The sequence below is a fragment of the Myodes glareolus genome, chromosome 8 (genome assembly GCF_982192425.1).
Source record: "Myodes glareolus chromosome 8, mMyoGla1.1, whole genome shotgun sequence".
NCBI lineage: Eukaryota > Metazoa > Chordata > Mammalia > Rodentia > Cricetidae > Myodes > Myodes glareolus.
The window spans coordinates 53,650,701-53,778,544 of NC_142033.1; the positions used below are offsets into that span (position 1 = coordinate 53,650,701).

The 127,844-nt window shown below is 43.7% G+C and overlaps 2 protein-coding genes across 4 annotated transcripts; both read right to left on the reverse strand.

Moving 5' to 3' along the window:
- Positions 1-36,899: 36,899 nt before the first annotated feature.
- On the reverse strand, positions 36,900-68,151 carry Anapc4 (anaphase promoting complex subunit 4). 2 transcript variants are annotated; one of them, XM_048414830.3, is made up of 28 exons: positions 67,854-68,151; positions 66,449-66,554; positions 62,860-62,992; positions 61,112-61,186; positions 60,969-60,995; positions 60,832-60,876; positions 60,219-60,303; positions 59,519-59,623; positions 57,870-57,953; positions 56,726-56,812; positions 55,014-55,078; positions 54,490-54,532; positions 54,301-54,377; positions 52,605-52,705; positions 52,474-52,525; positions 47,798-47,853; positions 47,550-47,596; positions 46,951-47,007; positions 46,615-46,671; positions 44,290-44,383; positions 42,419-42,516; positions 41,735-41,796; positions 41,616-41,654; positions 41,421-41,522; positions 40,079-40,153; positions 39,068-39,241; positions 37,627-37,750; positions 36,900-37,237 (listed from the first exon to the last, which is right to left on the reverse strand). In XM_048414830.3, exons 1-28 carry the CDS (start codon positions 67,980-67,982, stop codon positions 37,007-37,009), a joined length of 2,430 nt encoding a protein of 809 aa, XP_048270787.2. In that variant the 5' UTR covers positions 67,983-68,151; the 3' UTR covers positions 36,900-37,006. The 2 variants fall into 2 exon arrangements, with proteins under 2 accessions (XP_048270787.2, XP_048270786.2); XM_048414829.3 differs by having other exon boundaries at positions 39,068-39,256.
- A 9,042-nt stretch (positions 68,152-77,193) lies between these two features.
- Zcchc4 (zinc finger CCHC-type containing 4) lies at positions 77,194-119,603 on the reverse strand. Of its 2 annotated transcripts, XM_085691897.2 has the most exons (13): positions 119,468-119,603; positions 118,602-118,720; positions 117,624-117,706; positions 105,903-106,178; positions 105,430-105,507; positions 99,621-99,693; positions 97,027-97,177; positions 95,583-95,683; positions 87,515-87,636; positions 87,201-87,276; positions 84,802-84,853; positions 84,197-84,341; positions 77,194-78,398 (listed from the first exon to the last, which is right to left on the reverse strand). In XM_085691897.2, the coding sequence occupies exons 1-13, from the start codon at positions 119,589-119,591 to the stop codon at positions 78,329-78,331; spliced, it is 1,470 nt and encodes a 489-aa protein (XP_085548023.2). In that variant the 5' UTR covers positions 119,592-119,603; the 3' UTR covers positions 77,194-78,328. The 2 variants fall into 2 exon arrangements, with proteins under 2 accessions (XP_085548023.2, XP_087765166.1); XM_087909040.1 differs by lacking the exons at positions 77,194-78,398; positions 84,197-84,341; positions 84,802-84,853 and adding an exon at positions 84,863-86,729.
- Between the last annotated feature and the right edge of the window lie 8,241 nt (positions 119,604-127,844).

Here is a 127,844-nt window from a genome sequence, read left to right on the forward strand (position 1 = left end):
GAGATTGGAAATAGAAGGCTAGCTCACGAAAAAGGGACCCCAAGACTGACAGAAAGTACCCTCCTGATGTAGGAGAGTCTTCTATCTATTTGTTGCTTTCACTGGTTAATTAATAAAGAAAACTGCCTGACCTGATAGGTCAGAAAATTAGGTAGGCGGAGTAAACAGAACAGAATGCTGGGAGGAAGAAGGCAATGAGGCAGTTGCCATGACTCTCCTCTCCGAGACAGATGCAGGTTAGGATCTTTCCCGGTAAGCCACCACCTTGTGGTGCTACACAGATTACTAAATATGGGTTAAAGCAAGATGTGAGATTAGCCAATAAGAGGCTGAAACTAATGGGCCAGGCAGTGTTTAAATGAATACAGTTTCCGTGTAATTATTTCGGCGGTAAGCTAGCTGGGATCTGGGCGGGAACACAGCCCACCACTCCTTCCTCTTACACCCTCCCCAGTCCTCTCAAGCTTTAGGTGAGCCAACAGGTGTCTGCATCAAGCCTGCTCCGAGAGCCACCGAGTCCCTGCTGTGTACTGAAGTGTGTCTCTCTATTCACTGGTTCACAGGTTAGAATCCCACTCCCGTGTCCCAGACTGCCACATGGTCTCAAGAGAGAAATTCAATCAAAGGATAGCCCTTAATGAGACTAAGACAGACCCTCACCTACTGTGCCTGGCATCCTTATGAGAAGAAGATGAAATATTTAGACCAGGCAAGCACAGAGGAAAGGCACATAAAAATAGCAAGAAGGTGGTTATCAGTGTGTCAGGGAGAGAGGCTTCTGCTAGTCACTGTCCAGACCCTGAGGAGGGGCCAGTCTTGCCAATTCCTGTGTCTCAGAATAGAGTTAATACATGTCTGGGGCTTGCTTGACTTCATTTGCTCTGGTTTTGAAGCAGGGTCTCATTATAGAACATAGGTTGATCCCAAAGTCACGATCCTGATCCTGTCGTTACCTCCTGAATGCTGAGGTTACAAACGTCATGATGTCTGGCTAAGCCACCAGTCCAGAGTCCTCGAAGAGCAAGAGGGTCAGACCATAGGGACAAACCCCTGGGGTTGAAGGTTATTCAACCCTAGTTATCTGAGACCACCAACCTCAGCAATAATGATACCAGCCTACCCAGCCCTACCCAACCCTACTCAGCCCTACCCAGTCCTAATCAACCCTATCCAACCCTACCCAGTACTACCTAGCCCTATTCAGCTCTATTCAGCCCTACCTAGCCCTACCCAGCCCTACTCAACCCTACCTAGCCTTTCTCAGTCCTACCCAGGTCTACTCAGCCCTAACCAACCCTGCAGCCCGTCTTCCTCTACTAGGCCTCTCTAGTCTATAGCCATGTTTTAGAGTCCAGACCAGAATGAAGTACGGGACAACATTTTCTGCCATGATCCTCACCCTACCCTAAACAGCAGTACTTGCTGTTTTGTAACACTGAGGGGAGTGTGTAATCCACTTGCTTCATGTTGCCTTGAACCTGTCCCTCAGCCCAGAGGCACTTTTGTTCTGTCAACCGGATGAAGAAGGGAAGGCTCCGCACAACCCGCTCCGCCTGTCCTCTGTATAGAGTGGCAAGTCATGGCTCTACACCAGCTACATGAGCCAGCGCCTTCATCCCAGGAAAATGACAAGTTATGACAATGAAGGCCCTCACCTTCCCCATTCCTCCACTCCCCAGACCAAAAGCCAGAATAGCAACCCTGTCCTCCAGATGCCTGGGACACAGCAATAGCACACTAGTAATGAAAACAAGCTAAGAGGAAATGGCCTTTATGTAGAAGAGTGGCAGGAGCAGGAGCAGAAGCAGCCTGGACAGAGCCAGTGGAGCAGAGACATCCAGGTCATTCCTGGATCCCACATCAGCACCTCTCAGGCCTGAGCCGTCTGCACTGTTCCAGCGCCCTTATTTCTAAACCAATCAGATCCCGAAGGAGGCCCTGAGAACAGCCTCCGATGCCATTGTGCCAGCTGTTTCTGACCACCGGTGATGGGACAGTACTGTGCAGACTTGATATTTCAACCTATGATTTGTTTTTGTGTGTGTGCACATGGACACATGTGTAGAAGTATGTTGAGGGCCAAGGTTTGCTTTCTGTGCCTTCTTCAGTTGCTTCTCCTGTTTATTGTTTATGAGAAAGGCTCTTGTTGAAGTTCGATTTTACCATTTCGGCTACACTGGCTGACCAGCAAGCCCCGGGGATCTACCGGCTTCCACCCCTGCGGCACCGGAGTTACAGGTCCTCACGCTTGCTCAGCAAGTGCTCTAACTGTGGAGCCATTTCCCCAGCCCAGATCTACCTTGAAAAGTCTCATACACCCACACTACACACCCTAAAATGTCTGTTGGCTTTCAAGAGTGTATTTTAAATAAAAGGCCAACAGGTGATTGCTCACTCGTGCTTTGGCTGCACTATTGAAAAGTTCAAAGGGCTTTGAAGGATATTTTGTTATAGGACTCTTCTAAGGGAGAGTATCAAATCCATGTCAAGGCAGTGGTAGGAGGAAACCTCACCTGGGAATTGTGTCCACAACGTGCCCAATCCGGACTGATTTCCAAATCTGTCAACAAGAAATCTGCTTTATGTCAAAGGGCCTTTTTAAAAACGTGGGATCACGAACTGGGGAGACAGCTCAGTCAGTAAGTTGCTTGTCATACAAGTGAGCACAAGAGTAGGAGTTTTATCTCCAGAACCCACATTGTAAAAAGCTGGGGTTGATGATGCGCGGTCATCATCCCAGCCCTGGAGAGGCAGAAACAGGCAGATTCCTGGCGCTCACTGACTGGCCAGCTGAGTCGCATCTTAAAGCTCCAGGACCAGGAGAGGCACTGTCTGTAAAGGAAAAGGTGGATGGCTCATTAGGAATGACACCAGAGGATGTCGTCTGCTGCCACATGGACACACACACACACACACACACACACACACACACACACACAATGTTATTAAAAAGAAGCAGCAGAAGAACAAAACAAACAAGCAGAAGCAGCTGGGGTTCAGGGAGGTGTTGTGGGATAGCCTTTTAGTACACTGTGAAGGTGTGTCTCTGCCAAGACACCTTCTGATTGGTTTAATAAAGAGCTAAACAGCCAATAGTTAGACAGGAAAGAATAGGTGGAACTTCCGGGAAGAGAGAGGAACTCAAGGGAAGAATCTGGGAGGAGAGGAATTAGCCAGCCAGTTGGGAACAAGCCTAAGCTAAGGCCATACTTCATACTTAATAAGAAGTCTCCATGTCATTATTTGGGAACTGGTGTTCCAAAGAAAGTCCTGCTACAGAGAGGTGGCATGAAGCAACCTCAGTTACCCAGGTCACCAGGAGACTGGTATCCTTGTGTCTGATGCGAGCCCCACATACAGCATCAGAGCACCCTAGTGCCTCTGACCATTTCAACCAAAATCCTAGCACTTCCCACGAGTCCTTCTCCTTAGGAGGGTTACTGGGGTGCATGATCTCTGACATCTCTGGTTTGGTCCCATCTTCCCTCTGTCCATGTGGTGCAGGCACTTGCTCTGTCTCTAAGAGGGTCTCAGGTGACTCTTGCCTGACAGATTTGCAGCCAAACTGAAGGGGAAGAGAAGTAAATGGTCCTTTTAGGAACCACAGCTCAACTCGCCATTGAATTATCCCCATTTAACATCAGAACTCTTGGAGAAATTTTCAGAAGAACTTGAGCTTTCTAAAGGCTGGGGTCTTTTCTACCTAGCTCCTCGATGCATTCTGAGCCCCCTAGAAACACACACTTAAGCGTCTATAAAGCTGAGAACGCAGGGTCTGATGGTCAGACCATAGGGTTCTGATTGTTAGGAACCCTTCTTCTCCTAGAGCAGCCACCTCCTGTGTTTGTCTCCTCCGTTTGGTGTGGATGACTCAAGGTGACTGTGTTCATTCACCTTTGAACAAAGTCCAACATTTGTTCTTTTAATTTATCAACTCATTTAACAACTCTTTATTATGTGCCAGGCACTGTTCTAGACACGAGAGATCCATCCAAAAAACAAACAAAACAGGCAAACTTCAGCTAAAGTTTGCTATGCCAAAGGTATTCTGTGTGTCAGAAACTATACCAGGCATTGGGGAACTGACAGTGGAGAGGGCAAAAATGATGTCATCGTGATTGTATTCCCAGCAAGGTGAAAACCGGTACGAAGATGGCAATCTGACAAGTGGAATACTATAGACCGTGACCAGGGAGTATCGGGGCTTGGTTGGTGTGTGAAGGGTCATTATACCTAGCTCTTTTCTTTTGTGTCTTTGGGAGTCTCCACATCATCACCAGTTCCCCCTTGGCTTACCCTTCTCTCTGCCTATTCACCCCTCAAGGCTAAACTGAAATCCATCTCCTCTTGTTCTCCTTAGCCACACACCTCACCCCAATTTAAGACCCTCTGTGCCATGTCCCACTCAGCCCACCTTGTGGTTAGCTGTGTTCTACGTGGTGATCATGGGCCTCCTGATCTTCCTTGCTCTCTAAATTGCCCTTCCTGCAGAAAAATATTGGTATTTGCTTATATAGACACATTACCAACCCAGTGTTGTGAAATGTAGTTAAGGCTGGATAAACAATCAGGAACAGTTATTTTAATATAAGTTTCTCGATAATCAAAAAAGCGATGAATCTAAAAATTTGGTCTATAATATATAAATATGAATCCTGCGCATATTTGCTCAGAAAATACTCAGTTGTAACTATTATAAAGGTCTGTGAATATAAAATAGTCAATGGTGTGGCATACAAGGCAGGGACTGAGACAGCACTGTTACCACAGCAGCACAGTATGCTGCTATTATGCTTTGGTGTTATTGATAATGACAATAACATGACATTTAAATTTGTTTAAAAGGCAGAAATAAAGGTCAGAAGACCTGGGTTTGTCCTTCAACTATGACTTTCAAATGATAGACCTTGGGCAAATCCTGCGGATCCCAAGGGACTGTGGCGTGTGAATGCAAGAGGAGCTGAGCTTTGTCTCTGGGAACCACCGCAAACCACCCGAGTCTACGACAAGCAGTCCCCAGAGACGTGCCCAAGTGCAGCCAGTCTGACATACCCCCTTCCAGAACAAACATAAGGGTGATTCAGTTTGAGCCCAGTTTGTGGTAGATCCTGTGAGGTCTCAAAGAAACCCGGGTCACGTCTCAGTACCTGTACCCCCAGCACTTCTCACCCCGCTCCCTACCCTAAACCTCTTCCTCCCAGAGACTGGGGTTCAGCTTCCTTTTCCCCCAGGATCTCTTCCCTATGTAATTCAGCCATGGGTTATGCACCCTCTTGGTCTCTTGGTTCCTGGATGGCTCTCCTCCTGGGTCTCTCTTGGTCCGATTGCCACTATCTCTTCTCGCTCACTTTCCTCTTCTCTCTCCTCTCATGGCTCCATTCAGTCTGGATCTGGTTGGGTTCTCCCTCATATCCACAGTAAACCTTCTTCTCAACCATATCTTAGAGCAGTCTTGACCTCGGTTTTCCTTCAGATCCCACATCTCCACCCATGCAAACGTGTTCATGAAGATGTCCTTATTCCTCGTCTAACCACTGTTCAGATCCTTCATCCCCTAGTGTAACTCTGGAACTTTTTCTTTTGAACAAGATTTCTCTGTGTAGCCCTAGCTGTCCCGTAACTTGCTCTGTAGACCAGACTAACCTTAAATTTAAGAGATCTGCCTGCCTCTGCCTTCCAAATGCTGGGATTAAAGATGTGTGCCACCATGCCTGACTCCTTGCTGTAACTCTTAAATACATGCAGAAAATGTCATGGCCGTCACAGACGGGGTCACCATGATAATGAACTGACCCAGGCAGGCAGAGTGAGGCACAGAGCGCAGTGAAGCCTGGGTAATCAGCATGCTAAGAACAATAACCAAAGGCTCCGAGGATGTCCTGGGAAACAGTGAATTCTCACTGTGATCATGTATCATCATGTCAGAAGCCAAGTTTTGTGGGGTATTCACTCTACCCTGTCCAATTCCACTGCCCGGGAAGCTGGGGATGAAGTTCTTCTGTGGGTCACATCGCATGCCTCCGTTCTACTGAGAGCTGATCAGTTCAACAGTAGCCACTGGGCCTCACCTGTCAGCTCTGTGAAGGAGACAAAAAGATCTACGTCACTGTTCTGTTAAGAGGGAGGAGTGGAGAAGGGATAGGAAGGTTTCTAAGAACCTGAGCACCCACCCACCACCCGCTTCCTCCACATCTAGGCTTAGCAGCTAAACAGACTCCCCACCTTCCCTGTGACCACAGACTGACTGACATTTCCCTCCGGAGTCCAGGCTATCAGTACAGCCTTTCCTGCAGGGCCTAAGATGCTTTTCCCAGGAAACCCTACCTGACCTGGTGACCCAGCAGGCTGGCTTGACCTGTCCCTGTATTCAAATCCCAGAGTCCCAAATGGCTGCTGCTACGCCCATTCCCTGCATTTGTACATTAGCTCCAACCAAGTGAGAACTCCATTTTAGTCATGTACCATAGAGAAATGAAGAAGTCGGGTCAAGTCACTAAGACGCCTTGTCTGGGTCACAGCAGACAGAGCTGAAACACCATGTTCAACTGAAAGTCAAGGTGTCAGGCAGAAGTAAGCTTGGTGAACGGCCCTTCCCTGAAGCCTCTGTACTCAAGTGACCTCTGTTTTCACAGTTGGTGGCTAGGATGATACTTTACACTCTGAAACCTGGGGGGACATTTTCTGGACAAACCAAACTGAGAAAACAGATCAAGAGTAAATGCAGCTTCTGTTTTTGGAGATTTCAGGAAGAAGGAAAGACTAGGCACAGCCCAGATGTCCATAGTGATGCCTACTGGCTAAAAGCTTCACTTATTTGTATGTTCATGCCTTGTTTTTAAAGATAAACAAATAGTCAACGAACTCCAGGCATTTAAGGACAGAGAACAAACAAATCTCACAAGGAAATTCAACAGGAAGTAGGAAGAAATCAGGAAGCAGAAGGAAACCTTGCAAGTGCACACACAGCATCTTAGACTCGAGAAAGAATAGAGGGTGCTCTTGACGCAAGAAAGGGACAGCTGCCAAGGGAGCACTCGGCATGCAAAGGAAAGCTCTTGCTAACACGCTCAGTCCCGGGAACGAACAACAGCACAGCAGCATAAAGAAAACAAAGAGCAGAAAATTATTAAAGCGATCATATAAGAAAATGATTGCAAGGGTTTGGGCACCAGATGTATAAACTGAGGACATGACCACTCCAAGGTGTGGATGAGGGAAAGATTTTTTTTTAAATTGTAGATATGAGGGAGAGTGCAGCCAGAGGCATCCAGAAGAATCCTGAGTGCGAGAGAAGGTATTTGACAGAACATGACCGCAGACTATGCTGGGCCATGAGGCTGAGGGCAGGGACTGAGACAGTGCCGAGAGAGAGGACCAAGAGAGTCAAGAGAGACCCTGGCTGAAATGGCAGGGTTATACAGGAATGAGAAGCGGGGGAAGGAAGCCCATGAGCTGGAGTTCAGGGTAAGGGCTGGGTGAGAAGAGCCGGGATGCCAGCATAGGCTCTGTAGCTGGTACTTGTGATGCTGAGGAAGCCTGGAGGCCAGCGTGTGGTTTGGTGTCCTAATAGGCACCACTGTTAACCATTTGTCCTGAGTTTCTTTTAGACTGAGCGGTCACAAAGCATCCAGACTGAGAATGGGAACAGCATCAGTTTACACAGAACACTGGAAACTTGACCACAGTGAGGTGCCGTCTTCAACATTCTCATGGGAAGTTGGTTTTATCCTGGAAAATTTTAGCTAGAGTGATAACCCAAAAAGTGGGAAGGAAGATGAAAGGCAATTTTTAAAATTACAGGCAGTGTGAGTCACCCAACATGGATGCTGGGAACCAAAGTCTGTCTTCTCAAAGAGCAGCAAACATTCTGACCCACTGAGCCACCCCCCAACCCACAAAAGGTAATTTTAGATATTCGAGATGATTATCCACCCCTGTCCCCCCTCCCCACTGACAGAGGGCCAGAAACCTACCTGCTCATCCAAGGGAGGTCCTGATTGCTTCCTGCCAGTGTATTCCTCACTGAGTCAGTTCACCTCCAAACAGAAGGAAAACTGGTCCTTGGAAGACAAAAAGAATCATGAGCTCTCTATGTAGAAAGCACAGTTATATAGACATACAACCAAATACATACTACATATTTATGTCAGAATAATTATATGGAAAAAAGTAGTTAGGAGAAAGAGGTCAGAAAAGGTTCCTTAGGGGTCAATAATGAATCACTGTTAAGAAACATTGGTTCAGGTAGTAGAAGACACTGGAGGACTGAGGGGAGAAAGTATTGAAAGAGGAAGCTTCCAGAGCTGAGGAGATAGTTCAGTTGGCAGGAAGCCCTGGGTTTGATCCCCCACGCAGCCTGAGCTGAGCATGGTAGTACATGGTCACTTTCTGACAACATCTTTGTCCAAGGTAAGACGGCAATCATTCCTTGCCCACTGTTTCGGTTACTCACCATTGACTGCAATTCAAAATATTTAATGAAAAAACTACATAAGTCAATAATCATAAGTTTTAATTTGGTTTGATTTCCTCTTTTAAGATTCATTTATTTATTATGTATAGAGATCTGTCTGCATGTGTGCCTACATGCCAGAAGAGAGCATCAAATCCACTGCAGATGCTTGTGAGACACCATGTAGTTACTAGGAATTAAACTCAGGACCTCTGGAAGAGAGCAGCCAGTGCTCTTAACCTCTAAGCCATCTCTCCAGCCCTGGTTTGATTTCTTAAGACAGAGTCCTGCTATGTAGGCAAGGCTGACCCCAAACTCACTACATAAACCAGGATGGCCTTGAACTCTTGTCTCTCCTTCTATGTCAGCCTCTCCACACAGCTGCATGCTTCTGTGCCCTGCTATAGTAGTAAGTTTTCAACTAAGCTGAATTCTGAGCACCAGATGAAATCCCTTAATGTCCTACTTAGGATGTAAATTATCCTTTGCTTCAAAGTATCCACTCAGTATCCACTACCCTCTTGCTGGTCACTTAGTAGCCATCTCAGTTGTCAGATTGATGGGCATAGTTCCACTGTGATCATGCTGAAGCAACACTGATCTTTTAACATTGATCTCCAAGTACTAGCTTAAGACATAGGTGGTTGGAATATGCTGACAAGAAGCTGTGAATATTTTACATGCAAAGATGAAGGTACAAGATAATTTGAGACAAATTACTCTCATATAACTCTTATTTTAATACATTTTTATATTGTCTTATTTCATTTATAATTGCTGTCATGAATCACTTACTCATCTAATTTATAAATTGTGCTTTTAAATCATAGGTATGGGCATTTAAGAAAAAACTATCTATAGAATTTGGTATTGTGTATTCAAGCATCCACTGTAAGCCTAATAAGGTCCCCATAGGTAAGGGGGACCATGGCACGGTTCCCTAAGGTACCCAAGGATAAGGGAGATCACTGCCTATCTCCCGAAGGTTCCCATGGGAACGGGGACTACTGTGCATCTCCCTACCTTGGGTCCAGCATCCAGAGCATCTGTCTGAGCCCATCTCTGGGCTCCGGGAAGACCATCTCTCCGCTGGCTCCTTCTGGACATAGCAGCACCCATGCTTGCCAGCTTCTCCCGGCTTTGTAGTTCTTCCATTGCTGTTCGGACCATTCCCTTCGTATTCCATAGGAACGGAGAAGAAATAATATGCCCTGTGCTTCACAAGCGACGAATTTTATAGAACCACGGAAAGTGTTTTTAATTAAACTAATATATTTTTAAACTTGTAGAAAGCATGATAGTTTATATATTAAACTGAAATAAAAAATAGTTGGCCCTAAACAATGGAGATGGGAGGCAGGAGGGAATGAAGACGATAAACAAACCACGCGTCTGGCTCTGGAATCAGCTGCATCTTTCTTCCACACACCCTGGAGGTCAGAGTGGTTTCAGCCTAGGGCATAGTAGACGCTAGGTTGAGGGATGAGTGACATGGGTGGACCAGAGGTCTAGGACTTGGCAAAACAGGACAGGACCACAACGCCCTGCCTGGGATCCCTTGAGTCTCTTGAAATGACCTGGAGCTTCTTCATGCAGTAAATCTAGAACCATCGTAAACCTGGCTGTCTGTCATTCATACATCCTTCTCAGCTTCCATCTGTGTGAGGGCTCCAGGCTGCTTCAGAAACTGGAGGCGAAGTATTTAAGGTTAGGATGCCGTAGGGAGCTTCTCTCTCCTCTTTGTCCATACAAAACTCCCAGGGAAACCTTGTCCTTCCTTGATGCACGGGGCATCTTAGGAAAGGGACGGATGGTCTTTTCAGGTTGTGTTCTTACTCTACAGGGAGCGACAGGTCACAGCTTGGCCCCATGCTCTCTCTTGGCCTCTCTTAGCCCAGCTAATTACAGGTCATGATCAGGGAAAATTAAGCAGCAAAATAGTAGGGATGGCTGTGCGCTGTATTGACCTCCTCCCTGCTAACCAGACAGTGCTGTTTCTGTTTAAAGTAAAAGAAACAAAGAAAACAAACAAAAGCCAGACAGACAGATGGGGGTGGAGGGGTGAAATTCAGGGTTTGTCCTACACAGGACCTACAAACTGCATGCAGCCCAGGACAGCCATGAGTAAGATCCAACACAAAATCTGAGAGCTACTTAAAACATCGCAAGTTGTGCCCTTTGGTTTTGACATGTGACCTGAGACAATTTGCCTTTGTCTAGTGTGGCTCAGAGAACCCAAAGCTTGGACGGCCTTCGTCTGAAGTAGGAGCTCCCACACTTGGCCGCCGCGCTGTTGAACTTGGCCACCAAGGCCTTGCTTTCCTTACTATTTGCATTCGCTCTATTGTCTGGTTTCCAGTTTGGTACAGACTGGGATGGGAGCGAAAGCAGTGCAGCTTTTCGCTGCTGTTCTTGTTTCTTTGTTGTTTTTGTGAAATGAGAAGAGGGAAGCGTGAGACCCGAAGGAAGGGCACATTCAAACCGGGGAGTTCGCTCAGGGAGCTTGGGGGGACTTTTTCTTCTCACGCCTTTTCCTCAACGATGTTTTCTACTCTTTCCACACTTTGTTTTTAAACAAAACTCCCTAAGTATAAAACAAAATGCTGCAATGGTTTTCTTGTTTGGAATAAATAGAAAAGAGCCAGTCATGGTGGCTCAAACCTTTAATCCCAGCACTCGGGAGGCAGAAGTAGACAGATCTCTGTGCATTTGAGATCAGCCTGGTCTACATAGTGATACACACAGTCCAGGACAGCCAGGGATACATGGAGAGCCCCCGACTCAGAAACATAAATAAATGAATAAGACTAAGTTACTTAGACTATAAAGTCATTTTATCTCTGAATGAGTAACTTTGGCTGATTTTTCTGTTGCTGGTGGTAGTGGTGTTTTCTCTTATCCGTCTCTGTGTTTGACGTGTGTGCTCACGTAAGCAGGAAAATAAAGGTTCTTTGTGTCTTGCTTCCCACCACCCACCCAGTCAGGCCTGCCGTATCTCAGGAGAGTTCCCAAAGTCCAGCCGGAGCCAAGAGCCTAGAGCTGTGTGAGTGAGCTTGGTGTTTTCTCATTGCCTCTGCTTTGTATTGTCTGAGGAAGAGGAAGCAATAAAACAATCTTAAAATGTATTTGCATTTGTTCTCAGTTAGGTCCTAAATTACATTGGAGAAAACTTTTTATGTGTATGTATTTCGGTTTGATTTTAAAAGTGTGTGTGAGTGTGCGCACACATTCAGCGTTCAGACGCCTGTGGAAGCAGAAAGAAGGCTTTCGTGAGACCCCCTGGAGCTAGAGTTACAGGGAGCAGCGTGTCATCAAACGTGGGCGCTGAGAACTGAACTCAGAACCTCTGCAAGAGCAGCCAGCGCTCTTAACGGCTGAGCCACCTCTCCAGGCCTAAGAAGCCCCTTTTCAGTGAGTTTTTCTGTTCAAAGAGTTGTTCTCTTTAGTTTAAACCAACAAATGTGTTTTTCCCAGTAGGCTGTAGCATCTTCGACAGTGGTGCTTTTCTTAGGGATTTTGGTCCCTCGTCCTATCTATTGGTGAGCTGTGGTTGCTAATAGGAGCTTCGCCATCCGTTCTGCAGACCTATACTGGGGACCCACTGAGTGCCACCAGTTCACTCAGCTCCTGGGACATGAAGACCAGAGCATGGGCTCTGAGAAAGGACTCCCATTTCCCCCGTCTTTGAGGATAAACTGATTGGATGGGGTTGGTAGAGGACTTGCCCAGAACAGAACGGACACCTGCAGTCCCTGCACTGGAGAGGCAGAGACTGGAAGACTCGCCATGTTGCTGCAACAGAATATTTGATAAAAGCAGTTTAAGAATGGAAGGGATTTTCCCCTCACGGTTCCAGGCATCAGTTCATCCTGGCAGGAAGATATGGCGGCAGAAGCAGGAGGCGGCTGATCACGTGAGTCCATCCCCAGACAACAGAGTGACCAGTGAGCTGAGGCTTACCCTCAGCCCGTCCTGAGCTCATCCTCAGCCCACTCTCCGCTTTCCAGTCAGTCCAGGCCAGATCCAATCCTGTGGAAAGGGACAACCATGTGTCTTCCTACTTCATAAAGTATCTTCTCACTAGACCATCCCTTATGTGTACACTCAGAGACGAATCTAGTCTAGAAACCCCCTCACACGCACACCAAGAGGCCATTTTCTAAGTAATTCCAGATCCTGTCAAGTTGAAAATATTAACTGTCTCAAATCATTCCTGGTGATGGCTAGCCTGGGCTACATGACATTCTGTCTCAAAAAAAAAAAAGAAGGAAGGAAGGAAGGAAGGAAAGAAAAGGTCTGATTCAACAAATTCTAAACCAAGCCTACCCTCTACCATCACCATACTACAGGGTGGGCCCTATCCTTCAATGACAACCATCAGGATAAGAGAGGAAACCTAGCGTTTCTTTTTATTATTTTAGATTTTTTTTTAAATTTGTTTTTATCTGGAGAGATGACTCTCCGGTTAGAGCACTTATTGACCTTCTAGAGGACCTGAGTTTGAGCCCCAGCACCTACAGGATGGCTCATAAATGTCTGTAACTCCAGCCCCAGGGATCCAACACCCTCTTCTGGCTCTTGTAGGTATTCCCTGTATATGGTGCCCAGTCATACATGCAGGCAATTTAAAACAAAATAAAAATTCAAAAAAAGAGGAGAAGGTAAAATTGTTATTTTAATATATCTGTGTGCAGGTACCAGAAGAGGTGTCATATCCCCTAGAGTTAGAAACACGGGTGACTCTGAGCTGTCGGATGTAGGTGTGTGCTGGGAACCAAACTCGGGACCTCTGGAAAAGCAGAAGGACTATTAACCACAGAGACAACACTTCAGCACCAGAAACTGGGCGTTCTTGTAGAAAAGACTCTCGGTGTGTCCTTGCTTGCTTTGAGGAACCAGTTAAGATCTTCGATGATGCGCACGGTAATTGCCTTGCGGGAAAGTCGCCAGGTAGCTTGCTCAGACACCCTAACCATGATTCTTAGAGGGACTCACCTGCAGGCTACCCACTCGTCCTTTTTAACAATTAGCTGTTTACCATGGGCCAGAATGGGCCTGGCTTGGGGGCCCACCCACGAAAAACTGTGGTCAGTGGGAAGAGTAAAATGAAAGCAAACACGCAATCTGGAAATCCCACGGGTGGGCGGGCGCAGACGCTGGACTCTAATGGAGGGGTGCGAAGCCCTGAGGCTGCCTCAGGGGCTGGCACGGAGGGCAACAGTAAACATCAACGGAGAAGCGGAGAAGCGTGAGTAAGCGTCTAGGAAGGAAGAAGGGAAGACAAAGCATCAGACAGAGGCAGCTAAGAGCGGGTGTACAAAGCAGGTGGGGAGGGGCCCGAGAGCCACTGGAGGACACTCTGGCAGGCAGCGAGTGGAAGAGGGGTACCTCACAGGAGTCAAGAGCGGGATCTCTGCAAGCCTGGTACACGTGTGGAAGACACAGCACCGCATCCGCAGGTGCTGCAGTCACTGAAGAGCTCGAGGTGAGGGAGTGAGCCATCCCAGCTGGGAGACTGCTTCGGAGGAAGGACCGTGAGTCAGAATGGCCAAAACACGGAAATGAAGCCAGGTGTGTGGGCATATGTTTGCAATCCCAGTACTCTGGAAGCCGAGGCAGGAGGATTGCTACAAGTTCGAGGTCAACCTGGGCTGCATGGTGAGCTCCAGGGCAGACAGTCTACAAAGTGAAACCCCGTCTCAAAAAAACAAAACAAAGGGGGCTGGAGAGATGGCTCAGAGGTTAAGAGCATTGCCTGCTCTTCCAAAGGTCCTGAGTTCAATTCCCAGCAACCACATGGTGGCTCACAACCATCTGTAAGGAGATCTGGTGCCCTCTTCTGGCCTGCAGGCATACACACAGAAAGAATATTGTATACATAACAAATAAATAAATAATTAAATAAATAAATAAAAATTTAAAAACAAAACAAAACAAACAAACAACAAAAACAGTCGAGGTCATAGATTGGTGGTAGAGCCCTTGCTTGGTTTTCCTGAGACGTCCAGCATATTATGTACAGCATGTCATGTCCAGCATGGCAAAAAAGACAGAAAGACAGAAATGAATACCAGACCTGATGGTTCAAGCGAAATAAAGAAAAGGCTTAAAAACCCCTGCACATCACATTTATAAAGTAGAGGCCACGGAGAAGGAAGGAGCACTTGGGGAGGGAAAGGCTACCGCAGGGGAACAGAGACACAAGGTCAGAGGGCCTGGGACACGAGCCAGTGTCAGGCAACGGTAATGGAGAAGAGGGGACAATTGAGAGAGAGACTGAAGGGGCAGAAAGGACAGGATTCGGTGGCTCATTGTGCCTGAGAGCAGCAACGGCCTGGACTGAGAAGTGACCCTGAACCTGACCCTGTGAGCTCCGAGAGATGCGTGACAAGAGAAGTTTCTAGGTAGTGACAGAAACAAAGGGGCGAGTTTCGCAGAGAGTTAGGGCACAGGGAGGGAAACAGAGGCAGAGCTCGAGCTGGAGGTGACTGGAGACCCAGCTGGGGGAGGGAAGCCTTGGGTCTAAAAGTGGGAGAAATCTACTCATTCTGTATGCTGATGGGAATAAGCCAAGGGAAGGGGGCACCTAGAGGTGCAGGAGGAAGAGGTGAAGGCCAAACAGAGGCAAGCAGGGTGAAGAGACTAGGGCTACCGGGAGGAGCGTCAGGGTGCACAGTCGCAAGGGCAAGCGTGTGTTTCCGGTTTGGCACCTGTCTCCTCCGTGACGTAAGCGGCTTCGAGGCTCAGAGCAAGGATGGGAAGGGAAAGCTGGAGGCGTAAGGATGGAGGAGAAGCAGGGAACAGCTCGCTGTCCAGCAAGTGAGACAACGGGGCCCAGAGCAGAGAAGAAAATGGTGAGCCAGGCACTTGAAGTGTCCATGTGCGCAGACTGGAGTGACCAGGAGGTCAGCAAGCCACAGTGACAAAGACAGGGCAACCGTGGGGTATCGCGGAGGTGGAAAGACTCGCGACGGGACTGGAAATTCCAGCACATGCGTGGAGAATACCCTCATTCTGAGCTGGCAGCGAGGCACAGAGAAAGCAGCCTCTTCCTGTCAAAAGCTTCAGAGGAAGTGGGGACCTGGTTTCCATTTGAGGGAGGAGGTCAGGAATGAGGGAGGGGATCCGTGACATGGGGTTCCCCGGGAAGTGTCAGGAAGAAGCTCAGCAGTCATGAGAAAGTTACTAGAAAGTTCCATCCTGATTCATGGAGAGTGTGCTCTCCTTCCCAGCTTTGCATCCAAAGCCAACAGACTTGCTGAGTGCATCGTCTGACTGCACGAGTGAGTGATGCAATTGCCCAAGGGGTGGAGCTGGCTTTTCCTGTGTCATAGAGTGCTATTTCCCTTTCCCGACCTAACCATGATTAATTCAGAGCTTATCCCCGAGTAAACCACAACACCCACTTACGGCTTTGGTGTTTGTGTGAGTGCATGGAAGCATGTGTGTGTGTGTGTATGTGTGTGTGTGTGTTCTGAGGATCACTTGTCAGGCTTGGCAACAAGAGCCTTTGCCCACTGAACCATCTCCGCTCTCTCCCTCCTCGGGAACATCCAGACATGGCTCCTGCATTCTTCTGAAAGGCAGAATGCCACCAATTACAAGTCTCCTCACCTCCACCTCCATGCGCACAGAGCAACAACACTCTCTGCACAGGAACATCTCAGCCAGACACACGCCAGGGAGTCTCTCCCTCAGGCTGGGACCTTCCAGGCCAGGTGACCAGAGAGCTGCCAGAACTGAGGATGAGCCGCACCGACTGCTGCCGCTTACCCAGTTCTGTCAAGCATCAGGAGGGGACATGTTTCCATCTACTTCTAGGTTTTTAATGCCCAGTGCCTCCCTCTGCCACACCTTACAGCTGAGGGTTTTCATTGTCAAATATTTGCAGCCTTTCTCTGGCCAGGCCCTGCCAAAGAAACCTCATAAACACCCCCAAGAGAAAGATGCCTGCAGGAAGAGCACCAAGTTCCCGGTTTTATCAGCAAAGCCCTGGCGTCTACTTAACCGCGTGGTGAGCTGGTGTTCCCCCCGGGTGGCGATCTCCTGGGAGACTTTGGAGGGAAGAACTGGTATTGCGGGCATCTTTGATGATGGTGGCCTGCACCCAGTGCTTAAACAAGGCTCTGACGTCACTGCTCGGCATGAGAGGACAAAGAGCCTCTCAGAGGAGCCAGGACAAGAAAGAATGAGACCTGTCCTCACTACTAGGACACCAGGGCTCTGGAATGAACCACTTCAGTCCAGAAACTTCTTTACCGCTGTATGATTTTGAGAGTGGCCTGACCTGCCTGAGAGTCAGTGTTCCAGCCTCTAAAATGGGACAGCGCTCATCACTTGGGGTATTTGTAGGGAGTCCTACAATAGGCTCCTATGGTTGATAGGAACTGAATGGGAGGCAGCAAGAGGGAGGCACTCGGTTCATCTCGGCCGCCATCTTTCTGCATAGTCTGCAGTGGCCTTGGGACCACTTAGCACAGTCCTGTGGGTAGTTCCGTCAGCAGGTTCATGTGTGTGAGACTCCATCCTTCTCATCATCATGGCAGAACACCTGGCAGGGCAACTCAGCAGAGGAAGGAAGGAAAGGAGGAAGGAAGGAAGGAAAGAAGGAAGGAAGGAAGGAAAAAAGGAAGGAAGGAAGGAAGGAAAAAAGGAAGGAAGGAAGGAAGGAAGGAAAAAAGGAAGGAAGGAAGGAAGGAAGGAAGGAAGGAAGGAAGGAAGGAAGGAAGGCAGGCAGGCAGGCAGGCCTTTTTGGGTTCATGTTTGCAGACTCTCAGTTCTGGAAGGGGAAGGCACAGCGGTCTGTCTGTGGCAGGGGCAATCTGAGGAAACTCGTGGTAGCAGAAAGGATGGAGGAGGCTCCTCCTAGTGGCCCTGGTATCAGGGGTGGGGAGGCAGGGGTGCAACATTATGATGGCTTCTTCTCTTCTCCCCCCTTTTATTCTGTCTGGGCATCCAAACAATAGGATCACGCCACTCGCCTTCAGTTGGCTCCTTTAAGACACCTGCAGAAATGCACCCTTGGTCTCCTAGGCAATTCTAAATCCAGACAAGTGGACAGTGAAAACTGACCAGACAGTGACCTCCTCATTTGTTTATTTGGTTAGGGTGTGACAACTTGGCCAATACCCTAGGGAAACTCTCACAAGCGTGTGGCACACGATGCCGGTCTGTGCTCCATGGGCTACCATACAGTTCATGAACCAGGCAAGGGGCTGGAGATTGAAACACACAAAGACTCGCAGACAGAGACACAGGTCATCCTTGATGCCAAAATGCCCTCTTTATTGAGTATCAGAGTCGCTTATATAGAGATCCTTAACTGATAGCCACGCCCTAGCCAAACCCACCAGAAACCACTCCCCTGCCATCAGGAACTTCTGAGGGTCTCCTACTCAGAACAGCTGGAAGCATTACAAGTTGTTTACCAGAAATTCAGAATCTGGGGGCTTCACAGCTCCCAACACAAGAGATGGGCACAGAAAATGTTAACTGAAGTAATATGTGTAGTGTCGCAAACTTGCAATACCTACGTTCCACTGACAGAAGTCTGGGCCAGTGACTTGTATAAGCTCACTGGAGGAACCTATGGATGGCAGGTTCGAAGGGACTGTGCTTGTTCCCTGTGTCACCATGAGTAAAGCTCCCAAAGCAAACACTGACACACACACACACACACACACACATACACACGCACGCACATACACACACATGGTAAGCTTCAGAAGGTAGATCGATGGAGTGACATAAAAGTCGATGAGGGCGCATTCTATAACATAATCAGTGCTGTATTTCATCTATGGCTTGAAAACACACACATCTTATACATGCTACAGAGACAACACATACTCTCACAGTGTGAAAACACGCCTGGGAGTAGCTAACAATCACGTTCACGATCGGAGAGAAAGATAAAAGGAAAGGACTTGGAAGCGGTTACCAAAGGAACTTCAATCATGCCTGCAATCTTGTTGGTTTTTTACACATGTGTATGAGCATTTGTATGAACACACACTTTCCATGGCACATGCTTGTAGCAATCAGATGACGACTTTTGGGAGCTGGTTCTTTCCTTCTAGCACGTAGGTCCTGGGACTGAACTCGGGTCATCAGGCTGGGCTACAAGCTGAGCCATCACTGGCCTTTGTTACATCAGAAGATACAGCCCCCGTTCAAACCCTGTATCGCCATGGAGCAGGCGTGCAGTTGCTCACAAGGATGCTTCTCTGCTCTTCCATTAGCTGGAACCACACATAAAATTTTAAGGTCTCAGGTATTTCATGAACTTCGTCCTGGAGACCCTTGGGCTTAATGTTTTGAATTGCAGTTTAGAGAACCATCCTAGCTCACTTGCTCTAATGGTTATAGACTTCCATTCCTCCAGCCCTGCTCTGTCAGTCCGGTGAAAGAGACACCCTAGGTGGTGAGTGTGCCCACCAGTGGCTACTCTGAGCGCCCTGCAGTGCCCGCCTGTGGCTACTCTGAGCACCCACCACGGTTACTCTGGGCACCCCACTGTGCCCACCCGTGGCCACTCTGGGTGCCCCGCTGTGCCCACCTGTGGCTACTCCGTGTCCACCCATGGCCACTCTGGGCGCCCTGCAGTGCCCACCTGTGGCCACTCTGAGCTCTTCCTTCCTTCTGATCATCTGATCTGAAATCTCTCAAGGGCCCTTGACAGTCTCCTCCTGACTCCCTGGAGAGGGCTCAAGAGGCTTCAAGGACCAGGGATAACACTGTTTTTCTCACCAGGTGACTGTTCTCAATGACAGGTTCCAGGAAGCCCGAGGACACTTATGCAGGATCAAAGCTTTCCTGGGAACTGCCACCAAGCCTCAGCCAGAAAGCCTGGGAAAATGCCCACTCCTACTTCCCATCAGGACCACCGGCCCCAAACTACCTTTGCCACAACAAAAGCTACCCCTGGGGTTTGAGGGTGTCAGGAGGCCACAAATAGTGGCCCTGAAGGAACTGCCCAAAGTATACTTAAAAAAAATAATAATAAAAACACTCCATTAGTTTAGCCTGGGGATCTCAAGAAAAGCCCAAACTAGCTCTTGTTTTTCTCCATCAGAGCCTCCCCCTAGGCAGCTCACACCTGCCTCCTCAGTCTCTCCTGGAACTAAGAGACACGGACAAGTCTGTATGGGTTACAGGGAAGACTAACCAGGAAGATGGAGAATAGACAGGTGATCTCTCCTGGTCTCCCTGCCCTTCAGCACTGAACGCTCTTCCCCACCCACAAGGACCCCACCAGCTGGGTTCCACACTGCCCACCAATGGGGACTGTTTCCCAGGGAGCCAGGCAAGAAAGCCCTGGTCTCCCAGATCTTACGCCCACAGGCACTGGTGACTTCCACAGGAACAGGTTACCCCATCGCATCCCTTAGCCAGGATCTGTGTCAGACAAAGAAGCAAAGTGAGAGCGTGGGAGAGAGGTGACCTGTGACTGAGGAGGCTGGGAGAGGTCATCGGAGCCGTTTGGCCCCTACACACAGTAAGAGAGGTAGGCTGTAAGGACATAGGAAGAGGTGAGGGGAGACACAGACGGTGAGACAGCAAGGGACAAACCACGTCCTGGTACTGGGAGAGCATTTCATTGCTACCTTTTCACTGAAGGAGAATCAGAGGGTCTAGGAACTGATGGGACTCACTGCAACCACACAGCTCGGTATGAGGTACCGGAAGCCAGGTCTGACTGTGAGCGTGTGATCTCACAGGTACCCTAATCCTTACTTTAGATACCTCATAGTGTGCAGGTGACCATCCCTGGAATGCCTGGGGGACCTGGGATAGATGTCTCAATCAGGCATATTAATATTTCTGCGCCGAAACCTACTGCCCTTCAGGCAGTCAGAGCTACACTACGGATGATCTAAATTCAGGGGCTGCAGAGATGGCTCAGTGGTTAAGAGCATTTGCTGCTCTCGCGGAGGACCCAGGCTCACATTTTGGCATCACATTTAACTGGCAACTGCCAGCTAACTTTCGGAGTTCAGAGACTTCTATGGTCCCTCTAAAGGCTTGGAGGACACACCGCATAGAGAGTCTGGAAGTAGAGGGCATTAAAGGAAGCAACACACACACACACACACACACACACACACACGCCATACACAGATTTGCATCCTGGCACTATTCAGCCTAAGCCAAGAACAGCCTAGGGGCTGGACCACGCTGGTTCACCCTTCCAACTATGGGGAGTATGAGCTGCAGCGCCTTGGGGCAAGGAAGCAATAGGACCTGAGAGTCAGGATCCATGGCCCCGTTAGAAAGCATACAGGGATGCCACCAGCGAGGTAGACAGCCTGTGGATGGGGCTGGGGAGATAGTTCAGCTGAGAGCCTGCTGCGTAAGCATGAAGTCTTGAGTTTATAGCCTGGTACACACTGAGGAGGCAGAGACAGGTGGGCCCCTGTAGTTTGTTACCCAGACAGCACGGCAGGACTAGGGAACCTCGGTGAGAGAGTGGCAAGGTGGACAGCTCCCAAGGAACAGCACCTGAGACTGACCTTTGACCTCCTCATGCACAGCACACACACATGCATAGGTACCTGCAAACACACATGCAACCAAAGCACTCACACATAGAAAATAAATAAGGAAATCTAAGAGTTTTGTTGTTATTTTGTTTGTTTGTTTTTTTAAAGAGTTTTGCTGCTAGGCTGTGTCCTCAGCCTCCCCAAGAGGTCACACAGCGAGTACTGTGCGGCCGGGGTTTGGGATCCTCAGTCAAGAAGACAACAAAAACTCTTGTTCTTACACCGGACACGAGCTCAAATTCAAAGTCTCCTCGCACAAAGAGGTGCCTTGAGCAGAAGGCTGTGTGAAATAAAGAAGGCAGGGAGCCTGGGAAAGGCATCAAAGGAAGCCGAAGGGTTGCAGCAGGAAGGAGGAGCGAGCCTTGGTAGTGTGAGGGGGAGTGAGTGTCCCTGGAAGGGGACAGAGCTGGGCAGAGCTGCAGCAGGGACTGAATACAGGAAGAGCAGAACGGGGCTTCGTGGGCAGAGGGAGGTGGATAGGCAGCAGATCTCTTCAGGGAGGAAAGGCCTTAGGACTCTGCCGTTTATTACAGATGAAAGAGGAATCATTAGGGGGCCTAAGCCAAGACATTCTCAGGATTTGCAATGTGTTACAGGTTTGGCCTAAGCCAAGACATTCTCAGGATTTGCAATGTGTTACAGCCTAGCAGCAAAACTCTTTAAAAAACAAACAAACAAAATAACAACAAAACTCTTAGATTTCCTTATTTATTTTCTATGTGTGAGTGCTTTGGTTGTATGTGTGTTTGCAGGCACCTATGCATGTGTGTGTGCTGTGCATGATGAGGTTGAAGGTCAGCCTCAGGTGCTGTTCCTTACCTGAGGAAGGAAACCAATGAGGTTGAGGTGTATGTTCATTTATTATTATTATTATTATTATTGTGTTGTGAATGTTGGCATGCCATGGCATGCATGTCAGATCAGAGAGTAACTATGGGCAATAGATTCTCATCTTCAACCATGAATCGAAACTCAGGCATCAGGCTTGTGGGGCAAATGCTTCTTGCTTCTGAGTGAGGAGCCACACTGTGACCCCAGGATTGTAGGGAGGTGGCCTGAGAGGCTCCAACACTAGCATTTCCAAGTTGACATTAATATCCGAATAGTGAATTTGTTGGCCGCTTGGCCTTGGAGTCTTTGGTTTATTATTTGTGTATCGAGCTCCTCATAAAGGCCAAAACAAACAGACTGTTCCTGCAGTGGGCCCTCCCTGTGGCCTGGGTCTTCCCTTCTGAAGACACAGAGGTGGCAGCAGCAGTTGCTTTGCTGCAAGTGAGTCAGTCCATGCTGGTCTCAGAGCTGGGATCTCAGGGAGCTTCACTCTCAGGGAAAAGGACTTGGTCAGCAGACACAGGCTTCAAATTGTAGGGAATTCTCCTTGCAAATTGTGACTTATCTATTCATCCATTTACCTACCTAGTTAGCAGTGCTGGGGATATAAGCAGAATCCATCCATGTTAGGTAATCACATTTTCATTTTAAAGACCTTTTCTTACTAATGACAGATGGCAAATGAAATAACAGGATTAACAAGTAGTTGACAAAAATCAAGAGAAATGATGATGGTGCTGTTAAAAGAGGATTTCTTTTTTTAAGTAATAGAAGTGAAAAGAAGAAAGGAGAAGTCATGTCTGGCCTGCAAGGGTTCAGTCACATCCGCATCCGCAAGCATCGTGAGGGACAGGCTGCACAGGCCAGAGTCGGCTACGCAGCTGAACTTATGTCGCCCTCTAGTGGCCAGATCCATTTCTGCACCCTCCCCTTGGTTAGGCACAAGAGCTCCGTTTGCCACAGGCCTCCCAGGAATTGATGCTTTGCCTTTTTCTCCCAGTCGTCTCCCCATTTCCCTTGGCCTCTAATCCTCAGTCTACACCTTAGCAAGATCTTCTCCGTTAGATTTTGATGACCAGCTGTAACAAATCGGAATTTTAACATAGTCACGTGATCAATAATCTCGAGTTTGCAGTTTGGTTCTGTGCCTATCATTGGAAGGCAGCTCTACCCGAGTCAAACACAGTAGATCACAGAGGGGTAAAGTGACTGATCCAAGGCACAACAGCTGAATGTTTTTCTGGACTTAGACTTTGATAGCCTTACTCCGAGTCACACTCCTTTCCATTCTCACGGCTGGTGCCATTGACGGCGGGGAGTGGTCGGTGACTTTGAAATACGGACAGGTATAAGAGAGGGGATAAACTTTGCCGTCGTCCCAAATGTCCCATGAGTGAGATGAGCTTGTGTGGCAGTTAAGTGGAGAAGGTCGTACGGCCTCCGTCCAGCTGGATGACATGGCCCTGAAGGCTGAGTCACACGGGTCCACAGCGCTCTAGCCAGTGCTTTACAGAAAGCTGTCAACAGAGGCTGTGCCACGGCTGGAAGCTGGAGAGAAGGCGCCTTGCTAGAAACCAGGCTGGGACCCAGCCCCTAAGGAGTCTTTTCGTTCTCCAACATACTGGAGAGACCAACAGCCTTCTGGCAGACAGAAGGACAGAGGAATTTCTCAGCTATGAACATCCCAGTGACCCCAGAGCTGATCTTTGAGAACTACATTTTTAGTATTGGTGGCCCCTAAAGTTCCTGTCTTTGGTTTTAGAAACACTGCCAGAGGAAGTATAAATTTATATAATCACTTTTAAAGACTATTGATGTCTGTCTCGTGACTCACTCCTAGGTAGGTACCCAAGAGAAATGGTCAAAGATATTAACCAAAATCCATCGACTAAGAAGGCCGTGGCTGTTTTGTTCCCCACAGCCCCAATCTGGAATCAACCCAATGCCCAACAGTAAGGTGGAAGATAAAGTTGAGAGTAAGAATTTCATAGAATAGAACAAAATCAATGAGGTAGACAAACAAACAAACAAACAGATAAACAAACAAATAAATAAATAAATAAATAGTCCCTGGCTACTTTTGTTTTTGTCAACTTGACCCAAGTTAGAGTTACCTGGGCAGAACTTCAGCTGAGCCTCCCTCAGCCTGGCTGTAGGCAAATCCATAGGGCAGTTTCTCGATGAATGGCCGATGTGAAGAAGTCCAGCCTGCGGGGGTGGTGTCATCCCTGGACCTGTGGTCCTGGCTGGTACAAGAAAGCAAACTGAGCAAGTCAGGTGGAGCAAGTCAGCAAGCAGCGCTCCTCCCCGGCTTCTGCTTCAGTTCCTGCCTCCAGGGCCCTGCTCTGACTTCACGGAAGACTACAGCGTGGAATGTTAGCAGAAATCAACCCTTTTCTCCCCCAAGTCATTTTTAGTCATGGTGTTTTGTCACGGCAATAAAACCCCTAACTAAGACAGCAGGACAGAAAATGGTGAAGAGTAAGAGAAGTGGTTTGTATGGCATGGTATGGAATGAGAGGTCCTCCATAAGTCTTGGGCATTTGAATACTTGGTCCCCAGCCAGTGGCTGTTGAAGGAGGGTTAGAGAGTGTGGCTTTGCTGGAGGAAGAATGTAACTGGGTTGTATTTTGAGGCTTTAAAAGACTTACACCATTCTGAGTGTACTCTCTGTTTTCTGCTTGAGGTTCAAGATGTGAGTTCTGTCTTTCCAGGTACCATGTGTTCCCATGATCTCCCCAACATTCAGAACCCTAATCCTCTGGAACCATAAAATAAATTCTTTCTTCTATTAGTTGCCATGGTCAAGGAATTTTAGGGTATCAGTAGAAAAGTAACTACTACATATGAATAAACAGAAAAAGGAGAACAGAAATTTTTTTAATGAGAAACTTTCATTGTAGTGAAAGTAATATTAAGAAGGGAATCGTATAACTACTGAAAGCTACAGTTTTAAAAAGCAGATGGGTAAGGTAATGGTTCCATGATAGAGAACTTGTCTGCCCTGCACAAGGCCCTTCAGTTGCATATCAGCACACACAATCAAAGCAGAAAGCTCCCAAATAAAGAAACTATTATTTCAGCCCGGGAAAAATAATACAAATACTGACCACAGTCAGTAAGAGGAAGATAGAATGAAGACCAGAGCAGAAGCTGGGTCTGGTGTTGCTCTGCCTACAATCTCAGCACGTGGGAGGCAGAGGCAGGAGCATCTCGAATCTGGGGACAGCCTGAGAAATGCAATGAGATCACCCCTGTCGCAGTCGGTGCTCTGTTGCTGTACGGAAATGCCATGACCACAGCAGCTCTTATAAAAGAAAACATTTAACTGGAGTTGTTTGCATTCAGTGTTTTAGTCCGTGGTTGTCATGGTGGGAAGCATGGCGGTACACAGGCAGACATGGTGCTAAGAGGTGGCTGAGAGTTCTGCAACCAGACTGGCAGGCAGCAGGAAGTGAGACACTGGGCTTGGCTGGAGCATTTGAAATTCCAAAGCCCACCCCTAGTGACACACTTCCTCCAACAAGGCCACACCTACTTCAGCAAGGCCAAGGCTCCCAATCCCTGTGGAGTAGCAACACTCCCTAATGGACAAACCTTCAGAAATATGAGCCTGTGGGGGCCATTCCTGTTCAAACCACCACACTATCTCATTAAACAAAACAAAAGCAGAAGTAACCGAGAGGCTGAAAAAAATTAAAGATTTTTAAATCAAAGAACTAATTCTTCAAAAGGATAAAATTGGCACACCTTTAGCTAGTCTAAAAGAAAAAAATCATCTAAATCAGATATGAGGAAGGCAAGATAGCAATGGACTTCAGAGAAACACAAAGGAACATTTAAGGTTTTTATGAATTGCAGTTAATAAATTTGATAACCTAGAAGAGATGGACAAATCTCTGGACACATATTTCACACCAAGATGATAACCTTACCCTTGTTTGCCAATCCGACTGGATCTAGAACCAACTCAGAGACAAGCTTCTGGGTTCACTTGGTAGGGGTTTTCATGATCAGATTGTTCGCAGTGGGAAGACCTCCTCTAAGTATGGGCAGTACCTTTGGGCAGCAGGCTGGGTAACAGAAATTCTAAGGGGAAAGCTTTGCTTTGTGCTTCAGCACCTTCACAAGTGACATGGGACAGTGTCACTCCCAGCCCACAGGACATTACTGCTCTCAGCCCACGGGACGGTGCCACTCCCCGCCCACAGCACAATGCCGCTCCCAGCCCATGGGACAGTGCCACTCCATGCAAGGTGAGTCTTTTCTACTCGGTTAAACCTTTAGGGAAAGATTCACTTGTCTGGTGTCCATTTCTAAAGTGGTTCAGACAGCATTCCATTTCTGACTCCCAAGTTAGTCTTTCCCCACCAAGTCTCTTTGTAGATTGAATGAATAAAGATGATAATTGACCTGTGGTGTTTTATTTGGTGGAGAAATTCATTATATAAAACAGTTTAGGGGTGGTGAAATGGGTCAGCAGGTGACACTTGCTTTGAAAACATAAGGGCCAGAGGGTGGATCCCCTGCACCTACATTAATGCCAGGATGGCAGGCTGCCTACCTGGGGTCTTAGTGCTCAGGGAGTGGCTGCAGGGGATCCGTGGAGCAAACCAGCTAGCTAGATTAGCCAAATCAAGGGGCTCTAGGTTCCAGAGAGAGGCTCTTCCTCAACATCTGAGGTAGAAAGCACTCACAGATATGAAAGCATATATCCACCCCCATACCGCCCACACCAAACCCAATTATTTCCTGGATACTGCATTATCATACTTTGAAGTTTCCATCTCATAGGTCAAAAAAATGTGAACCTTTCTGGTCTGTGTTTCACTAAGTCACACAGTTTAAGTTCCTGTTGCAAACACCAAGTCCGCCTTCATCTTCACTCACTAATTCATTATAAAGCATTCCCTTTCCTCTCCCTAAGGTTCCTGCCTTCCCTGGGGACTTGATACACTCAAGTCTGGAGCTGGAGGTCCTTCTGTCTATGTGTTGCTTTTACTGATTAATGAATAAAGAAACTGCTTTGAACCTATGGCAGGGAAGAACAGAACTAGGCAGGGAAAGCTAAACTGAATGCTGGGAGAAAGAAAGGCAGAGTCAGGGAGACACCATGGAGCTGCCACCAGAGTCAGACATGCTGAAACTTTGCCGGTAAGCCACTGTCACGTTGTGATACACAGATCAGTAGAAATGGGTTAAATTAATATGTAAAAGTTAGCCAGCAAGAAACTAGAGCTAACGGGCCAAGCAATGATTTAAATAATATAGTTTCTGTGTGATTATTTTGGAGCGGAGCAGCAGTGAACCAAGAAGCAGCCTCCTACTACACAAGTCTGCACATGAGCCAAATGCAAAATTTTCTTGGAAACGGACTGGAGAGAAGACATGGTCCATTGCCCTTCCTTAGACATCATGAGCTGGTTGCCTGTCTAAGGACGGAGCCTGTCTCTGTAAGACCTGACAGAACAGGAGAGATCTCCATGGGGAACAAAAATGACCCAGGGTCTATGCACAGTGCTGTCATGGAAGGAACTTACGTTCAACTGAGGTCAGAAGAGGACTTCTGTTCCAAGCTCTGCAAATTCCATTTCCAGTCTGCAGGGAACCAAAGCAAAAGTCCTTCGTGGGCTGCTTAACCCCAACCCTAAAGCTAACCCTAACCCTAACCCTAACAGAAGCACTGCGCATTGCAGACGATCAAGATCCGCCTCAGCTGCTACTGGTCCCATCACAGCTGTGGTCAGGGAGGATGGTGGCCAGGGTCCTGCGGTTAGCATGGGCTGTAGAGCACAGTGAAGGGAGGAACCCTGAGCCCGGGGACAACTGGTGCCTGCTGAAGCCACCTGGATCAGCAGACTCTACAGCTGGACTGCCTGGCTGAGCATCCTGCCCCGGGGCCACAGAGTGCCCAAGGGCAAGTTACTCAGTGTCCCTGTGTCTCCGGTTCTTCATCTGTGAAATGAGACTCACAATAGCACTCATCTTGTGAGATGCAGGCGGTGAGGACTGAATGAGTTATCACCTTATCACCGCTGTGCTTGAAAGGCTCTTACTGAAGGTTCGGTGGAGACAGCAATACTTGTCAGCTGAGGCCAGGACTATCATCTTGGTTTATGCTCTGTCCCTACTAGCTGTGCAAACCTCTCTGAACTCCACCGCGTTGTTTCTGGACTGTAAACAGCATCCCTTTGCTGTGGAGTAGACCTGAGAACATGAGCTAGCGCTCTGTAAGACACCTGGAAGGCTTTCCCATGCTCCTCCTCTTCTATAACAGACTCCTACAGAGAACCTTAGTAAACCAGCTCAACACAAGGAGCAGGAAGGCGACAGGTGCAGGTGGGGATCCTTAGCAGTACCTTGTGCCTGAGGCTGGATTGGCCCCAAGAGCCCAGAACTTTTGGTGCAGTTTGGTAGGTGCAGCGGTTCCCAGGTTTGGCAGGACTGGGGCGCTTTCTGAGTCTTCTAAGCAGTCAGTTGAAGCCTTCATGATCTCCTAGGGCTCAGAAACCAGAACTGAACAGAAAAGCCAGTGCTGCCTGTACTGGGCACTTTCTCTGGAGATGGCCATCTGGTCCACAGTGATAGAGCTGGGGCAGTCCTGACCTGTGCCCACATGCAGCGGAGGGTCTCTCATTCTGCTTGCATCTTGTTTGCCCAGCATCTTGACCCACAACCTCTAAGCAAAACGGGCTTGCTTGGGTCCAGTCTCCTGGCACTTGACTTAAGACAGTCTCTTCCTCACTGGGCCCTGTGTGTGATCAGCAGTGCATTAAGGTAATGAGGCAAGAGGATAACTATCAACACTTGTTTCCCAGAGTCCTCAGTGACAGCTGCTACTTCTAGGTATGGAACCAAATCAGAACTGTCCCCGTACACAGCGCAGGCTCTGACCTTACCTGACTTCCTTATAAATAACTCCTTCCAGTTTGGGTCTTAGTAAGTTGGATACATTCCATCTCAGCTTAAACCTAACTCTCATCTCAGCGACAGTTGCTGCTTCCAGGTGTGGAACCAAATCAGAATTGGTCCCGCCTGCATCACAGGCTCTGACATGCCATGACCCCCTTGCAAATACTCCCTCCAGCTTGGGTCTTAATAAATTGGATAAATCCCATCTCAGCTTAAACCGTACTCTCATCCAAGTCAACCCTATGACTGAGTAGCTTGAGAGAGTGATCTTAACTATGTTCATTCTAAATGTCTATCACCCATCTTCAGCAACCCTCAACACTATCATACGCTTGTGGAATGTATGTTACCCGTCTAAAATGACTTTCACACCTGTCCTCTCCACTGTGGTTATGAGATCTTTTGCCCTGGAGGGAGTAGACTATGGATCATCTAGCTTTCCTCCTCCCAAGGTCCCAGTGACAAACTGAAGTTTGATTGTGCCCAGGTTTCCTTTGGGGAAACTGATGAGTTTCTTCAGCTTAATTACAGAGCATGGATGAGGGGTTACTGATAAGGTGTGGGTGAGCATCAAAGCAGCCACTGGAAAATTTTGCCCAGCATTGACGACTTCCTCATAGCTGCGGAGAGGGAACCCTCCTCACCTCTTCCTAGCCTGCATTCTCTAGCCCCTCCCCCAAACCTCATGCTATTAGGGCAGAGGTCTGTACAGCTTGTCGAGAGGCGTGGCTGGAAGAAGGTCTAGTGACCCTCTCCACTGCCTCCCATGCAGGAATGTCAACAAGCTGGGATTCTTTTGCAAAGACACACAGCTCATCTTTCAGAATGTGGCAGCTGTTTGGCTCTGAGGACAGTGCTATCCAGAAGCCTCCCAATGAGATAGTTTGTATTTCATAGAGAAACTGCACTTACCATTCCAGAACCACCTGCCGGTCCATCCTGAGTCTGCCTAGAGGAAGAGACCTCATGGTTTGCCATGAGGCTGAACTCACTGTTTTTAATCTTAACCCTTCCTTCCTGGAAACAAGGATTCCCTGTTCTCAAGAATGGCCACTCTCTCCATTTGGAGAGTCTCTTCTACTGATGGACAAACATGCATTAACATCATCCATCTTTTAAGAAAAAGCTCCCTAATGCCACAGTCATGTCTGGCCACCATTGTGCTTCTCTTCCTACCCATGGTCCTACTCCCTCATCTCTCATTTAGTATAGCACAACACTCCTGCAGACGTGTATTCATGTTCCCGAGGTAAAGGTTCACTTGCTGTGGGAGCTTCTTCAGCCAATAGCCTTTAAGATACCAGCTCACTTGGGCATGGTCTCTGATGCTATTAATACAGCTGTAAAGCGCGCTCCTCTCTCACTTTCGGCTCGGCTTTCGCTTCCGGCTGCTAGATATTCGGCTCCTGTCCTCCCTGTTTGTGCAGAGGACTGTGATCTACCCCTAAATAAATAACCCTTTATTATGACAGAGAGAGGGAAAGAGGGGGGGGTTGGGTGTGGTGGCACACATTTAATCCCAGCACTTGGGAGGCAGAGGCAGGCAGATCTCCAAGTTCAAGGACAGCCTATTCTACTACAGAGTAAGTTCCAGAACAGCCAAAGATACACAGAGAAACCCTGTTCTCAAAAACCCAAAACTTAAAAATAAAGAAATTAGTTTAAAATAAAACCACATAAAGATGGAAACTACACAGAGAATTTGGATACTGTATGTTATTGTGCTGTCTTTGAATTGTTTGATGGCTGAGGAAGGAACAACAGCTGTTAAAAGACATTTGATTATAAATGCTGCTAGATTAACCCAATAGACATATTTTAAAAATGCCTTGACTTTAAAATTTAAGTCAAAAGATATGTTACTTTGGAGAAGAGGTTTTGCTTTTGTTTCCACAGGAAATGAGGGGCTGTGGATTCATTCTGGGTTAAGAAAAATCAGGTTTGATCAAGGAAGACCCCCTGAATAATCTCCAATAGCAGCATATGGTCTAGATGATCCAACATTTCAGAGGGCCTCTATTGGATTTTCCTCTGAGTTCTACATCCAGGACAGTTTCAAGTCTGCTGGCTGAGATGATCAACCCTCATAGAATTTTCCAGTTAGGACTTGATCACAATTCTAAATTTTCTTTAGGTTCCAATAAGATTACCAGCTCCCCAATCAGCAGGAAGTAGCCTAGAAAACTACACTCACATTCCCAAAATATGGATTATAAATGTTTGTCTTTGTTTAGAACGTTGGTTACAAGTTGTTACGGATAATGGTCAGGAACAAAGCTCAACAGAGGAGATCTGATTCAGAGTTCTTGTTTTAGAAAAAAAAGTGGAGGGGAGTGCTGTGGGACAATGCTCTTGTACACTGTCACTTGTATTGTTTTAATAAAATGCTGATTGGCCAGTAGCCAAGCAGGACGTATAAGCAAGGTGACCAGGCAGGAAGTAAAGGTTGAGCAACAAGAACAAAATTCTGGGAAGAGAAAAGATACAGTCTGCAGTCGTCACCCAGACACAGAGGATGCAGATGAGAATGCCTCGCTGATAAAAGGTACCAAGTCACATGGCTAATACAGACAAGAATTATGGGTTAATGTAGGATGTAAGAGTTAATAAGAAGCCTGAGCTAATAGACCAACCAGTTTATAATTAATGTCGACCTCTGTGTATTTCTTTGGGACTGAATGGCTGCAGGACTGGGTGGGACAGAAATCTCAGGCAACAGGCACTGATGTTTCCTTTCTCCATATCCCAACAGCATTTAGCATGTCTGACTTCCCTAGACTGATGGAATCTATCAAGCAGTCACTTGGGTCCCCTCCCAGGTCTGATGGTGCCTTCAATTCTTGCAGAGGAGAAAAGGATCATGCATGGTACAGGGCCACAGAGCATCAGTTGCAGCCTTTTTCTGCGTACAGACACGTGCAGGTGCTGACCTTAACCCCATTAGAAGAGGCTGCTGTGGATACACACTTGACCCCTCACCCCCTTCCTGTCACAAGTGGGCAAAGCAAGCAGAGAAAGGGAGGAGGTACCTGAGTTGTTACAAGTTTTACAGACTCCCTGAAACGTGTGCAACGAGGACTACGGTTTATAGCCACTTCCCACTCCTCTCCTTTCACTCCCAAGTACCCAGTTTTACCATCTAAACTGTGGAAAGAAATACAACTTAATGTAACAGTAACGTTTACTCACTAGCAGGAGTCAGAAATGCAGAAATGAAGAAAAATTGTCCCTAAAGTTTTTAGTCTTGGACAATAGGTGAACCTTGTAAATTTGATGGCAAACAATAGGCCCGCTTCCTTAGTTTTAGCGTTGAAAACATAACAAGCCAGTAAACACTCGTTTCATCTCAAGTCTTGTCATGGGGCAGATTTATCATCCATACGACAGTAAGTACACATTACACTTTGCGTCTTGAGGCACCAAGTTCAGTCTGACTGCACACACCAGAGAAAAGGTGACATTTATGAGCTGTAATGGCTTATTACCAGCATGACCATACATATCCAACTCGGCATCCACTACTCAGCGGACATAATCTTGTTAGGACTGAAATGGGGCCCTAAGGGGTTCATTTCTACACGCTGCAATGCATAAAGAGAGTTGAGGTACAATTATGCCTCCATCATTTAAACAGATTTATAGATGTGTGAGCATCTTGCATGTGTAATTAACTTCCAGTTAGGATCATTTAAGAACAAAAAATAACTTCCAAAGTCTGTAAGTGAACCGTTTATGCTCCTATAACTACAAAATTTAATTTCTAAAAAAGTTTTCAAAGAAAGTAGTTCTCAACCTTAAAAGACAGACTTTATCATGGATGTAGCCCTGGGCTCTACCCTCATATGCTGGGTGCATGGGATCAGAAGAGAAAACCTGAATTTGCAGCTGTATTCATGAACTGGGGCAATTCTGATGTGAGAAATCCATGCTTGGGAAATCTTGGTCTAGAAAGACATATTAAACTGCAATCTAAACATCTATGATATCCCTACCGTATTAGCAATGCATTTCCTAGAATTAACGACTTAACAAACTTCTAGTTGGGTGTTAGAGTTTGGATGTGAAGCGTCCTTCCTGACAGCATGTCCTTAGACCTCAGCTAATGATGCTGGTGAGTGAGGTTGTGGAATCCTTATGGTAAGAAAATGTGAAGGGATGGGCCACTAGAGGTGGGTTTCTGGGGCTTTTAGTCTGGCTCACTGTCTACTCTCTGCACGCTGCTTGCCACTGCAGTGAAACCAGCCACCTCATACTTCTGTTTCCCACTGTCACCAGGAGTGGGTCCTGTTACCACACCTTCCCTACCATGACATGAACTATTTTATGAACTGTGAGTAAAAATAAATCTGTCCTCCAGCAAGGTGTTTCTTTTGGGTATGAGGTCACAAGGACCAGGAAGCAACCAATATTGGGTATAGTGGTATGTGCTGTATTGTTTTAAACAGGTATTTTATGTGTATGAGTGTTTTGCCTGTATGTATTTATGTGAACCACATGCAAGCCTAGTGCCTGCAGAGGCCAGAAGAGGGCACCAGATCTTCTGAAACTGGAGTCAGAGACAGTCATGAGCCCCAACGTGGGTGCTGGAAACTGAGCCTGGACCCTCTGCAAGAACAGCCAGTGTTCTTAACTGCCGAGCTATCTCTGGTCCTGATGATGGTGTACACATATACTGGTGAGGCTAAAGCTGGAACACAGTGAATTTTAAGGTCTGACTGGCTATATAGTGAGACCTTATCTCAAAAAAATCAAAAAGATGGTCCTGGACTACATATGTCTGTTTTTAATATTCTTTGCTATCACATTGTAAGATTTTCCTGACCTTGGAAGTATAATCATATGTATTAGATCCTGATGCTCTACAAGAAGCAAAAAAATGACAGGGCAGACAGTCAAAACAAGAGGTTGGTTGTCAAGGCTACAGCTGACTATCAGAACTTCAACATATGCCATCAACACTGACCAGCTCCTGCTGAAATCTAATTTCAGTTACAGCCACCATTTAGCAATATGTTGGTTAGCTGAATGTCCCCCAAGGTACAAAACTCACATATATTAACTTCCCTACTTACATGTTGCCATAAGCCCAAGGTGATACTGCTTGGCTTCCCTTTGTATTTAGACTCAGCTATTTTGATTTTAAAAGACTGGATGCTTTAGCATTTGATGAGTGTAAAATTCCCATTGTGGAAAAACCAAACAAACCAAGAATGGGAAGGAAACAAAAACTGCAAAGTCAGAGAATTAGGAAGGATTTACCACAGTTAATATTAAGTCTGGTATAAAGTAACCAAATGGCTAAATAAAATGGGAGGAGAGACGAAGGTATGCTATTTAAATTTCTAAAGCTTCCACGTGATTCACCCTGGAAATGGGCAGCATAGAACACCTTAAGATGAGAAATGTTAATCTAGCCAGGCATGGTGGTGCACACCTTTAATCCCAGCACTCTGGAAGCAGAAGCAAGTGGGTCTCTGCATGTGAGACCTTCCAGGACTATATAGAGACCCTGTCTCAAAAAGAAAAGAAACAAAATTTAGAGTGTTAATGTGAGCTGGGCATGGGGTACTCTCCTTATTCTCAGCACCTGGTAGGCCACCCTGTTCTACACACTGAGCTCAAGGACAGCCAGAGCCATGGAGAGTCTGTCTTACCACCGCCACCCCTAGTGTCAATTTTGTCAGATATCACACCAGCAACATCCCATGAGCCCCTAACTTCCTCCTCCGAAGCCCCTCTAACAGGGAGCTTTCCCTAATGTTCCTTCCACACAGCCAGGAGTGGCAGTATCTGGACTGTCAAACCTTTTCATTCACTAAGTGCTATATGTAAATTCAACGCTGTAGCTCTATATACTAAAGATTCCTTCTGAAATGATTAAGTTATTAAAAACATTAAAAGCCAAAATACTTGGGCTGATGATGTAGCCCAGTGGTCAAGTATTTGCCCCAGTTCTGATCTTCAGTACCAAGAAAAATTTAAAAAGCAAAGTAATGGTAAAACAATGAAAGTATATATAAAAAGTACTGTACATCTCATTAAAGTTTGGTTATCAGTTTAAAAATTTTCATTTGGATATAGTAGGAATCTAGTTCATATTTGTTACATATAGGAAAAAACATTAACCACAAACTATTTTCCCAAATTAGGAAGTCAGCTTCAAAGGGTACCTGGCATACCCATAGACATGCACTGATCCTAGCTCTAGTCCAGTCTGGGAATTTCAACTCCAACTTAATGAGATCACAGGAAGTCACTGTGCATGTCCCAAAGCCTTTATGAACCTAACAGTGAAGTCACCTGGAAAGATTCCTGGTTAATAAGGAACTGCTTATCTGAAAGAACAATTCATTCTAAAAATAATCCGGTTATCTGCTCCCTCGATCCTTCCAAGTTAGGTAAATGTATGCAATGCAGTCATTCCAAAATGCCTCGCATACCTGCTGCCTGCTGTTTCTCCATCCTGACAGGTACCTTCACTGCTAATACAATCTACTGTAAAACATCTGACACCATACTACAAACACTGGCCAACTATCAGGACATTTATGCAGAGGCCGGCCAGTTTCAAGACTACCTTGTGTGGCACAGCAGGGCATCTTCTGAAACCAGACCGCCCTGCAGCTGCGCGGGGGAGTGGCTTCCACTCAGTTCTCCTTTCAAAGCCCACAGATCAGGTGCATGAAGGCACCCAGACAAATATAACAAATAAAGATTGTAATTGTCTCACTTTGTGATTCCAGAACTGGACAAAACCTAACCCCATAAAAGAGTAAGTGTTCTGATGAACTCAGACGAGGCGGCTGATGACAACAGAAACAAACAACAAATAGTTAATCTTGTTAATAGTTAAACTTGTAAGTGGGAGACAGAACACAGGAAAACAAGGAGTTGACACCCATCCCTTCTGTGAGGGTTAAGGCAGAGGGAAGGAACGTCACTGCCATATTGACTGAGAAGGGACTGTTTGGGGAACTGCCTCTGCTCTGATTTCTCTCAAGTTTAGACTGAAGGATTTGGTTTCTTTCGGATGACACTGAATTCAGCACAGGTTAACTCCTTTGTTCAGTGGACGTCCAATACAGAAGCCTGCAAACAAAGAGCTGCTGTTTTATTTGGTACTCTACACTCAATGGTGAGCCATCTACCTATTAAACCACATAGCAACCCCACAGTTACCCACTCACTTGGTTATTAATAGGCCTTCTTGCCTACAGATATTTAAAGCTTTCAAAAGCAGCCCTTCATCTATCAGTGACCTATACACTAGCACTCACATATGCACTGAAATCTCTATTGTGGCATGAGCATTAGGAAGTTAACACCGCCCACATCTTTTCCCAAGTCAGTTGGTCTGCACAGCTCAAGTTCCCAGTGGCCAACAGTTACTTTGCTTGTGTGTCCCTAGCCAGCTCTACACAGAGAGAAGGACCCGTCTAAACACCAAAGCGTATATCAACAGGGACGGAGCCAAGAAAGGTAATCACATGGTCATGAAGCAGAGTGCTGTTATTTAAATCATAAGACAGGATATATCTTCTGGCTTAGCATTAGAGTAAATCAACATAATCTACTTTAAATTTTTCCAAGTATTCTAGAAACCTAAATAGCAAGGGAAAATTAAGATTAGGCCTGATTTTAAAATATAAAATGTAGGAGCAGAAGAGGTGACTTAGAAATTAAAAGTACCCTCTGCTCTTCCGGAGGACGTGGGTTCAGTTCTTAGCACTCATGCTGGGAGGCTCACAACTGCCCTTAACTCCAGCTCCAGGGGATCTGACACCTCTGGCTTCTGAGGGCTCACACACACACCTCTGTATAAGCACACACAGACACACACACACAAGCAAAAATAATAAAAAGAAATGTTTAAATAACATACATGAAATGCACCAAAATATAGGGATAAATGGTTATTTATATTTAGTTCAGACTCCTAAGTGCTGAGGTTACAGGAATATGTGCCCTGACCATTCGAATGTAAGGCTCCCTCACACAGGAATAATCAGGCTACCTTCTGACAGAAATGACTTGCCTTTTCTTCATATCAAATCAGTGTTTTCTTTAAACACTATTTCTGCACAGTATGAAAGAGAAATCTCAGCAAGAAAGAAATCTACCACAGTGACTCACCTCCAAAAGGATAAAACAGTATGAAAAAATAAAATTTATCATTTATTTTTGTTACACAGATAATTCAATGTGACCCACACCATCTTAGTCCACCCCCTATGTTTTTTGCCACAGTAACACATGCTGTTAAACTGGGTCATGAGTCCAGCTCAGGGTCGAGTTTCTCTACTTTGATGACTCCGTCTGGGTCGAGGGCAGCAGCATGCTGGTGCTCCTCCGTGTCCGACTCCGACAGCACTTCCTCCTTGACCTTCACGGGCCTCCCCCCGGCCTCGTCGTCCTCGGAGGAGGAGGAGTCGTCGTCGAGCTCCCACTCGTCGTCGATGTCCATCTCAAACACCCTCACGTGCCGGAGGTTTGAGCTGAGCTAACATACACAGAAGCAGACAAACACTGCTGAATGAAAGCTTAACAAATCCATTATGTGCAGGAATTAGAATCAGAAACTTAAATCAAAGGACGGCTTTATGGGAGTTTTATTCCCAATCATTTTCTATAATGTCACTCAACTCAGCTTTCACCTTATGTAAAACGACCTCTACATAAAACAATTCATAAGATTAGAAAAATTCAGAGATTTTTTACCTATTTAGTAAGCCTTCTTAGAATAAGAAATGAACAGTCAAGGCTACTACATGCGTATAGTTAATAGAAACCATGACTCATAAAATGACAGAGAAAGGGCCTTGTATACCATTCATCTACTGAAGGCTCTGCAGAGACAAGGTCAGACCCCGAGCTGCCTGCAGTACTCACCACGCAGGACACTTTCCGGAGGCCATTCCCAGCAACATACTGCGCTTTCATGCTTTCCAGCAGCCTCCAGTGCTTCTCCAAGTGCAGGGTGCGTGTGGGGATAATGCTGCCCTGCTCATCCAGTCTACAGAAAATGAGTCAAAAGGACTGTCAGGGGAAGCTCCTCCACCCCCCCACCCCCACCCCCCACCCACCCCGTCCTCAATAGAATTCTAGCAGCCACCACAAAACAGTCGTGATAAGGTAGGCTGTAAAACACTGCAATGCCAAACATACAGAATAGCACGCCAGTTAAGGTTTGATTTTCTTTCAGAGAGAAAATAAATGCATTTTAAAATTTGAGAAAATCTAGTTACTTAACCATCAGACTCAACTAAACTCACCTCTTAGAACAGGTCATATACTCTTAATTAAATAATGAAGTCCTAATTCTGGAAAACACTAAGTACAAATCTAAACTGAATTTCACTACAAACTAAGGCTAACAGTGCCCTTGGAAACGGAACAAAGCCACCCCATTCTCAGGAATTCCTCTTCATTAAGTATTAAACCAAAAGAACAGGAAAGTTAGTAAAGTTTGCATACACACACACACACACACACACACACACAAAACGTGAGCTGAACTTAGCATGCAGGTCTGTAATCCCAGCAAGTTGGAAATCACAAGTTACTGAGAAACAGAGTGAGTTCAAGACCAGCCTGGGCAATTTAGTGAGACTGCCAAAAATAAAAAGAGGGGTGTGGCACAAACCTTTAATGCCATCACACACAAGGCAGAGTCCTATGAGGTCAAGGCCAGCCTGGGCTACATAGTGAGTTCCAGGCTAGCCAAATTATCAAAAAAAATTTTTTTTAAAAAAAAGGTTGGAATATGGAATATAGTAGCGTGGTAGAGAACTTTCTTGGCACATGGAAAACTTAGGGCTCAATTTCCAGTATGACAACACAGAAAATCACAGACAAAAAATATAAAGTAGTATTTCCATTCAGCTGCCTCAATAGTTATTCCTACCAACTAAAAATCTATTATTTGGTATGCCTAAACAAGAAGAATCTTATATATAACTATATATATATATAGATATATATATAGATATATATATAGATATATAGATATAGATATATAGATATAGTTGCTAAGCATGGTAGTGCACACCTTTAAACCCCGAGTCAGGTGTGCCTTTATGAGTTCAAGACCAGCCTGGTCTACATATCAAGACTTTGTCTCAAAACAAAATGAAAAACCTAAGCAAACAAATAAAAGCACAAAATACCAGTTAATTGCTAGCTAGAATGGTGATATACACCAGCAGTTCTAGCACTGGGAGGCCAGCTAAGGTCAGGGGGTTTAGAAGAGGGCAAGGGAGGAGTGGGGCAGGATAAGAGAAAAGTTTCTTGTCCTATGAGGCTAACGCTCTCCTACAAGTCAGCTAGTTACCTTGTGGAGTAAGTCCCAGTGAACTGATACTCTTCGGAATCTTCGCTGTTATACACTAAGGACAACGGCAACTGAACCAAGATCCTGTCTCTTCCTTCGCGTCCCATGGAGTCTTTAAGGATGAGTGTTACAGTTTCATCATCATAGAACTGGGCGTCTAGACAGCTGTAAGCGCTAGGAGAGAACGCTCTGTTAAAGCAAAATGATCACAGCTGCTGAGAACACGTTGAATGGGTCACTTCTTGCTGACGCTGAGGTCAAAAACATAACTTAGGACATTGACATTCTCTATAAGACAATTAAATTATCCCATTCATTTCTATTAAAAATTTCTAAATTACCTTCTATACTATTTTTCGCAATACAACTAAGTCTTAAAAATAGGTAATCATGAGAAAAGAAAAAAAAATCTGTGAAGTTAGCTCACAGTTACACCTGACATCAATGTCCAGGCCTTATGTCTACTAAGATTTCATGAGTGGCACTCATGTTATATTCTGAATGTAAAAATAAGATTTCACACTTGAAAAACAGACCTATCTCCAAAGTATCACTAAAAATTCTGGGAAAGGAATACTGAATAAAAAGACCAGCCAGTGGTCAGAGTGGTCTTCCCCCACAAAGCATCAGGGCTGGCTTGGTTGTTACTGTGCTTCTGAACCCTAGGAAAAATCAAGAGATGAACATTCATTCTGTTGCTGCTTTAGGGCAGTAACAAGGACTTCAGTCTCACCAAACATCTGCTTCCTGAACCACATCACTTCCTGGCTTAGAAGAACTGCAGGAAAGCACAACACATAAGGGCACACAGTCCTGTGGGGTTGTAAAGTTCTCACCAGGTCTAAGTAAATTAGCCTCACATATATATTATAAGGAGCCCTACTCCTCTGCAGGAGAGAACACTTGCCCTTACCACTGCTGAGTCTGACGCCCTCCTACCCAATAACTAGAGCACACAGAACCCCCACCCCAGGACCTGCGCTTGTCATCTAGACCAGCGTCAAAACTCACCTTCTTCTGACTTTTTCAGTTGTGGAGTATGTGAAGCTCCCAAAGTTAATACCAATTAGCCCATTACTTACGGATCTTGAGGAAAGAAAGGAAATAAAGAAGAATTTATGGAACAAACTGGATAGTTAGCAACCTAAACACTTGAAAGAATGCAGTTGGCAGACGGAAAATTCTACACTTTTGCTACAGAATGCTGCCATTGAGCTAAACATCCCAGGACAAATCACCTTGGTTTAACAATCTTATAGTCACCAAAGTATTTAGATATCAGTTGGACAAGGAGGCACATACCTTTAATCCCAGCACTGGGGAAGCAGAGGCAGGTGGATCTCTTGATTTCTAGACCAATTTGGTCAACATAAGTGTGTTACAGAACAGTCAGAGCTACACAGTAAGACTCTGTCTCAAAACAAACACCACCAACAAAAAGTAGTTAGATGCTTAACTAAGGGTGCCTGGAGAGGACAAACTGTTTCTCTACGGCTATCTCAGCCTGAAAACTTCCCTTTAAAACCGAGATCTAGCACCATTTAAGGTGCTAATGGAGCTGTGAACTTGATCTCTCTTCAGAATTCAAAGAGAGTTTCTGTGGACACAGCCTCCCATTTACTGACAGACATCACTAGCCCCAGATGAAAGGCCTTTCATAATGTATACAAAATATGGCTGCAAATGTCAAAAAGTTCTTCTGATAGAACCCTGATTCTATTGTCAGATTGTTTTTCTGATCCTAAAGAAAGAGTCACCATACAATATCTATATATATCATTATAATCTAGAAGTGATCACACAACCTTAAGGATGTGAAAACCACAACTGAGAACAGTTAAGAGACAAATGGAAAGTCATAAGGTAACTTCACTAGAACATGATAGGCTGAAGAGATGGCTCGGCAGTTAGGAGTGCTTATTGCTCTTCCAGAGGAGCCAACACCTACATGGGTCAGTTTAGAACTGCCTGTAACTCCAGTTTCGGGAGATCCAAAGCCCTCTTCTGTACATAAACACACACACACAAGGGGGGGTGGGGATGCTAACAAATAAATATTTTTAGAATCAAAAACAATGGCAGAAAAGTTGTGTGTTAACTGTTAAAATATAATAAAATCTTGCCAGGCGGTGGTGACGCTTGCCTTTAATCCCAGCACTCGGGAGGCAGAGGCAGGCGGATCTCTGTGAATTTGAAGCCAGCCTGGTCTACAGAATGAGTTCCAGGACAGGCTCCAAAGCTGCACAGAGAAACTCTGTCTCAAAAAAAAAAAGCAAAACAACAACAAAAACAAATAATAATAATGATGATAAAATCTTATCTCTGTAATTTTAAACTTCAGATCCATACTTACTGGGAAATATCAGTATGTCTCCTTAAGATGCACATTTTATAAACCGAGTCTTCTAAAATAGTAAAAAGAAGATAATGTAGATTTGAAGTTTTATTATTCCACCTACGGAACAAAATTTAAAGTCAGGATATGGTATCAAGCTGCCTAAGGTTAAAACACAATTATATTTCTCAGACAGGATGGGAAGAGACTTACAGAAATGGGAATTTTAGCAATCTACGGGCAGAGTCCATACTAAAACAACAAGAAAAGAAAATGAGAAAAATGTAGAATCATTGCTAAACGTACAGCACACAATAGGTAAAGAGAATTACCTTCTAGCATCTCTATATAATGGAATGCAAATTGCTTGATTCATCGATCTTCCAATTACATCCTATATAGAGTAAGATTTAAAACCAAATTATCAAGGGTGGGGATGCAGTTATTGGTAAAAAATGTCTAGCCAGAATGCTCAAATGCTGGGTTTAACCCCCACCCCACTCCCAATACAAAGCAAAAAAGGAAAAGAAAAAAGACATAATTAGTGCAATTACATCCGGAGATACTCTACAGAAAATGTGAACATCACTATTAAAGTTGTTTTTAAAATCGCTATTGTCAAACCTTAGTGTGAGAAACCTCAGTGACAGGTGGGAAGGAAGAGAGAATTCTAAAAGGAGCTGCAATGACGCACAGGTGAATGAAAGCCCACCTCTCACTAGTTTCTCAACCTCCACCTCTCAGCAGTGAAAACAAGACATGCGAGCTCTGAAACTAAAACTTCAAAAAAAAAAAAAAACACTAAACCACTTTCTGGGAACAAATTCTTAAAGATGTCAACATTTTCACTAGTCCAATTTTAAAATTCATGTAAGGAGTTGACAAGATGGACCATAAGAAAGCGCCCATCTTAACAATGAAAAGCAGTTATATATTATGGTCATTCACACAAGCGGGCCAGACACTGCAGCTTTTCTCACTCCCACATAAAGACATGCAATTTCTTTCAGACTTACTGCTGGCTTTTGCAAACACTGATCAATAATGTTCTCCATACGCCTTTTCACAAAATGCAATGATTTTCGAGGATAATAAGGAAACAGCAAAGGACTTTCTGGTTTCAAACAAAAACAGAAACAAAACCCAAAACAAGCTATAGTAAAGTACTAATTAGGAGAAAACAGAACCAGCCCAATGTATCTCATGGTGGACTTATTATCCCTTTATACATATACCTCATTAAGAACCATCACAGCCCCTGCATCCCACCACCCCTCTCTACTAAACCAGCTACTTCTCACCCACGTCCACCCGCATTTCTGCTGGTCTAATAAGGAAGGACCACAGCTCACTCTGCTCTGTGGTGACAACAGGGCAGCTGGTGTTATCTTGGGATGATATTAAAACAGAAACATGAAATAAGAAACTACTCTACACAAATATCTTTTTTTTAACCTTTTTTAAAGACTTTATCAGTAGAAAGTGATATATGGCTCGGTGGTGCACACCTTTAATCCCAGCACTCAGGAGGCAGAGTCAGGCAGATCTCTGAGTTTGGGGTCAGCCTGATCTACAAAGAGAGCTCCAGAACAGCCAAGGCTGATACACAGAACACTGTCTCAAAACACAAAACAAAACCAAAGTGATATGCTATAGCATTTTCTCCTTCCTGTTCTGCAAAATTGTTTGGTTTTGTTATTTATTTTTAATTATACCCACATGTATGGGTCTGTACACGTGAGTGCCAGTGTCCGCATCACCAGATTCCCGCAGAGCCTGAGGTACAGGCCATTGTGAGCCCCTGGGGTGGGTGCTGGGAGCCACACTGGGGTCCTCTGCAAGAGGATAGCGGTTCTTACTGCTGAACTCAGCCCTGTGAGATCGTTTTCTGTTGTTAATGTGGCTTACAATAACCGTATGAAGTGATTTACAGATTAAACAAACAGGGTTAGCAGACTTACTAGAGCTATAAAGAGCCAGACTCTGAAGGCCCATTCTTCTGCGGCTCTGTAGGCACCTCCTATACACAGCACCTCACACTCTCACTATGCTGGTAAATGTATTTTAAACATTAGTCTGTTAAGCTCCCATGAGAAAAAGGCTGTGATCATTGTCTCCCACCCCTAGAACAATTCCACCAAAGGTTTCTGCCTTACTGAGGCCACTACGGAAGGTTCCTCAACTGCCTCAGAACAGGGCACCTTGATCAGAAGCTATACTTTCAACTCTATCTGCCAACCCCGGTGGAGGGAAATGGGGTGGAGGTCCAGATTAATCACCAGTGGCCAATGACATCATCAATCACATCTATGTAATGATATCTCTGTTAAAGAAATCCATATGCTAGGGCTTTGCAGAGACTCCGGGCTGTTGAACACCGAGTGCTGGGAGGAACACCTACTCCATACATCTCCTGCTTAGCTACTCCTGTGCTGCATTTTTTTTTAAAGTAAGCAAGCTAGGAAACCTGAGCATTTCCACACTGAAGAGAGGAAGGCATGAACACTCCCTGTAGCCTGCTAGGTAGAGACACAGGCAACCTGGGGACTGACTTTTGTGGGGCAGCCTGGTAAGAATATTAAGCTCTGAATCCTACAGACTCAAGGTTTGTAGTGTCATACTGAAGCGAGCATCAAAACTCTCAACTGGAATTGGGATTGGCTGATATCATGTAAACAGAAAACAGGTCAATTGGTGTCACAGAGTTCTCTACCCATCATGAGAGTATAACAACTTATTTGTTGTTCTGCTGTCTCTCCAAACAAACACAACTGACATAAAAAACTAGCCCTAGGAAGTCAGGAACATTCATCAGGTCTCCACTCCATTATCAACTGGTGCGCTAAGGACCTGGCCTCGGGTGACTGTCAGCAAGCTCGTGAGGTACCTTTCAGGTGGCTGCTGCCTTGGAGGAAGTCATACCACTGATTTCCCTCCGTGTTAGGGGGTGACACAAGGTCGTCGTCTTCATCCTTCAAGTACTGTAAGGAAAGTTGAGCACTGACTTTCAGTAAAGAACAAAGCCGCCCAAATGGCTGGTTTCCTATTTAGTACATTGCTGTGCTTGACTACCAAGTACTCTGAAAGTCTGTTGTTAAAAAGCAAGGGGAAGCCGGGAGGTGGTGGCACACTCCTTTAAGCCCAGCACTCAGGAGGCAAGGGCAGGTGAATCTCTGTGAGTTGGAGGGCCAGCTGAACTGGTCTACTGATGGAGTTTCAGGACAGTCAGAGCTATACAGAAAAGCCCTATCTTGGGGGGAAAAAAAAGTAAGAGGAGAAAAGTCTGCTAAATGTCAAGCAAACAAACTGCAAATGATTAGAAAGGTCAGAATGAAGACAGTGTAGAGATCATAACTGAGTCAAGCGTGAGCTTCATTTCCACAAGCCTATTTTAAGCTGTTATGAATTACGTGCCAACAATCAGTGTACTCTAGAGTGTAGCCACAGACCCCTGGGAGTTCTCAAGATACAAGCAATCCAACAGATCGACAGCAGCTTGGTAACAACCCCAAGATCACACGCCCTTTTCACTGCCCTAGCATTTGTACTTACCAGTGTGGGGAAAGTGGCCAGATCAGAAAGGCACTCACTACAGCCACCCCTCCCCACATATTCGTACTTTAAAAAGTATTGATTTTTCAATACTTTTCAACCCCCGAGTACAGATCTTTAATATTCTGTGTGACAGAACTGGAAAGAAGGCACATGACACTTCTGCTGCACATGAATGTTACCCTACGGAGAGGCACTTGTGAAACTCTTTTGGTTTTAAGTTAGACAATACACTTTTTAAGACACAGAATTGTATCTTTACTTAAGAAAGTGGCTGGAGGAAAAACTATTCATCTTGGGTATGAGGAAGATACCTTCTAGAAAATAAAGTAAGCTGATCTCTCTGAACCAAACAACCAGAAGGCATTCCATGCCAGTGAAACATTTAAACTCCCAGCTCGGTGCAATGGCACAGACATAAGCCCAGCAGGAAGACTGTAGGCTCACAGCAAGACGAGGATTCTTCATAAGTTCTTGTCTCAATAAAGAAGCAAACTTTTAAGCAAGAATTAAAAGTTAAGAACATGCACCTGCCACCGCTACGTGTGACAGTTTCACAGTACTAAAGAGTTCTGTGACAGATGAAATGCCACTTCTGGAGACTTACTAACCGTAAGGTGATCCATGACCTCACAGAATCAAGATTTGCAAAAATACTAAGACATGATTTTACAAAGCCACGCATGGATAAAAGAGTGTTCCCCGTTAAAGAAGATGAACAGATTCAGTGATCAGGCAATGGACAGTTCACTGACAGAATCTCAAATTCCACACGAAAAATAACCTCTGAGAAGCCACCATTTATTGGGTTTGGTGTTATTGTATCAAAAGACACAGACAAAGCTGTTACACTGCTGTCCCTCCCGAGAACAGGCGGGCAGGAGTCCAGAGATCCTTGAACTACATTAACCAAATCAGCACATCCAGCAGAGACTGACACAGAAGTGAACAGGGTACCTAAACTGTTTTCTACTGGCTAGGCAGAGATGAGACTTGCTAATACATAAAGTAATGTCAGGCCACTAAAAATTTCCATTGAAATATTAATGACACGTGGTTTATTTTTAATTAATAAATGAATAAATAATTTCTACACTAACAATAGCATCCACATGTGGCAGTTAACACTTGACTTAAAAGTGCTTGTGGTCCTTAATAATTGTTCAGAATATATAAGGGCTCTGAGTCAAATATTTTAGTAATATTTATCTTTGGTCATTTTACTAAAAAGGCAGACCTACGGGCAGTGGTGGTGCACGCCTTTAATCCCAGCACTTGGGAGGCAGAGGCAGGCGAATCCCTGTGAGTTCGAGGCCAGCCTGTTCTACAAGAGCGAGTTCCAGGACAGCTAGGACTGTTACACAGAGAAACCCTGTCTCGGAAAGAGAGAGAAAAAAAAGGCAGACCTGCAATATATATGTATTTATATATGTATTAAATTACCATAAACTTTGGATAATACAGAGAGTAACACTAAGTTTTTTAATTTTTATTTTAATTAAAATATAATATCATTTCACCCCTTTCCTTTTCTCCCTCCAAACCATCCTAAGTCCCCTCCCTTCAGCCCTTCCTATGCCCCCCGACTCCCTCTCAAATTAACACTATTCAGTTTAAAGTTAGTTCTTAAAATCAAACAAGTTTAAGCTAGTGTTCATACCTGACCAACTCTTTCAACATTGAAGTATTTTCCTTTCCGATTATAAAGGTCTGGAGCCTGGAGGATAAATAAATAAAAAGAAAGCAATCTTAAACTGAAGCAAAGACACGTATTTTACAAGAAAGCTATAGTTGCAGCTACTCTTTTAAAGACTGTGAGACACACACAAAAAGAAGCAGACTAAGTGTGCTAAGTACGGTCAATGATTAGTTCAATAGTTTTAAAAAAGTAATCGCTAAGGTCTTTAACTAAATTGGATTAAATGCAATTACTACTTACTATTGCTGAGGGTTAGCAAAATTATTCTCAAAAACCACAGAAATATAAACTTCTTACCTCATTGAAATGCTCAGTGAGAAATTCAGCAACAAATGTTATATCCTTCTGAGTCATCTATAACAAAATGAGACAAAGAAAGCAAATCAAGACCAAGAAAGAGTCCCAATCAAAGACTCCACAGAACATGGAGTTCTGACCAGGTGGGTGTGCAGGCCTCACACAGGCTTATCCCTACTCCACACACCCCCCACACACCGTGGGAGACCATGGCACCTGCCACAATCCTGATAACTAGAAACTACTGCATGCCAAGCGCTGACATAGGTGCTATAGTCTTTTCAAGGAAAATAAGCAAGCATTTAAGGTTTAAGGAAGATAATGTAGGGATTATAAAGATGCTTTCTCACAGGTCACAGAACTTCACGAAAACATAGATATCATAAAGGTAGGTAAGCCATAATAATGTGATGTGAGATTAAAAAAAAAAAGGCTGGGTGGTGGTGGCGTATACTTTTAATCTCACTACTCAGGGGCTCCAGGCAGGTGGATCTCTGAGTCAGAGGCCAGCCTGACAGCCAGGGCTACACAGGGACACCCTGCTGTGAAGGCTGTGTAAGCACACTTGCTGATGTGGACACGCAGCCCTCATCCACTACCTTGTTCAGCTCAGGAAGCACATGGTCTTCTGTCATTCGCAACATTGCTGGAAAGAAAAAAGTTTGAAAAGTGATTTGTGACGGTCACCAGAAACACAGCTAACTACAGGTACATTTCCAAGGCTAAATGTGCCTTACTGCACTAAACCTCTTATTTTGAAGTTTCTTTTCACTAAGGAAACATATTTCTCACAGAAAAATTAAACTATAAAAAATTTAAATCTGATTTCTATTTGTACTCAACTTACCTACATACAGCCACCGAAAAAATGCCTTGAAGTTTTTCATACTACTATCTATAACTCTAAAAGGGAAAATAAAACAGAACAAAGATTATCATGTGCAGGTCACACAGCATTGTCCAACTGTCATCAGATACAACACTGCTGTACTGTACCTTGTCTGGATGACATCTAAGCACCTGCAACAGCATTTTACACATCAAACACGTCCCTAAAAATATTGTTTAAATGGCAAAGTGGTTCTTTTAAAAAATAAAATAAGTAATTTAGATTGTAACTGGTTCTGAGTGCTGTGCTCTCATAAGTGGCATAACAGTGTCAGTATTCAGAAACAATCAGGAAGAAATAGCTTTCAACATTATTTTCAGTTAAAAACAATATTTACCGGTCAGAAAAAAGAAAAACATTAACTCCAAAAGTAAATCATCACTACAAATTTGTACAAAGTCACCACTTCTAACATCAATAGACATGCTAAGCTGATTTTAGATTCTGACAATAAATGAGATCTCTCAAAACTTGAATTACCCTGGGCATTACACACATGTATCACCAAATTTACTACTGTAAATCTTTATCTTAAAGAAAACACTTCTGAACTCCCTAAGATTACATCTATGAGGTAATTACCCTAAGCAAGTAACACTGGGACTTTTCATTCCTGTCTTTCAAATCCAGCACTGCGCTGTAGATCAGCTCTGAAAAGTGAGTGGGCATCTGTGATGGTTTGTGCTAACGATCAACAAGACATGAAGCAGAATCACGAGGAAAAGTTTCCAAGAGGGAGCATTTAGACGAGGTTAGCCTGTGAGGGACTGCCTTGACTGTGCTAACTGATAAGGGAAGACCCAGCCCACTGTAGGCAGCAGCATTTCTCGGGTTTGAGTCCTGAGTCCTTGACTGCTCTGTTACAATGAACTGTACCATAAACCCTTTCTCCCGCCAAGCTGCTCTTTTGTCAGGGGATTATCACACCAGGAATTAAACAAAGCCAGTCTCTCACTTTCCTGTATAAAGATACTTGATAGAAGACTATAACATCTTTTACAAGTTACCAAGTGATGTAACAAAAAACTTTTGCAACAAAAATGAAAACAGAAAGCTTCTTTGTGTATTTTCCAAAAGCTAAGTTCTGCCCCAGACAATCAGCCTAACAACAAAACGCTTATTGCCTCAGTTTCTCCATCTGTAATTATAATAATGCTGCAATTCACTTACTTGAAGGAAACAAGTAATTTACCTGTCTTCAACTTATATTGAAAGGTAATCACAGAAACTTTAATATTTTATATGTGCTTTCAGCTAATGTGGTAAACCACAAAATACTTTATGGGAAAAACAAGCAATGCCATTTCTCCATTTGTTTTCTGAGCATTAACATCTATACCCTCTACCTTCTCATGCCACATTAAAGAAACAGTGAGTGAGGAGGGGTATAAGGATTATAAATTCAAAAATAAAAAGAAGAAATGAAAACAAATTTAGAAACACCAAGGACTGGCGAGTACTGAGCTCAAGAGCAGATGGGGCCTAGAGCTGGAGGTCAGCAGAGACCAGGAGAAGCCATAGGAGGACGAGAACTGGCTCAGGCTTGGGAACGCAGCACTGAAGCACCTGACCCTCAACTGCACCTGATGCATAAGGCGCTCTTAGGACACTGCAAACTCGATCTGATTCTTTCTTAATAACTGCTTTATTGCACGTATTTTACTACACTAAAGTTAAAACCTTCCTTTCTGATTAAACAGAAAGGGGGAAATGCTGTAAGATAACCCTTTTGTATGCTGTGAATATATTTTATTCCCATTGGTTAATAAAATATCTGACTTGGCCTATAGTAAGGCAGGATAGAGCCAGGTGAGAAAGACAAACTGGAAATACAGGAAAAGAGCAGCCAGGAAGTGCAAATGCAGCTTCCATTTACACTGAAGTCCTGGTAAATGTACTCTAGTGTGCAGGAGGAAATATATGCAATGTTTCTAAGAAAAAGGCACAAAATATATACAATACACTCAAGTGTCTACAAAGAATAAGTACTAGGTAGGATATAAGAACTGCAGTAAAATAACTAAAGACAATAAACTAGTCAGACCAGTCAGTGTCTCCCTTGCCTAACAATACATTTTCAACACTATGTAGAAAAGGATCTTTATAAAAACCCACATATCACCCTGTGGCTCCCAAATTCCCAAAGGCCTCTCACATACCCAGAGAAAAAGTCTGCCTTCTACACTACCTGTGGGTTCTACATACACAGCCCACCCTCTCTTGCTCCTCTCAATCCATTCCACCTCTTGTTCTTTTCAATTCACTTCAGCCACACAGCCCCTTGAAGTTCCTTGACCATGCCAAAGACACTGCAAACGTCAACAAGACTCCCTTCCTACCTCCTGCTAAGTTCATTTTCTCTGAGGCCTCTCTGACTCCACAGCTGCCTTCATACTGAAGGAGACCAGTTGCTGGACTCCTTGTCCACACCAGCTGTAGGTGTTCCAATGAGAATGGCCCCCATAGACTATGTTTGAATACTTGGTCCCTGTGTGATGGAATTGTTTTGGAAGGATTAGAAAGTACGGCCTTGTTGGGGTTTGTCACTGAGGGCAGGCTTTAAGGTTTCAAAAGACTCCTGCCATTCCTAATGTGCTCTTTGCCTCCTGCTCTCAGTTGTTCCTGTCATCATGCATTTATTCTCCCATCACGGACTCTAACTATTGGAGACCTTAAGCCCAATTTAACACTTTCTTTCTTAAGTTTCTCTGGTCATGGTGTTTTATCACAGCAACAGAAAAGCAACAAAACCACCAGGATACCCACACCCAAGGATGTGCAGTGTTTGCATATAAGTCATCATCTCTAGACTAGCTACAATGTCTATTATAATGTAAACAATGCTGTGTAAATATATTCAGAGAGTAATGGCAAGGGAAAAGTCTGTATATAAAGATGCAATGTCTTTTCCTGAACATCTTTGACCTGCAGTTGGTTGGATCTGTGAATATAGAATCCATGTTTATGAGGGGCTCTATGTATAACCACACCTTACACTCTTTGCCTTATTTATGTAACTGACCTATATTTATTTCAATTATCTGTTGGTTTATTGTCTGTCTTACTACATTATAATCTAAGCCTCATTATAATCCAAAGTTTTATAATCAAAACAGGGCAGAGGTTTTTTGTTTTTTTTAATCAATTTTGTTCAAGGCTGTATACTTAGTTTCAAAAACTTCTTTAAAACTCAGATAAGAATTCAAAGTGGAGTGGAAGAACACATCTATCATCATGGTACTCAGGAGGTAGAGGCAGGAGCATCATGAGTTCAAGGCCATCCTGGGCTATATAGGTTGTTCAAACCAATCCAGGGTATATAATAAGACTCTGTCCCCCCCCCCAAAATCAAATGAATAATAAAATAAAAATATAATTAAGTGTTCAATAAATGGCATTTGAATGAGTAGCAACATTGGACAATTAAGCCAAGAAATTTTCTCAGAAAATAAACTACAAAGTTAAAAATTACGAGGAAATAATTAGAGACACGGAGAAGAGGGAAAAAAAAACAACCCATCAAATTCACTGCTTCTAGAAGACAACTTCAGTTAAGCAGAGAAAAATAAGTCACTAGAATAAGTTAGTAGGATTAAAGTTTCAACAGCTCTTTCATATCAGCACCATAAATAGAAAGACCCACATCTAGAAATGCTACTGTGAAACCTCAAGATGTCAGGGATTAAGACTTCTGTTGTAAGATGAAATAAAAAAAAAAAAATCCTTCAAAGCCATGAGAAAGCAAGAGATTGCCGCCTACCAGCAATAAAAAGCCCTAAAAGCAATGGAGCGATGCTGTGAAAATTCTAGGAGAAATTATTTTTCACCTTCAGATTCTAATTCCCACCAAAATGATCAATTTTGCGTAAGGGTAGGAAAAAGAAAGGGAAAGTGTACCTTCCATGTCTACTTTCTGAGTAAGTTACTAAATTTAGGATGTGCTTCGGTGAAGAGTAATTCAGGAAAGGATCAGATGTGATCCTGAAAGCCCTGTCTACTGAGGAAAGCGAGAGAGGCCATGTCTCTGCAAACAGTTGGGCAGGGAGCAAAGCAGCAAGCACAGAACTAACGGTGCAGGGTGAGAGGGCACCTGTAGGGCAGAGGATGCCAGAATGGGGCAGACCCCTTCAGAGACACCAGGGAGGCTGTGCTAGAGATAGAAGGTACAGAAAACAAGAAAGCTTGCAGAGGGTGGGTGAACACTGGGACTGAGGCACTTGAAAGGTTGAGGGGAGGGCTCTAAGTTTCAGGTCAGCCTGGGAACACAGGAAGACCCAGCCACAAAACAACAAAACAAGACGAGATAAGAAGGTCAGCAAGGTTCATAAAAATCAAGATAAACAAAAAGAATGAAAATTGGTAGGCACAAGAAATAAAATACAACTGTGTTTAGGAGAAAGAAGTAAAGGAAGAAGAGGCAGAAAGAAGCACAGCAGTCAGAATGTTTGTTTCCCTCTGCAAAGACAACTCGGAATGAGGGAATGGCAATACAGTTTTCCTTTAATGACCTCTGTGTTACTGGCATCATTCTCACTAAAAATCAATGTAAGAGAATCTGGTCAACTTGGTAGGTTCTTATCTAAGTAAGAAGTAAATATTCTCACACCCAGGCTCCTAGGTAACCCATTACTTACTGGAGAAGTTCGTTTGCCTTGAGGATGAAAGAGCCCACAGCAGTAATAGCATCTAAAGAAAACAAACAAATGTCACTTGCTGAATAAGTGAACTGTATCTAATGCAGACTACTGTGAAACTCCGTCAGTACCTTCAATGCATGTAGCATCCAGTCCTAGAGGTTCATATTTTTGTTTCCATGAAGCCATCCCTTTAAGTTCACTCAAATGATACAGTAGAGACTCGGACCCACTAGCAAAGAGCAGAGATGATATAAGCAACATTACTATCACCAAGGTCAGCAATCACCTGCTGAACACTATTTCATCTCAGAAATAAAACCAAACATAACAATCTCTCTACAGCAAAGGATTGTTTTCCAGAACTAGAAGAACCATTTGTCCATCATGACAACTGAAATGAAAACACAAACCCACCGGATTAGATTCTCTGATACGATCAGACTATGTCCCATGCTGGTTAAGCTCTTACCAACTCATCTGCACCTCTAGTCCTAATTCTGGCACTTTACCATATGGACATTTGTTCAACAATAGACACTTTTATTAAAGAACAGGCTCTTAATAAGTAGGCCTGACCAGCCTGGAACTACACAAACCAAGCTGGCCTCCAACTCACAGAAATCCACCTGCTTCTACCTCCTGAGTGCTGGGACTAAAGGCATATGACACCAGGCTGTCCTCACAAGTATTTTTAAGCTGACTCCATATCAGACCTTAGATGCTGGTGGCACAGTGGAAAACAATGGTAAAGTCACAACCTGTCATACAGCACATCTTCCTGAAGGCCTTAAGGGAAATGCACAGGTGAAATGAAGACCCTGATCTATTCCAGAAACCGAGGGCTTTTCTGATGCCACAAATGGAGCCAAGAGCTGAAGAACTCAAGTGACAGGAAGGTGAGAGTGCTCCAAAAAGAACAGAGATGATATAAAAGTCCTTATATGGAGCTGGAGTTGTACTTCAATAGCAGTGTTTACCAAACATGCCTAAGACCCCAGGCTCTATTCCCAGCACCATTATAAATAAGTTAACAAACAAATCAAGGAAAGGGTATTTATTTAAAAAATAGAGAGATTTAAAAAAAGAAAGAAAGAGAAAAGCCTTGGGTGGAAGACATTATCGAGTTTGGAAAACCAAGTGACTCCTAGTACGGGTAGAGCAGAAAGGCAGGCATGCTCAAGGCCCGAAAGGCCTTGCTTCTAAGAGCAAAGCAAATGTAGTGCAACATTAGACTCACTAAGGAGAGTGAAGTCAATAGGCAGTATGGTCTGGAACAGACCAATGCAGAAAGTACTCAGGGACCTCAGAGGACTGAGGCTTGTCTAGGTACCCATGATGAAAAGTGTCAAAATGCAAATCACTCAGCAGCCAGTTACAAACAGCTTCACTCAAGTTGCTATGCACAGAAACAGCAGTAGGCATGGAGGGTCCAGGAGCAAGCCTTGGCCTAATATCGAGGAACACTGGGTCAGTCACATGACTAACTCTTGAGGGAAATGAAGATGATAGAACAAATTGCCAATATATTAAATTAAAAAATATATAACATGTTAGAAGCCATGAGGCCTATTTCGTTGTTAAATGAGAAAAAAAAAAAAAAACCCAAATGGAGTTCAGCCTGGTTAAAAAATGTTGGAAAACTATTTCACAAAAAACAATTATTATTACTGACTTTAATCTTGGGTATGCTCAGTTCCCTAAAAAAGCAGTGCATAGCTAGAAACAGCTTGAAAAGAGAATGTCAGACAATGGAGAGAAGGAAGCAGAAAGATGACCAATGCATATATAAATGCAGTATCAAAAAATTCTGTATCACTTCCATACCTCTGTAAGTGACTTATAACCAATTTCTGTATACTGGAATATGATGACTCTATAGATTGGCCAAGCTTTTTTAAGCCCTAGTTAAGAGAAGAAAATACATTAGCATATAACTAGGATATTATATGTCATTCCCCAAAAGAAAAAAGCTAAGACTGCATTAACAGCCATTTAAACAAGCTTTAACAGCACCTTCACTGTTAACTGGTTCATCAGGAGAGTCTGAAGTTCAGCACTAGAACAACAACAAAAAAAAGTTAGGAAAAAGTATTCTAGTAACTTCTCCACTCAAACTCTGATGTGCCATTTAAAACCTACATTCCTAAGTACAATACGATGCTGGAACAAAATGAGCATGAAGAAAGAGCACCCATCAGACGGAGCTGACACACTGGAACCCAGAGATGAAAGAACTATACATTTCCAAACATCCAGAAGGTTATGCTAATTGTCAGATCTACCCAAGGTACAAAGAAGAACCTTTAGCATGGATAAAGGTTCTGAGACATTTACATATCCAACATCATACATATAAACAAAATTATTACATTTATATAAAAAGTTCATGAAAAACCCTAAAAACTCACACGTGGGGGAGGTCTTATAGCAGAACTTTGTATTTTGTTTTTACAGAGAAAATAATTACTTTTGAAATAATTACTGTCAGAAGAAGGCAGCAAAGAGAGTCAGATCAAAAGCACCCGGTGTGCACGCACCTGGCTTTCCCCCACAGCAGTAAGTGCATGAACTCATCCTGTACTGATGTCGTTGTAGTTTTTTCCTAGACAAAGTGAAAAAAAGAGGTGATACATATTTTAGGAATAATCAGCGTATTTATTCAAAATAACAGGATCACAATCTTCTTCCTTGGTTTCAACCTTTCCTCAGATACTGAACTCATCATCTGGGTGTCAGTGCTAGAGACGGCCAGTCCCCTACTTCAAGACCTGCCCTTCCTCCCCACCTCACCCACTCCATCTCACAGTCCTGCCCCCACCCAACCAAAGGGAGGAGAGTCTACCATGGTTTGGGTGTGATTTGTCCCCTAAGAGTTCATCTGCTGGAGGCCTGTCCTAGGTGAGGATGGAAGATGGGTAAGTCATTGGGAAGAAGCGAAGGTAACACTCAGAGGACCCTGGCTAGTGCTCCCAAGAGTGACTGCTAAGGAGACTACCCACCACACTGCCTGGCTTCCTTTTCTAATATGCTCCTGCCAAGATGCCACTGAAGGGACTCTAGGCAGACCAAGCATGGCAAACATGGCTCTGGTAGGCCTTGTCCTTCTCCCTCAGTCCCCCTGCCTTGCTAAAGAACCACTACATTACATTCCTAAAGCTAGCCACCAAGGCCTATTCTCTTATTTGGTCACTTCTCCAGAGGCTGACTGCCAAGGTCCAGCTATCAGAGTAGCTATCAGAGTACTGAAGTCTAGTAATCAAAAGCCCCCTTTGGCTCCCCTAATTAACATGCCCAACTAAAATTAAGCACCTCATCCTAACATGGGCTTTCCCCTTTAACCTTTATAAACCACCATTTTCCTATGTGCCACATCTGTCTCCTCTCTCTCCAGAGGCAGTTCTTTGTCCCCTTCCAGGACAAATACCCCTTCCCCTCTCTCTTGTTCCCTTCCCCTTCTCCCTCCTTCCCTATTTCCTGTCTTTTCCCTTTAGCCCCTTGCCCTCCGCCCCTTTGGAGCAAATAAATCTCCTTTGTGTTGAGAGCTAGGTCTTGGGGGTCCTGAGTCAATACCAATCCTTTCAGCCCCCGGAATGAACCCTCCTCAGTATCTGGAGAACAAGTGATGCTACACGACCCTGAACTTTCTGATCTGAAACTAGGAGTTAAGTAAACATCTTTTCTTGATAGATTACCCAGCCTCGGTACTTTGTTACAGCAACAGAAAACTGACTAGCACAATTCTTTTTGCATACCCCCAAAATAATGAGGTTTTATCAACCCATCTGAAACAAATAATGATCTTAGCCTTTTACAAATCAAACTAATCTTTCTCTTTTTTTTAAAGGTTTTTATTTTAAATCAAAGGTGTGTGTGTGTGAGCACGCACACGTGTGTGTATATGTACACACACACATGAGTATAGGTACCACAGAGGCTAAAGACATCAGAGTTCTCTGAAGCTGGAGTTACAAGTTGGATGTGAGCCAATCAATGTTAACGTGGGCTATGAGAGGAACAAATGCGTTTACCTACAGAGGAATCTCTCCAGCCTGCCGCCCTTGAGGCAGGGTTTCACTCTGTAGCTCTCATCAACTTTGAACTCATGGCAAACTTTCTGTCTTGTCTTTTTGAGTGTTGGGATTATAGCATGAACCACCTTGTCCAGTTCTGACCCCCATAAATCTCATAAAGCAAATACAGAGAATGTACTCAATATCTCCACAGGAAAGTTCAGTTACTAGGACATTACCTGCACAAACTTAGTGAGACGAGAGTCCATCTGCATCAGTATTTCTTCCCAGGCTTCACACATACAAGTCAGTGACAAGTTTATATACTATTAACAAAAAAAAAGATAGTAAAATAATCAAAACAACATGTTATTTCATTCTTTGGCTAAGTGTCAGCGAAATCCAGAGTTTACTTTCAACTACTCTTCTAACTCATTGAAGCTGTAGGAAAGAAGAGCACGGCTGTGCTTTGGTAATCACTTAGCTAAGAAGCTAAATTATCCAGTGATTCTTACAGATTTACAACATCGCATTCCCTAGACTGTATCTGAGAAAGCAAGAACCCTTGTGCTTGATTTTTATATTTTATGCATATCATCGCATGCTGCTTTGTTCAGCTACTCAGCTGTCACACAGGTCCCCTAAGGAAATACCAACCTCTACAAACTATAACATCAAGCAAAATAAGAACCGTAGTAAAGCAAACAAAAGACCAGTAAGTCTTTGTAGGGGCTCCATCCGGGTACGCTGTCTAGCCCGGCCTGTGTCTTGTTCTAACAATATATCAGAAACAGCGTGACTGAGCCCAAGTCTCAGAAGTCTTTGCCTCCTTACACTCACACTGCTGAGACTTCCGTGGCCATCGCCAAGTGAGGGAGCATGGTCGAGCTGCTAGAGGAGGAGGACGCAGAGCAGAGACCAAGCCATACCAGCACTGGGACGCACATCTGTTTGCAAGATCAGTTTCTTTAAAGTGAGCTACACCAGCCATATGTCTAGAGAACCATCTGGATCAGTCTAGTCCAAACTGCTCACCTACAAAACTATGAGCTACTTTAGGATAGATTTATTATGAACAAAAGCTGAGTAATATGAAGACTCTTTTTCCACAATTTATCTATAATTCGTTTTAAGTTGCATTTTCATTATGATTAGCTTAGAATATTTACAGGATTTTCCATTTTCTTTTGGAGGCAATTAACAGGATTGGTCAGGAGACTGTCAATTAAATTTCAACATTTGCTTTAACAAATATTATAAGATTAGCTTATAGCATTTCTATTGCAGGTAGCTTTACAACATAAACTTTTGGAAGTTTTCTGTTTATGGAAAATTAGAAACTTCCAGTAAAATGCTAACATGAAGCAAGTTATGGATTCATACCTGTAAGAGAGCTGAGATGTGAGTAAACTTTCTGGCCATCCGAGTTACTTCGGGTAAGTAGGAATACAGCAGATTGGTTTCAAGCTACAAAGTAAAACAATAAATACAATGAGTCACAGGAGCATTGGCTTCTTTTGAAGATAAATTATTCTGGCCCAGCTCAAAAACAAGCGAGTCCTTAGCATAGAGAAGGGTCTGTATCTAACTACATGCCAGAGAACCTCTTACCACAATTCTGCCCTGTAAGCACAATGGATTTTGGAAACCAGTGACTACCTCGGGATTTCCAACTGGGGCACAGCTCTGCGTAATCCCTCCCTTTTGTGCAGATACAGATGCAATAACCTATAACACCATTATGAGAATATTTAAAATTGTAAAATTTTAATACAAGTAAAAATAACTAAAGGATATGGATTAAAACATGAATATCAGGAGTATGAGTCATTTTTCAATGAGGTTGTCATTATCCATTGTGTTGGGCTTGGAGGCATAAATCTGTGATCACAGTGTTTGGGAGGCACTGGCAGGAGGAGGGAGTCAAGGTCATCTTCAGCTATATGCAATGAGATGGAGGCAAGCCTAGGGTACATGAGATCTAATCTCAAAACTACAACAAAACACACACCTAACACAAACCTCACAGGAAAAGAAATCACTATTCGAGCTCAGATACAAACGTGGTAACAGTGTCCCAGCCTCACGGAGAAGAGAAATGCAAACGGCTACAGTCCAGGCTCTTTGATGTTCTGAACAGACACTGTAGGAAGGACTGCAAACACCACATCTCTTACTTCTGAGCGTTCACACATACTTAGGTTAAACACTGGGACAGCTCAGAAGAAATACTTCTTAACAAAGCATGGCTATGATCTAAATACAGAAGCCCAGTCAGTATCCTAGTCTATAACATAAACCACAGTTTAGAAAGATTTTTCCCCATCCCGAGGGATCACTTAAAGCCTAGCATGACTTTCCAATTCTGCAACAGCACTGAGTGACTCTACATTCCCGTGTGCCTGCAGTCTTACCTACAAATGAGGACAACAGCAGCACCTACCCATTACATTACTGTGTTTGAAGCACTAAGTACTTGTCAGGTTGTAAGTGACCTTTCATTACTAGGAAAGACAAAGTCCTAAAGATATATTCAGAATAAAGCTACACTGGTCAAGTAACCAATTAGTAAGGCCATAATTGACCATCAAAACAGTTTTAACTATGGAAATTAAATTGCAGTGTGCAAAAAATAATATTCACTACAATGGCATTCAAGATACAGGATTTAGAAATCATAAACAAGCTTTTATATTTTATTATTAGACTCTAGTGATATGAGGAATTAAAACCTGTAAGGAGTGGGGTATGGCTCAGTGTCAGAGGGCCTGCTCTGCGCATGTGAGACCCTGAGTTCAATTCCTAGTACCAAGGGAAAAACTCTATATAGCTGAGCAATGGTAGCACACCTTTAATCCCAGCACTCAGGAAACAGAAGCAGACAGATCCCTAGGAGTTAGAGGCCAGTCTGGCCTACAAAGTGAGTTCCAAGACAGGCTCCAAAGCTACACAGAAAAACCCTGTCTCGAAAAACAAACAACAACAACAAAAACCCCATGTACCTGCTACTGCTATAAGGTTCTAATACTCACCTGAAAATATGAAACCTCTGCTTCGCCACTGCTGGAAACCTCTGTGACTACTGATAAGGACTTCAAATCGCTTGATAAACACAGAGCAAGACAAGTACCGGCAATCTGCAAAAACAGTTATCGCCATGCCCGATACATTTGCTATACTGACAGGCTGCATCTGCTTACAACAATGGGAGCAAAAATTCACACAGACTTTACAAAGTAGAAATGCATAACCCTGGTTCCTGACATAGCTATGGGGTGGCCCAAGGACACACTGACACCCTCTGTCTGTCCTCCTCCCATGAAGGGGCCCACACCAAATACTGGAGAACCAACACAATCCATAGAATCTGAGATACCCTCCCCCGTCAGAGTAAGAAGAACGAGCTACGGAGAAAACGAAGACTTCACAACACAGGGAGACCTGGTACTGAGCTGAGGGCTGTTTCTGTGACCCACTTTCACTCCTGCCCACTGCAGACTTAAAAATCAACCAATCATGATCAAGTGGACCATGCCAGTCTGTAGAAGGAAATAACCTGACTAGTTCCACCAGTAGCTCCTGACTGCTACAAACACAGGAACACTAAATTCTGTCTTACTAAAATTAACCTCGAAACATTTCAATGTGAACAAAGTTAACCTGCTCTCTCCTTGTTCTGTAAGTAATCAGCTGCTATTTTCTAAGAGAAACAGAAAATTTTGAAGAACTTACCCCTGTTACTCGGGCAATTTTGAACATCCCATAAGCATAAAGCTCAATAAATCCAGAGCTTCCTCCAAGGACAAGGATGTTCAGCCTAATTGAGAACAACGCAACACGCTGAGGCTGAGACGACAGAAGAGCTGCCAACCTACACTCACAGCTGCACTGCACACAGCAGGCCCTACTAAGGCCTGTTACCTTTTTTTTCTTCCCCCAAAAGAACAACAGACTTTCCAATAGCCTAAAAAATATTCTGTTTACAGTAAAATTCCATGGCACTAACTGTATTTACACACAATCAGTAATAAAATTATCCACCTGCCAACACACAGTGCCATCGGTTCTTAGGACGGTAATAAAAATACATTAAATGGGCTTTAAAAAGTATTCAGATTAAATCTAGAAACCCTAGCACTTTTATCCTGTTAAGATGCTACAACATTACTAAAATTTAGAAAAATCAATGGCCACACAATAGACACTGCTATCTGTATGCTGGTCAGAGATTTCAATGTCAACAGTGAAGTAACAAGATGAAGAACCTGCTGTTCACATTCTGGAAACTGCCACAGACACAAAACATCAACTTCAAGAAATAAAATAAGACATCTGTAAAATTTACCTGACATCTCCTAAGAGCTTAATAATTTCATCAGAATTTTCTTCACTAAAACAAAAACATAAATTGGGTCATCCTTCAATATTATCTTTCAAATAATAAAAGACCACCTCATTTGAAAATAAGAAAGGTATACTTACCTAAATATTTTTGAGGTGTTGCTGTAACTAGAAGAGAACAGAGATAAGATTTACTCTTGAGAAACGCACGGGAAACAGGTAACATGTTAAAAGCAGAAGAGAAAAGGCAGGGTTCATTCTAGAGAAATAAAACCAATACATACTTTTTCGGCAGTGTGGGCAGCTTAGGCAGGAGAAGGTTGGATTCATCCTCAGCATTATAAAATGATGTTAAGACACTAAAAGGGAGGGGGAACCAAGCATCACACAACAGCAAAGATACGACTTCTCTTTCCATTAAAAATAAATGCAGTAAAAAAGACTCCTAGTTTTATAATTTTACCACAAAGATACATAAAAAGCAAACACTTAGCAATCCTGTGTGAGAAGACAAAGGGGGAACTGGGGTTTTTGTTTTGTTTTCAGAACAAACTGACAAACACCTACTCACTGTACATACAGAGGAATATCAAGAAATGATTGTCAGCATAAGAAATATATTTAAATGTACTCAATATTCAGATAGACTGTGAGCTTATGATTTCTGAATTTGATCTAAGAAACCACAGTAAACAAAGTGCTAAGAATAATTTAAAGCAACTTAGAGTAATTACTGTATCATTTATAACTGGTTCTATGGCTTATACAGACTTGGGGATGTGGCAGTCTGGTGGGTATATAAAACTATGACATTTGCCATTATTTCTGAAGAGCCTATACTTTTTCATTCTTTTTGGATTTATTTATGTGTATGTGTGTTCTGCCTGCAAGACTGTGTGTACACCACATACGTGCCTGCTGCCTGAGGTCAGAAGAGGGCAGCAGATGCCTGGAACTGGGGTTATGGATGGTTGTGAGCCATCGGGTGGATGCTGGGAACCAAACCCAGGTTCTCTGTAAGAGCAGGAAGTGTTCTTAACTGCTGAGGCATTCTCCAGCTTCCTGAAATATTCTCCACATCTGGGACTATAGCTGTGCACCACCATGGACGGCTCAGGAATATCTTTACCGTCTTTTCTTTTTTAATTCTACCTCCAAATACAATTGGAAGTAAATAGCTGAGAAAGTGAAAAACTAGTGACCTGAAATCATGGTTTTCACCCTGGAACACACAGTGCTAGAATCCCCCTTTGGAGATGGGCTGGGACAACTCACAGGACATGTTCTGCTTCCCTCACCTTTTAGAAACTCATGTAACTATCTGTTATCCTTGAGCATCTGAAGATGGTTAGTCACTTTGACTTATTTTTAATGAATTTTAAACTCAGGCTAAATTCTTGTCACCTGTTTCTTATGTGCCACTTACGAAAGCTGTCAATTAACATTCAGGTTTTATTAACTTCATTTGATAGTAATTTAGTGAAAATCAGTAAGAAAAAAAACTACTGGAAAAAAGGACTCAATTTTCAAAAATCCTTCTGTCCCCAACAGGAGCCAGTGTCACTGATGCCTTAGAAGTTCCTCACTACAACCCAGGCATTCCCCTGTGTACACAGACCAGGGAAAAACTGTTCCAGGGAACAAGGGAAAGACCCAGGCCAAGAACACAGCAGGAACCGATCGGGCTGCCTGCTCCATTCAGCACTGATCATGCCCTAACAATATCCATTAACACAGGAGAAAGCTCCTCGCAAAACAAAAGGCACACACACAAATAAATAAAAGTAATAAGCACAACCATTCTATCTAGGTAATTTTAACTAAAAGCTGCAGTGTATACACACTCACAGCACTGACAGTCATTTCCACTCTAAACAATGGAAATGTCCACGATCACCCTACATTTGGGAGGCAGAGAAGCAAGAGGATCTCAAGCTTGAGGACGGCCTAGCCATACGGCAAGGACATGCCTCAGAAATACCATGACAACAAGCTCGGAAAACTTCCCAAGTCTTCCCCCGTGGTATTCTACCTGCTTTCCACAGTCACCTCCATCCAATGCATACAGGAAACCGGAGCCTCCACGGAGAAAGAGTGTAAGCTTTCAGGCTTTTCTACATCACACAAGATAATCTTCTTGGTATCAGCGAGAGCAAAGGCCAAAACTAAAAAAAAAAAAAAAAAAAAAAAAAAAAAAGTAAGAAAATAACCAGAATAAATTAGCATAAAAAAATGAGCATCTCACTTACTGTCCAATTTTACTATTTCAAACACATTCTAATTACCTAAAAATTCTTTTTTGAGGACCAGCAAGATGGCTCAGCAGGTGAAAACTTTTGTTAAAGGCCTGACTATCTGATGCCACAGGGTGGAAGAATGGAAATGATTTCTACAGGCTGTCCTGTCTCAGCATGTGCTACAGCACTGGCATCTCACACACATCACAAGCAAATGTAACTAAAACAATTTTTTTAGTTACCAGCTTTTATTTTTTGAGACTATAATACAATTACCTCATTTCCTTTTCCCTTTCCTCCCTCCAAATCATCCCATATACCTCTCCTTGCTCTCTTCCAAATCTTCCAAATTCATGTACACCTGCATCTGCCTCCCGAGTGCTGGGATTAAAGGCATGTACCACCACTGCCTGGCTCCTCTTTTCTTTTAACTGTTGTTACATATGTACATATATACATATTCCTAAATACATAAATACAATGTGCTCAGTTTGTATATTACTTGCACGTTTTCAGGGCTGCCCACTTGTAATGGACAGACGACTGTGCACTCTTTCCCGAGGAAGACCATTTCTCCTGCTCTCACATTTCTTAGTTGCCTGTAGTTCTTGGTGCAAGGTGAGGCCTCCTGTCCACATTAACATTTCCATTGTTTCTTTGTTCAGATCCTGTTTAAAGAGCCACGTTGGTGTGACTTTTACGGGTTTATCTATTCCTTTAGGTGATATTTTAGAAACTAAAGAGATCCTTGCATATAGTTATGCCTATTACTTAAGCTTATTGTCACGTGTTCAAACTACATCACCTGTCTACTATCTTCACGCATATTCTATTTATTAACTTACACAACAAAGTCCCTAGACTGGGACCTGCTTTCAACAAGAAAATGTCTAACAGGTGCCGGGAGATTATTCACAAGAGATATATCATCGTTGTTGTCTCCCCAGCCCTGCTCACAGGTCTACAAGACAGAAAGTGGCTCCGTTTGCTGTTTTCTTGAAATCTCTTTATTCTCTTTATTCCATCCCATGCTAAGAAGCAAGAGAGCAGATGCCAGGAATCTCTGTCCTCTGACTGTGGCTGAATTATCTAGTGTAGTTCCTCTAGGTAAGTCACTGTCTTCCTAACATGTACAATTTCAGAGCTTCAAAGCAGAGAGTTTCACCTCACACTCCAAGCCACTGCCTGGGAAAGGACTAGACTAGCCTGCCCCCCACTTTGTCTTTTGTTCTGTTTTGGTTTTTGCTGTGCTGGGAACTGAACCTAAGCTCCCTCACACATTCTACTACTAAGCTACATCCCCAGCCCTCTCTCTTTCAAACAAATACTAATAGCAGCTTTATTTGTAATAGCTAGCAAATGGAAATGACCCAGATGTCCTTTAAAATCCAGCTCATTTTACTTTTTATTTTGAGAAAGGGTCTCACTAAGTTGCCAAGGCTATCCTCAAACTCACTCAAGTCAGTTGTCTTCCTGCCTCAGAATTCCAAAGAGTTGGGATTATAGGCCTGCACCACCAGGCAAGGGCTCCAGCCACCATTCTCAAAAAACTTAAAACGATTTAAAATGACTGCTTTAATAAAAACATAAAATTCTGTTTATATGAGACACACTTTAACACACATTTGGCTTTAATGATTTCTCCTGGAGGTCCTATCCTTTTAGATGAATAATAAAGTCCTCAAAATGTGTGGCAGTCAAAGAACAATTTATGGGAATCATTTCTCTTCTCTCACCACATGCGTACTGGAGGTCAGATTCTTAGGTTCTGAGCCTTGGCAACAAACACTGTACCCTACAGTGCCCTGTCCCTCTGATTTTATACACTTTATTCATCTTCTAAGAAAAGGAGTAGAGAATGAGTATGGTATTTTAAAGCATTCCTAAAGATTGTTTTATTTTTATTTTACGTGCATTTGTATTTTGCCATGAGAGTTGGGTCCCCTGAAATTACAGTTACAGACAGTTGTGAACTGCTATACATGTGCTGGGAATCGAACCAGGGTTCTCTGGAAGATCAGTTAGTGCTCTTAACCACTGAGCCAATCCTTTGGCCCCTAGAAATTCTATATTTAGGAATTAATCTAAGGAGCTAACCACACCAAGTTCTCCTACCTGTTCAGGATACTTAACTTATTCACTGCCTATAAAAGCTGAAAACCGTCAATAAAATAAGCATTATGACCAAAAGATATAAATTGCAATATATAAATACAATGGTGTATGGTCACTTAACAAGGCAAATCTGTTTATATTTGGTCTGAACAATCAGCCTGAACAAAATGTATTGGAATAGTATGTATTAAATGAATTCTGATGAGAGTGCAAAAAATGAATCTCTACACACATATTTTATCAGGGAGCATTGCCAAAATGGTTCACCAAAACACATTTATTGCTAGGTGATATGATTTTAAAGAAGTTTTAGGTACTTGTTTATACTTGTCTAGAAAAAAAATCAAGCAAGAGGACATATTCATTTTACAAAGGCAATCTGCATTTTTTTAAAAAAAAGTACCTTCAGGCTTGTTCAATCTTTTAACATGGTAATACAATGTTGTCATCTACACAGTCCACACTGGAAAACTGTGCAATCACATTTGCAAAACGAAAAAAAAAGAAAAAAAACCAATGTTTTGAACATGTTAACAATTTTGTATTGGGCCACACATTGTTATCCACAGCCTCATGTAGCCTACAGATCACAGGTTGGACACCCTGATGAGCTTCAGGCTGCAGCCCATAGCATTTTACTATTCTGACACTGTGAACAACAGCTCAAGAAACTACCAATGTAAAAAAACAAACAAAAAAAACACACACACAAAAATACACACACACAAGACGAATGCTCAGACCTTGTAGAGGCATGGTCACGTGGACAGACCCTCAGATGTGGCCAGCTGCCTGCACACGGGGTATTAATAAACCTCACATTCAGTGCTATATGAACTGGGTGGAAAAGAAGGCTCTGATGGCACCGAAGGGACTGGTGAGTGGTGACCAACACCTGTCAAACGGTGCAGGACTAAAGAGCAGCAAGAACATAAGCCGAGTACTCTGTGAATGTGTTAGGCTTCGATCCCATGTGCCACAAAGCCAGGAACAGACTTACATGAAAATATTTTAAACATTCTAAAAAAAAAAAAACTCAAACTAGTAATTATAATTCTAACATAAGGTCAGTAGTTGAAGTCAGAGGCAGGTGGAGCTCTCCAAGTTCTAGTCTCAGGCCAGTCAGGGCTCTCCAGCAAGACCTATATAACAGAAACAAAATCATAACTAAAATATACCAAGAAAAATATATTCTTTTATAAAACAGGCTTCCTTTTAGAATAATATACTTTATGAAAATGAAGAGTATGTTTATAACATTATCATTACGTTTGCCATCTGGTCTCCAGGCCAAACAGGTCACTTCTTTTCCTGTATTTTCATTTGGTGGAAAACTCCAAACTCGATGAAAACTTGCAAGCCGATGAAGTAAAACCTAAGACGAAAAGATGTAATAGCAGAAACTTGCAGACTCATTTTCAGAAATAAAAGGGACCTAGATCCACAGAATAAAATTTTTTAATTATTACTTTTGAGTACTTAGCTATCCAAAGAACAAAAGAGAACAACAGTATTTGAATGAATATAAGATATTTTCAAAGACACGGGTGAACTGAGCAGGCCCAACCTAGCCCTGTACCCTAAACATACTTGTATGAGTATCTTGCCTACATGAATGTGTTTGTACCATATCTGAGCAGTCAGTGGTGAGGAGGCCAGAGGAGGGCATCAGATCAGATCTCCCCAGAACTGGCATTACAGTTACACAGGCGCCATGGGCCAAACCCAGGTCATCTCCAAGAACACCAAATGCTCATGATTGCTGAGCCACGTCTCCAGGCCCTTTTAAACTTACTTTTCAGAAAAGGTTAAGACTATCCAAGCCGACAACAAAAGAAGTCACACAAACAGCACCAAAAGGTAGCTGTGGCAAAGTAAAATAACAACAACAATAACTGCGACTTTAGCCCATGCTTTCAGCTATGTCGCGCTCTCGCCATGGATCTCAGGGCAAAGGCATGGTGGACACCATGATAATGCAACTGGGCACACTAAGTTTCCCTAGATCGCCTAACCATCTAGTTTTCCATACTTGGCTGCATACACACCAATTACCTGGCTACTGTCAGGGGAAAACTGCCAAAAAGGTGAGGAGAAAATACGCATAGGTGAAGGTTTCCTTTCAAGATGGCTGCCAAGTAAACAATTCTCAAGAGAAAGTTGAAGTATGCTTTGGTTATATACCCGATAAGGCATGTTCAACTGGCAACGCTCGCACACATTCTGCCAGGAATCCTGTGAGACACCAGCCTGTAAACTTAATGATCTTTTAAATAGTTAGCTATATGTCACCAAGATGTAAAAACTCTGAAGCATCCTCCCTAGCAACTTCACACATGCACTCCAGCTAGACGTGACAACAGTTCATCTTCATTCTTCTGCTAATTTGAAAGCAGATTCTGGGTGGAGTCTGTGGAGGCTGTTCGGATGGTGCATCCCCGGCCAAATCAATCCATGGCGACCTGGGCGTGCATAACTTTGTGGGCATTTGTTCTTCTAACCACACAGGAAAGAGAACTATATACCACGTTTGGCAGAGACGGTCCTTTACACTTTCACGTGAGGTCAACTGCCACGATGAGATGTAGGGGCAGGGCAGACAGCTGATCCGCCATGTCTGCAAAAGGGGAAACTGAGGCTGGAGGCGTGACGGGCTACTCGCCAGCTCACTTACCTCGCCTGTAGTGTTGGCCAAAGCAATGAGGTCCCGCTTGGGTGACCAGACCAGGAAAACAATCTCCTGTGGCAGCTGCTTCTCTCCCACCACCCGGAAGGATGGGAAGCATGTCGGAAAGCGCAGCATGGGGACGGTCCTGCAACGATGCTCAGGGGAAGGCCGCAGGAGCACCGGGCCACTAGCCTTGGCACAGAGTCCTGCCTGCAGCGGTACCTGCCAGAGTCACAAACCCGGCCTACGCCTAGCCAGCGGCCTTCCCCGCCCTCTCCCTCCGCCCTCCGCGCTCAGAGGACGCTTCCGGCGCCGACGCCAGGACGTCCTCGCGAGAGGAAGTGAGTGGTTCGGCCGCAGCGGCGGCGGCGCGCCAGCGGAGCGGGGCGGGACGGGGCGGGGCGAGCGGACGAGGGGCGGGGCTGTATGGGCGGGGCGGGCGAGCGCTGCAGGCAAAGTTGTAAGCGCCAGGGCGGAGTGGGCTCTGAGGTCCTTGGGGTTCGCTACTTCTGCTAACCGGGTGTCCAGCAAGCACCGAGAGCAATCCTTAGTATCTATGTGCAGATCTATGGAAACCCTTCCGCGTCTTTTCCTTTTGCTTAGAAATTCTCTGGAGAAAGGGATTGCCACAGGTTTATGCTCTGATCAAAACTCCCGATCCACACCCTGGACCGTCTTTGATACCTCTTGGTAGTTTTCAGCCCTGGCTGCACAGCATAACTAGAGAGAGAGAGAGAGAGAGGAAAACAACAACAAACAAACAAACAAGCCTCCCTATCGGGCAGCATTTTAGCAAATTAAAAGTTAATTAATCATTAAAAACCACTAAAAGATTCCGATTTACAGCCAAATGTTAAAGAGCTTACACCCTCCGTGACACGGAACAAATAATAGTTTGATTTCTCACACTATTTAAATGAGTACTTCACAAATCCACCACAGTTAAGAGGAACCAAAATTTATTCTACCGCTATGTAAGCATTCACTATGTGAGTGACTGTGGACAGACCCCACCCACTCAGTAGTCAGTATCCTACTGCGCTGAGGGGCAGTTTCAAGTATAGAGCCCATTCTGCAAGATGGGAGAGCACTCTTCTGGGCAGAGTGAGCCACAGTTTATCACTTGTAGTGCGCTATCTTTCTTTTTAAAACTGTCTCCCCTACTCCTTCACTTGCTGTCCTTGGAAAGAAATTCAGAGACCAACTCAAGTGACTCTAGTTTGAAGTTCTAATAGGAGTTCCAGAACCACAGTATTTGCATGTATAAGAAACAAGTGTTTGCATTTATAGGAAACAAGGACTTATCGATGTGATAATTGTTACATATGAAATAAACAGCACAGAGCTTAGGAAGCAATGCATGATATTTATTAACGTGACACATCTATCTACCCTAAGGAAGTTCCAGATTGGATAAGAATTATGTTAACATAGTGGGAAAAGGGCAAACCAAATAAATGTCCAACCATAGGACCTTTTTTAAAAGATATGGTAAATCCATCCTGAAGAATTCCATCTTTATACATTGATTCTCACATCTATGAAAAGGTGCAGTTCACTAAACATGTCCAATTATGTTTTGGGGGAGGGGTAGCTTTAGCATGCTTCATATTTCTACATAAAAGAATCTAACTGAAAAATTAAGAGGGATGTAACTAACTTGATTAGGATTGCAGTTTGAGAGATCTTTTTAACGTCTGTGTTGCCCTGGGACACGCAGTTACTGATAAGTGACCAGGCAGCAGTGTTTCCTTTTGCCTTCAGTTGTGCAGCTGCGCTATCCCCATTTGCAAATATAGAAACAGACCCATCCCCCTCAGGCTGTTTCTTCTTGCCTCCAAATGGGGGGGATCTCATTATGTTACTCAGGCAAACTTTGAACTCACCATTTAGCCTTGGTTTCCCAGAGTGGCTGGGATTTCAGACATGCAAATCCATGCACAGCTTCAAACTTAGGTCCTCAACGTACACATCTAACATCCTAGCTCTGCTGGTTTACAGAGTAATGTGAAAGGAAACACTAGAAATCCTGGTACTGACTAACAGGCTAAAAGCCACCTCTCAGCATTCTGAGATCCTCTCAGTCACTCTGATACTATTCTCCTCAATGTTGCTGAGTTAACATTGATACTGAAAATACCTGAAATCAAACAGTAGTGACCTTATCTTCACTTTATTGCAATGACCTTCTTAGCTAACCCTCAAGTAATTTAACCCGTGTCTTAATGCTCCAGTTAAAATTACATCAAATAAGTGAAATTGGATTTTTCCTTTGCGTTTGGTAGAAGTACTTCCTGACCCATGCAGCTCCAGGAGTGTTAGCCTCTTATGGAATGTGGTTAAGGATCTGAGGCAGAAAGTGTTCTATTTCGTGGCATTTCCACTTACTAAGTTGGTATTTATGTACACTGACTAGCAGGAAAACATATTATTCTATATATGCCAGCTTCCCATGAATGGAGGTCTCATGTGACGCAGATGGGAATCTCTGGTCAAACCCAAGGAAGGCAAGAGACTTCCGTCATCAGTTTCTAGTCTGTACTGAGTGAGTATATTAAGTTATTCTAACACATGAAAAGATTAAATTCCCTGAGGTAAGTATATTTTTTACACACACACAGAGAGAGAGAGAGAGAGAGAGAGAGAGAGAGAGAGAGAGAGAGAGTTTTATTTCACTGGCCCGAGATGTGCTGCAGCTCTGTAGCTCCATTGGAGGGAACAAAGAGGAGGACGTTGTAAGGAGGGGACAGGAAATCAGGACCCTTTGTAGGCTGTTTCCCACATTTAATTTTCTACATTACACTGAAGAGGCCAGGCACCAGCAAAACATTTTTATTTTTACTCCCAAAGTCCAGCTGTCCATTTCTTTATGAAGGTCAAGGCCTCAGTGTCCTCCCAGCACTGCCATTAGACCATTAGGAGGACCATTAGTCCTCATGTGAGTGTCCAGACAGCCAGCTGTTTCTCTCATTTCTCACAGTTTCTGAAATCACTTACTGGCACTTCCTGCTTACTTAGGTAATATTATTGCCTCCTCGGGTCTCTGATGGAGTTGAAGACTAGAAAGTTAGAGTTAGTTTTTCCTTGTTAACAAATTCAGAAAAGAAGCTCACATAAAGAGGTGTAAAGTGTATAGGGTTGAGAGACATCCAAAGACAGTTTTTGGTTGGTAATGCAAGTTGGGATAGAAAATGAGTTAGGTACAACACTCTGAACTCACCAAGATAGGATAAATAATGGAGTATTTTCTCTGAATTTGTCAAATGTTAATGGACTAGACGTTGCTAATATAATGATTGCCTGTACATATTTGTACATAGTTATTGTACTTATTGTGTATCGTTTTTCTATGTTAGTTATAACCTCTTTATTTTAGACAAAAGGGGGAAATGTTGTGATATTTTGTGTTCTGACAAATAAAGCTTGCCTGGAGATCAGAAGGTGGAGCTAGTCACTAATTAACCATAGAGGTCTGGAGGTCTATACAGACAGGCAGGAAGGGTTAAGATAGGATGGAGTTAGGTGTAGGAGGAAGGGGCCACTTGTTGGTTCCCAGCCACCAGGCTAGCTTAAACCCGAAATAATCACACAGAAACTGCTTGGCCCATTACTTCTAGCTTCTTATTGGCTAACTCTTATATACCAAACAGGAGCTTAGCTCTTTTGGTTTGAGAAGTCAGAAAAGTAAGAGGTAACTGTGGCTGGTCCTTTACTTCCCTGATCTTTCAGCTTTTACCCCATATCTGACTCCAGGTTTTTTCAAATTAAGATGAATTAGAATCATGTACCACGCTACATCCCTCCTAGAGCTGTTGTCTGTTTTCCCCTTTTCACTCTTTTGAAGAAGATAAAAGCAAATTGTCTGCCTATCTCAGTTGTGTCTGTCATACCAATGCCTCTAAAACTAGGTTCTAATTGATCTTAATATTAAAAACCCAGAGTAAGATATTAAGGGATGAAAGTTGAAAGATCAAAGAAGCAGAGCAGGTGGCCACTAGAGTTCTTACCCCTATTGCCTCCTCTAACCGAATGGGCTGAGCTCCTGTCTCTATGAATCCTCGGACTGAATGGGCCTGAGATCCTGTCTCAGACTGAATGGGCCTGAGATCCTGTCTCCACACACCTTATATTCCTGTCTCCACCTCTCTAGTGCTGGGATTAAAGGCATGTGCCTCCCAAGTGCTGGGATCTAAGATGTTTGCCCACTACTGCCTGGCCTTTATGGCTAACTTGGCTAGCTCTACCCTCTGATCTTCAGGCATGCTTTATTTGTTACAGCACAAACAAAATATTACCACATTCACCTAACTTTTACTGAGCACCTACAAAACACATGAGACAAAAGGGTATATAATATGGGTGCTGATGTTGGAAGTCTACATCTTCCAGGGAGAAATAAAATCTGTAAATAGATTCTAAACTACGCCTAAGTACGTCTGGTGTGGTGCAGAATGCTGAGGGATTCAGAGAGGCATTTCAGGGTACCTCACAATCCCATAAGACAATTCAAGCAGGAAAGGCGGGAGTGGGCACACCGCAGAGTAAGTAGTGTAAATATTAGACTCATGCAGGGAAATCTGAAGTCTGGTTGGTCAGGGCCTGCAAAATGACTCTGAATTTCAATAACCACCAAGCCCCTAAATCATGAGACAGAGACTTCTTATTAATTATGAAACCTTGGCCTCGACTTAGGCCTTTTCCATTAACTCATATAACTTAAATCAACCCACATCTTTTAATCTACATTCTTTTAAGTGGTTCAGTTACCTTTACTCTGTACTGCCCATCCTGATTCCTCAACATCTAACTGGCGACACCCCATTTCTTCTTCCCAGAGCTCTCTGTGTCTAGAAGTCCTACCTATACCTCCTGTCTTCCTGTTGGCCATTTAGCTTCCAGCTTTCAGAGAACAACTGGAAGGAGTTGGTTCTCTTCTACCATCTGGGCTACACCTATCAAACGTGGCTTGGCAGCATGGTTACCTGCTAAGCCATCTTGCCAACCTGTTGTCGGAGGCTGTTTGTTCATTTCCAGGCCGCCTAGACCCAAAATAACCACACAAAAACTGTATTATTACAACACTTCTTGGCCTATCAGCTTATGCTAGCTAGCCCTTACATCTTAAATTAACTCATCTCTATTAATTTGTGCATCAATCACCACAAGGTAGTGGCCTACTGGCAAAGTTCCGACGGGCAGCTCACGTCTTTCCCCTCTGGTGGCTACATGGCTTCTCACTGCCTCTGCCTACTTTAACCCAGCATTCAGTTTAGTTTTCCAGCCTAGCTCTATTCTGCTAAACCACCAGCCAAAACACCTTCTTTATTAACCAATGGCAACAAAACATATTCACAGCATGCAGAGGGGAGTCCCACATCACCAACCCAGCACCAGATATTTTGTAATATAAGTAAAATGAAATTTGCCTGTAATTATTGTGCTGGTTACGGGCCATAAGCTAGGGTCACTTTGGAAGAGGTTAAGCTTAGTTGAGAAAATGCCTCCATAAGATTGGCTTGTACAGAGGTGGAGCATTTTCTTGGCTAATGATTAATATATGAAAGCCCAGCCTATTGTGGGTGGAGCCACCTCTTTGCAGGCTATCCTGGGTTTTCTAAGAAAGCAAACTGAGCTAGCTAGCCATGGGGAGCAAGCAGTGTTCCTCTGTGGCCTCTGTTTCAGTTCCTGCCTTCAAGTTCCTGTCCTGATTAAGTTTCTCCATGACGAACTGTGACCAGAAACATACAAACCCTTTGCTCCCCAAGTTGCTTTTGGCCATGGTCTTTATCATAGCAATAGAAAGCAAATTACATTATTAGTTGTGGGAGCTGGATATTCCTAATTGTATGGCAGTCAGAATTCTGGGTGACCTAGCAAGGCACAATTTGTACCTTCCACACAGCAGGTGGTTGCTTAGCCTTTGATAGTGGTTTTGAGACAACCTGACACCAAGAGGTGTTAATTCAGTCTATGTGACAGAGCAGCCACAGTTGCAGAGGTGACCTAAGTCATTCTCCTCCGCTACCCAGGAAACAGAATGCTAATGAGCTTCCCCCTCAGTTTACCTCTTGATATAAAAGCTGTTTGGGTAATAAATGCAGGTGATCTTCAGGATTTGAATGAACCCTGAGACTCCCTTCTGATATTGCTGAATGAACTGTGCCTCAATTATTTCCATGCCTCCACTCTGGTTCGAGAAATGGTTTATGTCTGGTCTGGACCCCGACAACTACTCATTTAAAATTCCCCTTTAAAAGCTTAGAGATCCTCTACTGCTGTCTCAAGCATGTGCTTTAATGTTCAGATATTCAAATTTCTAGTGATAACTGACCCCATTCTCAATTCACAGCCTACTTCCCAGAGATACATATGACATTTTCTGATTAGTTTATTCTGAGAACACCAGTTATGCCCCTAAAATTAGCATTCACTGATTATAAGAACAGATTTATTAAACCATTTTTTTTAATTTTCCAAGAAAGTAACTTTTAAAAAATTGTATGTGTGTGTCCATGTGTCCGTGTCCATGTATGTGTGTGTCCGTGTGTGTGTGTGTGCAGGGCTGTTTGCAGGAGCCAGAGGAGAATGTTGGCTCCCCTGGATCTGGCCTTATAGGCAGTTGTGACTGCCTGATGCGGCGCTGGGAACCGAACTCAGGTCGACTGGACAAACATCAGGGGTACTCTTAAGTACTGAAGTCATGCCAGCCCTGAAAGCAACTTTTGGAAGCTTGTTTTCAGTTTTGCAGTTCTGGGGGTTAAACCCAGGCATCACTCATGCCAGGCAAACACTCTACCCCTAACCAAGCCGTATCCCTGCCCCTTATTTTATTGCTTTTACCTTGAGGCAGGGTCTGGCTAGGTTGCCCAAGTTGTTCTTGAACTTCTGATCCTACCCTCTCAGACAGCTGGGACTATAGGCCTGTATCACCATGCCACAGAGCTTTAAAAGGTGCATTGCTCCTGACTATTACCACGAAGGCTCAGGTTCCTTAATTCTCAGATGTAATTTTTCTACATTTCAATATTTCCAAAATCAGAAAAGCTAAAAACTAGTAGGTGCAATTAATGAAGCCCTGTTTCTTTCCCCCAGGGAAATCTATAATAAAATCAGTACTGAATTCTTGGTGTTGAATAGGCTAGGGCTAAACACAGGTTCCAGTGGTCTTCCTTCTTCAGCCTCTAGGGCAGCCAGATTGGAGGTATATTCCATAGCCCCTAGTTGAATGATGTAATTTATAACTTATTTTATCTTAAAATTAAGAAATATGGAGATGAAAATGACCACTGGCCATCAAGATCCAACTCTTCAGTGATCCCTCAAGTGTGGCTGAGTTTTGGAGAATTCCATAGATTTGACCATGGTGTGGTAGACAGAATAAAGTCTGGCAATGTCCCTCCCCAGAATGGAAACAGAGAGATGAACTCAGCAATCTCCAGGTCACGTCTCAGCTGCGTCCCTCCCATCATCACAGCCATCTGCGTAACACATGACAGAATGGAACGGAGGGGTGGGGAGGGGTGAGGGTGTGAAGCCCAAGACCACAACACTTCCCCAGCAAACATACGCACACACACATAAAAAAAACACACACGAGGGTACACATGAGCCTGGGTTTCACCAAAGGAAACTAAACACAAGAGAATACAAAACGCAAGGGGTCAGTGAAAAGTTCCTTGAAGTTTATTAAGTCTCAGAGCTTAACTAACCTAAAACAAACAAATCTTTTTTTTTATGTATGTGTACATGCATGTGGGGAACGTATACTACAGATATGTGTGGAAGTCAGTTCTCTCCCTCCACTGTGGTTTGAATCAGTGTCTCTCTTATTTCTGCTACTGCACTGGTACCATAAGCTAGCTCACCCAGAGCTAGCTTCATTCTAGCCATTCATCTGGCTCTGCCTCCCATGTTGCTATAGGAGTACTGGGTTATACATCCGGCTTTTCCATGGGTTCCAGGGATGGAACTCAGATCAGAAGGCTTGCCTACCAAGCACTTTCAACCACTGAACCGCCGACTTGTCTTTTGATGTCATCCGATGTTTACCACTATGCAGCACGAATACTAATTGGTATTAATAATAAAAACTCCGAGTCAGATATACGGGTTAATGCTGGAGATCAAAGAAGCAGAGCGGCACCCACTAAAGTTCTTTTACCTCTACCAGTGCTCAGACGGAAGGGGAGATCCTTTCTTCAGACTGCATCTGTTTCCACCAAACCTCAGACTTGTCCTGCCTTATGTTCTCCACCCAGCCCCATCACTCCTGTCTCTACTTCCCTAGTGCTGGGATTAAAGGCATGTGATTCCAAGTGCTGGGACCACCTTTGTGTGAGCTCTCTTTTAGACAGATTCAATCCTGCGCAGTCCAGGGTAGCCTTGAACTAACAGAGATCCCTCTGCCTCTGTCTCCTGGGATTAAAGGTGTGTGGCCCCACTGCCTGGCCTCTACGGCTAGCTCTGCACTCTGACCTTCAGGTAGGCTTCATTTGTTAAATCACTACACACTATCCCTTTGATGTGCCCCCGGATTAAACATCTCACAGACACATCCACCAGTCCTGAATACAGGGAGTGGGTACAGTACTCAGGGTTCCAGCTAACACCAAGCCACGAGCGTTCACTAAGAGCTCCAGAGCAGCTGTTTGGAAACAAGAGAAAAGTCATTATGCAAATTAATCCATTTACAACCAATCAGTCTTAAATAGAAACAGCCAGGTACCTAGCAGAGAAACGGAGCAATGAATTGCTTGTTCTAGGAGACAGAACCACGCTCTTCAGTGCTAGCTAGGCACCTGGGCCAAAAGACAACCATCCGGCCTCTGTGGTCACAGTTTGCTCACGACCGAAAATCGAGAGCTGGGCATATGTGTCTTGGTCACAAACCAAATGAGACATGTATGAGATGCTCCCAGTGTCACACTGAAGACACAGAGACTTCTAGAGGGGGATCTGATCAAGGCCGCATAGTCAGGAAGTGCTCCTCAGTGGGCATGAGGGGTTCGTCACTGTCCTGCCTTCTGGACCAACTGCTCTCACAGAGATAAACTATAGTGCGGGTGAGGACACTGAAATGACAGGGCGGTCACAGTCCTAAGCATCTGTCCATCACCTGAGCGACCCACACCATGAGACACTGCAGCTGCTGAGACGGGCAAAGGCATGTGTCACCACACCTGATGATGTCAGGTCAATCCCTAGGATCCACACGGTGGAGAGTACAGGCTCTCACAAGTTATCCTGACTCACACATGAGCGCTGCGGCACACACGGTACACATGGGCACACATACAACACATCAATTGGTAAATGCAAATACTAATAATAAAGATAACTGGGAAAGTACTGAAAAATAAAGATTTAATAATAAAACAACAATTACAATCTTTTTATCTTTAAAGGACTTTAACAATAATTTACCCCATCATATTCTGATCTAATCTTTAAATAATTATGTATCATATGTTTGTTGAGTCTGGGCATGTCCAACCTTTTGACATTACAGCATGACATCATCTACAAAGTTCCCAGTCAAGGACTGTGTGATGATAAAAAAGTCACACAAAGTCTTATAATATTTAAATGTGTTTATGATTCTGTGTTGGGCCAGATTCATAGCTATCCTGGGACACACGTGGGCCATGGGCTGGATGTGCTTAATGTCTTGCTTGGTCATTTTACAAAAATAGTTTCATATCTAAATAAAAACAAAAGCCTGACATAATGTCGCGTCCGTCTTATCAGCAATGAAGACGCAACACCGGACTCTTCTTAACTGCGGTTTATTCAGGCCCTTAAAATAATCTTCTCATCCTTTCGCTACCTCTCGCAACCTCTCGCTCCTTCTCAACCTCTTCAGCCCGCAGCTTAAATAACCTCTGGGTAGCCAACCCCAGCAAGCCACGTGGGAAACGCAGATAGGTCCAGAACCGCGGAAGCAAGCCAGATCTTAGCGTTAGCCATATATGGAGTTGTTACACATCTGAGAGCATTCACCGTTGGAAAGGTGGAAGGTGGGAATCAGCACCACCTGTAAGGCGTGGCATCATGCGGCTCTCTACAACATAAGGAAAACTATGAATTTTCATTTGCATTAATATCTGGTATTATATGTAAACATATGCTGTATGCCCATTTTTCAGAAAAAAAAAAAGCCAAAACAAAGACTGGTGGGATTTAAAGAGTGGAAAAAGCATGGAGCCAGGACCAGGGAACCTGCTGAGGGTAGAAAGCTCCCAGGTCTGCAGAGGCTGCTGAAGGGGCTCGAAGCCCACAAATGCCACCTGCCTATTCCTGAGCTCAGGAAGGTACACGTCTTTGAAAGCAGCTGGATTTAAGTCCACTGTGGCACTTGGAGAAAATGGCATGAAAGGTTGGACTATAAATCTTCCTTATTCTCAAGTCACTGGACATTTAAGAGCAGGGATATTGATGGGCCTGCTCCCTCCTCTTCTTTCTTCTTCGAGCAGATGTGTGATTCATGGATTGTCCTTTAGTGGCTCCGTTTTTATCGTATTACTTTTTCTTTGCTTCTGCTTTCTGACAGTTCTGAAAAGCAAGGTGCTAAATTATTTTATGGAATGAGCACAGTGAATTATGTAATTATATTGGAGTTTAATTAACTGGCTAACCAAATAGGGAAATAGAAGACACAAAAGAATTTACTGTGTAGTAAGCATAAATCCTCGATGTCCTAACCATGACGACAACGAAATAGACAGAGGCCTGATCAAGCAAAATGTTTCCGAAGACATTTCTTTAAAAGATGGTTACTACAGATTTAGAACACGTTAGTCAGGACAGACACGCCACAGAAGGGAGCAGCCACACCAATGGGCTTGTCTCTCTGCTACATTTATACTGCTCAACTCAGCACTTCCATTTCCAAATCCCCGAATTACATTTCTCTCTCTCTCTTAAAAAAAAGGATTAATACATGCAGTAGTCAGCAGGGGCAGAAAACAGCACAACAGGAAAAAAAAATGACCACACTGAAGAGGGCCCATTCCTAAAGCCCCAAAGCTAATCTTCCTCTCCCTCCTAGGTATAAAAATGCCAGCAAGCAACTCAAGGGATGCCCAGCTTTTGTGTCCCAAGCTTCCTGAAAACAAGCCTCTAAATGAACAGGCTGGAACTGCCCCTCTACAACACGCCCCCGCAGACAGAACAGGCCCTCTGCTCTGCTGGTCTCAGAGCCAAGATCCAGACAGCCTGTGGGCAAGATTACTGTGTATTCTCCTCTCTATGCTAGCAGAGCCATTTACTCTGCTGAGGGCTGGGCTGGCACTCACAGCACTGGGCATCACCTGGAAATGGCCTGACTACTCAGCAGCACCAATCTCGAGAGTCAGAAGCCACGACTCTCATAAGATGTAACAAGCCAGGCCCTTCTTGGTCTTCCCAGAGCAACACCTGGGCAAAGGGCTTCATGAACAGTCAGCTGACTAACCCGAGCAGGTCAGACCCGGGCCTTCCTTCTTGTTCCCTCAGTGTAGTGTAGTGTAGTGTGTAGTGTAGTGTATTGTGTAGTGTAGTGTAGTGTAGTGTGTAGTGTAGTGTAGTGTAGTGTAGTGTATAGTGTAGTGTAGTGTAGTGTATAGTGTAGTGTAGTGTAGTGTAGTGTATAGTGTAGTGTAGTGTAGTGTATAGTGTAGTGTAGTGTAGTGTAGTGTATAGTGTAGTGTAGTGTAGTGTATAGTGTAGTGTAGTGTAGTGTATAGTGTAGTGTAGTGTAGTGTATAGTGTAGTGTAGTGTATAGTGTAGTGTAGTGTAGTGTAGTGTATAGTGTAGTGTAGTGTAGTGTATAGTGTAGTGTAGTGTATAGTGTAGTGTAGTGTAGTGTAGTGTATAGTGTAGTGTAGTGTATAGTGTAGTGTAGTGTAGTGTAGTGTATAGTGTAGTGTAGTGTATAGTGTAGTGTAGTGTAGTGTAGTGTGTAGTGTAGTGTATAGTGTAGTGTAGTGTATAGTGTAGTGTAGTGTAGTGTATAGTGTAGTGTAGTGTAGTGTAGTGTATAGTGTAGTGTAGTGTAGTGTATAGTGTAGTGTAGTATAGTGTAGTGTATAGTGTAGTGTAGTGTAGTGTATAGTGTAGTGTAGTGTAGTGTATAGTGTAGTGTAGTGTATAGTGTAGTGTAGTGTAGTGTATAGTGTAGTGTAGTGTAGTGTATAGTGTAGTGTAGTGTATAGTGTAGTGTAGTGTAGTGTATAGTGTAGTGTAGTGTATAGTGTAGTGTAGTGTAGTGTAGTGTAGTGTGTAGTGTAGTGTATAGTGTAGTGTAGTGTATAGTGTAGTGTAGTGTAGTGTATAGTGTAGTGTAGTGTAGTGTATAGTGTAGTGTAGTGTAGTGTATAGTGTAGTGTAGTGTATAGTGTAGTGTAGTGTAGTGTAGTGTATAGTGTAGTGTAGTGTAGTGTATAGTGTAGTGTAGTGTAGTGTATAGTGTAGTGTAGTGTAGTGTATAGTGTAGTGTAGTGTAGTGTAGTGTATAGTGTAGTGTAGTGTAGTGTATAGTGTAGTGTAGTGTAGTGTATAGTGTAGTGTAGTGTAGTGTATAGTGTAGTGTAGTGTAGTGTAGTGTATAGTGTAGTGTAGTGTAGTGTATAGTGTAGTGTAGTGTAGTGTAGTGTATAGTGTAGTGTAGTGTAGTGTATAGTGTAGTGTAGTGTAGTGTAGTGTGTAGTGTAGTGTAGTGTAGTGTATAGTGTAGTGTAGTGTAGTGTATAGTGTAGTGTAGTGTAGTGTATAGTGTAGTGTAGTGTAGTGTATAGTGTAGTGTAGTGTAGTGTATAGTGTAGTGTAGTGTAGTGTATAGTGTAGTGTGTAGTGTAGTGTAGTGTAGTGTAGTGTAGTATAGTATAGTATAGTATTGTATAGTATGTGTCTGCTGTGGGGAATATAAAGATGAGCGAGCGTAGTCTTGAAATTCAGTGCGCTAGGGAACCGAGCAAAGCAGATCTCTCTCCCTTTCCCCTAATTTTTTTCAGGTGAAAAACCTGAGGCTCTGAAATTCCAGAATCATCCAAGGAGAAAGGGCAGGGCCAGTCTGACTCTAGACTGTTTCCATGCTCTCCTGACAGTGACTACTCAGCTAGCAGAGCGCCAGCCCCACAGGTCACCCATACATATCAGCTATGAGCAGGTTTCCTGCCACTCGGCAGAGCTCTGCTTGACTTATAGCGTCGATACTTTGTGCCATGGCCTGAGAATACGCACAAGCAGCCCCCTAAAGCTTCACTTTTTATTGTTTCTTTGCATATTACATAAACCTCTTCTTTCAACCAGTCATTTTCTTAAAGTAGGATACTTTCCTGATAAGTAAGGACTTAGCAAATTTAATGAACTCAAGTATAATCTCTAATAGAAAAATCAATGAACCCATGTGTCTCTATTCAAATTTTAAATTTCTCTTTGGTTCATCTACTCATAAGCAGGATTAAAAATGAACCAGAGTTCCCCAGGGAATAAGCAGAAGGAAAAGAATTTAAAAGCATTCACTTGTAATGTAAATAAACAAAACTTTCAAGAGCTAAGTATGCGAACGCGGGTAAACTGGCTGAGTAAAATTAATCATTTTAGTTTGCCTTAAAATTATCCTGACCTAGCCTTTGTCCTCTAACCGGCAGGATTTATGTAACTGACACAATGAGCTTCCACCACAAGAGGGAGCTAGCACCATTTTAGTTAGTTCATATCCACTGAAAAATTTAACCATAGAAAAATAAAATACAAAAGGCAGCTGTAAAATGCTTAGGACTAAAAAATATTGCATGCCATGGTGTGCTCAAATGTATCTTAAAACAACTGCTATATATAAAGGAAGCGCATTCGTCAGGGCTGGAGAGGTGGCTCTGGTTAAGAGGACTTGATGCTTTTGCAAGAGGACCCAGGTTTGATTCCCAGCACCCATGCAGCAGCTATAGCCATTCATGACTCTAGTTCTAGGGCATCTTCTGGCCTCTGCAGACACCAGGCAGGCACATGGTGCACACACATATGTGCAGGCAAAACAGTTATACAGACAATTTTTTTTAAAAAATTACGTATTTTTGTCAATTTCATTATGCAGGTTTTTTTAGAAGGCAAAGACAGAGTCTAAAAGAGTTCTCTGAGTGAAGAAAACAATACTACCTAAGGACCACCAGGTACATTACACCACAAAGGATTTACTCTTTGAATGTTACTAAACACTCCAACAAACAGACTACTTTCTTTCTTTTCTTTTTTTTTTTTTAAACAGACAGGGTCGTATACATCCCTGGCTGGCCTAGAACTCAAAGATCTGCCTGCCACTACTTCCCTGGTGCTGGGAATTCAAGGTATGCACCACCATGCCAGGCTAAACCAGCTTTTCTCAACAGTAGTAGAGTTTATAATCCATTAGTAAACATCACAAGTCCCAGGCCACTGGACGACACAGCAAAACTGTCTCAAAATCAAAATGCACTCCAAAATGAAGATTCAGTTTTCATATGCATTAATTCAAAGAATTAAAGGCATGTTAACCCTTGACTATACTCAAAATTACACTGTAAATGATACATCCATCCTAGACCAAAGGCAGATAGATGGGTTGTATTTTATTACTGAAGGCTTCTAAGGGTAAAAAAAAACAAGATTTACAAAATTCTTTTTTTTTCTCTCTCTTTTGAGATAGGGTTTCTTTTAACAGCCCTGGCTGTCCTGGAACTCACTCTGTAGACCAGGTTTGCTTCAAACTCATAGAGATCCACCTGTTCCTTCCTCCCAAGTGCTGGGATTAACGGTATGCACCAGCACTGCCTGGTTCATTTAATTAGTTTTTTAAAAGTATTCTTCTACCTTGAACTACTCAGTAGAAATAATTACAAAGTTAAGTTTGTGAAAAGGGCATTCTAAATAGGAATCACAGTTCAACAGACTGGAACTATACGGAAAACGTCCCTCTGGCTATAAACAAATAGACAGAAACAACTATAACATAGTCATAGTAACAAAAACTTCAAATACTTGTCAATTTTTTTGTCTTATCAATATCATCTGGCAAAATTTTTACCATAATCTCAAATTTCACATAATGTTAAATTTAGCTACTTAGTCATCTGCGTGAAGTATGTGACACCAAGGTTCTATTTTGTTTTCTAATTTAAATCACTCAAACAAGAAGACGTGATTCCTATCATCAATTTTAATTTTTTAAAAAAGGTGCATTCAGGGGCTAGGGAGATGGCTCAGAGGTTTAGAACACAGGCTACTCTTCCAGGGGACCCCTGTTCACTGCCCAGCACCCACGTGGAAGCACACAACAGCCTTTATCTCCAGCTTCAGGGGATCTGATGCCCTCTCTGGCCTTCCTGGGCACCAGGCACTCATGTGACACATAGCCATGCATGCAGGCAAATCACTCAAACATAGTTCAAATAAAATATATCTTCTGGTGGGGAGACAATCACTTTGCAATAACCCAGTGGGTATATATACAGCAGCAGTTTTTTTCTAAACATGCTATAATTACTGATTTTTTTTTCTTTTTTCAAGACACGGTTTTCCATGTAACAAACAGCTCAATCTGTCTTGGGACTGGTTCTGTAGACCAGGCTGGCCTCGAACTCATAGAGATCTGCCTGCTCTGCCTCCCGAGTGATGGTATTAAAGGCATGTACCACCACCACCCTGCAACTGGACTAATTTTACTCTGCGTTACCAATGTCAAATGTTGGTGGGAGATGTGAAAACAATCATGGGGGGGGGCGGGGAATAGCATTCAGATATTCATTTAAGTCTTAAGAGGTGACAGAATGTACAGAACTAACTGGCACTGGCATGACTTCAAATACCGTGGCCTGTTTGCTCTGCTCGTTTCAGTTTGGTTAAAGAGATGAAGCTGTAGTGCTCGAGTCCCACATAACCGGTAGCTTCTGCTGTAATACCATCAATTCGGTCCTTCTCTGCTTTGGAAGTCACGCTTCTCTGTTATGGAACGGCTCCATTCCATCCGAGATGCCTTCCTCCTCCTGCCACCAGGTGTCTGCCCTGGTCCTTGCATACAGCCCGACCCGAGTATCATTTCCTTCAGTGAAGTCTGAATTACAATTACAATAAAATTACAACTTCAGCTGGGCGGTGGTGGCGCACACCTTTAATTCCAGCACTCGGGAGGCAGAGGCAGGTGGGTCTCTGTGAATTTGAGGTCAGCCTGGTCTACAAGAGCTAGTTCCAGGACAGTTCCCAAAGCTACAGAGAAACCCTGTCTTGAAAAATTAAAACAAACAAACAAACAAAACACAACAACAACATAGCTCCTGGAAAGCTGATGCCAGCAATCTTTGGGGGTTTTTTCTCTAGAAAGTAAAAGAACCCAACTAACTTCTTAGCTCTCTTCAAGGTGCCGATGTTGGGACAGCTGCTGCGTTTGTGATCCAAAGCCCCACAGATAAAGCAGCCATCTCTAGGGCCCGCACAGGAATGCTCGGGGAGCGCACAGCGGCGGCAGGTGCTACAATGGACCCAGGCTGTAAGAGAAAAACTGAGTTTCAGAAGGGGTTCATTAACATGATTTTTCATTTCATTAACTTCTGAGGTAGGCTACAGGAATAATGTTTACTTCAAATACTGTAGCTGGTGGGCTTAGCTCATTTTAATTTGGCGAAAGAGAGCAAGGTGAAGTGTTTGAATCCCACATAAACCAGTAACTTCTGTTATAAAGCAAACAAATTCATCATGTGTTGAATACACATACAATACATCATGAGCTGACAGCAGCTGCCACACACAGTAGAGGCTGGCTCAGAGGCACAGTGCCCAATGGAGTCAGATGCCACACTGACAGAGGCGAGCAGTCAGCTTTCCCCGTGAAAGACATGTGTCCACGTAATTACAAAAGTCAATGTCGGTCTCCTTTTATGAATATAATAAAAATTCTATTTACATGAACAGAACTGAGAATGTTTTCCTGGGATCGCAGACACTTACAAGGCTTTACACACTTTCTGCAGAGAAAGCAATGGCTCCACTTCCTGCCATCCTACAAAAACAAATTTTAAAACGTTCAATTTGTGATAAAAGCCAAGTTCCACAATTAAAAATTAAAATGTCTTATTAAAATATGTGTAAATTATTCATTCCCTATTTCTCCCTTTCCTGGGCTTCACAATTAAACACTCTGATTCTAATTTATGCATTTCTCCACTTAACTCAAAGGCCTCCTTGATGGGCCTCAATTTCCTTAACTATGAAGCTAGATTTATCCAAATGATCTTGAAAATCCACTCTGCTTCAAGCCATCCAATCTTCACAAGGAAGGACGCAAATGAAAATTTCAAGAGAATTAATGATTCCATAATTTTATGTTCTCTATACTACATAGCCCTTAATGAAATTCATATTTGAGAGCTTCATGTAATTTAGCGAGATAGATTACAGGTTACTACTTGAGTTGTTTTTTTAAAAAGTGAAATAAAACATGCCTAGAAAAGTACATTCAATACATATGTGCACTTTTTGAATATTAAAGTAACTACCTATCAAGATTTGGGGCCTCTTGAGCCCCGACAACCTCCCGGCATGGCTTCTCACCACAGCACCCCTCCTTCCCACTGGATAGACCTGCTCTGAGTTTTGTGACCCTCATTTCCCTAGCCACCCATTTGCATATTTCTAAAAAGTTTTTTCTCCCTCAATTTTAAACTTTATACAACCTGGGCACAATACAAACCATTTCTAAATTAATTGAAAATAGTTGTATGAACCTAACCTTTTCTTTGGAAAATGATTTGTGCTGTTTAGAAAAGTTAAGCTTCATATGTTCTTTCTGGGTAAACTGAGTGAAGATGAGCACAGTGGCTGAGAGGTCATCCTCCTGTCTCCTTAAAAATAAGCAGGAAGCTTGGTCATTATTGCTCCAAGTAGGAAGCAAGCAAGATGTCCTTTGGTAGGTGAATGGTTACAAACTGTGACACACCCAGACAACGGCAAGTCGTTAACAAGAATGAGCCATTTAGTCACGGAAATACAGACAGGCGCTTCAGATGCCATTTCAGGTGAGAAGCCAGTCTGAGAATCAGTGCGCATGCTGTGTGACTCCAACATTATGACTTTCTGGAAAAGGTAAAACTCTATAGAGACAGTAAGATCAGTTGCCCCGGGTTAGGAAGGGAAGGGTGACCAAGCATTGCACAGAAGACTTTTAGGGGACAGAGTGAAGTCACTCTGGATGACCCCACAGTGGCAGAAGCCAGCCATTATATACATTCATCCACTCAAAAGAACGCACAGCACCAAAAGTGAACCTAAAGTAAAACATGGACTCAGGGGTGAAAAATGAGTGGGTTCATCAACCGCCACCCGAGGTATACTCCAGTCCCAGACACTGATGAAAGAGGGCTGTGCAGGGAATAGGAAGGATTTACGCATCTCAGTACCTTCTGTTTCACTGCAGCAAATCTAAAGCGCTTTCAAAAACAAAGGCTCTGGAGAAAAACACAAGAACTAAGCCCATAAACAGGAGACAGGTCTCTTGTTGTGCGGTAGCTGTAAAAAAGCAGAGAGTAACCACCCCTACTTCCCGGGGGCTATTTGAGGACTACAGTGTTAACCCTGCAAAGCTCTCGGGAACAAGCCTAGTACATAAAAAGTGCATAGTACATGTTACTAATCATGACTTCATCAGAGCGGCAATGCTATCTAATGGTCCAATGCCTGATTTGAAACATCGTAATTTTACCCTTAACAGACATATAAATTCAGCACTTAGTGCCTTATTTGAAACACTCTTGGTAAGTACCATATGAAAATGATTGAAATAGCTATTTACAATGATGAAAGAAATTAAGTACCTTAAAAAGCCTGCTTTAGGGCTGGAGAGATGGCTAAGTGGTAAAGGCATCACCAAGCCTGATGACCTGAAATTGATTCACAGAACTCACATGGTAGAAGGAGAAAACTGCCTCCCCGAGTAGTCCTCTGAGCTCCACATGTGCCTACACATATACACCTTCCACACACAAGGTATTTTTAAGCCTACTGAATTTTTAATTAGAAATAAGGTACTACTATATTAAGATATAAGAGGTGATAAACATGTAAATTCAAGTAGTAACAAAACACTTTTCTCTCCAGACAGGGTTTCTCTGTATTTTTAACTCTATCTAAAAGGCTCCATAAGAAAGTCTGCTTTGCTGTCCTGGAACTCACTCTGTAGATTAGGCAGGCCTTAAACTCACAGAGATCTGCCTGCCTCTGCCTCCCAAGTGCTGGGATCAAAGGTGTGTGCCACCATCACCAGGCAACAAAACATTTTAAGAGTAATAAAATTATCAAACTAACATATAACAAACACTCACATAAAAATATTTCACATAAGAGAACTATACCTTGGATGTGCAGGAATTACAGTGCACACAGTGCTGATTCTCAAGAGAAACATATCTCTGACAGAGGGAGCAAAATCTAAAGAGAGAAACAAAAAAAGGAGCTGCATGGATTCATTGAGATTCACAGAGCAGACAAAAGTGAACAAGGTTCTTGTTCCAAAAATTGGAGGTAATCAGAATTCAATTCTATGTGAAATTCTGGACCAAATCTAAGAGCAATACAAGAACCAACTGATTCAATATTGAAAGCATTTTACTGTTAGGTACACAGAATTGCATTTTCAGATGACCTGTGAAGTTCAAAGTGGTCTCACCTGTACCCTTCTTCTGCAGGAAGGGTTATTTTGTTAGGTGGAATGTTGGTGAAAATCCGCACAGGAGACTGTTTTCGACCTGTCTTTCCATGTTTGTAAAGTGTGTGATTATCATAGTCTACCTAAGAAAGTAAACAGAAAATTCACTCAATGAGCCAACATTCTCTAAGACCCTTTAACCAATAAACATCTGATGCCAAGATACAGTCTGAAGCAAGCAGCAAATAAGAAACTCCTAAAAGTACTCACCACCAACCTCGAGAGGCCTCCATGGCAGGGGCATCTCATTACAACAAGGGTAAGATGTGCTGCAACACACTCATGTTGGTGGGCCAGGGAAATGACTCTAACTCTATCTAAAAGGCTCCATAAGAAAGTCTGGTTTGTAATTAAGAACTTTATTTCTGATGCTAAAAACAAGGCCTTCATTTGAAGATGCCAGTGTCACTGAGATGTTCCGCTTCCTTGGAGAAACGTTTGTCATTTACCAAGTCAAAGCGCGTCCTCAGTCTGGCCTTCCACCCATGACTTGTCGTTTACTTTGCAATGGACAGAGGTTAGGTGTCAGACGAGGGCTGTGACTCGTTAGATGACCTTAGACAACCTTGTGAATGTTTTTAAACTGTAAAAGGGGTCACGGATCCTGACGCTAAGAGCTGCTGTGAGGGTCGACACTTAGCCCAGAGTCTGGTATAAGGCAGAAGATGAGGTGAGTGCACTTGTGCTTCTGCTCCACACCAACAGTGACCTTCTCTAACGTCGGAACTTGGCATTTCAGCTGATTATCTGGACAGGCCAAAAAGCATTGTTTTATACTCAAAATTCCCTGTCCTCCTTCAGCCTATTACCCACACACATTCTCAGGGTGGCTTTTGGTCTGCTGTAAATCCACGTAGCTACTAAATCTGTTTTTTTTTTTGTTTTTTTGTATTTTGTTTTAAGCTCAGTAATACTCAAAGTGTTTGAGCGACATCAACGTTACCCAGGTACCGTCAGAAGTGCAAATGTTTACTCAACCTAGCACCAACTGCATCAGAAACTTTGGGAGTGGGGCCCAGCAGCTGGTTTTAGCAAGCCCGCCCGGCACACTCAAGTTTGAGAAGCACTGGTTTAGATCACCCCCAAGAACGCCAGGAGATGGTTATGAGCTCAGGACAGCTGGATCCTAACTCCCATATGATGTGTAACGAACTGTTTTGATTAGAAACAGGATACCATGATAAAAGATTGTTTATAAATAAACAAACAAACAATAAAAAAGAAACAAGGGTACACACAGGAAGCTGGAACAGACCAGGCTTGCAAGCTACCTATTTAATAAATGAAGCCCAAACGTGGAGGGAAACCATGACAGAGAAATAGGTGTTTTTTAAAAGTAATTTTTAAAATGTACTCTTAGATTATTCATACATGTATACAATAAATCTTGATCACAGCCTATTCAAAGGGAAATTCTCTTTTCATTCCCTCTGACCCCATCACAATGCTCCCTCCTCCCACTTTCATGTCCTTTAAATACATAGACCCTCTGAGTCCAATTGGAGCTACCTGCATGTCTGCATGTACACAGGTCTGAGGTCATCATTCAACATGGACAATCTACCAGCAACTACACCCTGGAAGGAAAATGACTCCCAGTCTTCCAGCAGTCATCGGTGGCCACTAGCTCCTTGGCTAGGGAGAAGCCGCCCTCCCACCACGGTAGGATGCTGACAGGTCTTGTACTCATCATGACTGCTGTGGGTCATGAGTGCTCTGGTCAGGCCATGTCCAGAAAAACACTTCCCAGCACTGCTCCCAGCCTCAGACGCTGCACTCTTTTTACTCCTTCCATGGTGTTTCCTGAGCAGGTCAGGAATGTTAATAATGTGCACATCCCACTTCAGGGAACCCAGGGGGAGCTGGAGAAGGAAAGCGCAGCAGTGGTTACGGCCAAATACATCATGTGAGAGCACGTCAGGACCCATCCCAGGCGCATGAACTGGGTTGGGAGGAGTGGCTGGGTCCTGCCTCAAGTTGGTATCCCAGACCTTGTTGACTCCCCAAGGCAGGCTTTACCCCCTCTCAAGAGTGGATGGGGGATGGGAAGGGGAGAGATGGGGGGGGCGGAAGAAGGGGAGGGAGGAGGAACTGAGGTAGGTATATAAGATGAAAAGTAAATTTTTTAAATAAAAAATATGAAAATAAAGAGATTCTCAAAAGAATACATTTTAAAAATTACATATAAAGTTCCATTTAGAGAGAAGTGCCTCAGAGGTCCCGTGGATCTAAGTCTTGCTTCAACAGTATTTGGATGGAACAGAGCCTAGGACTCCCTCTTTGCTGGCTTTCAGCTGCCTTTCAGTCTTTCCACTTGCTTGAGGACCATCTCCTCGCCGCCTGCAGCTCCCAGGACCAGCCAGTCGTCTCTGTGGTTAGTCACGACCTAACCTACGGATCAGTCACGCCTCCCAGATTCATCAGAATTACTCCACCAAAGTGGAGGCTGCCGTGAACCGCCTGGTCAACTTGTACCCATGGGCCCCCTACACCTATCTCTCTCTGGGCTACTATTTTGATCAGGGTGACACGGGTCTGGAGGGTGTAGGCCACTCCTTCCACTGGCCGAGGAGAAGGGTGAGGGCACCAATTCAAGGTGCAGAATAATCGCGGGGTGCACTTCTCCGGGGTGTGCAGCAGCCATCTCAAGACGGGTGGGATAAAACTCAGGAGGCCACAGAAGCTGCCTTGGCCCTGGAGAAGAACCCGAATCAGGCTCTTGAACCTGTGTTTCCTGGATCCTGCCTGCACAGACCCTCACCTCTGTGACCTGTTGGAAAACCACTTCCTGGAGGAGGAGATAAAACTCATCAAGAAGATGAGACACCACCTGACCAAGCTCCGCAGGCTGGCTGGGCTACAGCCAATGCAGACAGCAATGCCCCAGCCATCTCTGGGCACAGTGTCTCTTGGAGCGGCTCACTCTCAAGGACTAGGAGGCCTTGCCTTCCAAGGGGCTCCCTTCTCTACTCTGCACCACCAGACTGAGGACCTCCATTGGAACCTTTCAAGCCACTTTCAGTTACAAAGGCAGCTTTGTAACTGGCCTGGAGTTCCCACTCCCAAAGTCATGGACCAAGTAAAATGAAGTTTTTTGAAATACCAAAAGAAAAAAAGTTCCATTTAGGGCTGAATATTTGGTCTCCACACTTCAACCAACTGTTAAGGGCCAGGCTTTTAATGGTTAGACCACTTGCCTCTCTCCACAGCTCAGGTTTAACTTAGTGTTACCAGATTTACAAGTAAATGCACTCCCTAAGGCTCACTAACAAGCGCCAGCAGTGAGCAGAAGCTAAGTAGATAAGCTGAGGGGAGGGCAAGGGTCAGGTGAAAAGCCCCCATGGTTTCTGACTGGCTGCCAGCAGGGGCATCCTCAGTCATGCCTTACGGTCCATGAAGGTTGGCTGGAGACCTCTACTTATGCGCAGCATCCCAACAAGGGGAGACTGAGTTAGACATCATTTGCAGCCCTATGCTAAGTTCCCACATTTTAAGAGAGACATTGATAAAACCGGCTCATTTCTACTGAAAATAATAGCAATGAATAGGATTTATAGTTTAACAAATTGGGGATGTTTGTTCAGAAAAGACAGGGAGGGACTGACAGCTAGTTCATAACTGAAGGGTATCATATGGAATAGAAATTAGACTTATCCTTTATTGCCTCGGAGAATAGAACCAGGAGCAATGGTTAGAAGTTAATGGGGAGCATATTTTATCTCAATATGAGAAAATTCTCTAACGATTAGAGCTATTAAATAAATTGAGTTGCCTTGTAAGGCTTGGGACTCTGCGCCCCGAGAGCACCCGAGTGAAGCCAGAGGAGTGTCTGTCATGAATTTGGCAGAGAGGATTATTACACGGGGAAGTCAGCCCAGGTAACCTCTACGTTTCTTCCCAACTTCCAAAATCCTTTGAATATATGTTACCTATTAGAGGCAAGACACGAAAATAGATTGTACGTAAGAAACCAGCCTAAAACAGTAGCTGAGGTAGTTTTCTTTAAAAGGGATCTAAATTGATAATGTTTCCCCAGTGCACTCCTGTGTGAACTTGAATACATGTGGCACCTTATTAAATTCAACAAAAGATATTTTGCCTGTAAACTTACGAGTGTCGTAAGAAAAACCATTCTTCCCAAGAGAATCTTATGAAAATTTTCAAACGCTGGAGAGTTATAGCGTGGGAGACGTCTACTGTGCGGGACGCTCTGTGCACTACGACAGCAGATGGAGGGGGCAGTTTCTTTATGGTTTCCCAAGGAGCCGGAGAATGCATGTGTCAGGAAGGTGGCTGATTGCTCGATTTTGCATAACCTAATTGAGATTATTATTATTTTTAAATGCGGGTTTGTTGTGCTAATTAACTATAAACATATGGTATGTAAAACGCATGCTGCTAGAGTAAATTAATGTACCTCTAACATACATCCATATTTCATAGCTTCATCCACACAAATAAACCTCCCGTGGAAGTGCTGTAAAGCAAACACAATTTTGCAAATTGCCTATCGCTAGTGCTCGAGCTGATCCACCATGTTCCCATCATTATCCCTGACATCTCCCTCACAATGATGATGAGAGGCATTTTCAAAGGGAAAATTTCTCCCACAGAACTGATTAATGTGATGAAGTACTGTATAGAAATGAGGGAAAGCACAAAAATCTCTGCAATTCCCAACTTTTAATTTGAGCCATACGCAAATATCTCCCGCAATATGAGACTGATACTAGTTACATGGAACACTGAGGCCTTAGAGCAATAATGTTGTACCTACTGTGTTCCAGGCAGTATGCCAGGTCACCCTAGCACTTGTACAACCTGAGGACTATGCTCTGTCGTTTCACTAAGGTCTCGAGATCATGCCTCAGCTCCTCCACGGTCAGCCTTGTAGTCATAACCTCACATCCTTGGAACCCTGACTTAAAATTCCCACATAGACCTCATCCTGCTTTTTACTCAATATCTTCTAAGTCTTTATTATACACGAATTTCAAGAATGTAATTGCCTTTGTTTTCCTCTTTTTTTTTTTTGAAACAGGGTCTCACTATGTAGTTCTGGCTGTCCTGGAACTCACTCTGTAGACCAGGTTGGCCTGGAACTCAGAGATCTGCCTGCCTCTGCCTCCCAAGTGCTGGGATTAAAGACATGCCCAAGTTGACACCTTTTAATACTCAATAATTTCTCAAAATTCCTATCAAAATATTTTCTTTTCTACTGTAAAAAAAAATAAGCTAGAAAAGGTTTACTACACAGGCTGATTATAAAAAAATAGCTTTGACAAAGCAAATAGCTCTACTTTCAACACATAAAATGCATTCCATGTTAGGATATGAAGAGACACAAGAGAACATTCCAGGAGGGTTGAACTGTGAAACCATCTCATTGGGATGTGATAATCACATGAACACGGCCACTCCCTGACCCAGCTCCTAGCTCTTCACCTTTGGCAGACATCACTAATCAATCCTGTTAGCTTGTCACACGAGCCTGGCATTCTCTGAATAGATCTAGACAGTCACTACTAGAGGAGACTCAGGCTCAGCGATGCTGCAAGGGAAGCCTGTCTGCCGCCCCTCTGCTCTTCCAGGCATTTACTTTACAGGTGAACCACAGAGATCTGGAAAGCCCAGCTGGTCATCCCAGGTCACATGACTCCACAGGCAGGCTGGGACCCAGTCTTCTAATTCTAAATTGGAATTCACCTCCTTCCTAATTCACCCTTTATGAAGTTGCAATTAGGTTTCTCAGTTTCTGATAACTATTTTATTGTCTGTTTATCAAGTACTTAATCGCTGAAGTCCTCATGATTTATATTTCATGAAGGTTTGCAGCATTTGAGCCATCCACTTATCTGAAAAGTACCCTCCCTAACCCTAAAAAGAGATTCAGTGATTATGGCATTTTATTTTAACTTTTGTACTATGTTGTAACTTGGAGTCTTATTGTGACTTTGGTGATGGTTGGGGCAGGGTTGGAGCTATGTGAAAAGACTTGCAATGGAGGACAGGAGACACGCAGTTTTCGTTTGCTTTAGATTTGTCTGCAGTGCTGGGGATTGAACCTGCGGCCTCAGGCATGCTATGTTCTGTCTTATTCTCATTCTTCTTTCCAGTGGTTGGCTTCTGTTTTATGAAATTCACTGCTTTGCTCCCAGACAGATACACGTGCTCTAACCTGAACATTTTTTTAAATAACATAGTGAACTGCACTGTTTCCAGTAAGCTTAGGCTGTCAACTATTCCCCAAAGCCCTTTCCTAATGACACAGGCAGGCTAAGAAAGTGACATGAAAATGTCACGCTACATTAACATAACTTGTCTACCCCATTAAAGAGCTGCCTTCTTTTGCCCCATCACCATTTCAAATTCTTGCTACTTCTCTGTATACAGATGCACCCACCTTCCAGGTACCTGTGTTATCCAATCTTAAGTTCACAGATATACAGGGGGGGAAAAAAGGCTAAGAAAAAGTTCTGCCTACCTTGGGACTACCTGAACGATGACCGTGCTGATAACAACAGCCTGGACTCTACGAGTATGGAGACTGGCTCCACTGTCCATACATCACCTCATCGTAGCTACTACATCACCATCGCCATCACCACATTCAGTTCACAGACAGGGAGCGCTTCAGAGAACCTAAGCAGCTCAGTCAAGACCAAGACCCAGACAGCCTCGGCGCTAGGGTCTGTGCTCTTTTTCATTCAATCATTTGAAATATACGGGACACCTACTGTGTGCCAACCGTCACACCAGGGCACCACTTCCTCCAAAGGCAGCAGGTGCCACTGAGACTGGAACCAGTTTAGTTAGTGGACGTCTTCAGATTAAGTCAGCTGTGTCTGCATTGCAAATGCCAATTCTAGAAACAGCCCTCCCTCAAACAAGAACAAAACCCTGCAAGTGAGAAACAGCTGTGGAGGGAACCATGATGTGGGCTATATTTTACCTAGAAGTCGAGGCTGAAATGGCTTACACTACCCACTTTTGGAAAGGACCCTGTTAATATGGCTCAACAGCCATAGAAATGCCAACCACACCTGAGAAAATAATCCAATTTTCAAAATTTCTACTATGGAAAACTTCTATGCGTCAGAAATGCTTACAGTAGTTTTATTTATAGTGCCTTGAAGACAGAAGAAACATAAGAAAGAATGAAATGACAGCAGTCAGTTAAGGACGTAATTAGAAATTATTAAATAACGATTATATAGCTACCTCTAAAAGTATGTACTTTTAAGAACAGAGAAGAATTCCAGAAAGTCTTTTAAAACTGGCATTGCAGGTGCAGCCGCCCCCCCACCATCCCTTCCATATAATCTTCACGACGGCATGTGCCTTTGAGAGCAGACAGATGACAGACAGCGCTGTCTGGCAACAGCTGGGAAAGACGTTTACAATTTCATGGCTGAAAACTTCAGTCAATTATTCAGACACTCAAAAGGAAAAATGTCTGTGTACAAAGAAGAAACAGTGCTAACTTGGTGAACACACCAAGTAATGGGGACGAGAGGGTTAACTTCAGAACTCCAGGAAAGAAATAAGTTGAGGGGCAGAGTGGAACTTTCTGGGCCTTGCCCTGTATTTAATCTCCGGCAGTGCCAGGAGAGATGCCCACACACGATCTCGCTGCTCTAGACACCCCACTGCTTTCCGACAACCTGTGACCGCAGCACAGCAGCATTCCCATTGGTGGTCCTGGGGCTGGTGCTGACATCAGTTCATCTAAGACCCTAGCTGCAGTCTGCACTCACCTGGGGTACTTGAGAAAGCATTTTTTTGGGGGATTTATTCTCTGATTTTGTTTGGCAAGGGTGTTCTGTTTTGTTTTGAGTGTGAATACGCAAGAATCTGTATTTTTAGCAACTATCCTAGAAGTTGCAGACATTGGGAGCCAGAACTAGCCTATACACAGTATAATGTCGTTGTTCAAAACACTTTAATTTACCAAAATCAAAGGCTAGTCTTATCAGGCTATCCCAGCAGCACAGCCATCCCCAGCCACAGAAGACAGGGGTTACTATACCTGGTAATCCAGCATGCGGAAGCTTGGAAAACACTGGCAAATCCGGGACTCAAAAAAATAGGGGAATATCCAGAAAATGGGCAGTTCTTTGTGACTGTCATCTAGTGAATCACACAGGCAAAAAAAAATGGATACATAAAAGAAAATAAGAAATCAATTCTAAAAACAAAACTAAAGTTTTCAATAGACATTTCAGTTGTTCAACACATATATCTGTCATACAGAAAGGGAATTCTTACAACACTGCCATTCTGCCTTGAGCGTTCCCAAAGGTTAACGGAAATATCACATGTCTAAAACAAGGCCCAGCCTTTACTGTTCTGATTCGTGATCGCAAGAGCAGCAAACAATAAGTGGTGGTTAACTATGAGCCATGTTCAGAGTCCCCTGAAATTCTGTCCCTGAAGCACACCACTTACAGCTCAGCTACTGGAGAGCCCTGACCACACGCCCCGACACTCGTGGAATTTAGCAGCTCACAGGCTAGCAGCTGCATCTAAAACTGAATGGACTCACTAATGGGATAATGGAACAAAACACTCTGAAGTCTCCAGGCACTTCAAACTGAGAGAGTCCCCCTTGTTAACCCGCCTCTAGAGCTGGAAGTCTAAGTATCCTGTCACTGTTGATTGCCCACTTCGTGTCCAACCTCCATTTAAGTCATGCTGAAACTCAAGGCTCTGGGCCTGAGGTTGATAATGCTCTGGTTGGTGTTTTTGACAACTTGGCATAAGCTAAAGTCATTTGGGAAGAGGGAACCTCAATTGAGCAAATGTCTCTATGAGATTGGCTGCTGAGGTATTTTCCTGGTTAATGGTTGATACGGGAGGGCAGACAATCGTGGACAGTGTCGCTCCTGGGCAGGAAGTCCTGGGATGTATAAGAAAGCAGGATGAGCAAGCCATTTGTGTGTGTGGTGGTGGTGGTGGGGAACCAGTAAACAGCCTCCTCCATGGCCTCTGCATCAGCTCCCACCTCTAGGTTCCTGCCTTGGCTTCCCTCACTGGACCGTGATTCAGGACGTGTAAGTCAAATAAACCCTTACCTGTCCAAGTTGCTTTTGGTCATGAACTTTATCACGGCAACAGAAAAACTTTAGGGACAGGAAAAGTAAGGGCCACAGAGCTCATTAATCTATTCTTAGTATCTAAGCGGCACCTGCACACAGTGGCCACTAAGCATTTTTGAACAAATGACGGCAGCTAACTGTTGTGCTCCATAACCTTACAACCGTGTTACTGAGAAGCCATTCGAAAGCATGAGTAGGGTAATAGGAAGTGTCCCAGGATCACGGAGTTTGCCATGATCAAATCAACACACTTTTAACAAGAGTTTGGGAGCTGCATACTGCATCGGTGCTGGCTTGGTTAGTATTGACAAGAAGCAGATACATAAACCCATGCTCATTTTACAGCAATTTAAAATAATAATAAAAAAAAGGTACCTTGGCTTTGACCTTCTTTCCACAAAGCAATTAACTTTTTGAATGTAATAGCCAGAGGTTCAACTAAGCCACCAAAAGGAGGGTCTGTCACCATAATCACTCCTTCACCTTCCTCTTCCTGTAAGAATGTCTTGCACACTTCAAGGGCAGCCTGTAACAAATAAAAAGTCATTTCTAAATTAGAACCAGAGAGCAGCCCTTTATCCTACTGGGAGAATGCATTAAGCTTGGTCTCTCTCAGGACTGGAAACGTCACCAAGTCACCCTGCCACTGCCGAGTCCCTCAGTGACATCCAAAGTCTCTCTTAGTCACTCACGTCAGATTTTATCTTTGGGTCCCTGGATAAGCAGGTTTTTAAATTGCAAATTCAAATACCATCACTATCAGACAACTACACATTTCAAATAGTTAAATTAAAGAACTAAATTTAGTAACCCAAAAAAGAGAAAGCCGTCACCCGTGAAAACAACCTACACATTCAATTCAGCAAACAGGAGCAGAGGCGGTGCTGAGCCTCGAGGACACGAGGGGGGTACCAACTGCGGTTTTTGCTGTCTGTCTTGTCTACTGTCACAAGTTCAGCTGAAGAACTGCTTTGAGTCAGCAGGTAAGCATGCACACTCTGAGTACTGGCGAGCAGCACACATAGCTGAGCATACACAGCAAGTAAATAAAGGAAGTCCATAAACGGCAAACCCCATCTGGTCCTGGAAACTGCACCAGTAACACACTTTCCCACCAGCTTGCTAGTGTTTCCAGGAGCTGCCAAACTAATCTCAGCTGGGAGGTTTACCAGTTTCTGCTCTGAGCACCGTTGACAGCTACATCTATCACAGTACCACTATGATGCTACTAGTTAGTCTACTGACTTGGAAGCAGTTTGCAAATCAAGACCTTCAGTATTAAAAAAGCACAAGCTTTCAAAGTTACATGAACTTAGCCCAGTAAGGCAGCATCAAGGATGCAAACCCACTTCCTCAGCCATTACTCTAATCCCATGCCTCCCTGCCCCCCTATCAAATGGTCACCAACCACCCCATCAGTCCCCACTAGCCACACCAACACAGCACTTCTAGGCCTCACGCCTCCCCTTGCCCTGTATTCTTCAGAGCAGTCCACAGAGCAGGCTGGCCTTGACTGCCATCCCCCTGCCTCCTTCCCGTCACTAGCCTAGCTAAGAAATGCTGGTAGGTGGCTTCAGCTCCCATCCTCCTCTACACGGATGGAATCAGTTCTCAAATGCAGAGATGCCTTTGGGAAACAGTGGCACACACCTAACTCTAACTGCTGTTCATCGCGACCCTTGAGTTTGGTAGCTCTCATAGCTGAGATACATCTCATGGCAAACTGATCCCATTGGATGGAAAACTATGTTTGCTACATCACAAGACTCACGTTTCAACCCTAACCAATAACTTAACATTTGTGCTCATGTCCTGAAAGCTCCGTTTTCATTGCATCGCTAGCTAAGATCTCAGAGGACAATACAAAGCTAAGCATGAGTCCCAGTTCTAAAATGACCGACTGACAATACACCTCCAGGGAAGCTTCAAACTGTTGCTAACATCCAAGCCTGACCTCCTGTCAGGTGTGACTGCTTGGTTAGATTTGGCTCAAGGACTAACGAGAGCTGCAGCTAGGAACAGTCATGTACGTGGTCTGATCCGTTTCTCCTCGGCGATGTTAGAAACAGCACCTTGAAAGCTGTCTTTCCCCCGCAACTTTTCTCTTTGTTAGAGCTTGTTTGTCTGTTTGTTTAAATTTATTTTGGTTTTAGCCTTGGCTACCTGGAACTTGCTTTGTAGACCAGGCTGGCTTCAAACTCAGAGATCTGCCTGCCTCTGCCTCCTGAGCGCTAGGACTAAAGGTTTAGTAAGCCAGCTCTTACTTATTATTTTAATAACAACTTTAGGTCATGGAAAAGCAAGAGAAAGGTACAGAGTTCACACAGAGTCCCTGCCTTGAATATGCATTTAATTACAGTATGGTAGAGAATGAAGGAGAAGTTGCCCTTGCTAGGGGTTCAGGGGAGGCTGGAGGAAGTGATCTGAACAGAGCTCTAAAAGTCATCAAAGCAAAGAAGCCGGGGACCAGATGGGGCAAAGGCCCTGTGGGGCCACTGGGCTAGCTGAAGGTGTACAGCGCGCATCCTCAACACAAACAGCAAGGCCAAGGCCAAGGACCGGTGAGGCAGGAAAGGTTAACGGAAGTGAGAGCACACAGCGCTCAAGTGTAATTTATGCACTTAGAAGGCAAGGGCAGGAATATTCCCTTAAGTCCGGGCCAAGCTAACCTATTGTGCGTGGTGAGTGGCAGGCTAGGCAGACTATATAGTGAGACGCTGTCTGAAGGAAAATCGTGAAAATGGAGCAGTGGTTCCCTCCTAGCTGCTCAATAATAGGCAGTGAGGGAGACCGGCATAACTCAGAGGTAGAGCACCTGTCTAGCACACCCAAGGCCCTACATTCCATCCCCGGCACCACTAGACAAAAACAGGGAAGATACACTAAAAAATGATTACAAAATAATTATATCAAAAAGGTACTCTTGAATTTGTTAATCAACAATAACAGAAGAAGGCCACAAATCTTACCTTTCCATCAAAGAAATAATGGTTGAACATGTTGTAGCGGCAAAAGCTGTCTTCCAGGTAAAACTGCGAATATCTGTAAAGCAATTCATTACCAAATGACGTACCCAGGCACATAATATAGCAAATATACAAACATTAAACTATGTTTTTAAACCCCCAAATCACATTTTGATTAAATAAATTTCATCACCCTTAGTTTTTTAAAAATAAAGAATACTTTACAAAAAACCTTAAGTGAATCTGTAACAGTACATACTGAATTTATTTTCCCAAGTAGGCCAGTGTAAAACCAAAGAATAATCATACATAAAGGATACAGGTTCCAAGTAGGCTGATGGCACAGGCCTGTAAGTCCAGTATTTTGGGAGGTTGAGGAAGGAGGACTGTAAGTTTAAAGTCAGCCTGGGCTACAGAGTGAGTTCAAGGGGAACTTGGGGAGACTCCTTCTCAAGTAACAAAGTAAGGGCTGCGAGTAGGGCTCAGGGACAGAGCACCTGCCAGACTGATATTCCTGAAGCCCATGTTCAACTCTCTGAACCACAAAACCAGCAAACAAGACACATGTTCTTATGGACCAGACCACCACACACAAACGACTGGGCTAGACATATCGTGCAATGTAAGTCTGTGGTGTGTTTACATTTAAGATATGTCTCTCCTGGTTAGTAGTTTCTTAAAATCTTATTTTTAATTATGTGTATGTGTGTGCATCTATGTGTATGGGTTTGTGAGAGGTGTCTAGCCTCTGGAGCTAGGACTGTAGGTGTTTGTGTATGTGTGTGTGTCCATGTGTATGGGTTTGTGAGAGGCGTCTAGCCTCTGGAGCTAGGATTGTAGGTGTTTGTGTATGTGTGTGTGTCCATGTGTATGGGTTTGTGAGAGGTGTCTAGCCTCTGGAGCTAGGATTGTAGGTGTTTGTGAGGTGTCTGATGTGGGTTTCTGCAAGAGCAGTATATTTCCTTCTGAGCCGTCTCTCCAGTTCCTCATGGTTAATCAACTTAAGGAAATATTAAGTCAACATTTCTGTTCAACAGCTATTATTTCTTCTGTGATTAACAAAAAAGCACTTAATGTAAAAGTTTTCCTTGTCTAATACAAATTAGTTTAATAAAATATATTTCTCAATATAATCCTGAAAGAAGTATGAACATTTAGTGTTTGCTGAATTTGTGCCAGGAGAGAAGAATATTTATTTAATGAATGAATTATTCTATTCTAACCACTACTTTAAAATGCCATCAAAAATGAATCAGAGTACCAGCTTTGGGAATTAACATTTTATAATTTATTTTTGTTTTTTTTACTAACTTGCTAAGAAAACCTCATTCTGCATAATGGTTTAAGTTTATATTTACTTAATTATGTAGAAGGCCAAATCTTTGTTTCCCAGCTGAACTACCTGTTTCTTCATTTGTGTACCTAGGCCTTGATGTCTCTATCACTGTTTCCTGAGGTTCTCACACAGAAACTTTTGATACTTCAAAAACTCTTGAGCTTTTTCTATCTTATTATAAATAATTCACATATGAACCACACCATCCTTGTTGGAAAGACTGACAAAACTAAAAGAATAAAAAAAATCAGAAATGCAGCCTTACTTTATAACCTCTTGAAAAACGAGGCAGTGGCACTGCTTGGAGCACGACCCCCGCTGTATGGAAGGGAACGGCACCCAGCGCGAGCGAGCGAGCGTTTCCTCCAGCGGCCAACCTGACTCAGCCTCTTCTCATTTGCACTGTGGTAACAGCAGACTTGTGGTCTGGTTAAAGCTCACCATCCCTTGTTTACTTGTAACCTTAGGAATCAGTCAACCTTCTTGAGCCTCAGTTTCTTCCTCAACTTGATTGAGCAAGTAAAACAATGATACATAGCACTCTAAAGTGTGTATTTACTTTAATAAATATTAGCCATAAAGACTTCTGTCTTAATGCCACCAATACTAAAAAATCATGTTTTCATTCACCGTACCATAATCTAAACCCATTTTTCCTTGCTCCACTCACCACTCCTTAATGTTATTTAAGATGCGGTCAGCATACCTGCTGGTTTCATAAAATATTGATTTGCACTGAAGAAGTAAATAAAGGCTTGAGTGCCTTAGGAACTGTCAATCTACCATACTGGACTTAACGGCCATTTCCAAACCACAGGGCAGAGCCAATTACTATTAGTAAACAAACACATCCTCCAATCTAATTAAATTTCAGGGGTATTTTTCTGAAAGGGTCTTATTTGTTTGTTTATTTGTTTCCATCTTCTGAGACAGGATGACAACACAACATTCTGTAACTCAGACTGCCCTGGAGCTCACTGTAGCCCAGGCTAGCCTTGAACTCACAGTGGTCTTCCTGCTTCAGGCTCCCAAGTGACAGGACTATTCGCTTGCACCACTGTGCTCTACTCTTTATTGTTTAACCAATACTAGCAGAGAGCAGTCGACCTACTATCATTTGAGGGTGTTCTGTGCTTTAAGAAAGGGAAATACAATCCCCTTTGAATTTAGTCTCTAGTGTTTCATTGCTTCACAAAGGCAGAGTCAGTTGTAAAAATTGAAAAGAGGATTTGATTGACATCCAGCACAGCACACCTGGTCAAAGCGTCCTGGGCAGCAGTATGCTCAGCCAGAGCGGGGAAAGGCCAAGATTTCAGCCCTAAGTTTCCATCAAACACAAACAAGGGAACATAATTATTCATATTTTAAATTATATAAAAAAATCACCCAACATTGCCCTCTTAAAATGAAATTGGCCAAAAAGAATTATTCTCTCCATTGAACAAGGCAAACAAAACCAATCAGAAAAGCATGCACTTGAAAACCGCTCAGAAGGACATTGGCTTAATTTGGCCATTCATTCTCTTTAAATGAGAGTCATCACCAAGTGTGAAGCACGCTCTTCCACAGGAAATGTAATCAAGAGCTGAATAAAATTACTTCATAAATGAACCTAAGAAATTCATTTTTTGCTCTAACTTTATTTGGATAATAGTTTGCCAAATAGAGTCTCACATCTTTCATGCTAAAATTAGAGTGTATAGAAACCATCTTAGCAAATGTTAACTTCACATCACTCAGCCCCCACTATCTATAGCCCACTACAGAACACACTGCTGTTGAGGTACTTGGATAGCTTTAAACGGGCCTTTCATGGGGCAACAGGAAACTAGAGTGCCTTGAACTTATGGCAATTCTCCTGCTTCAGCCTCCTAAGTAGTAGGATTACAGGCATGAGCCATCAGGCCTAGCTACTGGAGTTTCTTGTGGGAGCTACCAATGTGACCTATGAGACTCACCTTCCAAGTACATACCCTTCCATCAGGTCCCAAACCAACCCTAAAGGTTCTACTACAACACAACTTTAGGAAAGAATGGAATACAGAGTTTTTAAAAAGAAATTGATGTCTCTATGCAATGGATGTCACACAGTCACAAAAAGAAAGGAAATGCTGTTGTACACTGTATGTATAAACCTTGCAAACACAATGCTAACTAAAGGAAGTTAGACACAAGATCACTTACTAAAAGGGTCCATTTATAGAAAATGTCCAAAACAGGCAAACCCATGGAGGCAGCAAGTGGCTGCTGTCAGGAGCAGTGACCGTGAGGTTTCTTTCCTGCAGATGGAATGCTCTACACAGGCACAGTGGCTCACAGCTGTAATTCCTGCACTTGAGAGGCAGATGGGGGTCTAAGGCACATATTCAAGGCCAGAGTGGACTATATGAGACCCTAGTATCAAAAAGCCCCCAATAAAGAAATAGAGAAACCTGCCCAACATACCACTGACTACCTACTGGAAACCAGTGAAACACACACCTCAAACTGGTAAATGATAATAATTACATCTCAATTTAAAAATAAAGCTGAGGGGTGGAGGGATGGCTCGGCAGTTCTGAGCTCATACTGCTCTTACAGAGGACCCAAGTTCAGTTCCCAGCACTCCATCAGCTCACAACCACCTGTGGCCCCGGCTCTGAGAGGTCTAATAATGCCCTCTTTGGGCCTCTGAGGGCACCTGCTCTCACATGCACATACCCACACAGACACACAGACACACAGTTTTAAATAAATCTTTATAAAAGAAATCTGTATTACCACTTTGGGAAGGGTCGCTCCTGTTACACACAGACAAGTTCTGTCAGGAAGGGATAAGTGGTTAATGGGCCAGTCCTGTTCCTGTGGCTCAGCGAGCAGTTTGAAGAACCAGGACCTGCCGCTGCAGACAGTATAGTTGACTTGGAATTATAAAGAAAAATACATCATAAAATCTGTACTTCTGGAGGTGATGGGTGTGTGGTAAGTGTGAAGTCAGGGCTTAACACTAGCAGTCTAGCAATCTTCCTCAATCAATTCTCCAGGGTCTCCTCCTGAATCTGGAGCTCACCTTCTCAGTGAGGCTGGCGGGCCAGCAAGCCCTAGGGATGCTCCCATCTCTGTCTCACAGTTCATTCCGTCATACCCACCTTTACCTAAACTCAAGGCCTCAGGCGTACATACCCCCTACTCCCACTCTTTAACCCCTGCACCATCTTCCCAGCCCCACAGCTTTGCTGTTTCATGTGACATTTTACACTTTAAGAATCTGCTTTGGGGGCTGGAGAGATGGCTCAGTGGTTTAAGCGCACTGCCTGCTCTTCCAGAAGACCCGGGTTCAAGTTCCAGCATCCACGTGGCAGCTCACAACTCAGTTCCAAAGAATGCAGTTCCAAAGGATCTAACACCCTCACACAGACATACATGTAGGCAAAACACCAATGTACATGAAATAAAACCAAATAAAAAATCAAATTAAAAAACAAGACTGCTTTGGAGCTGCACAGATTGCCAGTGTTTAAGAACAGTTCTTCAGTTCCCAGCATCCACACAGTGGCTTACAACCATCCTTAATTCCAGTTCTAGGCGATCTGATACACTCTTCTGACCTCCCTGGGTACCAGACACACATATGATGTCCATATTACATGCAAATAAAACACTTATACATATAAATAATTTTCTAAACCTGCCTTATTTGCAGGGAGAGAAAGCATATTTAATGGCATATATCCTAACAAATACTGTAGCACTGATCAAACACATACTATGAGATCTAAATGAAAGACACAAAGCCTGATCCCTCTAATATATTCCACAATATGAGACAATAGTAATTGTCTCATAAAGTCTCTATGAGGCAGTACTCAAACCATTATAGAAACTAAGAGGACCATTTCAACTCTGCGTACTCGAGCAGTGATGGACCTTGTACCATTTACACTGTAAGTCAGCACTGGGGTGCATCCCAACAGAAGTGCCATCCAGTGCTCACACATAGCTATCTCCCACAAACACACCTAGCCCTCAGCCAAGAGCTGCCTACTCCAAGTTAGCCCTCCCGCCACTTTGGCTGCACCTAGGAAGCAGTGTGCACATCACCTGGTAAGACAGTATTTTTAAAATGTCTCATCACATGACCAAGATCTGAAGATAAAACAAAGTTCCAAAAATCTGAGCACAATGAGGCAGTTCAGTTTATCTGGGAGTATTATTACATTAGAAAAGACTGTACATAGGAGAAGGCATCTCTAATTCCGAGTCACACACAAGGAGACACATTCACAGAGGAGAATCAGCGACACAGTAGTAAAAAGAGAAACCAACTGCCAGCTTACGGGAGATCCCACAGGTTGACTTTGCATGACCAACAAGATGTTCACAACCTACGACTATGAATGTTGGTTAAAGAGTGTGACAGGTTATGAACGTTTAGAGAGAAAAAAAACACAGAAAGAAATGAGACAATAAAGAAGAGATATTATATTATAAACCTACCGAAAATCAATATCCAATAAGAGGCTTTTTGTGCTGGACTTTTCACCTGGTGCTGCCAGTCTGATGTGCTCGTGGAGCCTGCAGGAAGTAATGAAAACCAATCTAATAAGAAACTACAAATGCCACAGACAATCATCAAACAAAACCCATAGCTGTTCTTCTCCCATCTCGGATACTTCAATGAAACACTGCAGAGAATCTGGACCAGTTTAGTTTTGCAGATACTTTTTAAAGGGCAGAACTTAACAGAGAAATCTAACATAAAACATTTCACTCTCAGATCAGAAAGCACCCACCCTACAAGGCTTCTCTCAAACGGGCTATGGGCTGCAAACCCTTTGAGAGGCCACACTTCCCATGTCCTCTTACATCCAGAGCTCACGCCCCACTCTGCACAGTACAGAACCACTTCATAACAATGTCTGTAAGGATAACGTAGGGCTGCAAGGACAATGTTTTAAAGTGGCTCATACCTTGGTGTTCCAACACATAGTACTCTTCTGAATCCAAGGGTAGCAAGGAGGCCTGCCAGAAACTGGCAGCTCCTATCGGTAAACAGGTACTGGGCATGTGTCTTCTTGTTCTCCAGTGGATAGAGCAGCTGACTGGGCCTTCGGAGCTGGGTGATGGAGATGTCAGACAGCAGCTGGTGTTCACCATGCTCCCTCCAATCCACAGGTAACAGCAATTGCTGGCAACTTCGACAGAACTTTCTTTGAGTCAAGGGCAATTGAATAAAACTCAGATACCTTCAAGATAAAACCAAGGACATGGGGTATGTGTTTTAACTTTGTTTTTGTTTATTAGGACAATGTACTTTGCTATTTTTAGTTTCCACAAAGTATTCTTGCTTCCCAAAGAGTATTGCATAAAGAAGCAAAAATAAGAAAAAGGATCCATGGAATGTTGGCCAGAATTTATGTCTGGCTGTATACCTCCAAAGTGGAAAAGAGTCAGCAATTTCATAAGAATTGAGATGCTCCAATTTAGTCACTGAATGAAGATCAATATCCATTTAAAATGTGAATATAATATATTACTCAAACAGTTTAGTAGTAATGGCAACTACTAGCACATTTAAATTTATTGACAAATCCATGTGCTCTAACTTTGACATGTTAAACAGTCTGGCTCAGTTGGCAGTCATTTTAAAATGAGAAATCAAAATCATTCTTCAAGTTCTTATGACATATTTAGCAAGAAAAATTACCTCCTAAAAGGAAAGATGTTCCGACTGAGCTCTCTGCTCTTAGCAATACTGACACAGGCTGTCAGCAGCCCCTCCCCAGGCCAGCAAGGCAGGACCAAGAGCCTTTAAAAGGACTATTCGGAGCCAGCTGGGGCAGCATAGGTCTGCAGCCCCAGCACCCACAAACCAAAAGAGGAAGACCATGACTCCCAGGCCAGCCTGGACTAAATGGTAAGCCAGTCTCAAAAACCAGAAACCGGGTCAGTACTGGATACCCCCTCCCCCACTTATTTGTTTTCAAATGTGATTCCAGAGTTACCACATTTCCATTTCTTTTCTTTCTTCAATGTATTAAAGATTATTGAAGAAAACACAGTCATTATGTTATAAAATCAGACTAAGCACACAGAAGGAAAAGAAATGAGCAGCAGGTGTGAGGGTAAGCACGGCACGCGGCGCTGTGCTACAGGGTTCCTGCATCCGGCACGTCAACAGCATCAGTTGGGATCCGCATGGCAGAAGCTATAAAAGAGGAACCCAGAGACCATTAGAACTTTTTAAGCAGTTTCACTCCAAAGGCCCCAAGGCAGTGGCGAGTATTCTAAATGGTTACAGCATGAAATCAGCTGCTGCCTACAAACAAAATGTCTCTAGCCCCCTAAGGGCTCCTCTGACAGCTTCATCCTTGACTAAAAAGAAGAAAGAGAGGAAGAGATGAGGAAACTTCAGAGTGACACATAGTGAGGTCAGCAAGGAAGGACCCTAAGGCCCAGATGGCCAGTGGGAAGTCCAGCAGAGCCTTCAGCAGTCCTGGTGTGAAGTCACCACAGCTGTCTCTCCACCAGTGACGGACTCATGGAGTCCAGATTTACCATCTGACCCTCAAAAATCTGACAAAACATACAAAATAAGTTTTCAGATACTGTACAACTGATCTCCCAGAACAGTGACTGGAGGAAACAGAGGGAGGGAGGGAGCAGCTGACCACACACCGCCTGGAAGGGGTGAGCAGACCATGACTGAAGTAGCCACATGGACCCCAAAAGAGCCTTGCACCTATGTGAAAAGAACATGGCTACCCAATGTGTTTATTAACTCTAGCACTGGGGGAGGGAAAACAGCAAAGACACGCAGATCCCTCACAAAAATGACAAGGAGTCAACTTCCACGAAGGAAGCCTCGAGGTGACGTCTTCCCGAGGAAACCCCCATGCCATCCCCTAGTTATTCTTAGATTTCATCTGCTGGAGTTTCCAGTCAACCTAGTTAGACAAAATAATGGGTGGACAGGGACATTAACATCTCCTTAATCACAGTCAGCACTGTCAAATATGCACAAAGCCCTAAGAAAATCTTCAGATAGGCACTGAACTAGCAAGCAAACTTCTCCAAGCTGCAGAGCAAACGCTGATGTAGAAAGCTAACTGTACTCTTGCAGACTACAACGCCACGGTGTTGGTCTCCAGTGCAGAAATAAACACACAAACAAAAAGGACAGAAGGGGAAGAATTCAACACGTATCTTTGTTCCCCACACAAGCTTCAACAAGGTGATCCACAGCAGTGGTTCCACAGAGCTATGCATTACGCAACAATCAGATTCTGCAGCCCTTCCTAAGCTCTAGGCAACAGCAATTACTGCTAAAGCTCACCAGCTGAAAGACTGGTAGGTTTTAGATAGGCTAGCTAATATCGATCTTAATATCACAAAAGGGAACAACGAACCAGTCTGCCTTACAGTGCACAAAAAGAAGTAAAAGTAGGAAGGCCAAATCTAAAAGAAATCATCTAAAAGAGTTGGCTGTAGCTACTTCGAGCAAGAACAGTTCTTCTTGAAGCCTCAGGACTATTTGCTTCTCCTGCCTCAGACAGATCTTTTAAGTTGAGATGGAATTCGCATGCCACACAACTCACCAGTTGCTGTGTGGTCAATGAATGGCAAACGGTATTTAAAAGTCATGCTACAATGCCGTAGCCTAATTCCAGATCATTTTCATCCCCACCAAAAGAAACCTCACCCCATTTGCAGCTGCTCCCCATTACTCCATCCCCAGCCTTGCCCACCACTAATCTACTTCTAGTCTCCAGGAATTTGTCTACCCTAGACATGTCACATAAATGGAATCACAGAGTAGCTACATACAGATTCTTATGTAAAACTTTTAAATAAAAGACTTGCTTCAAAATGGAAACTGCTTTGACTTTCAGCCAAATAGATCCATAAACAAGTCCTGCCAAGGGGACTATTATGGCACTGAAGCAAGTCACAGAATCAGAGCAAAGGTGAGGACAAAGGCTGCAGCACAACACAGGAAGACAGGACAAACAGGAGAGAGGCTAGGAGCCAGCTGGGGTGCAGAGGCTTTGCTATGGAACAGTGTCTAGGCCAACATATAACCTAAAACTAAAAGAGTCAAGTAAAAGAATTCTAAGACACATTCAAAAGATTCAAAGGTAACTAAAGAAAAAAATCAACTAAAATGAAAGAAATAAAACACAAGGAAGAAACAGATGGCCTTTTCTCATTTTACAGTGATGAAAGTCAGAGAAAGGATTAGACATGGCATCCAAATATACAAAGGAGGGCAGGCAAGGTGACTTAGTACCTAGTAAGTCACAGCACTTGCCACAACAGTCTGGTGACTTGAGTCCCATCTCCAGGGTTCACAAAACCACATTGGAAGGGAAGAACCAACTCCCAGAAGTTGTCCCCTGACCTCTGCCTGTGCTGTGGTTCACATACACCTGCACTTACACACACAGGACATACAACAAAGTTTCCAAGGTGATAGAAAGATATAACCTCCCCCAATGGAGAACACATAAACTATAATATAAAGAGAACAAGCAGAAGTAGACAACAAAACCCAGGGCATGCAGATCGTTACAAGACAGCCAAAAATTAGCTGATTCACCGTGACAACAAAATCCAAGTGACTTATTTCCAATGCCAGAGGTGCTTGGGCTTGAGTTTGCCAGATGACAAAAAAGCAGGAGCAGTGGGCCCCGGCCCTGTCTTCCCGAGCAGGTGGCACCTGCTTAGCGAGGAGCTTGTGGTACATCCTAGAGTAGGACGCACTGGACAGTCTACTTCCCGATGGAGACCATGTGTCAGAGTGGGGAGAGAACCTTGAGCCCCAGAGGATGGCGAGTTTGGGGCAGGGCTATACAGATGATCATCAACTGTGCTCCACGCCAGTAAGTTAACACAGAAGCGGGTAGAATTTGTGCTGTGACTATAAAAAACACTGGTTTGTGTTTGTGCCAAAGCGGACTCTGAACATCAGCTGTGTGAGTGTAAGAGTTTGTCTGGGCTGGCATGGGTTCTGGAGGAAGGAACTGCAGGAAGCCCAATACTTGGAGTATCTTGACCTCATTATTGTAGGGTTGAGGGCCTCTTTCTCACAATCATGCTATCAAAAAAAAAGTGCATCACTCTGGATCAAAGCAAAATCAAGAATGTTATTTCATCACATATTTTACATTTTATTTTAGCTCATGGATGCTATTGAGATTGGACGGGTAACTGCTGTCAGTTGAGGTGGAACTCAACTGTACGCTCACATGAAAGTGTGATCCCAGTTTCTAAAGCCATCACATATTTAAGTCAGTACTGTACATCACTTGAATCCCAGTAAAGGATTGTCTGCCATCAAGCCATGGCTTAACATGAAGGCACACTACCATGCAGGCACATTTGGTTCTGGAGATGAATGCACTTGCCAACCACAACAAACACAGGCTTTATAAGAGCTAAGAAACAAGGAAGATGCCTGAGACAGTTCATGTGGTCATCAATTTGATAGCATCTGCAATCAAGGAAACAAGCCTCTAGGCAGAGCTGTGACAGGTTAACTCAGGTGGGAAGAGTGCCTGAATAAAGGGTACCACCCTTCCCTGGGCTTGTGTCCCGCACTGCACAGGCAGGAGAAAGCTCCAGAGCACCAGCGCTCGCTATGCTGCTTCTTGAGACAGACGGAAGTGACCAGCGCCTCAAGCCCTGGCCCCCACGACATCCTTGCCAAGACGGACCACACTCTCAAACTGTGAGCCAGAATAGTCCTCTCTTCTTTAGGTTGCTTTTGTCAGGGTACTGACCACAGCAATAGGAAGAGGAAAACAATCCCACATGCAGATGGAATGCAAGATGTTCAATCAGATTCTGATACTCAATTGAACTACCTACCACACAGGGGAACAGCCAGCTGAAGGTAAAAGCCATGAATTCTCTAGGAAGGTAAGTGTGGTGGTTTGAATTAATTGTCCTCCCTAAGTCTCAGGCATCTGAATACTTGGTACCCAGTTGGTAGCCTCAGGTGGGCCCTTGCTAGAGGAAGTATGTCACCAGGGGCTGGCTCTGAGGTTTCAAGACTCATGCTAGTTGGTGCTCTCTACTTCCTGCTATGGTTCAAGATATGAACTCTCCACTGTTCCTGCTACCATCTCTTTGGTCCATCATAATGGACTCAACTCTCTGGAACAAACGCCCATTTAAATGTTTTCTTTTATAAAGTTGCCTTGGTTATGTGTTTTATCCCAACAATAGAAAAGCAACTGATACAGAAAGCAATAGTGGGCAGGAGGACAATTCACTCACCTGAGAGTAACTAATACAAGAGGAGCAAAGCACACTACTGTCTGTACCCTGACAGCTTCCTACCTTTAACACCTCCCAAACTACTCTTCAGAGGCCCCCACAGCCATCTCAGTAAGCCTTTCTTGATGCAAGACAAACAGATCTCACATCTCTTTTTTATCTCATGACCACAACATCATCATTCACTTACACCGCTTTAAATTTAGCATTCAGGCTGGCTTCTGAAGTTTGAGAGAAGAAGGAACAGGAGCCGGAAGCTCTCAGGATTACTCAGCTCCTGCCTCCTGTTTACTGCACATGCCCTGAGGGAGAGGAAATTTCATTCTGCCGCATGGCTCAGCATGATTCACAAATTGCAGGCTAGCATTTTGAAATGTCATTTTTATTGATCTCCATTTGATGTTCCATTTGCCTTTCCTGGAGTACACAAATTATGTTTATGGCATTTGTCTAACAGCAGACCTTGAAAATCTAAGTTTAAATGAGTTCTAAAAAAAAAATAACCAAATGAAATATCAACCAAGCAAAATTATCTGGATGCACATAAATTAACACTGATCTCCACATTCAAATTTATCTTCCCCTCAGACATCATAGGTCGCAATAAGGATGGAAGTACACCATGTAATAGAATATTAACACATTTTAAAGCATAACAGGCAGCTAAAAACTATAAAGAAAAGCAAATCTCAGGCACAAAATGTAAATCTGTCAGTTGAGCATCTATGAAATATAACACGATTCAAAGACCATGTTATAAAAAATGCTTATCAAACACCATTCCATAAACCAGAAATCTGTGCAACATTCCCAGGCCCACAGCAAACACTGGGTAACAAAGATCTATTCCTCTTACTGCATCATCCTGCTCTAACAATTTCAAAACAACACGAGTCAACTGGGAATCACAGTCCATGCCTGTAAGACCAGCACTTGGGGGGGTTGAAGCAGGAAGATTGTAAGTTCAAGATTAGCCTGGGCTACAGACCAAGACCTTATCTAAAAAAGAAAAAAGGCAGTAGGAAGCTCTTCCTACTTACACTGAGACCATGGTGTGTTCTATCCTAAGTATCAAGTTTAAATATGATTTATGCTTGCAATATAGTTCTTTAATAAGCTAATTTACAGATGAGTTGACATGATTAAATTACCTAAATTAGAAAACAATTACAATCTCAAGAATATATCACCCTTAGGTTCATTCACACACAAAGCCAAACTCCTAATCTCAACATGAAGGCATATTAAAGGAACAGGTAATCCACCAAGCTTTGATTTTTAAAACGCCAAGATATCAAGCTGATTTATCTTAAGATAAATCTTAGAAGAATGACCTACCTAGAACTTTTACTCCACACAGTAGATAACAAAACATTAGGGCATCGACTAGAAAGTCATGTAGTGAAATCAATTCAGCCTCTATGAATTTCCCAAACCCGATTAGATGCTACGTCTTCACGGTGTGCGGGTCAGCTAATGCAGGAGTCAGCAGTAATGCCCTTGTTTTCCTGAGCACCTAAGTCGTCTCAGCGAAGTGAGCTGACACTCACTTAAGACATTCTTTAGGGGGGAGTGGGAGGGTGTTGGGAGGAGGGGCGGAAATGGAAACTTTTATAAATTAATAAACTTTTATAAATTAAAAAAAAGACATTCTTTATACTCTGCATCTTTGTGTGTATACGCACACATTGGCTCCAATGGCAGCACTCCTGTTCAGTCTTAACGAATACCTGCTGAACGAACAAATGACTGGAGGGACAGGGGTTTCTGACAATAAAACCCAAGGTTATGGGTCATATATGGTTTAAGATGTTGAAGATAATTTTATCAAAACATACTCTCAAGAGATCAGCATAAAATATATGAAGTTACTGCCGTCCTCCCCGCCTCTCCCCCATACCAAATAGCTTTTTGGAAATTCAATACTTCATATTTTAGCCAATTTTATAGATTAATTATATATTTAAAAAATTTATTTAACAGGAGCCAGAGAGATGGTTCAATAGTTAAGGACACTTGTTGTTGTTATAGAGGACCAGGGTTTGGCTCCCAGAACCTAAATGATGGCTTAGAAATATCTATAACTGTGGTTCCAAGAAATCTAATATCTTCTTTTGGCCTCCTCAGGCATTAGGGACACACATGGTGAACATACATACATGAAGGCAAAAAAAAAAAAACCATAAGAGAAAATAAATCTAAAAACAGATTTTAAAAAAATTCCTTATCAGCCAGGCGTGGTGGAATACACTTTATCCCAGCACATGGGAGGCAGAGGCAGGTGAATTACTGTGAGTTTGAGGCCAACTGGTCTACAAAGCAAGTTCCAAGACAGTTAGGGTTGTTACACAGTGACAGCCTGCTTCAAATAACCAAAATAAAATACTCTTTATCAGGTCTTTAACTTAAACATAATTAAGTAATGGGTGCTTGCCTTGAATATATGAGGTATGTGTAAAAAATAACTCCCACACTCTGGCAATACGGGGATGAGAATGAATTCTACTTCCAGACTAGAAGTTTATTATGCATAGAAAAGGATCGTCTAGATCTCCTTAGGGTCTAACCACGTCACCAATATCCTTATGTGACATGAAAACACGCTTAACAGACAAAAATGGCTGACAGCAGAGTACAAAACTATATACATATTATTATCACAACTCTGTAAAAAAAAAAGCACATTTTAGTGTCTAATGTGCCCCCGCCCCGCCAAAATGTCTGTGCTGATGAAAATGTTCTAAATAGAAGAACTTTGGCCAGGTACACAGAAGGATTGTTATCTGGTAAACAGAGAGCTACAGAGGGTTCTGTTTACTAGGACCCTCCCTTAAACCAACTTTGGGCAAAGGCATCCAGTCCTGGTCAGTCAGCTCCAAGACCCCACCCTGCTGACTGTCATAAAATCCCCTTGCTTTTCCACCATTTTGCTCCTCTCTGCCTCTCCTACAAACCTTTCTTTCTACCCATAGAGTGGTACAGCTTGGTGGTTTCACTGATGCGGGAGAATTGTCTGTATTCTGTCAATCATGTTTTAAATAAACGCTGATTGGCCAGGCAGGAGGTGTAGGCAGGAAAACCAGACAGGAAGTGGAAATGATGCAAGGAGAGCAGGAGAATTCTGGGAAGGAGGAAGTTGATTCCTCCCTCTCCTGCCCAGATCACCGAAGCAGCAGGTTGTGAGTCGCCCAGCTGAAAAAGGTACTGAGCCACATGGCTAACATAGATCAGAAAAATGGGTTAATCAAGATGCAAGTGTTAGATAATAAGAAGCCTAGCCTAACGGGCCAATCAGCTTTATAACTTATAGAAATCTTTGTGTGATTTTCTTTGGGCTTGCCAGCTGTGGGGTACTGGATGGGACAAAAACCCCAACAAACAGGTGGCCCCTTCATGTTACACACTGAGGAAAAATAAAAGCCAGGAAGAACCAAATCCTACACGGCTGCAAAAGGGATGGGCTGCTGGGCAGAAAGTGCAGGCCACGCTTTACTACTTCCCAAACCATCAATATTCTGTTTCCTACAGCTACGATAATCACATCCTGACATAGCTTTATCTCCTGTCTACACAGGAAATCATTGTCAGTCACGAATCACTATTTTCTTTCATGTCTAAAATGATACTTTGAATCAGAGAGGCAGAGAGCATGAATCACAGTTCAGTCATCCTAACAGGATGAAGTTCAAGTTACTTCATGGCTCCAAGCCTCCAATTTCCACCGAGTGTGGCCACCTTGGCAAGACTGAAGGTCACCTCAGGGGCACTGCTGGGCACCAGCCTCTCAAGAGTGCTCACTTACCCTCACTCCCTTCTCAACATCTTTCATTGTTGACTGAGCTCCTACCCAGGAAACAGACCCCTCTGGTTAAGTACTAAAGTGAAGGACAATCAAGTTATCTTAGAAAAGCATCCTCTATCACAAGCTTTAAAGTCTAAGAAAGTTCAGAAAAGATATTTTATATAACTGTTCAAGCGTTATAGTTTGGGTTGGGTTTGCTTTAGTGTGTTGAAAAAGGATCTCTCTTCTTCACCCTGGCTGGCCTGGTACTCCCTACATAGATAGACCAGGCAGGCCTGAAACTCACAGAGAGGACCACCTACCTCTGACTCCCAGTGCTGTGATTAAAGGATTCATAACCACCCCCAACTTGAAGCAAGATATTTTAAACAGGCCACAGAACTCTTTTTCACTTGGCCAGAATAAGGCTTCACAGTGCTGAATGCTGAAGCCTGGGTAGCAGAAGGAAGCACCATAAATGAAAACCTATCTGGCATCAGTAAACTGTCAATCAGACACGGCTTCCTGGACAGCTTCGCCCAGCACATGGAGCACTATGCCGAAGAGTCAGGGCTGAAATGAATTCTTGTCACGGGTTTCCTACGGAAATAAGTCTGTGAATTCCAACGCATCCAGTAACATTTTAATAATGCCAGTCTTAAAATATTTATAGATTCACCCATAATCCTGCACTTGAGAGGCAGAAGCACACAAATTGTAAGATCAAATCCAAGAAGAGCTGTATAGTAAGATTCTATCTCAAAACAAAACACACACAACACACACACACACAGAACACAATGGCTAGGGTCTGGAAAGATGGCTCATCTGTTAAGAAAGGATACTGCTCTTCCAGTATTCCTGGGTCCAGTTCCCAGCATAAATATGGTGGCTTAAAATCATCTCTAATTCCAGTTCCAGGAAATTCAATGCCCTTTTCTGGCCTCTATAGGCACCAGGTATGAATATGGTACACAGATACACATGAAGGCATAAAGGCATAACACTCATAAAAATAAATCAATTTTTTAAGCCCATGGATAAACAGGCTTTGCAATACAGCCATGGAGCTGCTCAAAGTCTCAAGGACAAGTGAGCGCTCAAGTTCATCAAGAGCAAGGGAACAAATATCAATGCCAACACAAGTCAGGAGCTGGGCAACGTACTAGAGGCCACAAGGAAAGCAGAAGCCAAGGACTGAGCCTACTCTGCTGTCTCCTCCCTCAATAGATCTTCATAACACACATACACACACTCACACACAGGACAAAAGTACTAGAATAGATAATTCTCCAAAGAAATCACAAATTCCAATACGCACATGAAATAAACATCAGTACTAATTAGGGAAATAAAAATCAAAACCACAACATAGATCTTCTCAACTACTAGGACAATACTAAAAACGAGAGAGCAGTGCCTGTGTTCCAAGCTGAACATTTCCCTAAAAGCTGGGTGGGCGTGTGTTCCATACCTGTATTCACAGAGCCCCTAGGGGAAGACAGCGGGTGGGGAGAGCAGAATCCCCAGCAGCTTGCAGACAAACTAGCCTGGTCCCCACAGCAGCGAACACGACAGACCCCACCTCAAGCAAACTGAGAACACCTCTTAAAGATGTCCTGGGACCTCAGGGTGCCTGTTGCGGAACCTGCTTTTGCACACACACACACATTAAAAATCATAATAATATGGCTATGGTGTAATTTAGAGCTACATCACCTGCCTCCCACACACAAAGACCTGTGATGTTTGATCTCCAGCATCACACAAGAAAAGTAAATGTTAGCCGGACAGTGGTAGTGGACACCGTTAATCCCAGCACTTGGGAGGCAGAGGCAGGTGGCTCTCTGTGAGTTCTCTGGTCTACAGAGTAAGTTCCAGGACAGCCAGGACTACACAGAAAAACCGTCTTGAAAAAAATAAACAACAAAAAAGGAAATGTTAGCAAGAATGTGGAGAACCTCTATCCAGTGCTGACAGGGACATTAAACTGTTCTCAGCCACCGTGGAAGAGTTTGGCGGCTCCTCAAAAAGAATAGCTACCACACGACCAAGCCCCGCTGTGTCCACTGGAAAGACATGAAAACACACACTTTGTAAGTCTGTGCACTGAAGCACTATTCATGACAGTCAAAACGTGCAAGTAAGCCAGTGCCATCAATAGATGGGCTTTCAAAATGTGGTTCATTCATACAATGAATTTTAGTCAAAAGAGAAAGCTTTGTCATATACTGTAACATGAATGTGCCTTGAAAACATGCTAAATGTAAAAACCATAGATATCAAGAGCAGATATTATATTATTCCACTCATATGTACCCAGAATGATCAAATTCATAGCAACAAACAGTAAGTAAGAAGTCACCAAGGTCTGGGGAGGCGGAATTAGGAGTTACACTTCATAGTGACAGAATTTCTGTCTGATTGGATAAAAACGTTTAGGAAACAGCAGTAATGGCTGCACACATCGTGAGTGCAATCAAATCCAGTGAATTGCACACATACCAGTGATTCAAGTGGAAAGCCTTGTGTTAAAAATAAATAAATGAAAGTAAGATAAAAGGAACAGAAAAAATAAAAGCAACATTATTGTCAAAATGATAAAGAAAAAAAGACATCACTCCAATACCTTTCTATGCACTGTGCTCGGGACAGAGGGGGCTGGTATCTTTGGTTATGAGCTTCTCGGGCAGCAAGTCTAGCTTCCGACAACTGAAAGAGAGAGCAAATCGTATTCAGTCAATTTATTTATTATCAGGAGGGTGGAACACACCACCACCCCTTGTTAGCTTGGACTTCCCAGTTTCCAGAGCTCATGAGAAATAAATGAAATAAATAAAAGTGGTTTTCTAATATTCTTGTTAACAAAAGTGGAAGCTGCTGAGAGTAGTGATGCTCGCCTTTAACCCCAGCACTCAGTAAGCAGAAGCAGGCGTATCTCTGTGAGTTCAAAGCCAGCCTGGTCTACATCGTGAGTTCCAGGACAGCCAGAGCTACAGAGAAACCCTGTCTCAAATAAATAAATTAATTAAATTAATAAAGACTAGAATTGAAGTTCAAACACTGAGGCTGACTGCTCACGCTCATTCTCTCTAGAGACAGTAACACAACAGTAACACAACAGTATCACAACAGCAACAACAGTAACACAACAGTAACACAACAGTATCACAACAATAACACAACAGTATCAAAGTTCAGAGACAAGTAACAACTCCAATCTCCAGAATTTAAAAAAAAAAAATTCAAAGCTTGGGATTTTCTTCCCTTTTAACGTATTTATTTTGGGGCTGGAGAGATGGCACAGCAGTTGAGATCAAATACTACTCTAAGACCCAAGTCTATTCAAAACAACCACGTCAGGAGGCTCCCAACTGCCTGTAACACCAGTTCAAGAGGATTCCAAGACCTCTTCTGATAGCCATAAGCATCAGCATACATTTGAACATACCCATAAGAAGGCACACAAACACATAGCTAAAACTAAATCTTAAAAAATACCAGTGTATAAAAATTAATAAAAGATATCACTTTATATAATCTTTAAACTGTATGTTTATTGATTGGTTCATTCTCAATAAATCTGGCCAAAAAAATGTTATCATACCTTTTCATCTTCCCATTGAAAAAAATTACAGTCTTTTCTATCTCTGCAGGCTGAGCAGGCATAAAACTTCCGTGTTTCTTCCTTCCCTTGGCTCACTTTTACAAACAGAAGAGTGGGCCCTAGTTTGAGAACAGGAAAGAAAAAGAAGCGTCAAGCTGCAGTCTACAAATTATTTTGCATAAAATTTACTTAGGCATTATGCATAATTTATAATCCAATGCACTATTCTCTGTGATAAACTTTATTCAGTTGTAACATTGATGCACTAGAATATTAGAATCCCTCCAAAAAGAAAATGCTTGCTGTTTACATTATTAAACACCAGCTTGGGTCCATAATGAAAGTAGACTTAAAGGAACAGACTTGGATAAACAAAAGGAAAAGCCCAAAGAACTTGAAGACGTGTCAAAACTGGGGACAACGCGGGTGTCTTTTCGGTGAAAACCTACGCTTTACAATTGGACAGTGCTCTTTATCCAAGAGCGAAAGTTGATTTGACTTCCCTTTTGTCGTTATTGTATTTGTTCATTTTAACTCAAAAACAAAACAACAAAAACAAACAAATGAAATTCCCCTAAGAACTTGTCAACGGGAATTCTTCAGTCCCCTGCATCCTTCATTCGGCTTACCCCCTACCCCGCTCCCCAAAGCAGAGACGTTAACAGCTCTGGAGCCAAAGCGCCAACAGTCAGGACTTCTCTAGGGGTTTCTTAAACACACGGAAAAACACTTTCTGAAAACGGGTGGTATTCAAGCATCACACAAGGTGAGGAAGAGGGACAGAGAAAAGCCTTTTCTCTTCCATAGACAAGTCCTAAAATGCCTTTGGCGCCAGCCGGTCAGGCTGAGCACAGACACCGACCCACCGTGTGGGCACAGCGGGGCGGGAGCCGCGGGGTCCGAGGGGAGCGACAGTTCCACCCCGGACGCCCTGCTTCCCGTGCTGCCTTCTCCCTCCACCGGCTCAAGACAGCCCATGGACGCCGCCATCTTACCGCCACCGTCCCGAAAGCCTCAGTCCCCACCGAGGAGGCGGAGAAAGAGCGCCGCCTCGGTGCCAGGGACCACAGCGCCCCGCGTGTCCTGGAGGAGCCAAGTGTCGGACACAGAGAGCCTAGGGGAGGGAGGGGCTGGCTGACCTATGCCAAGACCTAATTTATAGCCAGAAAAAGAGATGAATTCTTCCTTTTTTTTTTTTTTTTTTGTTTTTGTTTTTGTTTTTTGTTTTTCGAGACAGGGTTTCTCTGTAGCTTTGGAGCCTGTCCTGGAACTAGCTCTTGTAGACCAGGCTGGCCTCAAACTCACTGAGATCTGCCTGCCTCTGCCTCCCGAGTGCTGGGATTAAAAATGTGCACCACCACCGCCCGGCTGAGGATGATTTTTTTCTTTTTCTTTTATATCTCTCTCTCTCTCTCTCTCTCTCTCTCTCTCTCTCTCTCTCTCTCTCTCTCGATGTTTGTTTGTTTTTTGTTTGAGTTAGGGTTTCTTTGTGTAACAGCCCTCGCTGTCCAGGAGCTCGCTCATGTAGACCAGGCTGGCCTCGATCCACCTACCTTTGCCTTCCAAGTGTTGGGACTAAAGGCGTGCCCCACCACCGCCCGGCAAGATAAATCTTAGAACAAAAATTTGATTCGATGATAGAGTCAAAAGGCCAACAAAGAGCTAAAACAATAGCTGAACTAGCTAACAGCTCAGCAGCTCTGCTGGTTTTAGTACCATCTAGCCTCTTGTTTGGTTTGGTTTTGTGACAGGGTCTCACGTAGCTCAGGCTAGCCTCCAACTCCTCAGTAGCAGAGTATGACCTTGAACTCCTGATCTTCTGCCTCCACCTCCCTAATACTGGGATTATCAGTATTATCACCATGCCTGGAGCTCACCTAATATTTAAATTGTACTTGATTATTGGATTCCCACTGATATTTGTACATCAGTAAAAGAATGTCCCCATTTGCCAGTGGCAATTTTCTATGAGAATAACAAATAACGCACAGTTTTTATAACCTCTAGTTTAACTTGAGTTTGGCAAACTGGCAGGATATGAGACTAACATAAAAAAGATCATCTAAACATATTATTTAGAATACTACTCAAAATTCCCAAATAAATAGAGTGTGTATGTCTAATATGCACAGATCTCAGAGCAGACAACTAGAATATGTTGCTGAAAAAAATCAAGAAAGACCTAAATAGATGTAGAAGCAGAGCCTGCTCATTAAGTGGGCGACAAACATGGTAAAGATGCCGGCTCCTCCCAGGCTCAGTGCAGACTGATTTAGTGCCATTTGAAAGCATTATTCTGAAATTCATAGGAAAAGTCAGTGAAGTGGCTAATTTTGAAAGAAAGTACCAGAGAAGAAGAATGTAGTCTATACAATTCCAAGCATGGTGGGAGTCATAATCAAGACTCACACACACAACAGCTGATTGTCAATAAAACTATCAAACATGTCATTTTGTAGTATCCCTAACACGGCACACATACACACACACACACACACACACACACACACACAAGCCCAACAAAGGTTGATCTGAGTAAGGTGTATGAGGAGTCACTACGTAATTAAAAAGATAATATAGGCTTCGAAAAATAATTCAGTTTTCTCTTCTGATGAAAAACTTTGGGGAGAAAAAAAAACTCACGCCTTATAATTGGGCACACAGTTACTCACCAGTTCATACCAGGCGGGCTTGTATTCTAAGAACTGTGCCACTAGGGGATTTGGTCACAGAAACATTAGATTCAACACAACTGGGGAGGCTACAATATCACCAAGGTCCTAGTTTTCTGTGTATATGTCCCATCAATGACTGGAATGTCATGAGAAGTTAACTACGATTGATTGACTATATGAATATTGGTTGAGGGGGTTATAATCATTAGTAGATTATAGATTATTAGATTGTTTTTATTGCCTAATAGTGTCTTTAGTTCATACTAGAAAATCCTGTGTGCACAGATACACTGGAAGCCTTGGGAGGATTCCGCTGGAAAAACTGAAAAGAGACCTGAGCGCTGGAATGGACTCTGGCCGCATGCACCATCATTCGGAGCGGAATCCTAACGCTAAGACCCAGTGAATTCAGAAACTCTTCCCACAAAGGCTCTGGACAAAGCAGTGAACTCCTACAAGCACCAGGAAGTCTATCCCATCGTCCTTAGAGAATTACAATCCCTAAATCTCCTTCAAAACTCGTGAATAAAGCCAAATCATTATGTAGAGGATGTCTTAGCATTGTCTCTATTTTCTGGTAGAAGAAGGTTGGTCCTGTCCTTCACAACCAGCCATCAGTGACATTGCAATCATGGTGGAGGTGTGTAGTCACTACTGTGGCACCCTTTTCCAATCAAGACCCCATATGGCTACATTTTCTGCCATAGGTAGCTCTGCCTGTTAGCCTCCCTCAAGTCTTCTAGGTTCTTGGGAGAATGTGGTCTCCTCAGAAGTCTTTGCTTTACTACCCCAATCTCAGATCTGAGTCCTGATTCCCTGCTGAGTTGGCCAGGAAGCCCCCTAAATGCCTTTTCTCTGCTTCCCCTCTGCAGCCCTGAAGAGCCCCAACTGTGAAAATTTGGCTGGAAAGACATGGGACCCAAAGGGACTATGGGAGACTTCTGAGACCTTTGAAAACAGTGACAACACCGAAGAGCTACACACCCTGGAACTGTCACTGAGCTTTCTGTGGTTGTGTTCTGATTGCTTCTGTGTTTAGAGACAAGGTCTCACTGTATATCACTGATTGATCTGGAATTTACTATTGCACGCAGTTTGGTCTTGAACCTATGTTCATTTCCTTGGGTTTTTTTTTTTTCTCTTTTGGAAGGGGGTTGGGGAAGTTCGAGACAGGGTTTCTCTGTAGCTTTGGAGCCTGTCCTGGAACTAGCTCTTATAGACCAGGCTGGCCTCAAACTCACAAAGATTTGCCTGCCTCTGCCTCCCGAGTGCTGGGATTAAAGGCATGCGCCACCACCACCCGGCTTATGTTCATTTTCTTGCCTCGGCCTCTAAAGCACTAGGATTACAGGCATCTGGCCTTTATCCAGCATGTCTGATGTGCTCTGCAAAGTTCCCAAAGAGTGGGCCTCCAGGAAGCCAGAACAGCCCCGAATCTGAGTCTAAGTCAGTGGCAGAGTGATTGCCTTGTGTGTAGGAGACACGGTCTCCCACACAGCAAAAACACAAACAACCCTGCAGATCTGGAAGTTTCGAAGAGCTCTTTCATCAAATCTGGAAGAGCAGGCCAGCCCCTTCTTCCTGTCTGCAAAGCCTTTCTGGCAAGAAAGCTAGAGGAAAAGGCAGGAGGAAACAAGACACATCCATGAAAGAGTGTAAAATGGAAACCTTGAGATGAAGCCGTCTGCCACAGAGAGCTGCACAAATGGTGGCCGAAGGTGTCCTCCAAGATTCCCGCCCATTTGGAACTCCATTACCTTCCTATGAGTTAGCCTTTAGGAAATACCAGGTTGTTCCTCAAACTGAGAATATGGTGGTAGGTTAGAAAGGCGCTAAACCCAATGATTCTAAGGGTATCTGCCATGATTTGAACGAGAATAGCTCCTACAGCCCATATATTTACATAGTTCTTCAGGTGGTGGAACTATTTAGGAAGAATTAGAGGGTGTGGCCTTGGAGAAGATGTGTCACTGGGAGTGGGGCTTTGTGCTTTGAAAATCCCATACTAAAGCTAGGCATAGTGGTATACATGTTTAATACCAGCACTCAGGAGGCAGGAGCAGATAGACATGTCTGTGACTTTGAGGCCAGCCTGGTCTTCATAGGGAGTTCTAGGTAGAGAAACCCTGTATAAAAAAACAAAACCAAAAAGAAAAAGAAAAGCCCACACCATTCCCAGGGTCTGTCTTGTGAATCAGATGTCAGCTCTGCACACTGCTCTGGCACAATACCAAGCATGCCTGCTGCCATGCTTCTGGCCATGACAGTCATGGACTCTATTGCCCTTGGGAACTGTGAGCCCCAAATGAAACCGTTTCTGTTGTAAGGCGTCTTGATTATTGTGTCGTTATAGCAATAGAAGAATATCTAAAACAGTGCACCTAGAAGAGGACATTGGAGGGCAACATGGAGATTATAGAGCTCAAGGCCATGTTGAGATAGAGGTAGTCTAAGCTTGGAGTCTCTTGAGTCAGGGAACTGATAGGGGTCTGTCCTATCCCTTTAAGGGACAAGCCCCACCCACTCCCTCCTTCTGCCAAGGCAAGCAGATCTTCCTTCCACTTTCAGCCTGCGTTCTTTCTTTCTCTGCCCAATCTCTCTTCCAAAGAGGTGGCTGAGGACTCTTCTCTCCCCCCACTCTTCTCTCTCCCTCTCTCTGTTTCTCTCTCTCTGCCCCCTCTCTCTCCACCCCTCTCCTCTCTTCTCTCTCTCTCCCCTCTCCCTTTGTTTTCCTTCCATAACCCACTAAATAAATACTCACTCTGCATGGTGTGCCTATCCGTCTCTGTCTCTCACCAGCTCCCCCAGACCCAATGAGGTCTCTCACCCACCACCTCCCACTTGCCTGGGATCCCCTGAGGTCTCTCACCCACCACCTCTCGGGGACCCACAGAGGCCTCAGGTGGTGGGACCGGCTGCCCTTCAAGGCCCGCTGCTGCCCCTCAGGGAACTGCAGCGGTTTATCTAAACCATAACAGTCAGGATGGGACAGATAAGGATATTTTTGTATTGTGTGAATTATAGAGACACACCTGCACTTTGTATTGTTAAATGAACTCAGTAAAGCATGTTATTTATCACTAGCATAACATGCACACAGTTAATGCTCAGTTTGTTCTCAATTAACCCTTCCCATCCCAGATGGCCCTTGAAGGAATACATGGCTGACATTAGCAGAAACTAACTAGACCCAGCATTTCAAAAGGTGTCTAAGCCCAGAGTGCCCTGCTCCGCCGCCAGGATGAGGATGACAGTGAATCTTGGGCTTATATTTGAAGTAGCTGTCTTTCCATTCACTTGTTGATTTTATCTGAAATTAGGTGTTTAGATGCTGAGAATGTAGCTTGGTTGGTAGAATGCTTGCCTAGCATACAAAAAGTTCTAGGTTCAATGCCCCCCCCACCCCCACAAAATGGGCATGGCAGCACAAGCCTGTGACTCCAGCATTTGGCAGGAAGAGGTAGGAGAATCAAGAGTTCAGGGTCATCCTCTGCTACACATTGAAGTCAAAGCTAACCTAGGTTAGATTCAAGACCTTGCTTAAGAGGAGGAGGAAGAGGATTAAGGAACGAAAAGAGAAACGTGCTGTTTCAAACTGATTATTCTACAGCAACTACAGATTTCATTTTAAAGGAGTCAAGGAGATTTGAAAAATCATTGCTTTATAAAGAGGTACCCAGGGCTAGGAACCTCAGCCAAACCAGTATAATTCAGGCAGGAGAAACGGTGGGGCTTAAGTCAGAGGGACCTCAACCTATACCCTGTTCTCCCACATATCAATTATAAATTATATAAACTTCAGGCAAGTATTTAACTGTTTGAGCTTTTGCGGATGTATATGGGATAATAACACGTAGCTCTTCTGAGAAAAGAAAGAATCAAATGACATCACCTGTGTGGTATGTAGGCCGGTAGCTGGATCAGAAGACACATTCAAGTGGTGTGTGGAGGGAGTTTCAGAGGCGCTGCTTTCTAAATTGTGTGTAAAGTTAAACTAAACCACCTGGCTGACCTTGGGATTGTCGACAGTGTCACTTCCTTCCCACTCTACAGATGTTAATCCCACTGGGCAAGAATAAGATCACAACCACATTTTTTGAGCCAAATTTGAAGCAAGCTTTATTAAATACTGGCCAGGACCATGGATGTTCAGGAGTCTCAGAATATGGTGCTGAATTACATTAGTCAGGGCTTATTAAACAAAACCTGCTGGGTGGTGGTGGCACACACCTTTAATCCCAGTACTTGGGAGGCAGAGGCAGGTGGATTTCTCTGGGGTCAAGGTCAGCCTGGTCTACAGAGCAAGTTCCAGGACAGCCCCCAAAGCTACAGAGAAACCCTGTCTTGAAAAACCAAAACCAAACAAAAGCAAAATCTGAGTCAGGTGGATTTCTGCATTTGAGTCCAGCCTGGTCTCTAGAGTGAGTTCCAGAACAGCCAGGACTAACAGAAATACCATCTAGGGAAGGAAAAAAAAAAGAAAGAGAGAAAAGAAAAGAAAAACAAACCTAAATGGCTATGTCCTTTGCACCTTCATCCAATCAGGGGCAAGCATCCATCCTGACATACTTCCTACATACCTCCTGCCCAAGTATGATCAAGCACACCTCCTGTGAGATAGCCTGTGAAAAAACATGCTGTTTACAGAGTGAACACACCGGGCTTGTTATATGAACAGCCCCCAGCATTCCAGGAAGTCTTTAGGCAACTGGGGCTTACCAGTTAGAGGCATTTTTGGTTTTTATAGATACCTTAAGCACAGTAATTTAAACTTAAAACATAAATTAACCATCACACAGAGCCAAGAGGAGACAACAGCTTCTGAAAACTGCAGTAGGGCAAGACAGTGCAAGAGATTCCTCCTTCCTCCATCTTGTTTTCTTGCTGGGATCATTTTAGGTTTGACTAGAATTTGATCTCCTTGACGGAAAGCCCCTTGGAAAATTACTCAGCTCTATTCTAGGAACAAGAAGTCAAGACGCCCCAGCTAACTTTATATTGGCTTCTGTTAAACTGCCTGCTTATGCAAAACCTTCCTCTTCAGCTAACTGCTTATCTTAGCTTCTGTTAAACTGCTTGCTTGTGCAAACCCCCACTCTGCAATTGCTACTTGAGACAACAGAATGAGGTTTTGCTTTTAAAAGCCCCTTACCTAAACATCCAGCTACACTTGGGTTCTGAATACCAGAGTGTAGAACCAGACAGCTGGAAGAAAGACTTCCAGTTGACTATAAACTGTGACTGAGTGGTCTTCTCTGGTGGGCTCCCCAAAACCAAAGAGAATTATGGCAAGGGTAAACCTACAGAGTCTTCCAGAGGGCTCAGGAAACTATGACAAGCAAACAGGGCAGAAGCTTTGGGTAAAAAAGAATTTGTAATGGGGGCACACAGGCACACAAATGAGCATTGTTTCAATGTGTATGCTCTCCAAAGAGGTCTACTGAGACTGGAGAGGAAAGATTCCCAACTCCCCTCCCCTTTGGCCCTCACATCTTTCCTCTGCTGTGTCTGCTACTGGCAGAAAGCAACAGAAACTGAGAAGTATCGAGGCTTTCAACACTGCCATGATGACCAGGCAGCCAGGGACAGAGCAGGGAAGGAAGGATCTATAGGAGAATGGACAGTTTTCTGGGCAGCCAGGGAACTAGAGCATGGCCCCCCGGGAAAATCAAAGAGCGACACCAGGCAGCTCTCAGGGTAGACACAGAGAAGTGCGTTTTCCCACAATCCACACACCGACACATGTACTGCAAACCCCAAGTCCCTGGCTCCACTGTGCATGGCTCCACTGTGGTCCTTTTAGCTTCATGGCTCAGTTAGAGGCCTTCTCCTTGGCAGTCCTCCAGAGCTAACACCAGATTCCGGCACCAGTGCTGACAACTCAGCCCGCACTGCAGGCTTTTGAGATTTGACATGGGGGTCAGAATACCTGCTGTGCAGACACGTGAAGCAGAGGCTGTCCCAGGGAGATAATGGCACTTTAAGTTAGCGATCTGGGGCAGTATGCACTCCCATCTCCTCGAAGGGAGCAGAGAGCAAGGGCGGCCAGATGCTGAATTGTTCAGCAACCCAGCTAGGCAGTTGCCACTCTGGCCGGAAACAGCATGCGGTTTCCAAACACTTCTCCGGTTCCAAGTACTACTGAGCATTCCCCAAACCACAGGAAGAGGAAAGGCAGTGTTATTCACCCCAGTGGCATCAGGCACCCACCATCTGGTTAGACCAGTTTCCTAGGCCTTGTTCCCTGGATGTTTACGTAACCCTCTCACCTCCAAGGCAGGGGAGGCTGCCTGTCCTTTGCCGCTACTGGCTACTGTCACTACCAGAGCTTCAGAAGTCCTCAGGTGAGACTTCTGCTGCTGGAGTCAAAGGAAAAAGAAGTATTTCTTCACTTACAGGGATTAGCTGCTACTTACGTGCTTTTGAAATCACGTGCTTTTGGTGTTGAGATCCAAAAGACTAGCAAGAGGACTCTGAGAGGCCACAGGCAACACAACTGCCAGACCCAGGCATGAGAAACCTGAACCAGCGCCTACTGAAATGTCCCATCATCTCTTCCCAGTGACCA

What these genes read in the sequence shown, in the direction of transcription:
- Zcchc4 (XM_085691897.2), bottom strand. Translation starts at nt 119,591, where the DNA reads ATGGCGGCGTCCATGGGCTGTCTTGAGCCGGTGGAGGGAGAAGGCAGC. An exon ending in ATTATTTCTTTGATGGAAAG is followed by an intron (nt 97,178 to 99,620) that starts GTAAGATTTGTG and finishes TATTTGTTACAG; the next exon opens with GCTGCCCTTGAAGTGTGCAA. An exon ending in ACCTTGAAGAGAGCTAAGAA is followed by an intron (nt 78,399 to 84,196) that starts GTTAGTTGGGTT and finishes CTTGCTTTTCAG; the next exon opens with AACTGTCAGAAAGCAGAAGC.
- Anapc4 (XM_048414829.3), bottom strand. Translation starts at nt 67,982, where the DNA reads ATGCTGCGCTTTCCGACATGCTTCCCATCCTTCCGGGTGGTGGGAGAG. An exon ending in TGGCCAACACTACAGGCGAG is followed by an intron (nt 66,555 to 67,853) that starts GTAAGTGAGCTG and finishes TTTTCGTCTTAG; the next exon opens with GTTTTACTTCATCGGCTTGC. An exon ending in ATGTTGAAAGAGTTGGTCAG is followed by an intron (nt 44,384 to 46,614) that starts GTATGAACACTA and finishes CTTTCCTTACAG; the next exon opens with TACTTGAAGGATGAAGACGA.